The sequence below is a fragment of the Jaculus jaculus genome, chromosome 5, assembly GCF_020740685.1.
Source record: "Jaculus jaculus isolate mJacJac1 chromosome 5, mJacJac1.mat.Y.cur, whole genome shotgun sequence".
Taxonomy (NCBI): Eukaryota; Metazoa; Chordata; class Mammalia; order Rodentia; family Dipodidae; genus Jaculus; species Jaculus jaculus.
The window spans coordinates 128,172,987-128,294,882 of NC_059106.1; the positions used below are offsets into that span (position 1 = coordinate 128,172,987).

The 121,896-nt window shown below is 39.4% G+C and overlaps 1 protein-coding gene across 4 annotated transcripts; it reads right to left on the minus strand.

Moving 5' to 3' along the window:
• Positions 1-33,231: 33,231 nt before the first annotated feature.
• Positions 33,232-113,086, minus strand: Opa1 (OPA1 mitochondrial dynamin like GTPase). Of its 4 annotated transcripts, XM_004654249.2 has the most exons (31): positions 112,882-113,086; positions 106,393-106,711; positions 105,690-105,786; positions 104,581-104,688; positions 104,043-104,096; positions 103,085-103,152; positions 95,540-95,650; positions 90,735-90,788; positions 88,023-88,127; positions 86,012-86,098; positions 85,186-85,299; positions 82,077-82,157; positions 81,885-81,959; positions 80,761-80,832; positions 80,572-80,671; positions 80,120-80,250; positions 76,787-76,859; positions 76,609-76,681; positions 75,339-75,454; positions 74,460-74,524; positions 73,689-73,765; positions 70,601-70,766; positions 68,290-68,442; positions 65,718-65,826; positions 65,326-65,405; positions 62,103-62,243; positions 59,214-59,330; positions 58,079-58,172; positions 56,961-57,071; positions 36,697-36,778; positions 33,232-33,632 (listed from the first exon to the last, which is right to left on the minus strand). In XM_004654249.2, exons 1-30 carry the CDS (start codon positions 112,911-112,913, stop codon positions 36,714-36,716), a joined length of 3,048 nt encoding a protein of 1,015 aa, XP_004654306.1. In that variant the 5' UTR covers positions 112,914-113,086; the 3' UTR covers positions 33,232-33,632; positions 36,697-36,713. The 4 variants fall into 4 exon arrangements, with proteins under 4 accessions (XP_004654306.1, XP_004654307.1, XP_004654309.1 ...); XM_004654250.2 differs by lacking the exon at positions 104,043-104,096 and having other exon boundaries at positions 112,882-113,085; XM_004654252.2 differs by lacking the exon at positions 95,540-95,650 and having other exon boundaries at positions 112,882-113,085.
• Positions 113,087-121,896: the final 8,810 nt, after the last annotated feature.

The window sequence follows — 121,896 nt, forward strand, 5'->3', positions numbered from 1 at the left end:
GCAAATAAATAAGTAAATTAATTAATTAAAGAGTTTTAAAATCTGGGCTGGAGAGATGGCTTAGCGGTTAAGCGCGTGCCTGTGAAGCCTAAGGACCCCGGTTTGAGGCTCGGTTCCCCAGGTCCCACGTTAGCCAGATGCACAAGGGGGCGCACGCATCTGGAGTTCATTTGCAGAGGCTGGAAGCCCTGGCGCGCCCATTCTCTCTCTCTCCCTCTATCTGTCTTTCTCTCTGTGTCTGTCGCTCTCAAATAAAATAAATAAATAAATAAATAAAAAAGAGTTTTTAAATCTGAAGCTGATGTCAAGCAAGCCTTAATCCCAGTTAGTGAAGTCACAATTCAGGTAAGTAGGAGGAGGGTAAGGGAATTCTCTGGAGCAGATAAAGAGTCCCCTCTCATCTCTTCTCTTCCCTCTCCTCCCTGTTCCCAAAGCCACCTCTGGCTTTCTGTCTTCACTCCTTGCCCCCCTCGCATGTGAATCACGACCTGGGGATCTTTCCAGCCCCACTGCTTCTGCAGTGTCTTTTGGTCCCCACCCGTCTGGCAGTAACCTTGTCTCTATTTTTCCTGCATTGTACTATAGTATCTTTCCCCAACCATGCTTATGCACTGACCTGTTCCCTGAAGTGAGGAGTGGTGTCTGAGATGGGCCTGGAACCTCCAGGACCTGAGCCTACCATCTGGTAAAGTCTCCAGCAGGTCTGTGGGAAGAGGATGGGAGGCTGTTGCTAGGCAGGCTAACCCTGGATAGCTGCCACCCTACACCCACGAGGACAGTGGCCGACATCTGGAAGGCTCCTCTACCTACTACTTTGTCAGCAGCCTGTATTAACCCACCTGGATCTCATTTGGTCTCAGTTGTTTGTGTTGGGGAGGGAACTTGGAATATGAGCAGCAGATACTGAAATCACATTTGATTAGGGGTGTCTCTTTACCTCTTTGATACTATTTCCTTTATCTGTAAAGTAGACTTAATGGAAATACCCACTTTGCCTTCTTCCCTAAGTGATTGTGAAGTCATATATATATGGCTATGGTCTTCTTGGGACTAGATTAGGGGGTTGAGCTCTGTGGGGAAGGAGGAGCCTTCTCAAAGGGTACAGAGGAGGTTTGAATGTTAAATGGCAGGTTTTGCTGCAATAGAGATAAAGCAGGCACAATTGGCATGGACATGGAACTCAGACCATATTGTAGCAGACACCATGTAAATTAGTGGAACACTTGGCATTTTGAGCAAAGAAGTGAGATGCTAAGGGCTCTGCTTGAGTGGCATATTGTGGCAGGATGCACTGAAAAAGGGTGACCTAGAGACAGGCCGGAGAAGGATGTAAAATGTCTACACAAAGTAGAAACCAGAGGCTGGAGTTCAACCTAGGGCCCACTGTGCAGCCTGGGCCTCTGGCAAGATAGGCCCTGAGGGTGAAGTTTAGGAACTACTGCTCCTATCTCATTCTTATCCCAGGAAGTTTGGAGCTCTGAGATCTGATGGCTCTGCCTTGGCTCCTCTCAGCTACTACAGATCTAGTAAGAACCATAGGCTACCTAGCTTCTAATACTACATGTCAATGGCAGGCTTCATGACCTAATCTGCAGATTGTCTGTACTATGTTTGACCATGTCAACATGACACATATCTCTCATTTGTTTCCATGTCACCCTACAGAAATCTTGTGAGTATTGGGTTACAATTACACTTGTGGGAGGGAGGAACAAAGCCCAATAACTATCCCAAATACATGTGATTACAACTGCATTCTGTCCACTCCTCACCCATCCAGCCCCACTGCAATTTGAATATTTGTTGAAGGCATACATCCTCCATGGCCTCATCTGAAAAGTAGAAACAATATGGATCTGTCAGTCTTGGCACGTTTGGGAAGTCAAAGGATATTAAGACTCTCTTCTAGAATTCCAAAATACCAGGCTACAGGCATGCTCACAGACATCATTTTGAAGAAGCTTGGGCTTTCCACCTCAGCCCACTGCACATGGAGGCTTATTTGTGACCCAGATCTGCCACTAGAAACAGTACCGAAGCCATCTGTCACCAGGCAAATGGGTAAAGCTTCCACCAGAAGCTAACAAGCTTCTTTTATGGTGAATACATCTGATACCTGTTTACCATGGCCCCCACCTGGCCTGTCACACCTCTGTTTCAACTTCTCCCTTGTCTCCAGAGGACTCGGAGGATGAGACAGTAGTGGGGCCATTGCCTTGCCATGATACTAGAGTTTCAGCTGCCGAAGCCACACAGAGCATGCCTTGTTCTGTCATAAAGGTTCCAGTCCCAGTTTCGTTACAGGGTTTTGGAGAGCTCAGCAGGGCCTTTGTGGCCAAAGAAACATCCCAGACAATAGGGCTACCATCCTCCAAAGTGCTTGCTCTACCCAGGAGAGAGAATGACTCACAGGTACCTCAGGTGCCCTGCCTGGTGGATGTGGAAAGTTCTGTGAGGGCCCAGGAGAAAGGGAAGCTCCAGCTTCAGTTGTGCCACTGTTCTTAGGTCCAAATCATGACTGAAAGTTAGACTGTTTCAGCCCTTGCCAGGTGGGGTCAAACTAGCTGCACTCATTTGGGAACAAGATGGGAGAATAGACCCTGCTGGATTGCTCCAATCAGAAGGTGGTATTTTCTACTTGATGCAATGATGAATCATATCATCCATAATTGCTGACTTTTCTGATCAAATAGAATTTAGCACAGGGAGGTGCCAATGGATGTGAGGTGAAATTTTACTAAGCATCTTGTGTGCCTTTGAAACCAGCACCACACAAATAACATCAAATTCCGTCAACTCAAAATGTAAGTTGGCTTCCTCCTTTGTCCACAGCTGTGACAGCCTTTGTGTGCCTGTCTGGAAAATCATTTCTCTAGATAACCCTGTTCAAGCCAGATGCTTGCATAGTACTCTTTGTTCAAGCACTCTCTTTTCCAATGCAAAGTTTTCAAACAAGTTTGCATGGTGACATCCTGGAGCATTCAATCATGGAATCATGTTCTCACAGCACCATTCCAATTGTCTTAGTGTAAAGTGAAGATTTCTCCTTACTTGTCCTAATCTTTTTGGCAACTAGAGTTGCTTTTTTCAAACACATCTTGTTTGCCCCTGCTCACAACTTTCATAAGGTTCAAACTCCTTTCCTTGCCAAACTGTATATTTTCTACATCTTTCTGCCCTATTTCCTGCTATCTCTTATTGTAAATCTGGGTAAAGGCAGTTAAAAGTAGCCATGGTCATAGCCTGAATAGTATATTGTTTTGCGATTTCCTCTTCATCAAACATCTTAGTTCATTACTTTTGAAATCAGCCTCTTTAAAGTTTTTAGAGCTTGAGAAAAACACAGCCAGATGTTTGCCAGAATACAACATGAATAACTTCTGGCCCAGTTTCCAATAGATTCTTTATTCTCCTATGAAACCTTATGAATATAGAATTTTTTTTGTTATTTTTTTCAAGTAGGGTCTTGCTGTAGCCCAGGCTGACCTGGAATTCACTATGTACTCTCAGGGTGGCCTTGAACTCACAAGGATCCTCCTACCTCTGCTTCCTGAGTGCTGGGATTAAAGGTGTGTACCACCACACCCAGGTATGAATATAGTTTTTATTGTTTGCTTTATGATTAGCATTCCAATCTTCTAAATCCCACCAGAAAGACCCATTAAGCTCTAGTTACAGCATTCTAAGACTTCTGTAGCTCCACACTCTTCAACAAGACTCCTAAAAATCTTCAGACACTCTAAGAACCACATGGTCAGGCTTCTCACAATAATAACCCCATTCCTGGTACCAATTTTATTGACTATAGGCCTCCAGCCCATGAAATTGTTCCACCTACATTTAGGATTGGTTGTCACTTAGTTAAGCATCTCAGAATGCTCTTACTAACACACTCAAAAGTGTATCTCTTAGGTGATTAGAAATCCAGTCATGCTGACAATGAAGATTAAGCCTCACACTATGGTCTACTTTATTAATTTCATTTTAGGCTGTTTAATTTTTGAATCTAACAAATGTTTGCCAAACTCAAGGTTGAAAACTTTTTTTCCTGCTTCATATCTATAGGTTTTGACATTTAAAATGATAATTTATGTACAGTAGTTCTCTTCATCACCCCAGTACCACAGGACCTCCAGGGGATGTCTGAAACCATAGATCATATGGAATCTTATATGATACTTTCTTGTCTTAAACACATATACCCGTGATAAAGTTTACTTTGTAAATTAGGTACAGTAGAGATTATTAATAATAATAATATAGAATAGTATACTGTACTAAAATTTTTGTAACTTTGGTTCCTCTGTTTCCCAAAATATTATATTGTATTGTACTCACCCTTCAGTTGGTGATGATGTAAGATGAAATAATGACTACAGATGAACTAGAATAAAATGGATGATGGACTCATTACATCGTACTGTTTGGCTACTTTGTTAAGGCTATTTAAAAAACAGGTGCTATGATGAGAATTGATCTGACTGCTCTTATAGCTATTGACTAACAAGGTTGTGAATACAGTTTTGATTCTCTGAACAAAGAAATGACTCACTACACTGGCAAGATGAAACAGTCTGGCTTATGATTTCATCATACTAATAATGACATAACCTAAAACTTGAATCTTGTTTATTTCTCAAAATTTCCACTTAACATTTCAGACCATATTTCACTATAGTCTGCAGTGAAACTTCAGAAAGTAGAACTATGGATTAGGTGACCTTAGTGTATATATTGCCATGGTAATTCAACTTTTGCATGCACATGTGCAATTGTTTTTAACATCTTTGGTAAAATAAACTATCCACTAAACTCTCTGTACTTTTGTAAAAATCAAGTGTCCATATATTTATGGTTCTATTTATGAGCTCTCCATGCTGTCTAATTGATCTTTCTGCTTGTCTTCATGCCAAATCATCCTTTCCTGATTATGCTTGATTTATAATAACTTATGATGTGAGGAAGTATTGATCTTGCTCTTTTCTGGAAAAGTTATTTGACATTCTAATCCTTATGTATTGCCTATGCATTGTGGCATTGGTTTGGCATAGTGATGAAACTGATATCTTAATGACACACCCCTACCACAAATCTAAGATTTAGTCATAATATATCATCTTTTAGATGAAGAAAACAAGATTTGTGTGGTTTATAATGTCTCATTAATGACAATAAAAACATGAACCAACATGAGTTGTAAGTTTTGCTACCTACCACCATATCATTGCTCTCAAAAGAGCTAGCTGGGTCATATAAGATATTCCTACCTGGGACTTCCCACTGGAGTGAAGCCATCATTTAATGTTTGTTGCACTGCAAAATAGGCTTTGAGATGGGTGTGTGGGTGCACACCTTTAATCCCAGCACTCGGGAGGCAGAGGTAGGAGGATTGCTGTGAGTTTGAGGCCACCCTGGGACTACATAGTGAATTCCAGGTCAGCATGTACTAGAGTGAGACTCTGCCTCAAAAAACAAACCAAAAAAAGAAAAAGAAAAAAAGAAAGAAAAATAAATGTTAACAGTCTTAACCAATCAACCCTGCAAGGTATACAACTGGCCAGCCACACAAGCTGTTCCAACTAGTGCAATAGTGGCATGTCTGTTATAGGGATAACCAATTGCTCTCTGTTAGAGTTGGCTATTTTATGGGAAAGAATTCATGCCTGATATGAAAAACCTAATCAAAAGTCCATGACTGGAAAGATCATAAGACCTGGGGATGGGGGTGGGGGGCTGGGACTACAAAGTGAGACCCTACCTTGAAAAAAAATAGCCTTTGAAAATTGTATTCTTCAACTGCTTTTCTGTGACACATTTCTTCAATGGATACATCCATCCATATATATAGAACTTACCTTTCTAAGTTACACTAGCTACAATCACAATAGAACTGATTCATTTGATTTGTTTACTAATGCTCAAATAGTTATCTCTTCAGGAGGAACTTCACTCTTGTTTTAAAATAATTAATTGTGGGCTGGAGAGATGGCTTAGTGGTTAAGTGCTTGCCTGTGAAGCCTAAGGACCCTGGTTCGAGGCTTGGTTCCATAGGTCCCACGTTAGCCAGATGCACAAGGAGGCACACACGTCTGGAGTTCGTTTGCAGAGGCTGGAAGCCCTGGCGCGCCCATTCTCTCTCTCCCTCTATCTGTCTTTCTCTCTGTGTCTGTCGCTCTCAAATAAATAAATAAATAAAAATTAAGAAAAAATAATTAATTGCTTCCCAGTGACTAAAATTAAGTTGATTGATTGAGTCGTTTAGAGTAGAAAGAGACTGTAGAGATCACCAAACAATAGAACCAATTTTCAATTCTCATTTCAGGTATGAAACTGAAGTGCATCTAATGTAAAGAATTTATACTCCTGTGTCTATTTGGAATTCTGGTCTTGATTTTGTTTGGTTTTGAGCTTTCTAGGACTTTTTGTTTTGTTTTGTTTTTATTACACTCCCTGAATAATGTATTTTCTGACTGGCATTTATGTTCTCCCCTCTAGAATCCCAGCCTTTCCTTGTCTCTCTCTCTGGCCCACCCTGAAACACAAACTCTCTGTAGCTCAGGCTAAACTGGAACACACTTTGTAGTCCCCGGCTGGCCTTGAAGTCACAGAAATCCTCCTACCTCTGCATCCTGAGTGCTGGGATTAAAGGTGTGTACCACCAAGACTGGCTTTTCTTATCTTTTCACCACACTCCAGTCAATTAATATCTGTGTTAGCAGGGACCATCTGTTCTCTGGGTTTCACTTTCTCCCAATTCCTCTGACAGAGATACACTTTCTTTTCTCTAACTTTCTATTTCCCCCTGAAATATGTCCACTGTCTTCACTTGAGGCTGATCTCAAATGTCACTTCTTTCATGAAGCCTTCTCTGATTACTGAGCTGCTTGGGTAGGTTTTGTACTCACTACACTGAGTTTTCACCATCCCAGGACTGGCATGAGCAACACCAAATGGAATTAACATCAGATTAACATCTATATAAGGGAAATTCAAGTAATTTGATAACATTAAAACAGATATATTAGGGCTGGAGGAATTTCTTAGTGGTTATGGCACTTGCCTGCAAGACCTAAATTCAATTCCCTAGGACCCACATAGGCCAGATGCACAAGGTGATGCATGCATCTGGAGTTCATTTGTACTGGCTGGAGGCCCTGGCATGCTCATTATCTCTCTCTCTCTCTCAAAAAATAAATAAATATTAAAAATAACAACAAAAACCCTAGATACATTAAGTAAAAGCTAAAAATAAAATACAAAGAGGTGAAAATAAGAGCCAGGAAGGAAAAATCAAAGTCTCTGTGGGACTTCAAACAGCATGAGGTATATGTGAATGGGGTATATGTTGAAGAAACAATGGCGAACTTTGAAAAAAATAATTATATAGTCCCATACCTAAGCATATCAACAAACCTTCAAGCTCAAGAAACATGAAGAAAAGTACAAGGTGTATCTTAATCAAATTGCTTAAAACCAGTTATGGTTTACATGCCGAAGGTTTGTGAGTGTGAAGCTTGGTCGCCAGTGTGGTAATGAATGTTAGTAGATATTTCAGAGATGGTAGAACCTTTAAGAGATAATCAGATCTTAGGAGTTACAGCCTTATAAGGAATTTCACAGCCCTCATAGGACCAAGTTAATTCCTCAAGGGCAGGGCTTTATGAAAGAGTGAGCTTGACCTCTCCCCGCTCTCTTGCATCCATACTTGCACACATTCCCCTGCTATGTGCAGCCACTGACCTCTCTGCTTCTTGCCATGTTTTGATGGCTGCACAAAGGACCTCACTAGATTTTATTTTGACTCTTCAGCCACATCTGTAAGCTAAATTAATCTCATGCCTAAAGTAGCCAGCATCAGTTATTGTGATACACTAACACAAAAGAAGCAAAGGGCTCAGTGACAAAAAATGACATGTATTAAAGCAGCTGAGAAAAAAGTTACAGCTAGTGCAAAGGGACAAAAATGTAGAATTACAGCAGACTTCACACCAAACACAATGCAAGCAGAAAGACAGTGGAGCAACAGGTTTTAAGTTCTGAAATGTAAAACCAATCTAGAATCCTGTGCTTTTGAGAAAGTATAATTTAAAAATAAAAGTGAGGGCTGGAGAGATGGCTTAGTGGTAAAGGCATTTGCCTGCAAAGCCAAAGGATTCCCATTTGATTCTCCAGGACCCATGTAAGCTAGATGCACAAGGGGGCACACCACATCTGGAGTTTGTTTGCAGTGGCTGGAGGCCCTGGCACATTCATTGTCATTCTCTCTGCATCTTTCTGTCTGAAATAAATGAATGAATAAAATATATTTAAAAAATACAATATATTGTATATATGTAAGTACAATGATTGAGATGGGGAGGTAATATGATGGAGAATGGAATTTCAAAGGGGAAAGTGTGTGTGTGGGGGAGGGAGGGTATTACCATAGGATATTTTTTTATAATCATGGAAAATGTTAATAAAAATTAAATAAAAAAATAAAAAATACAATAAAAATAAAAGTGAAACACAGATTTCTTCAGGCATACAAAGGCTAAGACAGCTAAGCATCAGGACACTTTCATTGAAAAAAGCATTAAGGGAGCCAGGTATGGTGGCACACACTTTTAATCCCAGCACTCTGGAGGTAGAGGTAGGGGGATTGCTGTGAGTTCCAAGCCACCCTGATACTACATATTGAGTTCCAGGTTAGCCTGTGCTTGAGTAAGATCCTGCCTTGAAAAACCAAAAGGTTTGAGGGGAGTCAGTCCAGTGGATGGGATGGAGCGATATTAATGTAATCTGGATCCACAGAAATAAATGGGGAGTAGAGGAATGGTAACTGATGAGTATTACTTAGATCATCTTAAAAAATTATTTACCAGGATGCAGAGATAGCTTAGTAATTAAGGTACTTGCCTGAAAAGCCAAAGGACCCAAGTTTAATTCCTCAGGACCCATGTAAGCCAGATGTGTCTGGAGTTCATTTGCAGTGGATGGAGGCCCTGGTTCATCCATCCTCTCTTATCTCTCTCTGCTTCTCTCTCAAAAAAAATTTTTTTTTTAAATTATTATCAAGATAATTGCTTATACTATGATAGCCCACCCCATGACTATTTTTATATTCATTGCACCTCTGTCTACATGATGAAAATCTAGACACAAAATGCCTTATTTCTGTATAGGCTGAAAGCTTGTTTTCTATACCTACACACTCAGAGCCCAATCTATGAATGCCAGTTAGCTCCAATATTAGCACTACCTGCCTAGGCACATAATAATAGCTTGTCCATGTAAAACAAAATTAATAATGTATTATGGAAATCATAGCATCTACAGAAATATTTTTTTTTGCTTGTGTAGGTGTGTGGTGTTTGGTGTGTGTGTGTGTGTGCGCATGTGGGTACAGTGATCGAAGTGGGGTATCTTCCTAGGTCCTCATGCTGTGCAGCCAACAGTTTACTGACTTAGCCATCTCTCTGGCCCTAAAAGTAAGATTTAGGACAATAGCAAAACGGATGAGAGAGAAGAAATAGAAACATGTTGCTATGGGGTTCCTCCTTCCTTTCCTGCTCCCTCCTTCTCTCTCTTTCTTTCCTTCTTTCCCTTTCTTCCTTTCCCCCTTCCTTCCTTCCTTCCTTTCTTTCTTTCTTTCTTTCTTTCCTTCCTTCCTTTCAGACTTGGGCTCAGGCTGATCTCAACCTCACATGCCAGTGAGTCCTTCAACAGCTCTAGGAATGACGGCGAGCACACTGGCCACAGACAGGAGAGGAACCTGCGCTGGCTGCATCAGCACTGTCTTCACTACCACATTTGGGCTGAAGCTTTGCGCTTTCTCACCTGGACCCTGGCTATGGGTTCACAGATGACTTCCCCTGCCCTGTTCCTACTCTACCATTTACCTTTTCATCTCCAAATCCTTTCTTGCCCCCATCCCATGGCAAAAATAAGGTTAAAGGAAGTGCAGTGTTTTGTGGAGCCGTTTCAGGTTCACACATTTCCTACATATCCCATGTCTCCACAGTGTACAGTCTTCTTGTCAACATCCTCCACCAGAGTGGTGCATCAATATAGCTGACAAAGCTACATTGGTACAGCACTGGCACGCAATGACCATAGTTAATATTCGGGTTTGCCCTTGAAATTATGCATTTAGTAAGTTTAGATGCTTCACTGCTCTCAAAACTCTCTATGCACTGTCTGTTCATCCCTCTTTCCTAACCCCTGGCAACCTGTGGTGCTTTGAATCAGACGTTCCCTACTCCTAACTCATGTTTTCTGAATTCTTGGTTCCAAGCTGATGAATAAAACTTCTGCCAATATCCGTGTAGAGATTTTTGTGTAAACATAACTTTTCAACTCATTCAGGAATGCAACAAGGATGGTTGGATCATATGCTACTTGTGTGTTGAGTTTTATCAGTATTAAATATGCTGTGAATGATCAGCATGTAGACTTGGAGGTCCCCTTGCCCTACGTTCTAGCTGGCACTTGGCACCACCAGTGTTCGGGATTTGGACCAATGAGATTGGTGTGGAGCTGGAGCTCACTGTTGTTTCTAACTTGTAAATCCCTCGTGGTAGATGATGTTATACGTTAATATACTGTTTGACTCCTCTGCTGAGGTGTTCCCTGGCCTCTGAAGGCCCTCAGCTGCACACCCTGAAGACCTCTGGTGACTGGGTCTGAGTTGTTGTTTTGCACTGTGGTTTGGGAGGAAGTGAAGCAAAGGCCCCAGGACAAAGGAATTTACAAAATTCCCCAAACTGAAAGGCAGTTCCGCATCTGCACCCCTCAGCCCTGCAGCTGGAGATGAGTCGGGCCCACTGCCCTGGTTAGTGGAGTCGCTGGGCATCCTGACAGCTGTGGACTAGCACCAAGGCATGTGTTCAGGGGAGAGGTGGCACTTGCTGGAACCCACACTCTGGATGTGATGGCACGAAATCTGACCTCTGATTGCAGAGAATGGATGGATTTCTCTAGAACCTCGGCATCTTCAAGCTGCTCCTGGACACACCAGTCCTGGAAGCACAGTTCAAATGCATCAGGAGCTCCTCAACAGTATGCTGGAGACGGGGCTCAGAGCATGGGGTGGGTGGCTGAGGGGTGAGGTGAGTTCTGCAGCAGCCTGGGTGTTGTGGAGTTCGAGGAGGTGTGAGGGAACAAGCAGAGGGAATGCAAGATTCTGCTGGACTCAAACAATTGTGCTGTTGCTCTGTGTGTGTCATTGGTAGGGAGTGATGTCCTTTCATATAAGTCATACAATTATTTGTTTCTTTACTTACTGTGGTGGGATGGAACTGTGGCTTCATGCATATATGCCTGGGCTCTACCAGTGAGTTACATTCCTGGCCACAAAGACCTTTAAAAGCCTTTTAGCACTGAGTGTCGTGATGAGGGAGTCTGGCCTCAGACACTCTGCATAGACTCCAACGACCACTTTTCCCTTGGCGGCCTGTGTTCTGCACGGTGAATGCAGAAGTGGAACCCCAGCTGTGTATGCTGTTGTCCGCTCCACTCCTCCCACCAACCGTAGAATAGGTTGTTGTCTGAAAGAGTGGGGGATCCGCAACAGCGTTCAGCAGGATTTTCACAGGCCTCCTCCAATTCTGCTAGAGACACTTTAAGACAGACTCAAGATTGGAGCAAATCAGGTTCCCTTCTGTGCTGGGGAGATCTCATGTTTTCCAGAACTACAGGGGAGTGTGGAGGGAGAAGGCAGGCAGGGCATGGTGGGCAATTACCTCTCAACATGGCCCCTGAGGCTGTGTGTTGCCATGGGCTCACAGACATAATCCTCCAGAGTCAGGCCCACCCGCCCCTCCTATACCTGCGAGAAGGAGCCATGTTCTGTCCTTTCGCAGAGTCCCAGAGCTCAGAAGGGACTTGCTCCCATTAGCGACAGAACAGAACTCATCTCTGCCTTGCTAGGTCCCCATTGGTATTAGCTTCCTGAGCTTATAACAGGCACAACTCTATGTCAGAGCTTTGGACCATGGTTTCTCTTAGGGAAGATAAAGCCAGGGCAGAAGTATGAGTAGGCCTAGGGCTTGCTGGGAACGCTCAGGTCCTGAACTCCGTAGCAGGGTGTGGAAGTTTCTGCAGATCTGTCAAGCTGTGTTGATGGTTATGTGTACATTACACTTGAATAAGAAGATCTCAAAAATGAAGCAGAGACAGGAGAGAAGTGTGTGGCCTAGCCAGTGCTCAGCAGCATTTCAAACACCCCCAGCTGTAACCATGGCAGGGGACAAGGCTTGAGGGCCAGCCACTGGCGCGTATTGGCAGAGCAAACACATGGGCCTCCCAGCACACCGTCCCCTCTATGTACACAGGGGGTCAGGCCATGCTCCGCTGAGCCACACTTCATGGGAACAAAGGCGACAATGGCACCATCTCGTCGTTGTGAATAGTATGGCTGCACTCAAGTCTTTGGTCCAATATTTGCGGAGCCAAGGAAGCCACGTCTACTTTGAAATATTGACTTAGATTCATCACTCACCAGAGAAACCCAAGGGCCCAGGCCTGCCTTCTCATCCATCATGGCCCTTGGGAACGTCAGTCCCCAGCATGTGGCTTCATAGTGGTTGTTGCTGTGTCTTCAGGCATGGGCTCTGGCAGTCGGGCTGTGCGTAGTCAGAGACTTCCAGGCTGCCGTGGAAAGCCAGCTGAGGGCCTGGGTGATACAACCTGTAAGCTTTCGGGAGATGGCAGTTGAGGAAAATGAAGCGCAAAGTCCAAATTCTTGAAATTCCTGGAAAATGACTATCGAAACTTTGCTTCATGACTCACAAGGAAAGCATTCGTTTTATTCATAAATGCAGGGCACGTTAGGCTCCAGCTGCGGGGTTTTACCTCTTCCAGTCTTTTCTGAGTAAGACGCTTTACCACGGACAAGAGACTGCTTCCCATAAACTCTGTTGTCAGGGGAAGTGGCTGCTCCCCTTTGTGAGTTCCAGGGTCCTGGCAGCGGCCATGACCTGTGACCTTCCTCTCACTGGGCCCTGGCTGTCAGCTGGAGAAAGCAAGGGGCCATCCTGCATCAGCTGGACAAATGAGGGCCTGGACACACTGCCCTGAGGATCTGCTTTTGGTGAGGGGCTGTGACCCCTCACCGCAGGTGCCCAGTCAGGTGGCAAGTTGCTGCGCCATGCCTGCTCTGAGGATGTTTCTTTTTGCCCCTCCTTTTATCAGCAGAGCTCTGAGGAGAGTCCCTTGCCTTGCCCCCCCCCCTGCCTCCAGGGCCCACACATTCAATAAGGCCTCCATAACCATTAATTTAGCCAATTTCCTGGGCCCCACCATCCCTGGGGACCCCACTTTGGTGGGCAGCAGCGGAACAAGACTCCCTGCTGTTTCCCTTCCCTTTTAATTACGCGGGAACAAGCTTCCTTGGGCTGACTTTGGGAGGCAGGCCCCAGGCCAGCCTGGCTGCCCTCCTGGAAACAATGCGCGCATGTTCCGGAGAATTCCCTCCTCTCCTAATCCGGGCTGGGAAGAAAAGGGCTTTTCTTCTTCTTGTCAAAGGGGATCTTCGATGCTAAGATACCATTTTGTGTCTCGAGTCATGTCACGGGACTTCTACCTCGGCCTCACTGCCTGCTCTTCAGAAATGAAAGCCTCAGTCGTCGGTTCACCTCAGGACAAGTGGCCCCCACCCTGGCCTCCTCTGAAAATAGAAAGGGGTTAGGGGCCAAGGGAAGCGGGGATAGCGTCCCACTCCTACTGTTCCTTTCTCATCCTGGCAACCTCAGCTTTGGGGACTGTTTGCCCAAAGGATGAGTAGGGAGGGCTGAGCCTCACCTGCTGATCTCAAGGGTCATGAATATTCCCCTAATCCCCCAAGAAGAAGGCCCTTTCATTATAGAAGGAGTTTGTCCTGGAGACTTTGTGTGGTGGCATCCTCCACGCACCCGCCTGGCCGCCTCGGCTCCCAGGTCCAGACTCCTCTGTGTGGCTGGATGGAGAATTGGATCTTTGCCGCTAATCCATGTTCCTACTGGAAGAGGAAATAAAGGGAATCATAAAGAAGTCACAGACACGCAACCTGCCCCTTAAGAAGAGGGCCTTGAGGATAGAACGGACTTACCCATTCAGCCCTGGTAGACGCACCCATTTATGCTTACAGTTTACCTCAGTAACAAAAAGATTTCAGAAACACCCACAAAAAATTCAAATGCAGAATTCGGGGTAAAGCAGCAAAATAAAATAGAGTCCAGGGAAACTTAATACCATAGAAGAGACATATAAATTCAAGGTTCCAAATGAACACTAAGCTGATATTTAAAAATTTTTTTAAAAAATATTTTCTTTTTATTTATTTATCTGAGAGAGGAAACAAGGAAGAGGGAGAGAGAGAGAGAGAGGGAGAGAGAGAGAGAGGGAGGGAGAGAGAGAGAGAGAGGGAGAGAATGGGCCCGTCAAGGAAATAAATTCCAGATGCATGCATCACCTTGTGCATCTGGCTTTTGTGGGTCCTGGGGAATCGAACCAAGGTCCTTTGGCTTTGCAGGCAAGTGCACCAACCACTAAGCCATCTCTCCAGCCCACCAGGCTGAAATTTTTAGTTTCTAATTTCCTAGCAGAGAAAAGGGAGAAGAGTGGTCGGTTGGAGAAGAGCGCTCTGGGGCTGGAGCTTTCCCTAAGCCCAAGGTCTGAGATGCGGCCATCAACAGCGGGCACCCTGATAAAACACCGTTTGTGCTGCACTCACAGCCTCACTGCAATAGCCCAGCACTGTAAACACCAGTTCCTTTGAGTTGTGCTAAAATGGCCTGAAACTGGCTTCTCTGAATACAGTAAAGAAAGATGGAAACCTGTGCAGTAGCCCAAGTTTTCTTCAGAATCCCCACAGACAACCACTGAGCTGGTGCCACCTGGGTCACCGTCTTTGGGGTCAATGTGAACACACTTTGATGGAAGAGTCGGGTTTTGAGCTGGCCGGAAGTTGGGGATGGGAGGAGGTTGAATTAAAACTGAAGGTGCTATGGACAAGCCACAAGGAAACCTAATTCTCAGTTACTGTTTATTTGTCAAAAATTATTTATTTGAGAGAGAGAGAGAGAGGGAGTCCAAGAGAGTGAGTTAGTGAGCCAGATAGAGAAAGAGAGCGAGCAAGAGTAAGTGTGAGTGCGTCAGGGCCTGCTGCCACTGCAAGCGAACTCCAGACACGTGTGCCACTTTGTGCATCTTGTTTTACATGGGTACTGGGGAATTGAACCTAGACTGCCAAGCTTTACAAGGAAGTTTCTTTAACCACTGAGCCATCCATCTCTCTAGCCCCCATTTTTTTTTTTTTTTTTGGTTCTTCAAGGTAATGTCTTGCTGTAGCTCAGCTGACCTGGAATTCTCTATGTAGTCTCAGGGTGGCGTCAAACCCACAGCGATCCACCTACCTCTGCCTCCTAAATGCTGGGATTAAAGGTGTGCACCACCACGCCCAGCTTTTCCAGATTTTTAATTTGTTATAATTATTGTGTTGTTTTACCTATTGACATTTATCATATTAGAAATTCAAACAGAAATTAATCTGAAAAATAATAAAAATTACATATTAACATAAATAACAACTTTTTTAACACTTCATGATACAGACACAGGAATGTCTTTCTATATTCTTTAAGTTTTTATTTATGTATTTGCAAGGAGTGAGAGTATGACTGGGCATGACAGGACTTCAACTTGCTGCAAATGAACTCCAGATGCATGTGCCACTTTGTGCATCTGGCTTTATGTGGGTCCTGGGGAACCAAACCTAGGTTGTTAGGCTTTGCAAATAAGTACATTAACCACTGAGCAATCTCTCTGGCCTATAAATAACAATTTTTTCTTCTGTTTTGTGAAGCAAGGTCTCACTTTAGCCTAGGCTGGCCTCGAACTAATTTTGATCCTTCTACCTCAGCTCTTGAGTTTTAGGATTAAAGGCATGAACACCATGCCTGGTTTTAAAACATTTCTTAAGAAAAACCAAAACCAATGTAGTAGTAAGACTACCACTGTATTTATTTTTAAATATTTATTTGGCAGAGAGAGAAAAAAAAGCTTCTGCATGGACATGTCAGGGCCTCCTGCCACTACAAAAAAAAATCCAGAAGCATGTTCCACTTTGTCTGTCTGGCTTTACGAGGTTACTGGGGAATTGAACCCCCACAGGCATTGCAAGAAAGTGTTTTTAATCCCTGTCCATGTCCCCACTTTGTATTTTCATTTTTGTGACTCCATGATGTTTAGTTTGAAAGAAGACGGTGGCTTCTCTGCTTGTGCCCTCTCTACAATATGTTGATTCCAGGGAGAGCATATGAAGAAAGCCTGGCCTCACAGAGTTATGTAACAAGGCAATTTAGAGAATTCTGTGGCTTTTTCAGATCAGCATGCCTCTTCTATAATGCTGCACCAACATGTGGCAAAGGTGAGTTGCTACAAGGAGTCTGAAACTCCCAACAAACTGCCTGGATGCCACGTCTTTGAATCCCTTGCATCACCTCCCACTTAGCAGAGATCTTTACTCACATCCGATTTGGTATCATGGCCTTAGCCATTTGGGAAGAGGGTCATGCAGATCTTCCCACTGTTGACACATTTCATATTTCAACCATATTAAAACGTCACATTTTCTGGGCATGGTGAAGCATGCCTTTAATCCTAGCACTTGGGAGGCAGAGTTGGCTATGAGTATGAGGCCAACCTGAGATTATACAGTGATTTCCAGGTCAGCCTGGGCGAGAGCAAAACCCTACCTCAAAATAAAAAAAAAAAACACAACAAAACAAACAACAAACCAACAAACAAACAAAAGAACCCATCACATTCATCCCTACCACCAGCCGCATCATGGGAAAAATACTGAAGCTGTCCGGCTCATGGCTGTCCATCAAGTTTTCAGATTTCTCACTTTTGCTTAGATACAGGTTTTGTCATTGGCAACATGTACAAGAGCATTGTTTTCCTTGAACATAGTATGGCATGCTTGCTTCAATTACTTTCTGAGAATCTGTCTGCCTTGTAACAAGCCTGAGGACTCTGTTCTACCTATAGAGAGTTTGATTCTCTATGCTGCATCTGGTAAACAGAGGCCCAGTATTTACTCACCGACTTTTGTTGTTGTTGCCAGTACTGTGTAAGTGGCTGAGACACACTTTGAGGCTAAATGCGTGAATGTGTGGCTGTCTTAGTACACACAAGGCTGTGCTGCCCCAGTGCTTCTGGCTACTATGGGACTGTGTGTGCTGATCCTTGGCTGAGGTTATTCCCTTGAAGTCCCCAGGAACCTGCTTTTCTAACTGAAGGAAAGTGTCCTACACGGACACCGAGTCTCTAAATCAGGGCCAACATACTGAGGTTTTTCTTTTGGTGTTTCAAAGTAGGGTCTCACTCTAGCCCAGGCTGATCTGGAATTCACTCTGTAATCTGAGGGTGGTCTCGAACTCATGGTGATCCTCCTCCCTCCTGAGTGTTGGCATTAAAGGCATAAGCCATCATGCCCAGCTCATATTGAGATTTTTGACTGTTTCATTTGCTATTTCTATCTCACTATAATGTAAATTATATTAATAAATCATCATATGCTGGTTAAATTCATGGAAAGTTGGATTCTGGGAAGTGTTGGAGCCCCTGATCTCAGAACCCCAAAGAGATTTAAACCATTTGTCCTCTAGACCTTGTCCTGGGGCAAAAGTATTCATTTGTCTCTGTGAGAAGGAAAAAGAGAATGACAATATATAATGAGTTTTGGTTGTCTTGGTATACTTTCTCTCTTGTCTAAGATCAATAAAGTTTTGTAAGAATATAATACTCATTTTTGTGAGCATAAAAAAACAAGCAAGAAAGCTAGAATTTTTATCAGTTAGCAACATGTGAACAGGTCATTTAATTTGTTACATGTCATGAATGACATTCAGATTCAACTTAAATAAGTTAATGTCAGTCCAGTCAGTTGATCTGCTCATGATAACAATTATGAAAGCCAGCTTTAAAATGTTTAAGATAGCTATGTTTCTAGTAATTTGACATTAAAGCTACATTGGGCCTTAATGTTAAGTTAAAGCTAAGTTGGGCTTTAATGATAAGTTACTTGAAACAGGTTTCTATGTTTTTAATTTTAAAACATAAGATACTTGTTCATGCTTGAGGCAGATGGTTGATAGATATTTTTAAAATGCAAATAGTATAAGTGATTTCTGTGCTTCTAGACAATAGAGTTATAAATGAAAGGTAGAAATGGACTTAAGAGAAATGAAAGGTAGAAATGAACTTAAGGCTCGCTGTCTAATAACAAAAGCCATTGTTATGTTATTTGTTCCATACTCAACTTCACTTGGGACATCACGTCCCTTCCCTACCCCTCTCTAGGCACAGAGCCACAGGTTACATAGATTCCTAGGAGTCAGTTGCCTTTAATGTCAAGCAGCTATCTTTTGAGATTCCACTGGGAACCCTTCTACACAAGATGGGGCATCACCCTGATTTTCCTTACTCCAGACAAGAAAATCTAGGTAGACATAGGACAGAACTAGGCTAAAAAAGAACACTTGGCATTACTTGTAGTAATCTGGACCACTGCTGACCAGGTTAACAGATACACATAGGCAAAGGCCCTCGCAGGAGGGGCAAAGTTCCTGTCCTTCGTCTACTGGCTCGAGGTAATCTTAATTCCCTTCACTGACCAGGTTTTATGGGAACTCAAGCCTTTCAACAAGGACACATCAGAGATGGCAGGGATATGAGAGGAGAAAAGTGGAAAACAAGGAAGCACACTGTAAGATCCCACTCATGGTGACCCCAAACCCAGAAAGACCTTTTAAGGCTCTGTTTCCTGTCCATAGGAACAGGCCCAGAGCCCAGAGGCCAGATATCCTCTCGTACACAAGCTGGGGTCCTGATAGACATGTCTGGCCAGGGTAGGTCAGGCTCTCTCATCCTACAGATGGGGCAATTTCCTCGAAGGTTCCACATGAAAACCCTTCACCTGTCTGCTCTAAAGCATTGGGAAGAATTGGATCCTCAGAGCTCTTGAAAGAAAAAGGCTAATTTTCTATTGCAATGAAGCATGGCCCAATTATCCCTTGGGGAGCAGAGAGAAATGGCTCTCAACCATAATGCCATTCTGTAGCTAGATGCCTTTTGTAAACAGGTGGGGGTTGGGGGTAGACTGATGCACCCTAGCTACAGCTTTTCTTCTTTTTAGAAGAATACTCTGATTGCCTGTTCAGGCTCATTTATAGGAGACTCTAGGAGTAATCCTCCCATGATGCTTGGCCAAAAGGAAATCAAAAGCCAGCCACACCTGTGTTATTAGAACTTCAATGATTCCAGAGATTGTAGAGTTAAAATGTCACAGGTCCAGAGCCAAAATTATTTCAGGCAATCTTAACCTTTTTTTTTTTTAAATTATTTATTTATTTATTTGAGAGCGACAGACACAGAGAGAAAGACAGATAGAGGGAGAGAGAGAGAATGGGCGCGCCAGGGCTTCCAGCCTCTGCAAACAAACTCCAGACGCGTGCGCCCCCTTGTGCATCTGGCTAACGTGGGACCTGGGGAACCGAGCCTCAAACCGGGGTCCTTAGGCTTCACAGGCAAGCGCTTAACCGCTAAGCCATCTCTCCAGCCCCAATCTTAACCTTTTAAAAGACTAGTCAACCTATTATTATTATTTTTTTTCTGTTACTTAACATCTCTGTGATAATCTGAGAGACTCCAATGTTCTCAGTTCTAGCTCTTCTAGGTATATTTCTTTTTAAGTTCTCTTTTACATGAGTCCCTATTTACACCCTTTGAGGTAGTCACTCTTTTGTATGCCAGGGACCACCCTTACTAACAGTTTTTTTGCTTTCATGAGTATGAGTAGGGACACTCTCTGAGGAAGCCAGTTCCATACTTAACTCTTCCACTGCCTGCCCCCCAATTCAATACATCCAACACCAAATGGTTTAAATTCTTCCCGAGTGTCATACTGATTGTGACCTCCCATAACCATTTTGATTCTCACATGCATAAGCCCTGGTTTACTTAATTCACCCAGCTTCTCCTGCCCAGCATGCTATGCAGCTATCCTCCTGTGTCTTCTGATATGAGTACTTCCCTGACACGGGAAAGTCTCCTGACCCCAGGATGCCCAAACCCAGAACAAAGCAGTGAGAAATACAATCATGTTACCATATAGCCCCAGCAGGCCTTCTCTATCCCCTTCCCTATGAAGCTACCTGTTTTTTTTAAATTTTATGTTTCATTTATTTATTAGAGATAGATAGAAGGAGGAAGGGAGGGAGAGAGAAAGAGAGAATATGTGCATCAGGGCCTTTGCTCACTGCAAAGGAACTCCAGATGCACATGCCACTGTGTGCATCTGGCTTATGTGGGACCTGGAGAATTGAACCTGGGTCCTTAGGCTTTGTAAGAAAGCTCCTTCAGGGCTAAACCATCTCTCCAGCCCCCACCCCCACTTTTAATGTAAATAAAAAAGCTACAAATGCTAGATTTCAAGTGAGCTGTCCCCTCCTCCTCTCTTGTGCAGTAATCAAGCAAGTCCTCATGCCAAGAGGCGGCAATGCTCCCAGGCCTGCCCCAGTCTTGTCCCACGCAAAGTCCCTACCTCACTAAGCAATTTTGTCCTCCTCCCAGTGAAAACTTAAAATTTGCTCCTCCCCTCATTTTCACTTTGGATCCTGTCATTTTCTCTTAGTGCTGAATAAAAACCTTGGGCCCAAGAAACAGTCTGTCACCAGTTCCCTGTCTCAAAACCAGCACCTGACAAATGCATACCCATCTTTGTCGTAGTCTGACATGAACAAAATGCTGTAGCCTCAGGATCCTGGGCCAGGCAAGCAGGGAGCTTGAGTGCACTGCCAGCCCCTTCTACAGGCTCTGTGGTGGCACCTGCATGGATCCACAGTCAGGCATTTATAGGGGTGACAGGGTCCCCAAGTGGCTATCTTTCTCTTGGCTAAACATGAGAATTGTCCGTGGGCCTGTAGAGGAAAATTGAGGTCATTACCCTTACTACAGGTCAGATACATCAGAAGACGCTGGCTGTGTGTCTCAGAGCTCCTTCCCTCCTCCCAGCTGGTCTGAAACGGAAGGTGGAAGGTTTCCTTCAGAAGGCCCTACTCCCTTCTGCTCCACAGGGTTGAGGCAGCAGGGTTGTAGGGGGACTCAGACAATAGGGCTCCCTTTTGAGCTTATACCCAAGTCCCAGGCCACCAGCCAGCCCACTGCACCCACTTTTATCACTATGAGCCTCAGGCTCTGTTCTTCTGATTCCTATGCTCACGTATGCAGCTTTTCCCTCTTTTTCATCCTCTCACCCTCCCACTCTTTCCTTCACTCTTTTCCACTTTTCTCCCTGGCCAATAGCCTGTGTGCCAGCAGCTGCCTGCCATAGTGCCTTTAACCAGCATGGTGCCCACAGCTGCAAGCAGACCTTCTACACCTGTGGGCTCCCTCCCCCTTCTTAAGCTATGCACCGCTGCTCGACTCAGAACCGAATAATACGTTACTGTAGATTTTAACCCACACTGGCCTCAGAGCCTCCATCTCTAAGTCAAACAACTGATACATAAATGGTTCCCTGACTGGGAATTAAACCCCAGCCAAGGTGGTGAGAGCACTAAATCCTAACCACTTGACCACCAGGAGGGGAGTCCATCTACTCTGTTTCACAGGATCCTCCCTAGAGAATTAAGACTTCTAGGAAGGGGCTGGAGGGATGGCTTAGCGGTTAAGGCATTTGTCTGCAAAGCCAAAGGACCCAGGTTTGATTTCCCAGTACCCACGTTAGGCAGATGCACAAGGGGGCACACACGTTTGGAGTTCATTTGCAGTGGCTGGAGGCCCTGGTGTGCCCATTCTCTCTCTCTCTCTCACTTTTTCTCTGTCAAATAAATAAAAATTATACACACACACACACACTTCTGGGAAGACTGCCCTTTTCCAGAAATCCTGACCCCAGACACCTGATGTCAGGACCAGCCACCCATCCAGGGGTCTCAAATAACAAATCCGACGTGAGGTGAGCCTTCAGGTGGAATTCTCAATCCCTCTTGCCTCCTTGGGCAAAAGTGATGTTTCCCTTCCTTCCTTTAAGCACCCCTTCTCTTAAAGCTCTCCCTCTTCAAGTTCTTAGCTATAATAAGTCTTCCTGAACCATTTTCTCTGGTCTATGAATTTCACTCATCCGTTTTGTAAGGTAAGAATCTGGGGAGTCCCCCCAAATTCTCCTATCATATCAGTGTGTTGGTGTATCATACTGGTGCTTTGGCAAGGAACCTCAATTCCTGTCTCAGCAGAGGCCTTGTTTCAAATACCCAGCCAGAGACAACCTGGGCTAGTTAACTGACCTACTGGAAAAATGGTCATACTGCCTACCTTGAGAACCTGTAAGAATGACGAGTTATGTGTAGAGTGCCTGGACTACAGCAGGTACTTAATAACTAACTTCCCTACAGAGCAGCTTAATAAATAAAACTACTTCTCAAAACATCACCAGAAGTCATGTTATTTGCAGAAGGCCTCAAGAGTATTGGGGACAAAAATCCACCAAGGCCAGAGGTGGACAGCAAACCTCAGATGGTGACTTGAGTTGCCAGCATGTCGTAGATCTTGCTTTTTGACTCACATGTATTGAGAACTCAAAAATTAGCTATGGACATTTAAAAAGAGGAAGATTTCATATGAACTGTGAAATGTCCTGGTACCTAATTTCTTTCACTAACAACCTGGCTGTAGAGATCCTGACCTGTGGCTCTACGTCTGATTCTTCACAAGCAAAACCAAACTTTCTTGGAATCAGGTGCCAGCTACTAGCCCTAACACTTCTACAGCAAGCTGCATCTTTTCTCTGGGGCTTTTCTCTCATTTTGCAAAATGAGAGCTATTGCTGCTCCAAAGCTGTAGTTTTGTTTTTCACAAAGTTACCATGAACTCCTCAACCTGCAAGAAAATGATTTGACACAAAGGATTCAAAAATGTCCCCCCCTCTCCCCCTACAAGCCTGCAAACAAATGGTACAGGAATGAGGTCAGAAAGGAATCCGTACCCCGCCTACCAGGCTGCTGAATTCATTTACCTACCTCAGAGTGCATTCAGAGCAAGGGGTGGGACAGGGAACAAGAGACGCTTGGGGCCAAGTGGAGTTTGGGGGTCGGGCGCTACATTACAAGATTTGACAGGCCTTTGCCAGTCTTCAGGCTTTGTGTCTCCCATATAATAGAGAAACAAACTGAGCAGCCAAGATCTGTGCTTACACCCTTGGACAGAGCATACTCTTTGCAAATGCTAATAGTATTGTAGCATCCTGTCACCCAGTAACACAAAAAAAGGATGTTGATTTTCACATGAACCAGAACAGGCTCATTGTACACAAGTTTGTGACCAACTTGTATCATCTGCACATCAAAAGCCCAGCCAATCACAGACTACGCAGCTGGGGAACAGTACCAAAGAAGGCGCCCATCAGGCCCCAATGCCTCACTCCACGTGAATAAGGTTATCTTGGTTCAGCTATGACCATAGTAATTAGTATAATGAGCAACAATGTAAATGTGTCAGATATTTGGAAGGAGGAACCTGAGAAATGGGAGTGGCTTTGTGTCTGTGCCTGGAGACCCTGGAAAGAAGAGGCTACAAATAGCAGGATGTTCCACTAAGCATTTATATTAGTGTGTTCGGAAAGGACACATGCCTCAGAATTTTGGCAGGAAACTAGCTATTCCGTATTATTAGCTTTTGGGAAGTAGACAAAGCAAGAGAATTAAAGGATGTATATGAGATTTCTGGAAATAAATTTGTTGAAAAGGCTTCTGCTAATACATTTCTTCTCAAAAGTGTTAGATTTCTAAGAAATGGAAAGACAGCCAAGAGGAGTAATTTGGGTAAACTTTATCTGGCACCTCAAAAAAGAAAATCAGTTTTAAAAACTGGATTGTGTTGATGCAAAACACAAAGTTCTCACCTCAAAGTGATTAGACATCATTTTTATTCTGATAAATTTTATTCTAGAGCCAAATATGAGTGGGCCATGGCCCCAAATCATAGGTTCAGGTTGGATCTCAACACGTTAATAATTTCATGTAGGTTTTATTGTTCAGAACAAGAGTCACAAACCAGGGCTCTTTTCAAAGGCACCAATGGAGACATCAGGTAGGTGGGTAGCAGCAAAGGGGATGATTCTCTGCCTATAGGCTTTAGATATGATGACATTCTTAGGCTTTGGATCGGTGGAAGCTTCTGGTCTGTTAGCACATTTTCAAGAGGTTTCACCTGATCACCTGATGGTCACATGGATGTTAGGTCAAACTGACAGGTGGACAATACATGGCTATTGAGAGGCTAAAAGCAGGCCAAGGTAACTTGGCTCTGGTCCTGCAACATTCCATGTCTCTGATCACAGGAGCTCCATCAGTCCACGCAGCCCACTTCACAGGAGGATCTGCACCAGTGAGATGGCAGAGCTCCCACAGTGAGGAGAAATTGCAAAGAGCTCGTTCTTACTCCCAATGCCCATGGAAAGCCTGGGGCTGACAAGAAATTGGAAGCTGTGTCTTACGCTTGTACCTTTCAGGTGCGCTGTGCGCTTCAGCGTGCTTCTGCTATCGCACATGTGCTTGCTTTCCGCCGAGGATTTCTGTGACAGAGGCTGTTCCTTGTCAGACTTGTTTTCACTCTGATTTTGCTACTCTAGAATAACCTTGTGTCATTTTTAACTGTTCTGAGCTTACATTATTTCTTTACCTATAAGAGGGAAATAAGATTACCTGTGATAGAAGATGCACATTGCTTTCTTTGTTTGGAATTCAAGTCCCCTCCCCCCAAAACAAGAAATATCAGAGACTGGAGAGATGGCTCAAGTAGTTACAGGCACTTGCTTGTAAAGCCAACTGGCCCAGGTTCGATTTCCCAGCCATCCAAGTAAAGCTGGATGGACATTCATTTGCAGAAGCAAGAGACCCTACCATGCACATGTGTACAAATAAACAAAATTAAAAAAAAAACACAGAAAACCACTTTTTCATGGGCTTGATATTTTAGCAAGACAGGAAGCTGGCCACTAAAGACTGCAGAGGACTTTCTAGTTGGATCTCAAGCAGATATCCTACCCTTTGGGATAGACATTCAGTAAGGATGGACGTCTGTCTGCGTCCCTTCCCTCAATACCTACTCATTACTGTTTTCATAGCACTTTGGAAGCATGTTCAGTATCACTGGGTGTATGCTGTGAGGCGTTGACAAGGTTATTTCAGGAGATAGATGATTGATAGAAGAGAGAAATCATGTATTTCACATGCAAGGGATTGGCTGTGATCCACCTGGAGCATTATAGTCAATATGGACACCATGGTGGTTTGATTCACGTGTCTCCCATAAACTTAGGTGTTCTGAGTGCTAGGTTTCCAGCTGATGGAGATTTGGGAGTTAATGTCTCCTGGAGGCAGTGTATTGTTGGGGACAGGCTAATGGGTGTTACAGCCAGTTTCCCCATGCTAGTTTTTGGCACATTCTCCTGTTCCTGTTGTCTACCTGATGTTGGCCAGGGAATGATGACCACCCTCTGCTCATGCTGTCATTATCCCCTGCCATCGTGGAGCTTCCTCGCAAGTCTATAAGCCAAAATAAACCCTCCCCCCCCCCCCCCAAAGATGTTCTTGTTTGGGTGATTTCTGCCAGCAATATGAACCTGACTGCAACAGACATGGTTGACATGAATTCAAATACATTCCTTTTTTATTTTTTTTGTTTTTCAAGGTAGGGTCTTGCTCTAGCCCAGGCTGACCTGGAATTCACTATGTAGTCTCAGAGTGGCCTTGAACTCACAGTGATCCTCCTAAGTGCTGGGATTAAAGGCGAGTGCCCCCATGCCCGGCTTCAAATACATTCTTTTTTAAAAAAATTTTTGTCCATTATTTATTTATTTATTTATTTATTTATTTGAGATTGACAGACAGAGAGAAGAAGACAGATAGAGGGAGGGAGAGAGCGAGAATGGGCGCGCCAGGGCTTCCAGCCTCTGCAAACGAACTCCAGACATGTGCGCCCCTTGTGCATCCAGCTAACGTGGGACCTGGGGATCCGAGCCTCGAACCGGGGCCCTTAGGCTTCACAGGCAAGCGCTTAACCGCTAAGCCATCTCTCCAGCCCTCAAATACATTCTTTAAAAAATCATTTATATTCACAAGGAGAGAGGGGGATGATATGAATGAATTATGGGTGTGTCAGGGCCATCTGTCACTGCAAACAGACTCCAGACACATGCACCACATTATATATCTGGCTTTACCTGGGTACTGGGCCGTCAGACTATGCATGCAACCATCTTTAATCACTGAGCCATCTCTCCAGGCCTCAACACATGGCTGAAGGAGAATAAGCATTGTCCTTGCTAGGAATATGGGACCACATGTGTGGAGGCGGAGAGACAGCTGGGGTGCAGAGAACTGGCAGAGTGCTTGCTTAGCATTAGTGAGGCTCTGGGCTTGACATTCAACACCAGAGAAGGTAGGAAGGAAGGAGGGAAGGAAGGGAGGGATAAAGGAAAAGACGACACTGACTAGTACAGCAGACAAATGTGAAACAAAGAAACTCGCAAGGTCTGAGTTCTCGTCAGAAACAAAAGCATTACACTGGTCTGGAAGGAAAACTTATCTGGAAAAATATGATCTAGTTTTCTTATATTAATGAACTTAGGTGGTATCAGACTAGTGTTTTGACTTTTGCAAAAGATATTGTAACTTGGTTCAGTCATGCAGCTAAGTAAGTAGGCCAAGTAGGTTTGCTTCCTGATGATTTGGCCTAACTAAACTTGAGCAAAGCGAGATGAAGATAACCTGCTCCTTACACATTCTTTTATGAAATAACCAAGCATCTGGTAAATGCCATAGTGGATAAAACTCTCATTTCCAGGTGCTCTGCCATTTAGTACCTGTAAGAAATAAGCATCAGGGGCTGGAGAGATGGCTTAGTGGTTAAGGCACTTGCCTGCAAAGCCTAAGGACCCAGGTTAGATTCCCCAGTACCCACGTTAGCCAGATGCACAAGCTCATGCGTCTGGAGTTTGTTTGCAGTGGCAAGATGTCCCAGCACACCCATTCTGTCTGTCTTTTTCTAATAAATAAATTTTTTTTTAAAAAAGAAAGAAATAAGCATCAGAATGGATCTTCTTCCATAAAGGTTAGGAGTGTAATGTGGATTCTAACCTACAGCCAGAAAACCTGTCTTGAGCTGTGGGAGGCTGTGGCCAGCATCACTGTGGGATGATTGGGTTTCCAGCAATGCCTCTAGCCTTTCAAGTTTGCAACTTCTCAAATACTTGGCTAGGGACCAGTTTACAACTCAACAAATATTAATCATAAGAACACTCCAGCAACAATGATTCTCTATCATAAAGAACTCTGATTTAGAGATTATGTAAAGGAAGGGTGGAGGAGGGTTAATCAAAATCTAAGAGAGTATATGAATAAGCCATATGGTAACCTACTTTTTTGGACAATGGTGCACCCAAAAGCCATAAATTATTACTAGAACATTTTCAGTGCCAGGGATGGGATACCTTCTAGTGAGTTGTTGGCCAAGGAGGTCCCTGATGCCCCCAAAACATTATAAGCCATTGCCAAGGTTCTTGGTTTCTCACCACAAATAGATGGTAAGACTCTATTGCTGAAGACTCCACATGTTTTGGGCTGCAAGGTCACTGAGAAACCAAGCTGGAACTGAGCTGAACACCTTCTCCCTGTAGACTAGATATAAAACTGGAAAAAGCTATGCTGCATGCAGCTCTATAGGACAGAAGTCATCAGTGAAGATAAAGAACAGTGGACACTGCAAGCCTAAAGTTTGATCAGCCAGGCCAAATGAGCCAACAGGTGCAGCAGTGGCATGTCTGTTACAGGGGAACCAACCGCTCTCTAAATGAACTGGCAGCATGCTCCATGGGAGGGAACACATGCCTGATATCAAAAACCTATGAGGGGGAAATTCATGAGCCCTAGGGGTGTAACGCCTGCTGGTATCTGGCTAAATACATATATTAAACTCACCAAACTGCCTGGTAAGCATTTCTCTTACTGCTTATACCCACATATTAATGCTACTCTCACTTTTGTTTAGAAAAGCTTCTCTTTTCAGATGGCACTGACCTATGGGATAACTCAAAAGGTAGCATAGTTCTGAGGAGAGAGAAAGGGGAGTGCTCAGAACTGATCAAACTTTATCACACCTTCCAAGGCTCAGGGTCCATTGCAGAAGAGGTGGCAGGAAAAATATAAGAGCCAAAGGAAGGGTAGGACTCCTTATGACGTGCTCCTCCAGACACAAAAAGGCCTGGATATCCATGACCTTGCAATGCCTGACACTACCTAAACAGGACCTTCAAATACTTGGCTAGGGACCAGTTTACAACTCAACAAATATTAATCATAAAAACACTCCAGCAACAATGATTCTCTATCATAAAGAACTCTGATTTAGAGATTACATAAACAGAAGGAAGAAAAGATCATGACATAGAGACTGAGAGGGGGAGGAGATAGGATGGGAGAGTAGAGCTGCGAAGGGGAAGTGAGATGAGGGAGGGAATTATCATGGTTTATTGTCTATAATTATGGAAATTGTCAATAAAAGTTAAAAAGAACTCTGATTTAAGCACATAAAAAAATGTAAAAACTAGTACTCCATTATCTAATCAATGATTTAACCCCAAATGAACCTCGAAATCTCTTGAAGGGGGATCATGCACAGATCCTCAATTTTTTCTTTTCCCAGGGTCTCATGGAGCTTAGGATGGACTTGAATTAATCGTTCTCCTGTGTCCACCTTCTGAGTGCTGAGATTATAGGCATGTGCCACCACATCCAGTCACACTCAACTTTGAATACAGTAACTGCCATTTTAGGATAGACTTAAGTGGATGACTAGGACACAGGGTTTTCTTACTTGGTCTTATAAACTGTCTTCAGGTTAATGATCACCTAAATTGAACAGTCTTCCTTGTTAACCCCTAATGACTTTTGTAGCTGTTTTAGTCCCTGAGTTCTCTGTATCTGTCCACTTATTCTAATTTTGTGTAGGACATATGATCATCTTAGTTACCACAAATTGGGTGATTATTTTAAAATGTTTAGTGGCCAGGGGCTGGTGGTGTATACCTTTAATCTCAGTACTTGGGAGGCACTGAGCTTGAAGCCAGCCTGGGACTACAAAGTGCATTCCAGGTCAGCCTGGGCTAGAGAGAGACCCTACCTCAAACTGACCCCCCACCCCGCAAAAAAAGGTAAAATGTTTAGTGATATAACTATTATCTACATGCACATAACTGTATTAACTCTTCAACTAAATATGTTAAAACACATTATCTACTAAGTTTTCAGTAAGTAGATTCTTTTTTTTAAAAAAAAAATTATTTGAGAGACAGAATGCGAGAATGGGTGCACCAGGGCCTCCAGCCATTGCAAACTTCAGATACATGTGCCACCTTGTTCATCTGGCTTACGTGTGTCCTGAGGAATCGAACCTGGGTCCTTTGGCTTTGCAGGCAAGCACCTTAACCACTAAGCTGTTTCTCCAGCCCAGATTCTTCAGTTTTTTGATAAAATATTTTGAACCTGAATTAAAGGATGAAAATTTGAATTAACATAACTTTCTAGAGTACTGTGCAGTACTTATTGCAGCAATCACAGTTTTGGAGCTTCTCCTAGTCTTGGCTTCAGTCAAGTGTGCCTTGACACTGTACTTTCCACATCTAACCAATTACTTGGTCAGTGTCACTTGCGAGCAAAGTTCTGGCAGCCACAGAGAAATGCACACTGGAATTTTTAACTGGATGGTCGACAGTGAAGGCCATGGCAGTGAATTTTAAAAACTTTTCATATATTTCACCAAAGAAAATAACAGAATGTTTTGACAAGTGTCAAGATAGAAACAAAAGCATTTTGTGGATTCCAATGGGGAAATGCAAAGTATGAGAAGAGCCACACTCAAGTTTGATAGAGCATGAATTTAGCTGTATTTTGAGGTCAATTCATGATCCCAGGAACACAGGCTTCTTTATCTCCCTCATCAAAACAAGGAACATATAAAAGATCCTCTCTCCAATAACAGAATTATAATGGCATTTAAATATCTTTTAATTACTCATTTACACAAATGACTTTAGATCAAGCACAGGCCAAATGTAAGTTGTAGCAACATTTACATTTAGTGTAAGGTTTTAAAAATAATACAAAGTTCATTCACAGTACACAAGTGAAAACAAAGTAAGTTTAAAATATTTAAACATCACAAAGCCATGATCATGTAGAAGGTAAGCATATTTCCACACTGCTAAAGTATATGAAAGTATAACATATACCAGCTTAGAGAACTAACATAAAAGCCATCATCATGATTTTACTGACTGGAAAGAAAAAAATACCATGTTTCTTTTCTCAGATAAATACATCGAAAATAAATAAATACAAAATGATTTCTACTAAAGAAATTTGTCCTTTAAACCTACATTTTCAATTTTTTATTTTATTCTTTTCAGATAGTGTGTCACTATGTAGCCCAAGCTGGCCTCGAATTCATAGTCCTCCTGCCTTCGCCTCTCCAGGACTGGAATTACAATCACTGCCACCAGTATCTTACACGTGACATTCCTAAACCGTTAGGTTAGGGGCACCACACTCTGCAGTGTTCACTATTCTTTGCATTTGGTCACTAAATAATTTGTGGGAAGGATTACATTAGAATAATGGTTGGGGGATGGAGAGATGGCTTAGTGGTTTAAGCACTTGCCTGTGAAGCCTAAGGACCCTGGTTTGAGGCTTGACTCCCCAGGACCCATGTTAGCCCGATGCACAAGGGGGCGCACACGTCTGGAGTTCGTTTGCAGTGGCTGGAGGCCCTGGTGCACCCATTCTCTCTTCCTCTATCTGTCTCTTTCTCTGTCTGTTGCTCTCAAATAAATAAACAAAAAAAAAAAAAATCATGGTTGGAAATGGTGCTACAACAAAGAGAAAGGAACCAGAGGACCGGAAAGGCTGTTAGCTATTTGGATGGAAAGCAGCACACGCTTCACACCACTTGCCCCTCTGTGGTGTGTTTTGTGCACACACTGACCTTTATAGCTAATATCCTGACCAGTTAATTTTGTGTATTATCATTTAAAATTATTCAGTTCTTCAGAGCTTCATTTGCTCCATTCTTTGAAAATTCTGGCATGAAAATAAACAGTTCTTTGTCCAGTGAGACTTTCATTTCTGCATAGTAAATCTCTGAGATTTTTTAAATTATTATTATTATTTTGAGGTAGGGTCTCACTGATTCATTATATAATCTCAGGGTGGCTTTGAGCTCACAGAAATTCTCCTACCTTTGCCTCCTGAGTGCTGGAATTAAAGGTGTGTGCCACTCTGCTTAGTTGAGATTATTTTTAAATTTGAATCTTTCCTAGTTTTTGAACTATAGACACCAACACACAGGGTTTACTGTTGAGACTGAATTTATTTTTTTCTTTCTATGACATCTGAATTTAATAAATACCTAGCTTTCAAGGGAAGGGAGAGAAAAAAACATGCTTAGTATGAGAGCAGCTAAAAAAAGAAAACAAAAAAACCACCCCTAGGGATCGAAATGATGGGGCTTTAGAAATACATGTTACCACTTAGTTCAGGGAGGCTGACGTGCTGTCCACTGTGCCAAGGCAATCACATACTTTGATACCTACAGTACTGATCTCCTCCCGAAAGTAAGGGTTCTCCTCTGCCTTAAAAAAATCACACAAAGGGGCGTGATAAAATTACTATCCCAACACCAGCCATGGCTGAGGGCACGAGTTGTCAATCAATGTACAGCTCACACAAACCAGTGTGGTTCTATTTCCCTTTTTTCTTTAGAAATAGATAGATGTATATTTGTAATGAATGTTTCTCTACTGTAAAAAAGAAAAAAGTTCATGGGGGCTATAGGGCTGCATCAGTGAGGAGCTTATATACTGCCAGCCTGGGTAGTGGAATTCAACCACTGAGGCCACATCCTAACCTTTGTGGGCAAAACAGAACTCTATGGTGTCTTTTTCACCACTGTCCCTAGACCCAAGAGACTCAACGGCCCTCACATACTTGTTTACCAGATACCAATGTACACTGCCTACTAGCTGCTGAGCCCTCACCTACTTTTCTGATTCTCCTGCTCTGCCTTGTCAGCAATCTCCTACTGGCATGTACCACCACAACTGGAGGAACTTACTTTTCTTATGAGACAGTTTAAATTAAATATTACTGAATTCCCAGTTTCTGAAATGTTTTGTGACATTCTCTAACCTAATATAGAGTCAGATTTTGAGGGATCACAATAAATAGGGTATTAGCATTCAAAAAAGAAAAAAAGAAATAACACCAAACCAACCCAAAACCTAAAACTGGAGCAGTGGTGGACAGGGAACTGGTACCAAAAACAAGAAACAAGAAAACCACCATAAAATTAAGTGGAAAACATGAACTCACACAGTGGACATTTTTACTAGCACAATAAAGCCTTAATAAAACAAGTGGGAAAGACACGTTATATAAAAAACTGCATATCTGTTTGCTTTAAAAGCCTTTAAGTAATAAAACAACTTTATGCAAAATACATATTGTGAAGGTATTATAACTAAACTACAACTAATTAAACTGTTAATTTTCTTTCAATTTTCAGTCAAGTGGGGATGGCCAACATCAATGCAATTGTTGGAGTAGTTTCTATTTGAAGTGGTATGTGGCTGTGGTGTAGTTCTGTGGTAGAGCGCTGCCTCCCATGTTTGAGGCCATGGCTTTCAACCCAGCAAACCCCTTCATCCCAAATAGACACTGTACGAAGACAGTGTTTTCCTGATGTCTGGTTCAAGAGGGCTGGCAGTGTTCTAAATGAAATTAGGCAACTGTTTACGCTCAATCTTCTCCATCCTGTACACGATTCAGTGACTCTGACAATTACCCTACTGCTATCAGAAAGTCTAACTTAAAGCACACACTATTCAAAAGAGAACCCTTTCAAATGGATAGAGTGTCAAACAGCAACTGAAGGGAAGCCGCTTCGGATGCAAGGAAAGAAGGGCCGAAGCTTCTTCGGTGAGTGCACACTGAGCTGGCAGGGCCCAGTTAACTGGCCTGTAGGGCTCTACAGCTAACCCGTTTTCTTTCACAGGGATACAAACTGACAGCACACTTACGTGGTTCCTGGGTGTAGAACACTGCAGTACAGATGCTTACTTACATCGGGTGCCATCAGTCTATACACAACTGATACCTTAAACAAAATCAGCATGTTTTATTCCAAATCAACAAGCAATATGTTTCTGGAAAAGAAACTGATAGAACATCCATGATGAGTTTCATTAGTGCCACCACAAACAAGACAACGACACAGCAAGTTTCTTCTAGAACTAAACCTAACGCAATGCCAATTATGTTTTACCAATATGGCAGTTGAGTTGGATGAGAGAATGTTAATGCTATTTTCAGTGTTCCTCCAGTCACAAGGCAGCTGAGGGTTGTAGCGCCTGTAACACACATCAATTCTCTTTACCCTATCACTTTATTTTGCATTTACAAAGGTAGAACAGAAGAAAAAGAGGCAGGACAAAAAGACTCCAAAGTTTTCTTTCTTCCGATGTATGCAGAGGCGATTATTTTATGATCAGGATTCTGTAAAAATGAATTAATTTGATAAACTCAGATGTGTCAAGAAATGCAAAATTTCTAAACAAATTATTATATCATGATCATGCTATAAAATTAAACCTTAACTATATTTAAATCATTTAGAATATCACCTACCATAAAATATTAGCATCATCTTTTTAAAAATTTTTTTTTTTGTTCATTATTTATTTATTTATTTGAGAGTGACAGACACAGGGAGAAAGATAGATAGAAGGAGAGAGAATGGGCACGCCAGGGCTTCCAGCCTCTGCAAACGAACTCCAGACGCGTGCGCCCCCTTGTGCATCTGGCTAACGTGGGACCTGGGGAACCGAGCCTCGAACTGGGATCCTTAGCCTTCACAGGCAAGCGCTTAACCACTAAGCCATCTCTCCAGCCCCTATTAGCATCATCTTATCAGACATAATATATGAATACAAGTATCAGAATTTGATTCTCCGGGTGTGTGTGGGTGGTCAGGTGTGAAAGCAGGCACATACATGCCATGGTGTGCATGGGGGCTAGACAGCAACTTCAGGGAGTCAGTTCTTGAGGCAGGGGTTCTCTCTCTGAGTCTCGCTGTCGTTCTTTTCTGCCCTCTCTGTGAGCTTCTGGGATAGCTCCTGTCTCCACTTCCCATCATGCTGTCAGTGTGCGGGGATTACAGAAGCCCACAAGCCCACTGCAGCTTCTGGGTTTTTATGTGGGGTTTGGTGATCAGACTCTGGTCCTCAGGCTTGAGCAGAAAGTGCTTTATCCTGGAGCCAATCCCCAGCCTTGAATTCACTTTTTTTTTTTTTTTGTGAGGTAGGGTCTTGCTCTAGTCCAGGCTGACCTGGAATTCACTCTGTAGTCTCAGGGTGGCCTTGAACTCATGGCGATCCTCCTACCTCTGCTGGGATTAAGGGTGTGCACCACTATGCCCAGCTTAGAATTCATTCTTTATAGAAAGAGCTTACATTAATTTTTTGGTAGAGAAGACTCCGTATATGGCTGTGTTAGGTGTAAACTACATCAGCAAATATTAGCACTGTAATTACAAGAAACTATCTTGAAGAGAAGAGGAACGCCACATGCTAAAATCACAGCTGAGAAGCTATTGCTTCAGATGGCTGGTAATAAGACGTCAGACTCAAGCAAGGCCCTCATCTGCCAGATTTACTCCACCTGTCCAATTCAGACACTTAGCAAGAGTCCACAAAGACATAGGGTGGGGCAGGGACTCCACAGGCATTCCTCAAGAAAAACTGGGATGTTTTCCCTATGGCCAGGGCCTTTTTGCACGCAAACATCACTACAGCCAGTGGGACCTGCTCTTGGGATTGACACTAGCAGAAAAAAGGAGTGTCCAGGCAGTAATGGCCACTACAAATCTTGTAATGAGTAGCTACACTGGAGGCATAACACTATTATATAAGTTAAGATATTGACTGGTTTGGATTTCCTCATTTAATTACCCCCACTAACACAGCTTATATTTTTAACAGCATTCATGAATTTTTTTTTTCCTCCAAAGGCCTATAAACAAAAACGTTGCTGGGCATGGTGGCGTACCTTTAATCACAGCACTTGGGAGGTGGAGGTAGGAGGATTGCTGAGAGCTTGAGGCCATCCTGGGACTACATAGTAAATTCCAGGTCAGCATGGGCTAGAGCAAGACCCTACCTCAAAAGTAAAAAAAAAAAAAAAAAAGTCATGTGCACCCAGGGCTAAAGAGAAGATCTGAATCAAGAGGGTAATAAAAATGTTTAACTCTGGTAGCAACTATTAAAGTTCCACTAGGATGATACTGGAATGCTTCATGGTACTAAAATAAATTTTTATACACTGAAGATGTAGAAACTATATTGATATTTATAAAAACATCATCAATTTTGGCTTGAGTTGAAGATAACTGCATTTAAAAGGTAATTACATTTTTTGTACAGTTTTAAGTATCTGTGTTTCAAAGAAACAAATAAAACAGCTTTCTTCTAGGGTTTTCTAACTTCTTTTCCCCCAATCACTTGCCGGTGGAATGCTAGTAATAATGTACAATCTGGGCCCTGCCATTGTGGCCAGCTTGCTTTCTCAAGCAAACTTCCGCTGTGATGGAGAAGTGTATGGTATTTGGCATTAAGGACCTTTACTAAAGTGAACTAAGTGCGGCCAGGGAGGGAACCTTCACATTTCTAGCACTTCCAGTTCAAAAAGTTCTTCCAGTGAGAAAATATTTAAATAAATGATAATGTCTTAAACATATCACTTATTATCTAAACTTCCTCAATAAAAGTGGATGACTAGGGCTGTAATTAAGTGATTAAGGTGCTTGCTTGCAAAGCCTGATGGCCTGGGTTAGATTCTCAAATAGACACGTAAAGCCAGATGTACAAAGTGGCCCATATATTTGGAGTTCATCTGCAGGAGGAAGAGGCCATAGTGTGCTCATTCTCTCTCTCCCCTTGCAAATGAATGTTTGCATAAATAAATAAATAACGTGACTCACTATAGTAATTCTTCAGTAATAATAACTGGCTATATACTAAGGGAAATCCTTAAAAATATATTTTATTAGCAACACATATACAATGCTAGGCTAAAGGATAAGACAGGTCCACATATTTACAGTTACAAAATCTAAAGCCATACAAGGGATTTTAAATGGGCCAAATGCTGCTGTAAATGTTTCTAAATAAGAGCAGAATGAGGACAATTAAACTGTGTAGTGCAGCCAAGTAAGGACTGCTCACTGACTGAACATGAGGGATAAATCATGGCACTTCAGGTCACTTGCGCTTTTCAGTGAAGAAAAGGAGTAACCTGAATGTCATAAATTATTATGTAAGTATCTCAGGTCTTTATTCATCTTGGCTTTGTCCAAAATGAGCTCCCAAGAACATTTTCAGTTTAGGTGGAAGTCATCAAGGTATTCAGAAGTTCATTATCCATTTGAAGCTGGTTTCAATGGATCATGTCACTGAAACTATTAATACTACAAGAAAGCAAGCTGGACAACTTTTTAAAACTATTAAGAACAGTTTAACAGATAAACCTCACACTCAGTACCAGTGAAGTATGGTTTACTTACTTTTTACTCACTGCAATTTACTTCTCCTGATGAAGAGCTTCAATGAAAGCATCAAGTTTTTCTTGAATTTCTCTAACTTTCTCTATGGAGATAAAAGAGTAAATAAAAATAAATTTATGTTTCAAAAGCATTACAAATCAATGGTGATAATTACTTACTAAACAGCCTGGAAAATTTCTGTATTTGATTAGGAAGAAAATTATTCTCACCACATTGTAACCTGAGATCCAACTATGTATACATGGGCCAACATGGTGGCATGGGGCTACTTTTTGGAAGAGGAAGATGTCCCTCTGGACAGCTGTTAAGAAATGAACCCCCACATGGAAAACTACATGTACAGACACATGGATAACTATGAACAGAATTATTCTGGTCTATTTTCTGAAGCACTGCCAAGAAAATAAGGAAACTATTTTTAGGCATGACAAGAGTAGCCAGGCATGGTGGCACATGACTGTAATTCTAGAACTTGGAAGACTGAGGCAAGATGACTATAAGTTCAAGGCTAGCCTGGACTACGTTGTAAACCCCCATCTCAAAAAATAAAAAGGTGGGTATTTACTTCGCCTTGGTCTGGGAAAGGACCTTGAAGCATACAGTCATGGGAGAAGGTGTAGAGCAAAGATCCACCAATATAGCCACAGTGCAGGTATGCTTCCACCCACATTTCAAAATGAGAATATTAAATGGAGAGAAGTATTTGCAATAAATAGGGAAGGTAATAATACTTTTAAAAACCACATAAAAATGCCTTCCCAGGCATGAATGTGGGGGGCATTAGAAATATTAGAGCCACTGAAGGTAGATTTATATTACTTGATTTTTACTTTAAAAATATATTTATTTATTTGCAATCAGAGAGAGAAAGGGGAGGGAGGGAGGGAAGGAAGGAGGGAAGGGGAAAGGGAGGAAAAGGGAAGAAGGAAAGGGAGAAAGAATGGGCATGTCAGGACCTCTAGCTATTGCATGTGCCATTTTGTGCATCTGGCTTTATATGGCTTCTGGGAATCAAACTCTGGGTTGTTAGGTTTCATAGGCAAGCGCCTTATGTGCTCAGCCATCTCCCAAGCCCCATTTTTACTTTTTCATTTTATTACCTTCCAAATAAAAGCTCTTGTTTCTCTTTGTAAGATGTACATTTCTTTCACATATGTAAACAATTCACAGTCCATATTAATCTTGTATTAAAAGTGGAAAAGTCAAAATCTATCCATTGCTGTTGACTTAATCATGTACCTCATACTTTAAAATGTAGGGTACACTAAGCATAATAGATACTTTTGCCTCTCTTTCCCCCTTGTTAACACAATTTAACATGTTAGGGGGAATTACTAATTGTCATGAGCTCAGTAGTTCAAAGCTGACAGTCTAAAAGCAAATTTGACATTCTACTGTCTACCCATAAGGGGATCATCTAAGATGCCTCCAAAGTTCAACATTATGTCTTTTAAAATTAAAAGTAAATATTGTGCATCTGACATGAGTATGTGTGTAAGGGTGTGCATGTGGAGGTCAGGGTTGTTGCCTGTATCCACCTTCTTTAAGCGGCCTCTTGCTATTGTACACAAGTCTGGCCCACAAGTAGCTTTTGGTGGGTGCTGGGGAATTGAACTCAGAGCCAGGAGGCCTTGCAAGCAAGCTCCTTTAATCACTGAGTTACCTCTCTAGCTCCTGCTTTAAAAAGCAAGCATCCATGATGAGTACCCAATAAAAGGAAGACCTGTCCTTTTATTATTCTGGTTTTTTTTTTTTTTTTGGTGTTCTCTTTATTTATTTACTTTTTATTAAGTAGGACCTTCGTATGGATCCTTTTATTATTCTTTAAATTTTTTGTTCATTTTTATTTATTTACTTGAGAGTGAGAGAGAGAGAGAGGCAGAGAGAGAGAGAGGGAGGGAGGGAAGGAGAGGGAGGGAGAAAATGGGTGTGCCAGGGCCTCCAGCCACTGCAAATGAACTCCAGATGCGTGCGTCCCCTTGTGCATCTGGCTAACATGGGTCCTGGGGAATCAACCTTTGAATGCGGGTCCTTAGGCTTCACAGGCAAGTGCTTAACCGCTAAGCCATCTCTCCAGCCCCCTTTTATTATTCTTATTAGCACTGTAAGAATTCAACAAAGTCTGCTTTGGTTACATGGCAAAGAACATGATATTTTCATAGTCTTTTTTTTTCTGGTAATTTAGCACTTTTAATTCTAATTTTTGGTATTAGATTAAGTTTGATAATAAAAATATGAGGGGAATAAAGCCCTATTTTTTGATCAAACTTTTATTGAGAAAACATAATCATTATCACAAGAGTAGTATTACCTCTTTCTATAGAAATGAAACTAGAGAAGATAATTCCAACCCTTATCTTAGAGGATTGACTTACTTTTCTGGAAGGCTGCCTTCCATTTCTTTTTAGTTTTAAAAATATTTTATTTATATTTATTTTTTTATGGTAGGGGGAGAATATGGGCATTCCAGGGCTTCTAGCCACTGCAAACAAACTCCTGATGCATGTTCCTCCATGTGCATCTGGCGTATGTGAGTACTGGGGAATCAAAACTGGGTCCTTAGTCTTCAAAGGGAAGTGCCTTAACTGCTAAGCTATCTCCCCAGCTCTGCCTTTCATTTCATTTCATTTCTTTTCTTTTTTTTTTTTTTAAGTTTTTGGAGGTAGGATCTCACTGTAGCTCAGGCTGGCCTGGAATTCTGGAATTCACTATGTAGTCCAGGGTGGCCTCAAACTCACAGCGATCCTCCTTCCTTTGCTTCCCAAGTGCAGGGAATAAAGGCATGCACCACCATGCCGGCTTTCATTTCTTAAATAATAGTGAAACTATATATTTCCTTTTCCAAATGAGGCCATAATCTTAGTTTTTAAAAAAGATTTTATTTTTATTTATGATGAGACAGAGAGAGAGCGAGTGAGAATGGGCACACCAGGGCCTCTAGCCAGTGCAAAGGAACTCCACACACATGCGCCACCATGTGCATCTGGCTTATGTGGGACTTGGAAGACAAACCTGGGTCCTTTGGCTTTGCAGACCAGGTGCCTTAATTGCTAAGCTATCTCTCCAGTTCAATCTTAGTTTTAAAACAACTCCATCCATAAGTAAAGTCCATCAGCTAAAGAATCCTTTACAACGGAGAGGGTAGGACAGTGTTTGATTTCTAGGTTGTTCAGCTGCATTCTGGGTACGGGTAGTATCTTAAAGAGAGGGTAGGAGAGTGTTTTCTGTGTTGTTTAGCAGCACTGTGGACATGGGGTCTTTAAAGCACATCACACGGAGACCTTGGAGGTGCTGATAGCCTCAGCAACTCCTCAATCACTTCTCCGAGAAATGTTTCTATTTTGGAAAGCTATACCACATGAAGAGTAAAAAAGAAATCCAATTTTATTTGAGCAATGATTTGAATGCAATTACACAGCTGCAGGACCAGCTATCTGACCTTTTCCCTGTTAATGACCTCCTCCTCTTCAGTGGGACAGACTATCTGAAGGTGTTGGGACAGTAGTGTCATTCACAAGAGACTAGCCAAAGCAAGAGCTATTTGTATTAAAACATACCAACAGCCACTCTGAGAAGGTGTATAAATAAGGTAAAGTCTTCTGTAATATCAAATAAAAATCACATCCTTCTAAAATTAAGAGTTAAACAGTATTTATTTGCTAAATGAACACATAAGAGTTATTTAATATGAAAATCAAAGAACAAAAACGTAAACTGCCTCTAAGGAGCTATGCTTTTATTTAAAAAAAAATTAGAATATCAGGATATAAGCCAGGTGTGGTGGCACACACCTTTAATCCCAGCACCCAGGAGGCAGAAGTAGGAGGATCCCACCACCCCGAGGCTACATAGTGAATTCCAGGAGCTAGAGTTAGATCCTACCTTGAAAATAAAAAAATAAAGAAAGAAAATCAGGATGTTTCTACCACTTTGCTTGAGAGCCCCAGAATGACACAAAGAGCACTTTAGTAAGTTACTAGGAAGTCATGGGGTGGGTGGGGTGAGAAGAGAAAGAAAGGAAGTAAATGACACAAGAAGAAAGAATAGTTGTCAAGATGCAGCCTTTTAAAATAAAAAAAATTTTTTTCAAGTCCTGTCTTCAGCCTTCTTTCACCTATAAAAACACTGGATGGAGTAAAATAGCACCCAGACCATGCCCTGTTCCTTAGAAGCCTCCCTTGCTCACTCTCATCAGTCTGTGGGATGTCTGCTACTTTTGGAATGATTTCAGATGTGACAATGCCTTCTGATTCACTCAGCTACCAAAGACGAGGACATAGTCACCTAAGTGCTAGCCCCATCTACAGTCCTTGGGCTCAGAAACACACTAGATCTGCAGCCATATTCGGAGGCTATATAACAAAGAAAATGCTATTCTTTCAAACCTATTCATTTATTACTCTTTTTTTGTATTAATCTTATATAAAATAACATATATTCTGGTAAAAATCAAGACTATGAGCACAGATCAGCCTAATTACAAAGCAAACTCTATTTTCTATCACGCATTTGAATTAAATATTTATAATGAGAATTCATGAAATTTGTGGCATACACGATAAACTAAATTTACTTAGGAAGAGCTTAACTACTTCTGTTACACAATTCTATATGAGGGAATACGGAGTCTACTTCCCATTTATCCAATGTTTACTTAAAAGATGAGCTATTTCAAACATCAATTCATTGTGCTCTTTGATTGAGTCATGAATATTCCCATAATCCCAACTCATAAAGCACCAGTCTCAGTGAATGAAGTTCCCTCACTTTTTTCTTCCTTTCAGATGACTTGGTACCCATTCACATTTTGGGTTTCTTTATCTCCACATGAAATAATACTGCTACTCTCATTTTCTTTTTCAGTCTTCTGATACTTGCTCTAAAAGCCTCAAATACAGACTAATCTGTAATTAGGTTTTGAATACACTGTGAATGCCAAAAGGCCAAACCTGGGAGAAGGTTCACTTCTGCGGTTAATAACAGTTTAGAACAGGAACAAAGAACCACACACAAAACACTACCACATGCACTGAAATCACCCTTTATTAACTTCTGATGTTTTTGAAGAAATAGGCTGAAAATTTACTAGAGTGGCTCACTTTAAGCAAACCATTGATACATGCAGAGATCCAAAGCATCTCAGCCACCATCTCAGAACATGCTGCATAAGCACTTTTTGCCAGCCTTTAAGACATGCTGTCGGTAAGATTCTGCTGTACAAAGCTGTTCTCCATGGTGTTGAACATTAAAAGAACCCTCTTATTATGCAGTGCAGGCTGCTTCTGGAAAGGTCTGCTTTTATTGGACAATTATACTATGTAAGTGCCCTTCAGAAACCTATACTAAAGATATCTAAGATATGAAGAGATAAGGAATTTGAAAAAGGGGAAATGATATTAAATGATCAAAGTTAAAATAGATGTCCACGAGTATTTATTGTCAACGATCTGACCTAACCAAGCCTTAATTCAGGGACTAAAGATAACATTTAGCAATGTGCTATTTTATGACCATAAATGATACTGTTTGTGAGAACTGTTCAACTTAAGTTTGCTAAATACAGAGCTCCTCAAGAGTAACTTTGAATAAGCTAAGCTTGTTAAGACTTAAAAAAGGGGGGGGTGCAGGCTGGAGAGATGGCTCAGTAGCTAAAGGTGCTTGCTTGCAAAGCCTGATGGTTGGGTTTGATTCCCCAGTATCCACATAAAGCCAGATACACACAGTGGCACATGCATCTGGAGTTCATTTGCAGGGGCAGGAGGCCTTGGCGTACCAACTCGCTCTCTCTGTCTTCTTTTTTGTCTCTCTCAAATGAATAAAAATATTAAAAATAAGAACAAACTCCTTTAAGACAAGACAAGCATCCCTATAAGGACTAATATCACCAACACCTATTCAAATAATTTCTATGTACCTTGAAGTCTGTAAGATTTCAGCATGGGTTAACATGGAATGGCCCAAAATTCAGAATATTACTTGTTAGCCACTGAAACTTTCTTAATTGAATAGTAACACTAATTTTAGGTCAGCCAATTATTAATGATTATGGATCAGACTTATTTAACAAAAAAAGTGCAGTAATCACTCCAGATGCATGTCAATCCCCATAGGTGAAAAACCTGACTAAATAACCACATATTTGGGCTTCATCATTTCAATTTTCCTAGGCCTGCCTATGTTATCAGGCTAAACTGAAGTGTTAACAAAATGAAGAGCCACAGGACTGTTGATGCACATGGTCCTTTGATTTATTTTGTCATCTAACTTGTCCATGATGAGGATCAATGAGCCATTCCTCAGGCGTGAGGACAGATGTACTTAAGCTTCTCCTAAGCAGCCACCACATGTGGTGGTTTGGTGGCTTCACGATCATGGAGCACCACGCTACATCCAGCAAGACGCAAGCCCTTTCTGGAGGATATTCTGGGGTTTACAAGACCTATTCCAAGTTTCACTGTATCTTTTTTTTTTTTTTTTTTGGTTTTTCGAGGTAGGGTCTCACTCTGGTCCAGGCTGACTTGGAATTAACTCTGTCATCTCAGGGTGGCCTTGAACTCATGGCAATCCTCCTACCTCTGCCTCCCAAGTGCTGGGATTAAAGGCATGTGCCACCACACCCAGCTCACTGTATCTCTTTTGTCCAGATTTTCTCTTTTCTTCCATTGAATGTCTTCACTTAACCAAGGTATCTGGTGACAGAGCTGAAGGTAACAATATTTGTCACCTTTAACCTGGGAATAATTTTAGCATGGGAGAATATATTTTTATTTATGCTCCCTCCCTCCCTCCCTCCCTTTCTTCCTTCTTTTTCTGTCCTTTCCCTCCCTCCCCTTCATTTTTTCCTCCTTTTCTCTCTCTCCTTTCCTTCCTTCCTTTTCTGTCAGACAAGGCCATGTTATGTAGTCCAGGCTGGCTTGGAACACAATGCACTCCTCCTGCCTCAGCTTCCCAAGTGCTGGGATTACAAACTGGCATTCCCATGCCTTGTAATTATGCCTAATTCTTAAAAAAAAAAATTTTAAAACTCCCACCATTTAAAGTATATGTAACATTTATTTTGAGGAAGGAAGTTACAAATAATAAACTTTTATGGGATTCATGACCATCTTCTTTTAGGAAAAGCTAAATAGAATCTATCATAAGATTACAACTGTGTACTGTGACTCATTTTATATCCAACATATAATTGCTCCAAATTATATCAGCTCATATGATAAGTTTCAAGTTCCCTGATACACTAGCTCATTAATAATATGTTGCTTTATGCCCCCACTCTTGCCACAGCTAAAATATACTTTGTCAACATAAATATGTATCTTTAGTCTCGATGGGAAAACCTAAATATAACAGCTTAGAAAAATATTGGTGTTGGTTATTGAAATGACTAATAAGGTCAGTCAAATATTTTGTTCTAAACAATTAAATATGCTTTTATGCTTTTCATTTCTATTTTCCTCCTATTCTTAAAAGTACATTTTACTCTGAATTGTGTTAGAAGGAAAGTTGAAGCATTTTAAGAAAAGAGAAGCCACCCAGGCAGCCCTAAAGAGATAGATAGGCCATCATTTATCACCTGCAAAGACAGATTTATAAGGAGAGGGCCCCTTCTGTTCCTTTAAGACTGCAAAACAGATGGGAAGTGAATGGACAGCCAATGGGACAAGAAAACACATGGGAGGTGCTGCTGTATGTATGTTCCCAGCATCAGAAAAGAGGTCAAGATTGTAACTGCATGACTGGGTCCTGGCAAGGCTCTTTCTTCAAGCTGGTACAAAGACAAATGCTGTTTCTCACCCTGCTGCCAAACTGATTTTATATATATATGTAGCTTTGTTTAAGACCTTCAGTACTGAGGCTTGAAAAGAGAGACGTAACAGATGAATGAATTGTGAGAATAAGTTTTAAAAGTTGGCCCATTACAAGTAAAAGAAAATACAATCAGTGAATGTGATTCTGATTTATGAATATGAATATGATTTATTACAGGTTTCAGTCGAATTATTAATTCAGATAAAATGCAAAAATCAAATACAAGTTCAATCTTGTGAAGAGGATGCTACATGTGACAATGTGCCCTCAATGCATCACAGGAGGTCAGGTGCTTGTGCTCCCCAAGGCTGATTTGATAGTTCCACTAGTTCTACCAAGAAGTATCATTACTGATACAAGTCCAGTTTCCCTCATCAGAATGAATAGGGGCAGAAATAGTATGTATTCTGCTTTTTCTGGATTTCTAAAAATACTCTTTACTAGTTAAACATCTCTAATTTGAAATCTAAAATCCAAAATGCTTCCAAATCAGAACTGTCATATTAGCATTCAAAAAATTTGGATTTTTGAAGCACTATTTTTTTTTTAATTAAAAAATGCCTAACCTCTCTTGGTTTATTCAGTAAGTCAGAATAAGGGTCAGAAAAACTAAAGTAATTTCAGAATTGATCTTGCATATTTATTCAATTAGGTATCACCTTTACACTTGAAATTCATTTTCTCTGTAGAAAAAAATCATAAATTAAAATAGGAGTGAGAAGATGTAAATTTATAAACCCAAGTTATCTTTTCTGATAAAAGAACCCTAGGCACAACTTGAGGGGTAAATTAGGTTCCTGATGCTTGGTTTCACTCAAAGAGTAGGCTCTACAACTAACAATTACTACTACTCATAAAAAAGCCACACTATAGGCACTGGCTTTTCTATGGTCACAACTCACTAATACAAACCCAAAGATTAAAAATGAACAGAATCCCAAAACAGTTCTACAATGATATCATCTTTAACATACAGTTAGCCCCAGTTCTGCCATAAATAATAATGTAACTGGCTAACTCATCAACTTCAATTAGCACCAACTTCTAAGTATGAACAATGGTAATGTCTCCTCATGGGCCTCAGAGGACTAGAAAACACATGCAAGTTTTGTACGCTGTGAAGTACTACACAAATGTGAAGAGCAGATGTGAGTTTCAAGTAGGACAGGGAACCCAAAATAACATGTGATACACGGACATTAGACTATTTCTACTCCTGAATGTTTCTCTTGATTGCCAGTAACCTCAGAGAAAAACATTTCAGTAGAGGTGAGAATAAAAGATTTCAAAGTTAGGGGCTAGAGAGATAGCTTAGCGGTTAAGGCACTTGCCTGCAAAGCCAAAGGACCCAGGTTCAATTCCCCAGGACCCATGTAAGCCAGATGCACAAGGGGGCACAAGCATCTGGGGTTCATTTGCAGTGGCTGGAGGCCTTGGCATGCCCATTTTCTCTCTCTCTCAAATAAATAAGCTTAAATAAAATATTTTTTTTAAAAAAAGATTTCAAAGTTAGGATGCAAACAGACTCTTGAGAAGTAGGGCAGCTGGCAAACACTCAGAGTTTTTTTTTTTTTAATTAATTTATTTATTTTTATTTGAGAGCGACAGACACAGAGAGAAAGACAGGTAGAGGGAGAGAGGGAGAATGGGCGCGCCAGGGCTTCCAGCCTCTGCAAACGAACTCCAGATGCGTGCGCCCCCTTGTGCATCTGGCTAACGTGGGACCTGGGGAACCAAACCTCGAACCAGGGTTCTTAGGCTTCACAGGCAAGTGCTTAACCGCTAAGCCATCTCTCCAGCCCAACACTCAGAGTTTTCTGGAGTAGAAGGAAGTCAAGACCAAGAAGTGGTGGTCATATGGAAAAGGTTGATCCATTTGTTGTTTTAAGATGAACATGATTAGAGCCTCTTTGGAGGGAAAGGAGAGAGCTAATGAAGACACAAGACACACAGAGAGGCCAAGATCTGGAATGCTGGTGAATTCACTTTTAAAGAAAGTGACTTTTCAGTAAATGATATACTACAACATGGCCCCTGGAGTACCTGTATTTTATCAAGTAAATAACTGTTCCAGAGGACTTACTTCTATTAAGGTTGCTTGCTTCTCTGAATGAAAAATTTCAAACTAAGTTCATATAAAGAAAAGGAAGTGCAATTGAGGACACCCTCACAGATGAGAAATGAGAAATGAGTGCTTGAACAATGAACTGAAGGTATGGGAATAAAAAAGGAAGCTGACTTGAGAGTGCCCTGTGATAACTGTTCTGGAAATATGGCCCAAGGGTCACACTCATAATTTTGTTAAATTACAATGAGAAGTTGACCCCTGGTTGGTGACATATTTTTTTATGATGTATGTAAAAGTTTTTTAAAATAGTTTTTAAAAAATTTATTTGTTAGAGAGACAGTGACAACAAAAGTGAGAATGAGCACGCCAGGACTTCTAGCCACTGCAAATGAACTCCAGATGCATGTGTCCTCTTGTGTATCTGGCTAATGTGGGTCCTGGGGACTTGAACCTGGGTCCTTTGGCTTTTCAGGCAAGCGCCTTATCCACTAAGCCATCCCTCCAGCCCTGTACAAGTTTTTTTGGATGATCATTTTGTACATGGGAGAGAACAAGCAGGAGATCTAGTTAAGATGGGCCACACAAGCTTGAAAACTTCACTAGTTCAAGTAATACTTCAATGTATTCCCAGGAGACAGGCTCAAAACAGGAACAGGAAATGAGACACTACATGTGAATTCCAAGAGCAGAAGCTGATACCATGACCACAGTCACCACGTGGTCCTGTGCAATCAAGAGGTTAAGAAAATACCCTTGACTTTTAAAACGAAGCATGTCATATATTAGCTTCATCATTCCCATGAGTATGGTAATGAAGATTATGTAATTTCTGAGGAAATTTTATATTGTGCCCACTGGGAGGGAAAGGTTAAAAACGTATAACCGTAAAAAATTAAATTCCTTTGTCAGCTCCCGTCTCTAGCTACCTCTAAGAAGTGCACTTCAGATATCCTCAGCCTGTGTGTGTGTCAACCAACAAGCCTTCACGCTTGTCCTTGTTTGCACAGTTGCCCATGCCTGACTTGGTTTATGATTTGTATCCTGGTGCACAGACCAGTGGATTGTTTTTTGGTCAGATTTAGGTTTCTATTTGGGGATACTAGTTTTTACATCTAAAAAAAAATATATATGTGTGTGTGTGTGTGTGTGTGTGTATGTATGTATGTTCAGAACATATACAAACACCTACCAAAACAAAATTTAATCCCAACTTTAAGTATGTGATTTCATTTTAACATCTCTCACTGAGGAAATTGGTAAGTATTATTAAAAGTGGAAAACCAGTCTAATTTCCAGTTTTAAACTGGCCTTTTGAAAACCTAAAACTATTTCCACAATAGCACACAAATAAACCTTAAAATGATAAGTTACAAAGCCAATCTATAGATTACCAAGGGGAACCTTCTTGTTATTATTTTGCCTTTAGTAATGTAAAACCAGAGTTTGAAGCCCAAAAGGTATACTTGCTAAGAAAGACTTGAGTACCAGTAGCCTACAGAATATTATAGAGAAGTAAGTATCCTTTTAATCTTATACCAATTTATCAATATCTCTAAAGTGTGACTTTAAAAAAAACAGATCTAGGTCATGAAAAATGTGCTTTCATTCTAAAAGTCACATTTTGACTTTTGGATTTTCTCATCAGTAACTGGAAGATCACACTGCTGAGACCTCGTCCCAGGGAATTCTGTGTGGCAATAACTACTCTAGCACAGAGGGCGCTCCCCAATGAGCACTCGTTCTTTGTTAACTCCGTCCTTCCTTCTAGAGCTATGGCACAAAGCACAGCCTTTGTGGCTGTGGGATTCAAGGTAAATGTCCTTCTCTCCTGTCTTCCTTAATGCTTTATCAATGTCACCTCACTGTGAGGAACACTTCCAAGGAAAACACAATCACTTCTATTCTGAAAAGATATATTAACAAGTTCAAGTACTGTGAATAGGAAATAAAAATATTTATTCTTTTGTAAAGGGAGCATAATGCTTCCTTTTTAGCATACACATATCTAGTAATAGCTATTACAGAAAAACCTGAATGTCAAAAAAATGTATTCCAGTTGGACGTGGTGGCGCACGCCTTTAATCCCAGCACTTGGGTGGCATAGGTAGGAGGATTGCTGTGAGTTCGAGGCCACCCTGAGACTACATAGTGAGTTCCAGGTCAGCCTGGACTAGAGTGAGACTCTACCTTGAAAAAAAAAAAAAACAAAAACAAACAAAAAAGTATTCTAATAAGCTTAAAAATTCCTAATAAAAAGTTTCTTTTTGGTGTGTATGTGTGAACTGGATGGACTGATAATCATGAAGTCCCTGTGATTTTGGTACAGTTGAGGCCAGATTGCAAGAGATCAGCAAGAGAGTGGAGGGAACAGGACAGCAAACAAAAGCTACCCCATAGGAGATGAAAGGGCAAGCAGGGAGCAGGAGAAAGCTTTCTTAGATGAAAGTGCCTCCAATCTTCCCTCTGAAATCCAAAGAAGGGCTAGAGAAAGTCAGTATTAAAAAAATCATGATCACACATGGCTTTAGTCCCAGCACTCAGGAATCAGGTAGGAGAATCACCATGAGTTCAAGGCCACCATGAGACTACACAGTGAATTCCAGGTCAGCTCTGAGCTAGAGTAAGACCCTACCTTGAAAAAAAATTATCATTATTAAGCATTCACTAAGCATGTATAAAAATACACTGCACAAACAGTGGTAAATTTATAAATCAATCAAATCATTTGAATCCATGTTAACAAACACAGAATAATTTTCTTTCAATGGTTATTTGGTAGACTTATAGTTACACTGTAGAAAGCAGTTTTCTTCCTGCTTAATTACACAACCCTGGCAGTATCTGAGTGAGGTTTTTTTTTTTTTTAATTTTTTTTATTTATTTGGGAGTGACAACGAAAGAAGCAGAGAGAGTGAGGGGGGAAGGGGGAGGGGGAGGGAGGGAGGGAGGGAGGATGCACCAGGGTCTCCAGCCACTGCAAACGAACTCTAAGACGCATGCAGACCCTTGTATATCCAGCTAACGTGGGTCCTGGGAAATCGAGCCTCGAACTGGGGTCCTTAGGCTTCACAGGCAAGTGCTTAACCACTAAGCCATCTCTTTAGCCCCTGAGAAGGTTTTTAATCACACAGTGAAGGCAAGCAAATAGGTAGAAGGAAAAATATTGGTTTAGTCATGTGATACATAAGAGAAAAAGAGAGAAAGGGAGAGAGATGAGCTAGGAGAGATGAAAGAGTAGTGAGGCCAAAAAAACAAGGTAACTATTGTTATATATGAGGCTAGAGGGGCCATGGTCCTGACTCTTCATGCTTTCTTTCTGTTCTACTCCGAGAGTGGGTGTTACCTCTCCTTTGATCTTATCTTTTCTCTTCTCTTCTCTTCTTTTTAATGTGTACACCAGGCTGGCTTCAAACTCCTGATCCTCTGGTCTCTGCCTCTTCAGCAATTTTTTATGTGTGCTACCACAACCAGCTTTTTTTCCCCTTAAGAAAAGAGTCTCCTCTGTTCCTAGGTCTCTTGAACCCTACAACTCAATGCCATCTTCTTTAAATCCCTTTAAAATTAATTTCTTTGGTTAGGTTAGAGAAACAAAATGAACACAGTTTATGAAGAGTTCATATAGCTTAACAACTCTTTGATAATCACTTTATCACACACTACAAAAATGATACTAGCAATTTTATCTTCAATTAATGAGATTACAAATTGTGAACAGGAATAAATCTTGAGTGTTCAGAGGCAGGTGGGTAAGTGATGGTGGGAGATGGGAAGAATCATTTAACTTTTCCTTCATGGAGTTCTAAATTCTGAGTACAATAATCTTTGTGAGATGATTTTTAAGGCCACACCTCTTCAGACTACTACCATTACTAATGACTCATATCCAGCAGGAATGGGATAAGCTTAGAAATGTAAAATAATCAAGAGAAATTATAGTCCAGGGTAACCTGACATTTTTCCTTTCTAAACACATGAAGATATAGTTATTCTGGGCAACTATGACTCTATTTAGCTATGTTTTACCTGCTTCTTTATTCAAGTCTTCAGATGCACTAGGAAGTTCTCAGAACTGTGCTGTAGAGTACAGTGGTATCAGTGGAAGGGTCTGCTTAGACTGAAGCCACTTTGGTTCATTTTAGCTCTTAGCTTTGAACACGGCATCTTACATCACTCTGCAGCTGATGCCTTTTTTGGTCACAATTTCAAAATTAATGCATCTGTTTTCTGCCATTAGGTAGTATTATCTATGAAGAGCAAGGCTTTTACTGAAAACGTGTCTTTTGTTGCTGAGTAGCAACTTCCATCAGCAGCCTATGCATCTAAGCTTTAGTCATGACTGAATCTCTAGGACACAGAGGCTGAATCCATGCTCCTCTCTAATTATGAAGAAAATGGGTAAGTATGGCGGATCAGAGGAGATCAGGAACGTGAAGAAACACAAAGAGGAGCCCGATAGCATTGTCCACTCTCAAGAGAAACAAACTTAAGTTTCCAGTAACAATGCTTGCTGTCTGGGAGATGCTCAGGCATTACACAATAAAGAGCAGTCAACAGAGGCAAGAGGCCGAGCACGCTGCCGCCGCCTCCTCTCTCTAATCCCTCCGAGCTCTGCTAAAAAGGCCAGCTGTTGCCATCTCGCTCACAAATTAATTGGGGGTGGGGGAAAGTTGAGGATATTGCAAAATTCTAAATTACCTGCCTGTTCAGTTATACGGCCTTTAACACTAAGGATATCAAACTACACCATTACAATAAGCTTATACCATGGTAACCACATTAAGGAGTTTATTACTGCTTACATATTTGATTGGTAAATATGAAGGAATGCTTAGAAAGTTGCTAGAAAACATTCTGATAGTCTCAATCTTGCTCAATAAGAACCTAAACTCATAATAGTAGTCAGTTAAAGGTCAGTTGAAGATTTTGTCTCTCACAGGTAGGCATTAGGATTCAACTTTATGACCAGACTTTAGGACTCAGGTAGGAATACAACTTCACTAAAAAACTAAATTTTAGGACTGGGAATGTGGCTCAGTTGGTAGAATGCTTGTGTAGCACGCACAAAGCCTTGGGTTTGAGCACTGAATAAACTGGGTGTGGTGGGATGTGCCTGTAATCTCAACATTGGGAGATGGAGGCAGGAGGATCAGAAGTTCACGGTATTCTTGGCTACAGAGTGAATTGGAAAGTTCCTTTAACCAGATGTTCTTTCAAGGTTTTCATGCAGTATGCAAGCTGAGCTTCCCAAACTCTGAGTGTTGTGAGCACACCAGATAGTCCTGAAGATGATGGTCTCAATCACCAACATGTGCCGTCTCACCAACACGCTACTGTGGACATTTCCTAGTGTAACTATATGTTCCAGAGGCCTGGGTCTTCTTCCCCAGTTAGCTTGGCACAGTGACTAAAAGACTTGGGATTAAAGCTGGGCTTTACCACATACTACCTGGGTGTTTTCCGAGCCCCATCTCTTCATCTGCAAAATGAGAAAAATAACTGTATCTATTTCATAAGGCTATGGAAGACACTCAAATAAATTTTTTTTTCAAGGTAGGGCCTCACTCTAGCTCAGGCTGACCTGGAATTCACTATCTAGCCTCAGGGTGGCTTTGAACTCCTGGTGATCCTCCTACCTCTGCCTCCCAAGTGCTGGGATTAAAGGTGTGCGCCACCACGCCCGGCACAAATAAGAATTTATTCAAAGCATTTTTTTCTGGCTCTTGACAAGTATTCAAATATTAACTCACATTCATAAACAATTTTAATTTTCAACAAACAAATGGAATTTATTGTAACAATATGAAGGCAAAGAATCCTTTCTTGTCTTAGAAAAAGCCATTCAAATGACTGCTAATGCCTGTTAAACACCTGGTTAGCAGTGAGGCTGCATATACAGGGAAGGAAGAATGTAACTTGGGCTTTAGTGAGTAAGAGTTCAAAGAATTTCATCATCTGATGAAACAATGTCCAGATACTCAGTTTCCAAGGTGGGAAAACAAAGAACAGACAAAACAAAAACCCATGAAATGTTAGCAGTCTTGTTTTATAAGATGACAGTCATAAAATCAAACATAATGTAAGGAATGTTTGTCACTCCAAAAAAGTCACTGATCTGTATTAATCCATAGGCTGGGCACATTATGAAAAAATTACATTGGGCATCCAAACAGATGTTTTCACAGGTGATACTGTGTTTAGCTACTGTAAAATCTTTGAAGCTACTCTTACTACAAAATCCTAACATTCCCCTGAAGTTCTCCATGGGCCTATCTACAAACTGGAGGTTCTAGGTGAGTACAGATTCTGTAGACAAGGACTCATGGTAGAAGGATGATACACATCTCATTCATCTGTCCCAAGGTGCTCAGTCTTTTGACATCTTCAGAGATCACATCTGCACGTTTCATGTTCTCTATTTTCACATGAACTTGGTTCATTATTAGCTATAAGTACATAAACCTTCTTTTTCCTTTTCTTCTGAAAAAGCCTCAGACTTATAGAAAAGCTATGATATTAGTTCAAGGAACATATTTTTCCAAAGCATTTACTGATAGCAGGCTCCATCATAGTCAAATATTCTACTGTTAACTGCAAACAGATACATATCCCAATTTAAAAAAAAATGTATTTTATTTATTTATTTGAGAGAGAAAGAGGGAGGGAGGGAGAGAGGTAGAGAGAGAGAATGGGCACACTAGGGCCTCCAGCCATAGCAAATGAACTCCAGATGCATGTGCCTCCTTGTTCATCTGGTTTACGTGGGTACTGGGGAATCAAACCGGGGTTCTTTGGCTTTGCAGGCAAACATCTTAACTGCTATGCCATCTTCTCCAGCCCACATATGCCAATAGTAATCAAAGCTAAGAACTAGCTTGTATGCCTGCCAAAGATTACTCAGATCACTGCTCTGATTCCCCCGGTGACATCCTCTAGACAAACAACAGAACCAGAGGCTGCAGGTGGCTCTGTGTCTCAGAGTCTTTCAAGGCCACATTGGGCTACAGGCTGGTTATGCTGCAGATGCTGTTCTCATTGGTTTGGTCTGGTGCCGTGACAACTGAAGTTATACTCCTGTAGCAGGAATGTCCCAGAACTGACCCCAGGTTCTTATCAATGAGTTTTGCAAAGGTAACACTTGGTTTGAATTATCACTAACAGCATCACCTAGACTACATGACTAAAGTGGTGACTGCCCAGGCTTCTCTACTATAAGGTTACCTTTTGCTCTTTTAGTTAGTAGGCATTTTGTGTGAAGATATTCTGCATGGTTAGATAAGCATTGTATTCCTCATCACTGATTTTATTCATATTTATATAATGACCAATTCGTGGATTCTTATTTCACTCAATAAGTTGAGATTTGTTACTGTCATTATTATGATGTGTCAAGTGTCCCAGGTTTGGCCAGAGCCTTAAGAGGCCTATTAACATGCCAGATGATTTTTACCATTCATTCTTCAAACACTTCTTTACTTTTCATCACCCAGAGGTGCTCCAGGCTCATTCCTGTTCCAGTTATGGAGTCCACTGTGTCTTCCAAGAGTCCTGGCTTCTTGAGTTACTCCTCTTTCAGTGAGTCTCCTGAGACATGAAGTGGTCTTTTTCACATTGCTTCACATTCCCTAGCCTTAGTTTCATGGCTCTCACTTTGACAGTATGTATATCTTCTCTAGAGTGTGAGAGCAATGTATTACTTCCTGTGTACTCACTTTAATGCCCAACTATTTAGCGAAATGTCCACATGTAATGAATGATCACGAGGGGAAAAATGTCTATCAAAATTTTAATATCTTTACACAACACTACTATTTTGAAATTCTAGTTAAATTTCTGGTTGCCTCATTGGAAACATTTTTTGCCTTTATCTGATGGTGACTGGTACACTTTGGAAGCTGACTGGCTGCAAGCCCCCATGACCACATTCCCAAGCATTAGACCGAAGGAAAAAGTCCTTTCAAGACCTTTCTGTAGGACCAAGTCATGGCCGATCTCCGTTAGTGTGACTGATGAGTCTGAGTCACTGGAACCTTTGCTTCTAAGAATATTACCTGGTACATTAAAACCACAACTGTATTTGCATGAAAGTCACAAGTTATTTCAAGAGAGGCATATAACTACTTTGTTAGGAAAACCACCACAGGACTGGCTTTCAAAAGTGCACATGTTTGAATTAGTAATATACTTTCTTTAAATAACCATTTTGGAAGTGTAGAGTTAACAGGATTATACAGGCTCTATTAGAGGACTGCAAAAACGTGTTTTTCTAGCCACTTAAAAATGTTCTGAAGGATAAAAAGAATTGTATACATTGTGACAATGGCTATAACAATGCTAATGAAGCATGAAATTATGGACCAGGGATTTCCAAATGCTTGTCAAATAGACTTCCCAAAAATCAACATGATGACACTGGTTTCACAAGTAAGGAAGCTACAGCCTCAAGGACTCCCTAAGTACACACTGCCGGCAAAAGGCAGCACAGGGCTGTCAGCAAATTCCACTATACTGCCAGAGCTGAGCGGAAAAGCTAAAGTTACGCTGAGACAGATTCAAAGAGAATGCAGACAGCATGACAAGGGAAAGCAACCACACTCCTTTTGACAATCAGGAGACAAAGTAGGGTGAGAGGACGTGGATGGCAAGAGGGGAAACACTGCTTGGCACAGGTATAAAAACAGAACATTCTACTAGAAACTCAGCTTAGAAACTTCAAATTTGAGACACTTCGTTATACTCATCTTTTGTTTTCTCTTACCAGTCAGAAAACGCAAATACAAGTACAGTGAAAGGAAACAGTTGAATAAAGGGCAGGAAAGAAACTTGTACAGGTAGGGCAGACAACAGCACTACTTGCTTCACTGACTTCCTCGGGTTCTCAAGGATCTAAGCCAACCTTAGCATACAGTCCAGTCTAAAAGCTAGGAACCTATGAGCCTTCAAGACCCAAATATCATGCCAAAAAAAAGCAACACAGTGACTGGGAGTGACAAGCAAGGCTGTGGGTGGAGAAAGAACAGGAAAGCCAGTGAGTAGTCTGCCATAGGTACTAAAGACTGACCAAAGCTCACAGGATGTTGGCAGCCTGGACCTGTAATCTGGATCTGTGTAGGGTGTTGGAATATAAGCAGGATACAGACGGTGTTTATACAGAACAGAAGCCTGGCCTGGTTGCAGGTGGAGAGGAAGGGAGGGGGCAGAAGAATGAGATTGGTCGATGGCTGACACACAGGTCAGAGTGTGAGCTCGGTGACAATGTCTCCAAGAGGAGAGCAGCCTACAACAGGAGGTCAGAGGTGGCAAGGTGAAGAGAGAACAAGCACAGGGTGAGGCACTGGACGGGGTGGGGGTGGGGGTGCTGGTGGCTGGTGAGATTCCGAGTCCAACTTGGGACCTGGGAAGATGGATCAGTGGATGAACCATTTGCTGCACAAGCATGAGGACCAAAGCTTGGACTGCGAGACTCCACGTAAATGCCGGATGGGCACAGTGGCCTGCCTGCCATCCTGGCATTAGGAAGTGAGACAGGGGATCCCTATTGCAAGTGGGCAGTTAGACTAGCCAAATCAGTGAGCCAAGTTCAGGTGAGAGAACTTGCCTCAGGAAATAAACGGAAGAGTGACAGAGAAGAACATCTCTGCATCCACATGCATATACCTGCACAAACATGCATCCACACCCCCACACATGTGCACATGCCAAAATAAAAACAAGAGTCCAAGCCGGGTGAAATAACATTTTTTTTTTGCAATAAAGGGGACAGTAATGTGGCTACATAGTAAGAAGAGTGACAGAATAAATGTGTCAGGGATGCCAGAAGCCAGGTTTTGACAGTGTCAGAAAAAGGGGAAACTTGGGACATTTAATTATGTCAAACCAGAAGAGTCAGGAACAGTTTATGGTTTTCAATATATGCACATATTAGGAACATGTACTTGCGTGTGTGCATCCACACAGAAACGCACAAACCCACCTAACCCTTCCCACTGAGAAGGCCTAGGAACTGTGGTATTTCACTAACAATGAGCTGATATAGTTCTCAGACCTTGATTTTCAAATTTCATTCCTTAAAGAAAAGGAAGCTGGTTACAGAATAAGCCTGGAGCATTTTGTTGTATGGAGAGAGAATACTGGGGCAATGAAGGAAAGATGACTGAAGCCTAAAAACTAAATCCAGTACCATATTAGATGTTAAAATGATTTTAGTAGTTGCTAGAAGAAAAATCCTTATTCCTAGAAATACAAAGTAAGGTATTTGGAAGTCATGGGACTTTAGGGCACCATTATAGCCTAACATTTCAGAAAAAAAAGTTCTTTGTAGACAACTGTTACGTTTTCTTCACATAGAACAGACAATGGGACTGGGAGGGGAACAGGCCGAGTTACTTACTGAGGTCTTCGGCCAGCTGAACTCGCTTGCCGGTGAGCAGTTTGATCTTCTTCTCACCATCTTCAGCAAAATCTTCCAATACCTCTTTAACATTTTTCTCTAAACGCCTAACTGTTCAAAGTAAATACAAAGTTTGAAAAGCACTATTTTTTATGAATTCATAGAAAATGATAAAATTAATATATATGGAGAATAAGTTATTTTTACCATCATGTTAGTTCTATGCTTCAAATCCTATTTCTACATTCCTGAGAGAATTTCTCTCTAGAACTTGCAGCATGAGTCTTATGCATAGTCTCAGAGTGACACTTCTTCAGCCATAGTACTGTGATGGAAGTATAGATTTTCCTAAAGACTAATGCTTAGAAGCCATCACTTTTAAAATTTTTGTGAAATGAAAGTGGGACGTATGGTTTCCTTCCTTCCCTCCCTCTTTCCCTCCCTCCCTTCCTCTTTCCTCCCTTCCTCCCTCCCTTCTTTTCTTTCTTTCTTTTCTTTCTTTCTTTCTTTCTTTCTTTCTTTCTTTCTTTCTTTCTTTCTTTCTTTCTTTCTCTCTCTCTCTCTCTCTCTCCCTCCCCCCCCCCTCTCTCTCTCTCTTTCTTTCTTTCTCTCTTTCTTTCTAAAATTTAAGCCAGGAGTGATGGCGCACACCTTTAATCCCAGCACTTGGGAGGCAGGGGTAGGGGGATTGCCAGGAGTTTGAGTCCACCCTGAGAATACAGAGTGAATTCCAGGTCAGCCTGGGCTAGAGTGAGACCCTATCTCAAAAAACCAAAAAAAACCCACACCACAAAACAAACAAACAAACAAAAAAATTTAAAGGCAAATACTTCACAGTTTCTCTACTAAGCCTATTTTAAAGTATACTGACATCCTCTAATCAAATGTCAAAATCAGAGGCTGGAGAGATGGCTTAACGGTTAAGGCACTTGCCTGCAAAGCCAAAGGATCCAGGTTTGATTCCCCAGGATCCACATAAGCTAGGCGCACAAAGGAGCACATGTGTCTGGAATTCATCTGCAGTAGCTGAAGGCCCTGATGTGCCCATTTTCTCTCTCTCTCAAATAAATAAATTTAAATAAATGTTTTTAAAAAGTGAAAATCAGAATGTGGCTTACCTTCAGTGTTTGTAAGCTGCTGCCTGAGAGTGTTGGCAGTGATAGCCAGCATGCGCTGTATTCGCCAAAACAAGACCACATCATTGCATTCCAGCTGTTCCAAGATTACCAGATGAGAATTTACAAATGAAAACAATGATCAAACACAGATAACTTATTTCTTAAGCATTAATAAAAATACTGAGGTTTACCCAATGCATATGTTCCTACTATGTAAGCTATAGGATCCTTTCTGCACATCTTCATGATTGCATGATTTGGGGGTCCATCTATCCCACACCTACATAGCCTGGTATAATTCCAATGGCAAAGCAAAGGAACTTGGAAGTTAGGGAATTTAATTATGTCAAATACAGTATATATTTTGTATTTGGGTTTTGTTAACAACCCTGTTTATCTTAATATGCCCTTCAGTTGATCTGTTTTCTTAAATGTACATTTAAGCTATTTTTAGAACTGAGCTGTAGATGAAAGAAACACTTTGCTACAATTAAAGTTATATAAGAAATGGATACTTTCACCTAGGCACATTTAAATAAAAATTTCTTTTAAGTTTCTGAAAAAATTAAAAAAATAGAAAAGCATTTGGAGGTTTCAATTTCATAACAATAATTAACAAACATTTTCAAAGAATAATTAAAGGCATTTTTGCTTACAAAAAAAAGTGCTCCAAGTGTGTCAGTTTGCTGCCACCTAGGGGCTCCTTTGTCAAGTATGACAAATTATGTCCATTGTAAGAACTTTTAAGTTTCAAGAATCATTTCTTTAAAGTGAGATTTTCATGTTATGAAGAATTGATATATGAAAAATGCATAACAAAAGCTGTTCTGTTATGCTATATATACTAACACACCTTCCCTGTGTATATAAAAACATAAAAATGTTTATAGTTAGTTCCAAATCTGGGAAATCCTACGACTACTTCTTTTTATATGATTTGTCAAATTCATATACACTGATGATAACATACATGGAAAATGCAGTTACTTCTAAGGTGATAAGTATCTCTGCAATGATAAGAGGTTGTTTTTCTTACATTACATATACTTTTCCCTCAGGTGATCTAAGGGCTTAAAATTAACACTACTTTTAAACATCTTTAAAAATATGTCCATTTTGTTTTATGAAACCTTACCTCAGAATCTACAAAATGCCTTTGGTAGTAATAAAAACCTCTTCGACAAAGGTTACAATGGTTTAGAGCTGTTTTTAAGAAATGTCTTCTATAAACTTGATGCCAAGTGTCTTTAATCTAAAATGTTAAATGAAAACAAAAACCAACGCGTCATTGTATACTCTTCACATCGACAATAGATGTCCCCATGGACTTATGCGTTCTGAATGCTTGGTCCCCAGCTGCTGATAACTGGGAGGGGGGGTAGAGCCTTGCTGGTGGGGGCACGTTGTTGGGGTTGGGCTTAGGGGTATAGCCAGTTCCTCTTTGTGAAGAGTCTGGCTCACTCTCCTGTGGCTGTTTTCCACCTGCTATGGCAGAGATATGTCTAGCCTCTGCTCATGCCAGGCTTTCCCTGCCAACATGAAGCTTCCCCTCAAGATTGTGAGCCAAAATTAAAAATGTTCTTCCCATCAGCTGCTTTTGATTGGGTACTTTGTCCTGGCAATGAAAAGTAGTTAACTACAACAAAATTTACTTAAAAAAAAGTTAATTAAAGACAGCAGCAATGTTCTTATTCTACAACCTTTTAATCTACTTAAAATCTTTTTCAAGACTATGTAAACTTAGACGTTTATATACTTCAAAATCTGCACTTATTTTGCATTTCTGTATGTATGAGGTGTGAGTGCATTTGTGCATGGGTGTGAGTGCAGGTGCACGTGGAGGTCAGAAATAAATCCTTTCCTCCCATAAGATGCTTCTGGCTGGGTGTTTGTTCCTGCAATGAGAGGCCGACTACAACACTGGTAATATAATAAAATAAGAGTTCACATCTCCTGACATACATATTCTTGTCATAGTCCTAGAGTGCTTTTCCTAGTTAGCTTCATAAATGCAATTTCATCTAAAAAATGATATTGTCCACAGAAAGTAACCAAGATGTACATTCAATCCCTATCTAGCTTAAAAGAGAACTACATAATGGCTTGCCTTCCACTATACACAGAAAATCCTTCTAGTGCATGGGCCTAAGTATTGTAACATGTAAAAGTCTCAAACTGCATTCAGGTGAGTATCTCCTAACCAAAATGCATGGGATCAAAATGCTTTGCATTTAGTTTATTTATTTATTTATTTTTTTGTTTTTCGAGGTAGGGTCTCACTCTGGTCCAGGCTGACCTGGAATTAACTCTGTAGTCTCAGGGTGGCCTCGAACTCATGGCGATCCTCCTACCTCTGCCTCCCAAGTGCTGGGATTAAAGGCGTGCGCCACCGCGCCCGGCTTGCATTTAGAATATCTGGTCAGATGGGTATTTTTAAAATATTTACTTGTATATAAGACGACATCTTGGGAATGGGAAATACAACTGACTTACATTTTATATACCTTACATAAACCACCTGAAGGAAATTTTATACAATATTTTTAATGTGCCTGCATGTTTTACTGCAACCAGTCACAGGTCAGGTGAAAAATTTTCCTCCTGTGACAAGTTGTAGGAAATTTCCTGATTTTAGAGTACTGTAGTTTTCACATTTCAATTTAGGGATGTTTAACTTGTATAACATTTTGTTAATGAGAGCTAGGACTCATGTGGACAAATTAAATCTATGTCCAGCAAGAAGTCATGTTCAATTTATGAACAATGTGAAGCTTAAACACTTTGACTCTTACGCTTTTTAAAAAACTGGTTTGGACTCAGGTGGACTGTATAATTAGTATACTCATTTCTTATGTATAGAAACAAGGCTGCTCAGAAACTTATCTGATTATTTTCGCCACTAGATTTTTCTAATTGGGTATCACCTAAACTAACATTAAAATAAGCTTCTGAAGTTCTACATACTCTACTTTCTAAGGAGCAGAAATCACAGGTCTACAAAGTGTTTTTGAAAATCTGCTACAAAAAAGTAACAATGAAGGCAATGATGAAGGTGAGTGAGGATGTGGCCAGAAGGGTAGGTTATCTTTATTCTCAGATTTGTCCGGAATGAGCAAAATGAAATAGAACCCACAGTTATTATCTAATTCAATAAAATTCCAAAATCCACTTTTCTTCTAAATCTATCTGTATCTGAGTTACATTTAACTATAAAATATGCAAGTATCTATGCATATAACTAAGCCACATTTAAACCACAATTCTGCTTTGCAATCTGTAACTGTGTGACATGGAGCAGAGAGAGGTGTGGGTTTCATCCCTTTTGCAAGAACTGCTGAAATGGAGCTGGGGAGATGGCTCAGTGGGAAAAGTGTGTGCTGTGTGAGCTAAGAACCCGAGTTCAGATCTCCAGCACCCACAGCAAAGCTGGTAGTGGTGGCATGTGCCTGAGGTGGAGAAAGGAGGGTCTGTAGGGCTTACTGGCTAGCTAGTCTAGCTGAGTGGTAAGCTCTAATTTCAGGGAGAGACCCTGTCTCAAAAAAAAAAAGTGAAAAGACACCCATTGTTGAATTTGGCCTCCACATACATGTGCACCCAGGTGGCGTTTGTACACATGTGTGCCCCCCCCACAAACACACATGCACAACATACACACCTGAAAAAAACCTTCTGAATTAGTCTAAATAAATTCAGTTTTCTACATATTAATTGTTCTATTTACAAAAAAAAATTAAAAGCAACACTGAGAATAAAGGTTCTATCCTTCATACAACTAAAATGACTAAGTTTTTACTTAGGAAATGTGTACATGATTAAGGTAACACTATGCACTTATCCAAGCAAAGCATCAGATTCGTAATGTACTGCAGAAAGTACTGATTCGAGAAGCAGAGACAAGGTCCTAGCCTCTCAACTTAAAATATAACTCATGAACATCAACTCTTGATCCTCTTCCCTCTACCTCGCAGGTGGTCACCAAGCCCCACTGTCTTACAACTTGCTTTCTTTTTATGACATTTCTTACCAAGCTTGGGTCTACTTCGACTCCTCGAGATTCCAGGTTCTTCCGGACTGTTGTAATCTCATCACTTGCAAGATAAGCAGGATGCTCCTCGTTACACTTCAGCATCTTCTCCAGTTCATTCTTGGTCTCATTGTGAACACACTTGGACAAGTTCAAATGAGACTGTTAGACAGTTCAAAACCTGGCACTTGTGAAAGTGGAGCCTCAATATGAATAAATCCCTCCCTATTACAGAATACATGGAAGCTTACTCATGATAAGAAATAGTATCCCGCTTGCTAATATAGGAAAGTGGTCTATGAATGCAGGGCAACTGGCCTTATGAAGGGGAAAAATCCCAGGAATTAGCTCTATTATCTTTTACTTGTGCTACAATGATTTATTGTTGAAGTTATAGCACCAAGAACCTGATGATGTGTTTTTCCCCGTGACTTTGCTGTATAATTTGGGTCCAGAAAAAAAATACGTACATGAGAATATAGGGGGAAAGTCAATGTTCTATAAATGCCTAAAAAGACTTGAACCTGGTGATGTTTCTCTTTTTAATCAATTAAATATAAAACGCATAGTTTGATTTTTTTCAGACTATTCTTCCAAAGTGCTCACCACTCAAGCTCACTTTCAGCCTTCTCTCTGTATCTCCTCAGTCAAGGAAGAAAAAAATACGTACACTAATTATAAGTTTGAAAATAAGACTCTTACACTGTGTCAAATCAAATTATTTTGTCACTTTTCAATCCTCCACTCAAAAGTAGATGATAAAGAGACTACCTTCACATTCAACTAATAACTCCAGCAAGTTACTACAACAGAATCTTGTCCAAGCTGTATCACAGCAATGGAATCTGTAATTTAGCAAGAATATTTACATGCCACTGATTAGCTTATGAATGAAACTACAAATTAGTGCTTTGAAAATCAGGACACTTTAGGAGACATTTCATTTAGGGAAATTCCACTGTATGTTTACACATGTCTACTTTACCCAGTCTGTGTTAGGAAGAAAACCTCTGATAAGTGGTATTGCTCTAACTGCCCTGGCCAGTGATTTTACATTTACTTTCCCACCATGACCAATCTACACCGCCTTCCCCTTGTACCCTGTTCCCTTCTATCCATCTGTTTTGGGTGGGCTTTCCTGGAAATATAAGAAAAACACAAACGTATAATATAATTTTCAAAATATGGGTTTCTTGTCTTTATCACAGGAAAAGCTGGTTTCTTTTCCTGCTAAAAATCTTCACACAAAAGACAGAAGGAACTGTTACACAGTTATTTAAACTCGCAGTTCAAGACCTAGGAATATTCTCAACTTCCTCTAGATCTGTATCTCACTTTAACCTCCAGATATGAGGTTCCAACTGAGAGGGGTAGGGACAGAAAGATTACAGAAGAGCTTGACTCAGTGAATATGTGATGAGGCAATCTTTTGAAGAAAAAAACAAAACAGATATAGAAGGTTCTGTTGACCCTCTCCCCATACCCAAACTGTAGCCTCTGCAGTGAGCCTGTATGTTGCCCTGAAACCATGGAAGGAAAAAGCTCTTCTCTGAAAGGCTTCCTGAGTCCTATTGCAGGGCCCCTAGTCCTTTGCATCAATCTTAAATGAATCTGCTGCTTTTCTAAGTGGACCTTTATGCATTTAATTTCCAGAGGACAAACAACTTACAAGTAGGAACAGAATAATTCTGAGTATCTTTGGCAAGCTCTGACATTGGGATGATTCTGGAGGTTTCAGGCTCAATTTCACTTAACTACAAAATCCAGTTACCATGTTTGTTTGTTTGTTTTTCTCGAGTTTTTCTGCCTTACACCAGTTATTTCTAATCAATGGCTCTTTCTGTCTGAAAGTCAGAAATCTGTGACAGAAGACCCTAGAAGTTCTTCTTGACAGACTGCCTTCTCTCAGCCCACCTATATGGCAGAGATAACTCATGATGAGCCCTCAGCACATATGTGATCTAAGTGTTAACTTACGAACCAATAATTTAGAGAGCTTATGAAATAAGGAATTAGACAAAAATAGGGTGCTAGTTATGTAACTTAAATAACAATTAAAATGAAAACAAAAACAAAGAAACAAGGCTATGTTCTTTGGTACTTCATACTCTTTTTATCCCCTGCAAATTTCCCACATTTCAGTGTCTTCTTGCTACCTCAGCAGATCCAAAGGAAAGAGTAGCAGGTGAACTGAACGGCACCTCTCTTATTAGTTACTTCACTCATTTATATACTTAAGAGTCTGCATATTTTTAGGAACTTTCATTTAAGAAATTAATATAAGAATTAGATGTGTAAGACTAAATGCTAAACAGAAAAAGAATTTATAAGAGTACAAAAGGGGTAGATGTGGAAATAGGGCTTCAATTTTGTATATTTTCCTGTAATTTACCAATTCTTGTTTTTTTGAGGCACCATCTCATTCTAGTTCAGGCTGGCCTTGAACTCACAGCGATTCTCCTACTTTAGCCTCCCAAGTGCTGAGATTATAGGTGTGAGCTGCCATGCCTGGCTTTAGTGATTATTCTTTTGGCTGGTGCATGATGGTGTATGTGCCCATGTAGTGCCCCTTGTGCTGGCCTGCAGGGACTGTGTTGGGTGTCCTGCTCCACTGTTCTTACTCAAGGTGAGGTCTCTTACTGATCCCAGAGCTTGCTGGGCTTTTGCAAGTTCTGCCAATTCTCAGGTCTGTTTCCTTATGGAACTGGGATTATAGACATGCCTATCCTTGCCAAAGTGTTTTTGTGAGTCATGGAGCTCGAACTTGAATTTTCCTTCAGGTCTCCTCACACCCTCATGCTTGCCCTAAAAAAGTGCTCTTAACTGCTGAGCCATCTCTCCAGCCCTGGTTTCAGTTTTTACAATTGTTTATAATTAGTTCTACCATTTTGTCTTCTGAAGTGCTCATTCAATGATTACTGAAGGAATGAATTCTTTTAAACTTCCTATCTGACTTTTTATATATTTATTTTGCAAACATATTAACAAAAATCACAAAAGGTAACAGTTATATTTTAATTTTAATGAACAGAATAAAGGCAGATGTGGTAATCATATCTGTAATGCCAGCATGTGGGAGGTGAAGCCAGGACAACTGCTGAGTTTGAGGCCAGCCTCATCTATAGAGCAAGATCTCAAAAAACCAAAACCAAACAAAGTAAAATAAAACCAAGGCAAAAAAAACCATGAGCAAAATATCCTAAGATGAGAAATTTGTTTTTACCTGTTCTTGAGTCCGATTCTTCCAGTACAACCACCTCTTTTTCCAGTCTGGACCTATCATGTTTTCAATAGCATTTTCAGCTAGAAAAGTTAAAAACAAACAAACAAAAAAATCCATTTTCAGAACTTTATCACTACCACAATGTAAAATGGTCTTACTTAAGTGCTATACCAATATGAAATCAGTTGAAATAAAGAAAAATTATGAGTGACATGGCCTGTGTAAGAGCTAAGCATCATGTATCCAGGTGAGTTAATCTTTTTAACATCTATAAATCAAATTCTATGAGTAAACATTCAACTATACACTTTTATAAAGGCTTCCTAAAGCTGACGGTGGCACCTGCACTGAACATGCTCAGAATTCAAGAGCTCGTGGTCAATTCTACTCACTATCCTTGAGCCGGGCCTGCAGAGCCTCTTCCATGAAGTAAATTGCTGCATCCCACTGCTGTTTATCAGATATGGACCGGTCTTCCAAAGCATTGTGCTGAATAACCCTCTGCAACGATTAAGAAAGCAAAAGCTAATTTAATTTAGAGTGCCTCATCAGTAATTCCAAACTGGCAGTACAGTGAATATCAAAAATAATAGATTCACTTAAACAGCACAGAAAGTATATGCTCCTCCCCAAAATGAAGGAGCTCCTTTAATCTGCCTTCTTATTTATTAGCTTTCTACCTGAAAAGCAATGTAGAGAGTCTCATCTGGATCAAATTAAGTGAGCTACATGAGGGGTTGGGTTAACAGCAGGAATTCTATACATTATTATACGAACTGCAATATCTAGAACCTAATACTGAAGAGTTAGGTCATCTTCCCTCTCTTTTTTACTGCAATGAACTACACAGTAGCATTGTCTAAGACAGAAGAAATTATCAATTATATCTCACTGCTAATAGCAGTAAAAGTACTAACAGAGCAAATGCTCAAAAAATTGAACCAATCATAAATATTAGCTATTATTTTTACCATTGAAAACTGGCCTCCAAATTTTATAACTTTTCAGTGAATGAATAACATTGGTATTCTTTTTAGGAATCAATCTTTAAGGAATTAAACAATAACATGGTTTTCAAATATGACAAATATTTCTTCAAGATATATTATAAAGAGCTCACAGTGAGATGTGTATATGCAAATGCATGTACTCATATGCACATATGTGCCCGTGTGTGTGAAGGCCAAATGACAAACTCAGGTGCTGTTCCTTAGGAACAATGCTCACCTTTTCTAGGACAGAGTCTCTCACTAGCCTGGATCTCATCAAGTAGGCTAGATTGGCTGACCACAGAGCACCAGGGATGACCCTGTATGTCTCCCCAGCACCGGCATGACAAGCACACATAACCACCACCCTCCTTTGTTTAATGTGCATGCTTGGGATAAAATTCAGGTCTTCACGCTTGCAAGGCAAGCATGGTACTGAATATCTTTTCAGCCCTCAATTTGTAGAGACCCATGAAAGTCTATTTACTGCAAAATTTGATGTTTTTCTGATGACAGTCAAAAATGAGATAGGCCAACGATGATTTTAGAAGAGTCAGAGAAATGTTAAAGTTCAGATTATAAATCACAAATCTATTATTTTGTTATTTAAAACTGAGTGACTTAACATTATATAAAAATTCTGATAGACCATTTATAAAGCCTTATGAAAAATGATGGTAAAATACAGTTCTAATTTTTTATTCTTTTATTCCCACACACACACAAGTCATTTTATAACATAAGAAATATATACATAGATTGTTATTACTAAAAAACCAAAATAAGAAAAATAGACATGTCCTGTGGTCCATCACACACCATTGACCCACTCCAGGAACAAAGTTTTGAGAAACCTCCATACTTATTTCTGTAATGGCTATACTAGTTTGCACTCCCACCATCAGTGAAAGTAAGGGTTCCTATCTTCCTACATTTTTGACAGGATTTGTTTTTTTGATGACAATCTTCTAGCTTAGGTGAGATGGGATCTCAAAGTAGTTTTAATTTATATTTCTCTGACGGCTGGGATACTGAGCACTTTTAAAATACTTACTGGCCATTCACATTTCTTCTTTTGTGAATTATTTACTTTGTTACTCTATTTGGTGACTGGCAGATTTTGGGGGGGGGTGTTTAATTTTTTCAGTCTTTATAAATTTTGGATATTAGCCCATCTTAAGTATAGCTGGTAAAGATTTTCTCCCATTCTGTAAGCTGTTACTTTTTCTGAAGGTTTCTTTTGCTGTGTAAAAACTTTTAAGTTTTATACAGTTCCATTTGTTAATTCTTAGAGCTATTTCCAGTGCTATTAGAATCCTGTTCAAAAAGTTCTTGCCCATGCTTATATCTTGATGTCTCCATCAACAGATGAATGGATAATAAAAATGTGGTAGACATGCATGAGGGTAAAGCAGCAAAACAAAATTATGAAATACGCAGAATAATGGATGGATCTGGAAAAAATTATATAGTGAGGTGAACCAAACTCAGAAAGGCCAAAGCCACATGTTCTCTTTCATACGCAGATTCTAGCTTGTAACCTTTACACTTATGAATATAAAAGGGGGAGGGCAAACATAAGTAAAACCTAAAAAGCTAGACTGGTGGTCAAGAGTAGATATTAAGAAAAGACAAAGCCAGGCGTGGTGGTGCATGCCTTTAATCCCAGCACTCGGGAGGCAGAGGTAGGAGGATTGCCATGAGTTCAAGGCCACCCTGAGATGACAGAGTTAATTCCAGGTCAGCCTGGACCAGGGTGAGACCCTACCTCGAAAAAAAAAAAAAAAAAAAAAAAAAAAAAAAAAAAAAAAAAGAAAAGACAAGAAAGGGCAAAAGTACACATGACATATAAACATAAAATGGGGGTCGGAGATAAGGGGAGAACAAGATGGGGAAAAATGAGAACCAAATAAACAAAAAGCATCTGAAACATCATGATAGTAATGTTAATACCCTCCTTAAGCAAGTGACATACCAAGCTATCTTCTGCAAAGTCATTCCATTTGTGGCGCTTAATGCTCTCTTCCTTAACGGCCTCTTTGAGTTTATCAAATATGTCATCGTGTTCCTTTCCTTTGGGTTCTGTCATGAAGCGGGAAAATTCTTCTTGCAGGGTCTCCCAAGCAACCTAGAATTAAAAGAAAAAAAGCTGTAGTTATACTGCATACTTGTATTGAACATACAATATAAAAATTATACATGAATTCAAGCCAAACAGATGTGATAGATCATCTTATCAGAAAATACACATGAAAGTATGTTAATACAAAGGCAGCAATATAAGCTAGTGTTCTTGAGGTCTCATGTACTTTGCTAGACAAGCAGAGTGTTTTAAAATTGAAACACCTGCCTGTGAATAGCTTGGAAACAATATACTGATATTCTTAAGGCACCACCTGCTGGGCTGAACAGGGTTGCCTCCTTCAGATGACGTCTACATTCCAGGTCTTACTTATTTCAACCTGTAAGGCAACTTAACTGAACTATTTCCTTAAGGTTTCTTGGTCATTGAGTCAATCACCTTTATGTTTTTGCCTTTAAGCAAACAACATGCATTAAAACCTTCAGACACTGCTGAGTGTTATTTAGCTTTAAGATACTTTAATCATCTGAATTGTGACAGAAAGAGTGTAGGGTCATAAGTAATTAAGAACTAAGTCTATATATGATTAAGTAGGCTTTTAAAATGTTGGATTTTATAGCCACCTCTCTCTTTTTTTAACATAAAGAAACAACAACATAGATAGATGATTGTCCAAAAAAATTAAGTGATTGGTGAGGTGGAGCATGTGTTTTTATTTATTTATTTATTTTGACACAATCTCACTATGTTGCCAAGGCTGGCCTGGAACATGAGGTAATCCTCCTGCGACAGCCTCCCGTGTGCTAGGATTCCAGGCATGTGCCACCATGGCTAACATGGGGTGCGTATTAAACTACAGCTTTTCTACCCTTCCCACTCAGGCCCACATACTCCCCATCACACCTAAAGCCCAGGGCAGAAAGTCAAAAGACAAAGAACCATAGTATTTTTGTAATTGTTTTTACTGCTTGAACCTTTGGCTATGAACACATCCCATCAAGAGTCACACAAAACACACAGTTTGGGCCAGAAGTGAGGCCAGCCAGTGAAAAGTGTCAGAGAACCCTCTCCAATTATTTTCGTGGTTAATGGGTTGAGGAATGACTAGGGCTTAGCAATATGCCACATCATCAGAGGCTGCTAGCATCATTAGAAATAAAGATGGCAAAGACAGAGAGCAGTGGTGGAGAAGCCAGCATCGGAGTAGGACAGGAAGGGGAGGGTCAACCTCAGTCATGACAAAATGACACTTGGTCACCCAAGGTTGGTATGAAAAACAAAATTAGATATAGAATGGACTACAATTTTGTAAGCAACCTTACAGAGTCCACAAAATGCTGATTCTTAGCTACCCTAATAGACAGGACATACCAACTTGGTAATGATTATAAAAATAGTGCTGTACTTCCTGAGTAGTTACTAAAGCCAGGTGTTATCTAAGAATTTTATATATATAGACAAATTTCATCTTTTATCACAAGCCTGGGAGATAAGCAACATTATCATCCTTAGTTTTCAAATGAAGAAGCAGGTAAGTTACCAACTTGATCAGTGATCACAGTTTTAAGTGGTAGAATCAAGATACCTGGGTAGCAGAAATAAAGTCTTTAAGGTGTGAGTGTATGTATGTGTGTGTGTGTGTGCATATATACATGTGTGTGTGTGTGTGCATATATACATATGTGTGTGTGTGTATATATATATATATATATATATATATATATATATATATATATATGGAGAGAGAGAGAGAGAGAGAGAGAGAGAGAGAGAGAGAGAGAGAGAGAAATTCCTAGTCTAATTTGACAGGATTCTAACTCAGAAAATTCTTATGTAAATATAACTGAGTCTTATGAAAAATTAAAAAAGGAAATATTTGATTCATTAAATACCTTACAGAATTTCTACCCACAGAAATTCAAAATATTTCCCAATGAAGCAAATTTTTCTGGGGCAACTAAATGTTATCTTTGAAAGAAGAACTAATAACTTCCAGGCCAACACCATGTCAACTAGTCAATGTGTACAGTAGTAGTAACTGACAGCAATATTGAGGTTAATTCCCATCGAGACATGGAACAAAGCATACACGAGGTGTAATGGCCACAAAGATAGCGGCTGGGATGAAATACAACCCAACTGTCACATCTCCTATTCCTTTCAGATAGCGCTTCTTACCCATTTTACTAAATTATATCCTAACCTCTACTGCTTTGTTAGGAAGCTGCTTGTCAGTCCACTGTTTAAGCTTGATATCCACAGTAGTATTAAAAGTTCCTGAATTCATGGTTTGTGCAGCTGGAAGATAGATGTTTTCAATCACATGAGTTGACACTCTTTCCCACAAAGATTGTTGAAGGATTTCCTCCCTGTAATTGAAAAAGAAAAGTTTCAAGAATAACATAATAATATAATATTACAACTTTAAAAACAGCAGAAATATCACTAACTACAGTAATGAAGTAAACATATATAGTTTTTTCTTTTTCTTTTTTTTTTTGTTTTTCGAGGTAGGGTCTCACTCTGGTCCAGACTGACCTGGAATTAACTCTGTAGTCTCAGGGTGGCCTTGAACTCATGGCGATCCTCCTACCTCTGCCTCCCGAGTGCTGGGATTAAAGGCGTGCGCCACCACGCCTGGCTTAGTTTAAATTCTGAAGTGTATGTATTTGTGGATCACAGTGATGGACAGCAAATATATGTCATCTACCAGTGGTAACCACTCGATCTGCTGCAAATCTGTCTCCTCAAATTTGAGAGGATTCAACTAACTTTTTCATTTTACTTTTATTATATTAACTAAATCCAAAGATGAATACTTGCCACCAAAAATTACATGCATGCTTCAGTAGCATTTTTAAATGAAAGGTGAACTACTTTGAAGCCAGTCAGCTATTATGCTAGAAAAGATGGTCACATTGATAATATGCCAGTATCTCATTTAGTGCCCATAGCTGAATCGTGTATGTGGCTTGACAATATGCACTGAGCACATTTATCACTACAGCGTTACATGTCAAATCTAATCTCTCACAATATTACTTAAAATATGACTAAATACAGTGGAATGGCTACAAATAATTACACTGTCTTATTGGGACATAAAGTGCTTCTTCCAGATCCAAATACAGTCAAAGTGATCAATTTAAACATTTCACCAATCTAGGGATATGTGCCTTAAACTGTTACAATAAAGCATTAGGCAGCAAAAAAGTACCAATAAAAATTCCCAAGGCAATTAAAATACTTTTTGGTGTAATGTAGTTATTTCCATTGTGGCATGAGTAGTTAGGGTCAGGACTAGCTCTTCTTTTGTTTAAAATCTTTTTTTTTAAAATTAATTAATTAATTTATTTGAGAGCAACAGACACAGAGAGAAAGACAGGTAGAGGAAGAGAGAGAGAATGGGCGCACCAGGGCTTCCAGCCTCTGCAAACGAACTCCAGACGCGTGCGCCCCCTTGTGCATCTGGCTAACGTGGGACCTGGGGAACCAAGCCTTCAACCGGGGTCCTTAGGCTTCACAGGCAAGCGCTTAACGGCTAAGCCATCTCTCCAGCCCTAGCTCTTCTTTTGTATTAAGCCCTAGGGCTTAGAATAAAAATCATGGATTGAAAGATGATAGAGAAGTATCTGACTAGGAAGTTTGCAGACATAATTCTCCAGTAGCCAGATTTTCTTGTTCTCAGCCTTTTCTTTTCAATGGGCAACACTGTGGAGCTGGATTCCTGTCCCTTCATAACATCATTAATTAGGTCTGCTTTTTAGGCTTCTTACTTCACTGTAGGTATACCATAACATGAGTTCAGGAATGTTAGGCTTGAATAAAACCAACCTTTCTAACTTTTCATTTGTCAAGATCTTAATTAGCTCTGTTCTTATCACAAACAGAATTTTTTTTTGTGGGTGGGTGGGGGGTGGTGGTGCTGGGCATTGAACCCAGGACCTTGGCTTGCTAAGCACATGCTCTATCATTAATTTGCATCCCAAGTTCACTAATCATGGTTTTCTAAATCACTTTTTATGTGCATTACCCTCATATAACCTAGTAAGGCAAGTAGTCAATTCACAGTACGTATGTATACATGTATATGTGTGTGTGTATGTGTGTGTGTGTATATATATGTACACTTATATACACATCTATGCATCTCTTGCAATTTCAAAAGCTGACTTAAACAAGGTTTCTGAATGGGCTTAATATACAAGTGAGAACCGTAAAGTCAGGTCATAAACATTTCATTATTGTTTTCACTGTCATACTTCTCTACTTTGAGTTAAGGTCACACTATATAGCATAAGCCTACTTGGAACTTGTGATCTTTCTGCTTCTGACTCCTGAGTACTGATCTTCGAGGTAGGTACCACCATCCCTTATGCAGCTTATTTGTTTAAAATCTCCCATGCAATAAATTTGAGAATACCCAGGTCAACATAAAACATAAATTGGGGCTGGAACGATGGTTTAGCAGTTAAGACACTTGCTGGCAAAGCCAAAAGGACCCAGGCTCAACTCCTTAGTACCCACGTAAAGCTGGATGCATAAGATGGTGCATGCATCTGGTGTTCATTTGTAGTGGCTAGGGCCTTAGTATATCCATTCTCTCTCTTAAATAAATAAGTAAAATAAAATAAAAAGAAGTTTTCTAAAGGATACATTTACTTTCTATTTAAACAAAACCTCTGCTAGGAGTTAATTAAAAATATTTACTTGGAGCTGGGCGTGGTGATGCACGCCTTTAATCCCAGCACTCGGGAGGCAGAGGTAGGAAGATCACCATGAGTTCAAGGACACCTTGAGACTCCATAGTGAATTCCAGGTCAGCCTGAGCTAGAGTGAGACCCTACCTCGAAAAACCAAAGGAAAAAAAAAATTTTTGTACACAATGTGGGATTATCAACTACTTTTACTCTGAAAAAATAATTTGAAAATATATACCATTTTTCTATAAGTCAATTTTCATTATGATTTTATTCTCTATGATAACCAGGTCTGATAATTTGCTATTTATGTAAAGTATCATTTTATAAAATTTATGCTGATATGATTTTATACAAGTCATGATTATGTACTGATTAAATAAAAGATAAGGAAAGGTAAAGGTGAAGCCAGATCAAAGCTCTCTGATCAAATGAATGAATGAATGAATAACTCCTAAGTAAGCTACTGTGCAGAAATCAATTGGCTAGACTACACCTGCCTTTATTTTGAAGGATGAACCAAGACACAACAAATCACTGCTTCCTTGTAAGCCATAGTGTACCATGTTGAGAAAAGGGGCTAATACTCACCAATGTTTTGGTGTAACCTGGCTTAGACTGATAACTTCGTCGAGGATCTCATTTTTAGCTTTTTCAAAAAGTTCATTCTAGGTAACACAGATACAAGTTAATATTTTCCTAAGAAAGTAAATTTGCCCTATTTTGATTTTCAGAGGTAACCTAAAGGAGGGCCCAGATAGGCTTGTTCCCTGAGTTTAGGTCTGAAAATACAGGACTAGCAGCAATGATCTTCTAGTCTCAATCTTAGGAATGCCATTACCTAGACAAGGACAAAGACATCAAGGCAGATGTCCACTTATCAATTATGGATGTAGTTTTCATGTAAGGTTTGTCCATATAAAGTTTCCACATAAGACATGTTAAAGTACCAACACATATCAATTTAGTGAAGCAGTAAGCTAATGCTGCATTTTACAACTAATAATATTTTAAAGTCAAATGCAAACAATTTTTAGTTCTCAGTAAATTAGGATAAATTATCACCAATGTAAATACTGAAAAGGTAAAAAGTCAATGTAGAATTTAAATACATGTAGACTATACACCATAAGCTAATTTCGTAAGACCATTAAAGAATATCTTTACTCAGAAAACATTTAAATATCTTATGTTTGCTAATTATTTTAACAATTTAATATAGAAGAAATAGCTACTCCTACGTAGTTATGATCAAAACTATAGAAACTTAGCTTACTAGATTTCTCCCATCAGTACCAATTTTGTTAGAATACAGCTCATGAAGATATATACAAAATATGTGAGGCACTGAGATATTATTACCCGGTCAAGTTCTCGCAGGCGAGGGTAGTTATTCTTCCATTCAGTTTCAAGGTTAAAACGCGTTGCTGAGGAAGAAGAAAGATGGTCAAGTTTGCAGATTCCTTCCTTCAAGGTGTAGTGTTCAAGGCCATTCTGAACATCTTCTGGATTAGCTGGACTTCCAAGAGTGTATCTATGTTATTCCTTAGAATTCCAGTATCCTAACAGCTGTCTAACTCTTCTCCTTGATTCTGGCTTCTCCATCTTCATTTCACAAGGACACAACTGCAGTAGTTTAGGTCAGCTGCTAAGGAAGTAGACTCTGGGGTCATACCACTGATATTCATATCTAACTGCTATGTGACCCTGGTTGGGTAGGTTACTCTGCACCACCAATTTCCCTTCTATAAACTGGAAACAAAAATATTATTCACACAAGGATGCTGAGATACTAAATGAATAAACAAGCAAGACTTCCAAATTCTAAGAGGGAAGGAGAGCGTGCTCTTACTGGATGGTTACACAGCAAAGGCAGCGGCAGAGATGTAGGATTCAGGGAGCAGTCTAGCGCAGCAGAAGCGCAGAGTGCTCTGCATCCAGCATTCCCTCAGCTCCTCCTAGAAAGGGGGCCCCGTTCTCTGTAATTGTATAACCTGCCTCTCAAGCACTACTGCAAACTGGCTACTTTGATTTAACTCTGCAACGCTGCTTCTGAAAGGGAAAATACTGTTTTTGTATAATGGGAGGTTGTAAACAACCTTTTCCATTTTCCCCTTACTGTGTAATAATAAGTCAGCAGTGGGTAACTAAGGCAGGAAAAAATATCTAATGAATGCTAAAGGTCATCAACTACCAAAATGCCTAAATTTGTTGCATTATTATTTTAATAAGCTGAATTACCTTTGAAACTATCAGCCTGTTGTTCAACTGACTCTCGAACCATTTTCCAAAAGCAGTCTGATACAGCAAGGCTTAAATTTCTTGTAGTCACCTGGTGTGCCTTTAGCATACTTGTCCTATAAAAAACAAGATCTAAAATATATTAAAATGGCAAAAGAGGGTTGGAAAGATGGCTCAGTGGTTAAAGTGCTTGCCTGCAAATCCTAACAACCTGGGTTCGATTACTCAGTACCCACATAAAGGCAGATACACAAAGTGGCACATGCATCTGGAATTCATTTGCAGCTGCTAGAGGTCCTAGTGTGCCCATTTTCTCTCTCTCTCTCTGCTTGCAAATAAGTACATAAAAATAGTTTTAAAAAATTGCAAAAGATTAGTTCACTCTAATGTGAAAAGCCAGCCGTGTCCAGTAACACTGTGAGGAAGAAAATGGTCTGCACTGAAGCTGCCCAATAATGTAACTCCTCCCCTGAGTTTCATTTTCTGGTATGCTAAGTAGTTTGAACATTAATAATCACATACGACTGGTGAGTACCATAATGGGCAACATCTACATGCTTGTCATTTCCTTCCCAATGGATGGAAAGTCTCCAGCTATGTTTGCAAGAACTACCTGTACTTACATACTAATCTGGAGGCCAATAGTTTTTATTTCTAGAAGTTCTACATATAAAGTTCAAGTGAAATTCAGCTGTCCTTTCAGTTCTTGCTTTCTGCTTTGTGGTTCTGCATCTTATTTTTTTGTTTTCTATAAATTTATTTATTTGCAAGCAGAGAGAGATAGAAGAGAGAGAATGGGCACACCAGGGCCTCCAGCCACTGCAAACAAACTCCAGATGCATGTGCCCCTTGTACTTCTGGCTTACGTGGGTCCTGGGAAATTGAATCCGGGTCCTTTGGTTTCACAGACTAATGCCTTAACCACTAGCCATCTCTTCAGCCCCACATCTTATTTTTTGTCAATATTCCTTTGCTGCCTCCCAAGCCAACGTTGTCTAAAACTGTAAGAGAAATGTTATATTAAAAAAAGATGTTAACTTTTAAAAAGCAGTTTCTATTGTCTTTCAGCATCCACATTCCCAGGGACAGTTGGTCATGCCTACTATGCCATGTGATAGCCCCCAATGTCCAAGAATAGCTTAAGCAGCCTTCATTATGTATAGGCCACTATGTGGAAAAACAGTTAATATTAAGGTAGGAACTATGAAGCATGAACATCAGAGCTATACTCCTGCTACAAAATATGTAAGTATTTTAACAAGACACATACTTTAGGAGTCTTGAATTCTGAAAAAATTCTTCTTCATATTCTTTTATAGCTTCAATGCTTTCAGAGCTGTTTCCTAGGGAAAAACAGTGACCAAATTTTCACCAAGAAAATGAATCTTTATTATAATTTGAAGATAATAGAAACTAAAAATAAATCACAGTAACCCATCTTTCCGTACCTTTTCCTGTTACAACAGCAAAATAGCCAAGAGCTTTCATCGGGAAAAGCTTTCCTTCAATTATCTGCTGAATCTATTTAAATGAGAACAAGAAATGTGAAATGTAGACTTACACAATTTAGATTTTTTAAAATTGATTTATTTGTTTCGGGGGGAGGGAGGCAGATAGAGAGAGAATGGAAATGCCAGTGCCTCTAGCCCTTGCAAATAAACTCGAGATGCATGTGGTTTACAGGAGTACTGGAGAATTGAACCCGGGTCCTTAGGCTTCACAGACAAGCACCTTAACTGCTAAGCCATCTCTCCAGTCCCAGACTTATATAATTTTAAAAAGCATATTATACAATTTGGAAAACAAAGTAATTTTAAGTGCTTTACATACATATGATTATTAAAATATATAAATATGTATTAATGCATTTAAGTGTATTTCAGTTACTTGAAAGAAAATATTTGACTACTGAAATGTTTTAAGATCTATATACCAAAATTAAAATCATGTGCATTACAAGTTAGGCCTTGATTTGCCTTCCTGCAATGCTACTTACTAGCTATACTGATTTAAGTAAAGAAGTTAATTTTTTTAAAAAGTTTGTTGAGATCTTAAAATATGAGATATCTTTTAAAAGGTATTTGGGGGCTGGAGAGATGGCTTAGCAGTTAAGCGCTTGCCTGTAAAGCCTAAGGACCCCAGTTCAAGGCTCGGTTCCCCAGGTCCCACGTTAGCCAGATGCACAAGGGGGTGCATGCGTCTGGAGTTCGTTTGCAGAGGCTGGAAGCCCTGGCGTGCCCATTCTCTCTCTCTCCCTCTATCTGTCTTTCTCTCTGTGTCTGTCACTCTCAAATAAATAAATAAAAAATTAAAAAAATTTAAAAAAAATTAAAAAAAAAGTATTTGGACCCATTAGTTCAACTCTTTTAAGAACAAAAATCCTGTCCTGCAGATAATCAAAACTACACTCTGTACAGAAAATGCATATTTGCATAGATCTAGTACACATAGTCTAAGAATTTCTTTTCATTTCATTTTATTTATTTATTTATTTGAGAGAGTGAGAGAGGGAGAGACAGAGAGAGAATGGATGCTCCAGGGAAATGAACTCGAGACGCATGTGCCAACTTGTACATCTGGTTTACATGAGTCCTGAGAAGCAAACCTATGTCCTTCAGCTTTGCAGGCAGGTATCTTAACTACTAAGCCATCTCCCCATACCTCAGTCTAAGATTTTCTACGCCTGGTTCATTCAGTTTAATACGAGGCAGGAATACCTCCTGCAAGAAAAGTTACAACTGAGGTTAATGCTTAATCTTGGACAGATAAAGGAGTGAAATAAGCTTCAGGTGGATTTCAATTGAAGTTCAAAGTGTCCATCTACAGAAGTAAGAAATGAAAGGAATGGAGAGAAATGCAGGTCGCAGAAATTTCTTTCTAGTTCTCTTCTCCCCCTTTTCACATCAGTACCTATACTGCCAGAGCAGGCCTTATTCTTAGAAAAAGTCAAAGAGGAAGACAGGGAGGTGGTGAAGAAAAGAGTTAACATAGCAGGCCTGAGGCTCTCCTACAAAAGGCCTGCTTACCTTTGCTTGGCATCTGGAAACTTCATGGCAAATAATCCCCTACACACACAAAAAAAACTTTAACTAGACGATGGTGGCTCAATGGGCAAGTAATGTGGTCTGTGCTGACAGATACCTTCCTTCTGGAAATCTGGGATTTTGATATATGAGGGAGCCTACCTGACCAACTTCTGATTAAAACCTTAGTGGGAGCCTTTAATGAGCAACTTGGAGCAATGAAGTGTGCCCTCTGTGACTTTACTGGGAGAAGACCCCCAGTAACCTAAGCTGGCTGCCTCCTAACTTCATCCCAGACACCTCTGCTTTGCGCTTTTGTTTTGCAACATTTGAATCCTGATTGTGAGTCTGACTAGTTGCAAGTCCTGTGAATCATTGAGCCTCAGGCTGGTGTGTTGGGGAAACTGCTGACAAAGGTACAAGCCCACTAAGTCCACGTTGGGAAAGGAAGACAAAGATGCAGCAGCAGTGGGGATGGCTTTTTGAAGTTGTTGTTTTACAGGGGATGAAAGAACAGTATCAATTTATTATTATTATTCATATGACAGTCATAATTTCGTATGAATGTATCTATTCGAACCACTTTGTGTTACTTACTTAGCTCATGAATTCATCACAGCCTATGACAGTGTATCATTGATACTGTTACCACCAGACATGGAAGCCTTAAGTACTGAAAAGCTGAATACTTTACCCAACATCATGCTGCTAACAAATGGGAGTACTAAGATTTGAAACTAAAAAAACCTGATTACAGACTCCATTCTTCTCATCACTCCTTTGTACTTGACAGTTAAGTAGACATCATGACTTTTGTCAGAGATGCACCCAAATAAGTCTTCCATGCAAGGTGACCTTGAAATAAAACTCTCTTTGTTAAAGGAGGAGGAAAAAGGAAAGCTGTTATAGATGACAGGATAACAACTCCAAAAATTATTTTTCTTTTTCTCTCTCTCTCTTTTTTTCAAGGTAGGGTTTCACTCTGGTCCAGGCTGACCTGAAATTCACTATGCAGTCTCAGGGTGGCCTCAAACTCGTGGCGGTCCTCCTACCTCTGCCTCCCAAGTGCTGGGATTAAAAGGCCCAAAAATAATTTTTCTAACAGACACTGTATACATGTACAAAGTTTCAGAAATAAAACGATTTTAGATTTAATATAATCAAATAGACTAATGCGTTGCTGACTGGCTTCAGGAAGTAACTAGGTCTGCCCAAGAACATGGAGTCAGTTGATGGAGCATGAAGAAGAATGCTGGGGTCTGACCATACCCAATTCAATGCTTTTCCTACTATAAGCATCTCCAATATGGTTGTGATGAAGTAGGCAACGAAATGTTTATCTGAAGCAAAAAAACCCGGCATATACAGGGTCCAAAATGAATGTATACAGTCAGCAATTTATAGTTATCAAGTCAGGAAGGCAGAGGGAGAAAGAGAGAGAGACAGGGCAGAAAGGAGGGATGGAGGGGAGAGAGACGAGAGAAAGGAGGAGGGAAAGAGAGGGTACAAACAGAGTTAATGATTATGTTAGCATATATAATTATCTAAAAGCAATATTAATGACTTAAGTATTTTGGGAATAAATAAACAGTAATATATCCTAGAATAATGTTTAACTTAGTACAACCTTCTAAAAACTTTCACTACATATGTCAGAAGATTTCTTTCATTCTTTTTCTTTCCTCTTTAAATAATCCTTACCATAGGTGGAACTTATACAAAAATAAAAAGTTCTTAGAATTAAAACCTTGTCCTTACCCTGCTTGGACTGGCTACATTTTTCTCTGCCAGGTCTACTTTGGTCAAAACAAAGATGGTCCTTCTTCCATGAGGGTCCATTTGACTAACCAAGTCGGTAACAATACTGCGCTCAGCATCCACAGACCCATCTGAAAAAGAGTTGAAAACAATGCTGTAATAACTACAAAGTAAACTGTAAAGACTTATCACAAGCTGTATATGCAATGAAGTTGACATTAGAGCACAAAATACTTCCTTAGTAATTTACCTTATGCAAAGAATTGTAGACAATATAAATTTCAATGACACCAAAAGTGAAAATTATCAAAGGAACCCCAAAATGCCATTCTACTGACTAATAACAAGAGAGAAGGTAAAAACACCCTTCTCTTACATAGTTACATGACATGCACTAGAGTAAAGGGCTTGAGGAAGTACAGTCGTCACCACATTCTTCCGCTGGGATTTACCTTGAATACATAGGATGATGGCATTGGGGTTCTGCATGTAAGCTTTGCTGATACTGAATATGGTTTCCTTTGTGTCTGGAGCCATGCCTGACGTCACAGTCTTGAAGAGAAAGGTTTGCAATGTCATTAGAAATGTCTTTCAGGGTAGGAATGAAATCATGTAGCTGTTCTGTGTTTGTGTATACATACATTAATCACGCCTGGTAAGTCCACAAGCACCATCCTCTGCAGCCCAGGGCCTTTGACATTTAAGGATATAGTCTATTTAGAAAGACAAAAATACATCCAATTTGACAGGTGAATTTGCTAATAGTTTTGGTGATACATACTCTGGAAATTTTAGTTTCTTCATTCAGACATGCCATTTGGGGGGAAAAAGTGATTTTTCACTTGATTCCAAAATAACTATTCTGGCAAACTACTTTTAGGATTATAAGTTATTTAGAATATTAAAAAAGACAAGCAAAAAAAATCTAGGAGCTGAGGAAATGAATCAATCAGTAAAGTGCCTGCCACAACAGCATGAGGACCTTAGCTCCGATCCCCACATAAATTCTGGGCATGGTGATCTGCACCTGTAATCCCAGCCCTGCAGAGATGGAGACAGGAGGATGCCTGGGACTTACTGGCTAGATAGTCTAACCAAACTTGTGACCTCCAAGATTAGGGAGAGACCTGTCTCAAAAAAGTAAGATAGAGCTTGGTGTGGTGGTGCATGCCTTTAATCCCAGCAGTCGGGAGGCAGAGATAGGAGGATCACCGAGAGTTTGAGGCTACCCTGAGACTCCATAGTGAATTCCAGGTCAGCCTGAACTACAAGACCCTACCTTGAAAAACAAAACAAAAACACAAAATAAAAAAATAAGATGAAGGGCTGGAGAGATGGCTTAGCTGTTAAGTGCTTGCCTGTGAAGCCTAAGGACCCCGGTTCGAGGCTCAATTCCCCAGGACCTACGTTAGCCAGATGCACGAGGGGCGCACGCATCTGGAGCTCATTTGCAGTGGCTGGGGGCCCTGCCGCGCCCATTCTCTCCCTCTGTATCTGCCTTTCTTTCTGTGTCTGTCACTCTCAAATAAATAAACAACAACAAAAAAAAAGATGAAGTGCAACTGAGGAATTTCTGTCTTCTACACACTGCACAAGTGCTCACACATATACAAACATGCATGCATATCACACACACACACCGACAACACATCTATGCATCCTGGAAGAGCGATAATCTAAACATGAGCATCAGTACCATAATTCATTTCAAAGCATAAAGACTACATTTCCCTAAAACACTGTTGAAATGAATTGCGACCCTTACCTCAGGGCTAACAGTACAACCTTCTTTCACATTTTTCCTCATTCTGAGCTCAATTTCATGTCTTAATGCTGCAAGCTATTAGTAGAAAAGAACAAAAATCTTAGGGAAATATTAGTTCACAAACATTCCATTTAATTGTCTTACAAGAGGTTATAAAGTTATAAATATGAACCTGAGATGAATTCTACTCACATCTTCCTCTTTGGTAAGATCAAACTCCCGAGAACTATCTTTGAACAAGGCCACATGGTGTGGACCTTCACTCAGAGTCACCTAAAATTAAAAGAAAACTGAGATCTAACAACACATTGGCAATGAATATGAATTCCCATAGTATTTACATGCTACAGACAGGGCCAATATACTACAAGAATCTGGGTCACTTCAGGGTACGTATAGGAAGGTTGCCTGGAGCTGACAGTTCTGTACTGTTCATGTGCACATCACCCCCAAAGTCTGTGATTTCTAAACAGACAAGGGGTATATTATGTCTTTTATGACCTAAAATGCTGCTGCCCTTACATTCCCCAATGTCATGTAGAGTATCAAGTCACCACTCTAAAACTTGAAAAACTGAAACACAATCTAGCAATTAACTTACAAGATGAATTCAGGTAAAGGACAAATCATCCAATCACCATCTACCAATACACGAGCTCTATGTGCAGATGATTACATACAAAATTGACTGTCTATGCTCTGGGAGAAATACATGATATAAATGAACAATGTGGCAAAATCCAGAGTGTCACAGCAGAGATTTGAGCGACACATTTTACCAGTCAATAGTTTTGCAAGAACTCCTGAACTTCATATTCCTTAAGATTTAAATTATAAATTTTCAAGTTTCCATAATTATGTTTCTTTACTTTAAAAATATAAATCCTTTGCCAGGTGTGGTGGTGCACACCATTAATCCCAGCACTCGGGAGGCAGAGGTAGGAGAATCGTCATGAGTTTGAGTCTGAGGCCCTTCAGAGACTGCATAATGAATTCCAGGTCATCCTGGGCTAGTGAGATCCTACTTCGAAAAACTAAATAAATACATATATATACATATATATATATGCTTCCACCGGAATTAGCAAAGTAACCCACATAAAAACACAAAAATCAGTTCCTGCAAGCAATAATGGCAGCTTGGGTTAGAGTCTAGGATCCCAGGATCCCAAAGGACATAGGAAGGATCTTCCTGCAGCTATTTTCACCAGAACACTGGCTAATTAGTAGACTAAAACAGAGACTCAAGAGACAAACTTAATATCTATAGTTATTTATTGGTCCAAATACACAAACAATTGAATTCAAGGTTATCAGGTACCAAGATCTCAGAGAAAAATGAACTCTAGAAATGAACCTTGAAAAACTAAACCCTGCATCCTGCACACGATGTCCCTTCCAGGGCTTGTGCATATTAAGGACTCAAGCAGATAACAGCTGCTAAGAGGCTGAAATTCTAGGTCAAGATTTTGCCAATTTTACTGTTCTGAGGAGAGGAAAACAAGGTGTTCAAGATTAAAGGACTCCCTCTACATTACAGAAGACTATGAGAGCTCAAAGAGGTAGCCTTGTCTGTTTCTAGGAAACCTGCCCACATCCTCTGTGCGTGCAGAACAAAGACAACTCTTTCCTGAAGTGTCCTCTACAAGGAAGGTGACAATAATGATACAAAAGGTAGGTTTCCAGTTTTTCTGACATTGACTGCAGAGTATATGTTCCCTTTGGAATTTTCCTTCATTGGTAAAATCGATACATGAAGTTAGGCATATTCTGAGCAATGAAGAGGGAACGAGGACCACATAACACAATCTAATTCACAGCCGGACCCATGAAGCTCACTAAACTGCCCAGTGTTCCTTGTTACGGTTACATGGAATTCCCTTCTTGAAGACTTTCTCATCAGTCTCACTGCCTCACTCTACCACTATTCTGGCCATACTTCCTGGTGATCTCCACTTTCCAATTCCTTAATTACTTTATATATATTCTGAATGTGAAAGAAACACAATAAAAAACCAACAAGAAATCACTTCAAATTTATGTTTCCAGAGTTAATGGGGACTTAGCCTGGCTCCCCAGTCTTCACATTTCTGGACTTTACAAGTTCACTTCACTACACTCCAGAGCCACCACACTGTCTTAGGAAAGACTTTCCTCAATCCCTTGTTCCTTCTCCTTATTCAGTGTCTGATAAGATGGCTGCTTCTAGTACAGAAAGCAGAAGCAAACAACTTCCACATCTCCATCCACTTGCCTCCACCTGCAAACTGACTACTGCTCTGCAGTCTTGTTTTCATCTCCCAGCAGGGCTCAGGGCTCACTTAGCTCACTCCTACTTCCCAGCATGGCTCCATGTCTCCTCTCATCACACCAGGCGACGATTATATGTCCTCCCATCACACCAGGTGACTATCCCCTCAACCCACTTTAGCTCACTCCTACTTCTCAGCATGGCTCCATGTCTCTTCCCATCACACCAGGTGACCATCCCCTCTAAACTCACTTTAGCTCACTCCTACTTCCCAGCATGGCTCCATGTCTCCCTCTATCACACCAGGTGACCATCCCCTCTATATCCACTTTAGCTCACTCCTACTTTCCAGCATGGCTCCATGTTTCCACCCATCATACCAGGTGACCATCCCCTCAGTACCCACTTTAGCTCACTCCTACTTCCAAGCATGGTTCCATGTCTCCTCACACTGGCTGACTTTCACATGTTAGCTATTTGCTCCCTTTTCCAGTACCTCTGACAGTGGCAAGGATGCAATCCCCACTTGTGATGTGTCTCTTCTTACTCTACTCTTTCCTTTGGAGCCTTGACCCAGTAAGGTCATGGTTTGTAATACAATCCTGAGATATTTCATCTTGACTCTGAAACCTGGGTAGAGCAAGATCCTACCTTGAAAAACAAAAATCACAATGGCACTCAGTGTACTAATATCTTTAAAATCATCTCTTGACTCAGCATATTTCAATTGCTATTGCCCTGTTTCTCTGATCTCTTTCATATCCATAGTTCATGGGTTCCATTTCTATCATTCTCATTTTCGTCCTCAGTCTCTCTGTGTGCCTTACACAGAATCAAACCCACTGGGTTGTAATATCCTCTCCCACCACTCTACTCTAAGTCACTCTTAGATCCTGACACAGGCCTCCTGGCTGTGCTGTGTACTGATTTCTACACTGACAGTGGTTCATGTGCTACAAAGGAACCTCTTCTTTCACTACAGTCTTTATGTCAACACAATGGACAGACCTCACTGAAAAGGCACTTTACTCAGATGGCCTAATTTCCTACCTTTACTGGAGAACGTGTCATCATCTCTCCAGATCCTCGTGGGAATATTCGTGCTTGGGCAATCATTTCCAACACACTTGTTTTTCCAGCACTCTGATCTCCAACTACAACAACCTTACAGCAAACAAATGATATTTACTTTTATTTTTATGATACCAAATTAAATGAAAGTGAATTTGAAATAATACTATGCATTCTTTAGTCTTCATATATAGCTATAATTAAAGGCACAATTTCTGAAAACAAATCTATGCAAAAGTGATGATTAGTACACAGAGGTATACTGAAAATATGCATAGTAAAATATCAATTGGAACCATTACTTACAACCAAATTAATTAAAATTAAATTTAAAAATGCTAACAAAAAAGTTACTTCTGGGTTAGGAATGTGGCTCAGTGGTACAATGCTGAGCTAAAATAGTTATTTCTAAAACCAGATCATTAACTTTTCACAAATCTTTTCAATAGCTTCTTTACTTTTCACAAGCACACAATGAGTTCTATTGGGTGAAATTTCATTCATATGTTTACTTTGCTACTCAGTATTTTAATTATAAATATAACATTTAATAATGCCAAACACCTGACTTTTTTTCAAAATACTTACATGTAAATAATACATAAAGTACTTATGTTTACTTATGTGGACCAAAATATAAGTAACCAACCAATACTTAGTGCTCAAGTTATCCCCAGAACACAGGAGTTATGATTATGGAGGTACAGCACTTGCCCAGCATGCACGAGGCCCAAGCCACATGATTTCTGAGAAGCATATTCTCTTGTTAAGAAGCAAGCTTACTGTCTACTGATTTTTCACTTACACGTGGCAAATGATCTTGAGTATTGTAACTGGCATCATAATCGGACAGGACATCAAGAACTTCAGAATACATATCAATCAGAGATTTCTGTAAAATTTTTCAAAATCAATAAAAAATAGTACAAAATATCAAGAAAAATGACTACAGAGAAAGAAGCTAAAAATTCAAATTTACTTTGCTGTTGGCAATAACATAAATACAATTCCATAGAAAAAGAAGTACAAAATAAAATTCCATTTCCTCTTCAGTTTATTTTATTTAAAGATAAACTGATTTAGCAGCCAGGCATGGAGGCACACACCTTTAATCCCAGCACTCAGGAGGCATACGTAGGAGGATCACTATGAGTTTGAGGCCACCTTGAGACTACATAGTGAATTCTCGGTCAGCCTGGACTAGAGTGAGACCCTACCTCGAAAAACAAAACAAAACAAAAGAGATACTGATTAGAAGCTGGGAAGATGGAGCCTTCAACAGGTGAACAAGGGTCCATTGTGTAGGTGTGGCCTAGAGGGTAAGTGTGCTCTGACAACAAACAGCACATGGCACAAGTGTCAGGGAGAGATGTCTGCATGACTTCTCTCTGTACATCATGATGGAGCAGGGCACCCTGCCCTTAACGAGCTTCAAGAAAAATATCTGATGGACAAACACAGAGGCTTGGGAAGTAAAGGTAACAATTAAGCTGATGTTTTCATAAGTATCAGTTTAATGCCAAGTGGAAGTGGGAACATTATGAGAGCTTAAGGTTCCTTTTGTCTCTCAATATGTAGAAATAACTAAATGGCAAGTAATTGCCACTACATCTACCTAAAAATTAACAATAACCCCCCCCAAAAATCATTACCATTGCATTTTATGAGAGAAAATACCATTTTGTAGGTAACTCTCGGCATTTCATACCAGCTGGACATGGCTTTTCCTAACTTCCAAGTGTCATGTGTAAATATTGTTCTCTTTATTGGTTTTGTGTAGTCACAATGTAGAGTCAGTACTACTACTACATACTGGTTAAGCTAGATACACTGCAGTAAGTAATGGGTACTCATTCTGAGTCTGCCTGACAATAGGATGCATGCTAATATATACAACTTGTGCTGGTGAGTGGGGGATAGTATGACTTAAATTATCGACACAAATAATTGTCACCCCATTGATGAAAACAATATTAAAATATGCTTTTAGGCCGGGCATGGTGGCACACGCCTTTAATCCCAGAATTTGGGAGGCAGAGGCAGGAGGATTGTTATGTGTTCGAGGCCACCCTGAGATTACCTAGTGAATTCCAGGTCAGCCTGAGACTACAGCAACACCCTACCTTGGAAAAAAAATTTTTTTTTTCTTTTTTCAAAAATTTTTCAATGTGCAAGGAATCTCCCCTGAGAAGACAAATGTTAATTACTTAAAACTTTTATATCATTATATTCTATTTCCAAGGACAGACAGACAGAGAGAGAGAGAGAGAGAAAGAAAGAGGGAGGTAGGGAGGGAGGGAGGACAGAGGAGAGAGAGGCAAAGAGAGAGAAAGGGCATGCTAGGCCTTCTAGCTGCTGTAAACAAACTCTAGATATGTGTTACTTTGTGCATTTGGTTTTATGTGGGTACTGGGGAATCAAATGGCTGGGCCACCTTTCCAGCCCCAAATGTTAATTATCTTAAACTGAAGAATATATCCCAGAAATACAAATGAAGCAATGGTGATATCTTCCCAAATCTTATTAGTGTTCACTAATCCACTGATTATAATTTTATAGATGAAAGAAATTAAACCTAAAGATAAAGTAGGAATTTCATAAAATAAGTTGATTCACAAGAACTTCCTCTTAAAAAATGAAGATTTATGGGCATAACTTAAAATGAATCTTTGGATGCTACAAGTAGTGAGATGTTGACATAAGGCTAGAATATAAATATACTGTATACTTTATGGTTTCTTAAAACTTTTTATTGATGATCACACAATGTTTCCCATGTTCTGAGAATTAACAAAATTAAGATAAACTCAAAATACCTTAAGTTTTCTATGATGGATGCCTTTGTCATCTTTCTGTAATACTAATTTTCTCAGTTCTTTGTTCTCCTTTTCTAAACGTTCCAAGATTCTCTGATACTTTAACTACAGCAGAATAGAACACAAAACTACGTAAGAGAAAGGCAGGTTAACAAGTAATTAAGTCTAATTAAAATCTCCCCAAATTATAAAGTTGTACCACTCAACTACTTATGAAATAAACTATGGTTACCTTTTGCAAAGTGAAACTCATAATTTTCTGTCATACCTTAGATTTTAACCTTCTGAGAACAAAGTAAGTAATAAGAGGTCATGCCTCCCCCCAAAAAAGAAGTCATGGTCCCATCCTCAGAGAATGCCCAACTTAGGTCAAATTAAAGTACATAAATTATATAGTATGAGAAAGTAGAACTAGATAGATTGCATGGAAAACAGATTGTATATGGCACTTATATTCAGCAATATCAAATTAAAATTTTTGCTATTTAAAACAGTCACTGGTTACACTAACTACTGACCACTTAAGATATGGCTGATTCTAATCAATACATGTTATAAATAAAAAATGATTTATTGATATATAGTACATGAATTATATGTTGAAAGGATACTAATTTGGGATATATTGGGTCAAATAAAATATATTATAAAATAAATTGCAACCGTTTCTTTTTTAATGTGTCAATTAAAATTTTCACCTATGGCCTGCATATTTCTTTCTACTCAGTGTCAATGACATAAATATAGATAAGTCCATAGCTTATTCTATTATCCATTCTCCACAGTACAGCAATGCTCAGTGGATAATGACTACAAATGCAGAAGTCACAAGTGGACCTCCACTGGCTCATTTCCCTATAAATATGGCAACTATTGGGTGTATATGGGGAGGTCTGCATTTTCTCTGTGGTACAGTGCCAACTGTGTAACCACCCTGCAAGGGAGTGCTGCCAGGTTGTCCTAAAGCTCTAGAACAAATAATTCTCAAATTATTCTCAATCACAATTACCCTGAGGGCTTTGAAAGTAAAGATTCTATCTGGGTGTAATAGTGTGCATGTCTACAACCCCAGCATTCAGGAGGCTGAGGCAGGATGATTTTGAGCTCTAGATCAGCTCCACAGTGAAACCTTATTTCAAAAATCAAAACCATACAAACAATAAAACAAAATAATCCTCCCCTTAAAGTCTGCTGGGTTCCATTGCTAGGGGGTTTGGTATGGCGCCAAGAATCTCCTTTTCTAACAAGCTCCCAGAGAATACTGATGTCATAGCTCCAGATCATGTTTAAAGACAAATGATTGTTTATTTGTTTTTCTTGGGGGGGGCGGGCTGTCGGGGAGCAATGGGCTAGACAGCAACTGGATTACTGCCCATGTTGAGACCAGTGATTCTTTATTTTTTAAATTAGTATACAAAAAAGTATCATTATGACATATTCAAATAAAATTTATTTTAGTCGACTCACTTCTTCGCCAAATCCCTGCTCCCTTTTTATTCCCCCCTCTCCTTTCTGTGTCCTTTGCCCTCCCCTCCCTCCTTCTCCACATCACCATTTAATCTCTCTTGAGGCCAATGATTCCTAACTTATGGCAGAGTAGCCTTAAGAAAGACTTGGGGCTACTCAAAGCACGAATGAGTCTAGTGTATGGATAGATGTGAGAATCAATGAAGGAAGTCTGTGGTTGCAAGTATACTACTTGTTTAGCTCCAGTCACATTGTCCTTGCTTTAAGTTTTTTCTCTAATAAGAGCGAGCCAAATAATGTCTTTTAACTGTTAAAAATAACTTTTAATTGTTATACATCATTGTTATTTATATAGAATCACTGTTGAGGGAGCAATAGAGCAGTTTCACACTAGAACATTAGCTATTGATTACATTGTACAGAATAGATTCTTTTTAAAAATACTTTATTTATTTATTGAGAGGAGAAGAGAGGGGCATATAGAGAAAATGGGCATGCCCAGTCCTCCAGCCACTGCAACTGAACTCCAGACCTAGTGCACTGGCTTTATATAGGATCTGTGGAATTAAACCTGGGTTCTTTGGCTTTGCAGGCAAGTGCCTTCACCACTAAGCCATCTCTCCAGCCCCAGAAGAGATTCTTAAAATACCCATTTTTTTTTTTTTAAATCATCAACTTACAGTAGCAGAAGAGAAGAAATTATGGTATCAGGAAATACCTTTAGGAAAATCCTTTATGATTGGTTTGAGGTTTCAGAGAAGCAAATGAAAATGGTTTCAGAGGGCTCATCAGAACTATGTGTGACTCAGCTCAAATTTCTTTACCTGATATACCAATTAAGGGAATTGGCCTACCAGAGTAAAAATAAACATTAAGTTATACAAGGACAAACCGCTATCACCTTTTAAAATAATAGTTTGTCTTTAAAATTAGAAGGACAAGATTCACTCAAAGTAGGTTTCTGCACCTAAATGAGCTAACTCAGTGTTACCTAGTTCCTTCTTTACTCATTTCCTACCTTTTATAACTATTGGCAATAAGGGTCTATCACTAACCATTCAAAATTTGCTTTGTTGAAGAACTAAGTTTCCATATTGGTATAATTACATTAGATTATCAGAAAAAGTTTCTGGGGCTAGGGATGGAGCTCAATGGCAAAGTGCTTGTTAGCACTTTCAATGATGGGGGTTCAATCTCTAGCACCTCAGCAAGAGAACATACTAGGGTTCTTACTTGTTAGATTACCTGAGTATGCAGAAGTTCTTCTTGAAGTTGGTCAATTTTTTCTTTGTCTGATACCTAAATATACAAAATAAACTAATTTTAGTTGAATAGAATTAGGTTTATATAGAATGTACAGTAAGTTAATATTTTAGAGAAGTATTAACAGTAAAAACTACTGGATTTATACCCTTTTGATCAAAGCAAATTTTAAATCAAGTGATTTATGCATTCACCCATAAATTAAAAAGAGTTAATTAAAGTCATTTGTTATTAAATAAAAACACCTTAAGGAGTCCCTTTGTCATTACCATTCTGGTTGCCTGTCATAAAAGACTTATTAAAAAAAAAAAATAAGAGGGCTGAAGCGATGCCTTAGCAGTTAAGGCACTTGCCTGTGAAGCCTAAGAATGGATGTTTCAATCTCCAGGTCCCATGTAGCCAGGCACACAGTGATGCAAGCACATAGTCACACATGTGCACAAGGGGGATCAGACATCTGGAGTTTGTACACAGCAGCTGAAAGACCCTAGTGTGACTATTCTTTCTTTCCCCTTCTTTCTCTCTCTCAAAAACATAATAAACAAAATTATAAACCATCTACTCTCTGGCTTTAAAAAAGAGAGAGAGGACCATGTGGTTACTATCTTTGTAAGAGGGCACTCTGTTAAAGCACAGGGGCTGAGACATTTGAAGCAATGAGGCACTGAGCCACCTCCAGAAATCTATTTTGGGAAATCAGACACCTGCTACTGTGTATAGCTACTGGACACACTATCCTTTTAGGATAAAATCTCTATGCCTGCACTTTAGGTAGGAAGTGCAGAGTAAGTGCAAAGGACAACCTGCATCTTCAGTGTTAAGTGAAGCCAAATGCTTGCCTTTAAATTCAACTCCAATACAAGATCAGCTAACTTATAATACATAAATATATCTACTGAAATGAAACCACTTAAGCAACTGAAATTGGCATAAAATAAAAAGATAAAATTCACACATATTGTGTAAACTACTTCAAACTGGTATTAACATTGCTAAGGTAAACATTCTAAAAAGCTAAGAATCTTACTGTATAACATGTTTTACAGTAGTCACAATACAATTCTAAGCCCAAAACACAATGAATGGTTGTAACAAAAATGTCATTTATGAAAAATCTACTTCACTTGTGTACTGACGTTTGACAAGACAGTTCTATCCTAAGACCTCAGAAATAATTATCTGAATTCAAAAAGTCAAAAATTCCATGTATGAATTTATTTCACAAAAGAAAAACTAAGTGAAAATCATATTCTTTTACATTGATATCTTTATATTTTTCAAGTCATGGCAATAATAGACCTTAAAACTTTTAAAATAATTTCTGTATTGAGTTAGACAATACTAAATCTTGTCCATGCTATGAAAGTTTACTTTGTGATTTTAATTACTATTTCCAAATATTTCTTCAAATTTTCCCATTTTTATCTAAATAGATGTTTACTAGAAATGACAGGTAGATTTTTTTACCTCCCTTAAAAGTCTATACTTAAAAAGTTCTCAATACTAGTTGATAATGAGAAAAAAGCATAATACAACAATATAATACAAGCTTTGGTTTTTTTCTCTACTCCTATATAACAAGCAGAGACTTGCTGATATAATTTTTTTTTCAACTTGACTATGGATATTTGTATAGCTTGGACAAGAATCATTAAGTCTTTTAACTGTGAGAGCCAGGAAAGTTGAGGAGACCACAACTCAGAGAATAAAATCTGAAAGGCCAATTAAAAAATAAATCACTGCATATTATGACTACATGGCATGCTTTCATTCTGGAAGAATATGATTATAAAAATTCATTATGCAGATTAAATTCCCAATTCATTTAAATAGGTACTTTGATTTACTTTATTTCATTAGATAGTCAACCAACTGCAACTAATTAGCATAAAATATGTAAGTGGCATTAGTTTCAACTGCTTTAGTTTTAAATGAGATTTTAGTGATTTCATGCAGTATGTTGTCCTAAGTTGTTATAAAAATTCCAGTGTTATTTAAAATCTGGGGTGACAATAAAACAACTAATACAATTAAATTAAAAAGTTAAAGTGTTTATTATGAGCCAAAGGCAGTAAAAAGTCAACTTAGCTAGTAGCTGGTAAAATTTAAAGTAACATAATTTAAAATAATATAAGGTATTAGAATATTACAAATATAATCTTTATTTCAAAGATTGTTTAGTTACCACAAGTACCAATATTTTAACAAACTCAAATTTCATTAGCTGTTCTAGAAAACTTGTGAGAGTAAATCATAGTTTACAGGCATACTTCCTATTTGCTTAGTTAAATGGACTATCATATTATCAAAACTAACATTTTATGAAAAGACAGGTGCTGGTGGAGTTAAAAATTATCTCTAATTTAGTCTTAGGACATAAGATCAAAATTTTAGGTCTATAAAATAAGATTAAAGAAATTTTACATGTTTTCTTAAGATACTAGTGTGAGCTATTTTCCAATTTTATTTTTAGCTACCAAGTTGGGTATATTTTCTTTTGATGGCTTTACTGGTCAAATTCAGTTGCTTACAGCAAGAAGCGCAAATTGTACTGTTTAATATACATAGATTTCACTATGAAGGTAATTCACAAAAGTGAAGTCAAAGGTCTTGAAACCAGAGCTTTCCTACAATTTCAGGGCTGTGAAACTGATGGGGGAACAAAATGGAATCTTCTGCAGAAACAAGCTAACACTGAAAGAGAAATTTTTTTATCTGGTCCTCACAGAACCATGTATTATTTTGAGTGTCTTTCTCATAAGCCATCATGGCCATTCTGAAATATATCTCTAAGAGAGCTCTAATATACACACTCAAAGGAAGTAAAGCTTTCAGCATATATATACACATGCATAGGAAGTCAAATTTTGTATTTATGCATGTACCTTCACAGCATGCATATTTCTAGGAAGTAAAACTATCAATGGCAATTTTAATCTGTCTCTGCTTGAGCTCTTTTGCTCATAAAACACAGGCATCATTTTTGAACTATTTCTAATGGGGACTTTGTTGTATGTTTAAGAAGGCAGGGGAGGAATAATCTAATACAACAAAAAGTACCTGTGGTTTGTTTTGAGTTTTAAGTAGGCCTCAAATGCCAGAATGATAAAAATCTCATGAATAAGGATTTTAATCCTGTCAGACAAGAACTGAAAAATGATCTGTGCACTGCTGGGAAGGAGGAGACACAGTAAGGAATAGGTCTTTTGGGACACTGAGAATGGTTTCATTAAAGAATAGCATAAATTATTTTTAAAGTTCCACTTAGTTTTCCACAAGGTAACTACAAAGAAGGCAGGAGCAAGCCCTATGTGGTACTCCACATAGATGGGGTGAAGGCCTGCCATTCTCTAATTTACAAATGGCAAAAAGAGGGACAGAAGAGTTAAGTGAACAACTCAGTAAAAAGGAATAAGACGCCAGGCGTGGTGGTACACACCTTTCATCCCAGCACTAGGGAGGCAGAGGTAGGAGGATAGCTGTGAGTTCAAGGCCACCATGGACTACAAAGTGAATTCAAGGTCAGCCTGGGTTAGAGTGAGACCCTACCTCAAAACACCAAAAAAAAAAATAAATAAATAAATAAATAAATAAAATAAAATAAATATAAAACAAAACAAAAATAAAAAGGAATAAGAACAGTATCTCCAAGCCTGAGAAAGAGCAGTAAAGCAAATCTACCAGTAGTTGGTAATATAAAAAATGAATCACATGATTGTTAGTATCTCCTCTGTTGTGATTCAAAAGCATGTCAGTCATCATGAATCATATCTTTAAAATGGCATACAGGTGGGATTCAATTTTATTATAAAAAATCCTAAGTAGCACTCTATTCACATCCCAAACACAAAAGCTCTTTCCCTTTCCTCTGTAACAGAGTCAAGGAATGGATGGCTCAGTGTAGGTATCCAATTTCTTAGACTAATTAAGGATATACTCATGGTAGAGAACAGAGAATGTTTAAAATAAATCTTTTCTCAGTTTGCGTTGTCTACTCTAATCACACACATAGAAGAAACCCATTTTTTTTGACCAATATTATTCATCAAAAACTGAACCAAACCACTTGTTTCCACAGCCATGGAATTGAGAAAAACCAGGAAGTGACAATGAAGACAAAGATGGATTATGGAGAACACTGTGCAGCATTAGCCACCACCAAGTATGTTAGCCAGCAGAATCATGGCACTAAAACCTGTTCCCACAATACTGATTTAGAGAGCAAAGCCTACAAGAGGTTAACTATATGACTCCCTCTTTTTCCCCTGAATAAAGCTTATATGTAACTTACAACTTTTCTGAGCTAACAGAGGTGAGACAATTAGCTTAGTTTAAGACTTAAGTATAACAGTGTAATTATTAAGCTTGCTTCACTTTTATCTATAAGTTTGTTTGGAATATAAACCAGGGATCTATACTGTAGGATTCTGACCTGTCACAACATATATTTAAAAAAATTTTACAAACGTATTTTTAAAGATCCTCTTGACAATAAAAGCAATTCATAATTTAATTTTAAACACAAGCTATGGACGTACATAGACAATCTGATCTTTAGTACCTAAATTCCTTTCCTATATGTGAGCTTCTACTTTGGGTTCTGTGTGCACCACCCATTTCAGAGGGCTTGATTTATTCCAGGGGGTATGATATAATTTTTCTTCTATTTACTTTGCTAACAATAATCTCTCATAATTGGAGCATGTGAATGGATTAAGGAGACATGATCTTGGCAGAAATGGTTGATTAGTGTAACATATCCGTAGCCCCCTTAAACCATCCATCACCTTGCGCTTCTGTTGGGCATAGCTTGTGCTATACTGGCCAGCAGCTCTGCGTGCTTCCTCTTCATGTTCTTGAATTTGCTGTTGTAAGAGAACGAGCTCGCCAAGCAGACCCTGCCATGAATTTACAATGAGGAGAAGAGGAAAATTGGGGAGGAGAACAATGTTAAACCAAAGGGAACAACAGAGGAACAGATGTAAGACAAGGGGGAATGGATAGCTTAAAACAAAAATGGAAACTCATGCATCTATAGAGCCTTCACATAGCTGGGCTCTGTACTGCATTCCTATTTTCCTCTCAGTTAACAAGGGCCAGCTATCTCAGGAAAATAAAACAGCATAGTTTAAAAAGTGAAAAGTAACGTGCAATAACAGCTGCTAAGCAAAAGGAACCAGATAAATAATACCAACCACAGTAAAACCCAGACCAACTGAGATGCTCAAAGAAGACAGCACTGGAGGCCAATGGACTGCTTGGGGAAAGCCTGATTTCTTACTTGCCAGTATGTATATGCCAATGCACGCCAATGCACTAATGTATGTTGCTGACTTGAAATATGCAGTTTTAACAGTGTTGATCTTACAGGTCTAAATATTATAACACTCAACCATTACCTCATAAAGGATTGATTGGAAGACAACAGCTTATTATCTATGAAACCATTATTCCTAAGTATTTTTCCTTGAAATAATTTCTTCAACTGCAAATTTCTCCCAAAACTCTAGCACCAAGTTAACCAAGGCTTTACATCAACTCAATCCTCTATGTACACAACTTGTTATATTAAAATTTAGGTCTCTTTTTATGCATAAGAGATGTTTTAGGTTCCATTTTGATTTTCTGAGGCATGAAATAATAAATTAGACTGAATTTTCACTTTTTATGAGCTGTTTTAATATTAAATTGAAATAGCTTCTAAAAACAACTGAATACACATTAATTATTAAGAAAACATAAACTAAAAAATAGAGATAATAGTTGTTCTGAAAATTTAAAAATAAAGCAAAAATAGTTTAGATCTCTATACCTTTACTATTTCTAAAACTAATTCTACTTAATCATAAAATATTAAACTGGTACAATTTTACTACAATGTATTCACATGTTGCAAAGTACTAAATGAAATGTCCCTTTCTGAGGTGTTTTCAATTGCTGGCCTATGGCATAGTTAGCCTTGAAAAATGTGAAGACAAGGACAACTAAGAATGACAATGATACAAAATGAGTGTCACTGGGAAGTCTTGCAAGCAAGCACTCCAACGATTGTCAAAATTCACTTGTAAAAGAACAGTGTGTAGGAAGAACAGGGTTGAGGGGGGCCTACTTTTACCAAGACATAACAATGAAGCAGGAAAGCTAGTACTTAGAGGAACCACCTACAGTATGGGCGAGCTTCTGTTTTTTAAAGAGACTGCAAAAAAAAAAAAGTCTCTTAAATAAAAATGTTAGTCAGCATTACATTCACTAGTTAATTTATAGGCTCACTAGAAAATTCTAAATTTACCTTGTAGAACCAAAGGCTTGTGTAAACATAAAAAAATAAATATAGACAGGTTCAAATTATAATAAAACACCCTTAATTATAAAAAGATTAATATAATCTTGAGGATTTTGCTATACTAGGTTATGATTTTTAATAACTAGGCAATGAACAATATGATTGATTTATATAGGATGAATGAAATATAACAAATGAAATTTCAAAATTTGTTTCCAGATTTGATAGTATAAAATACACTAACAAAATCTTGATGTTCTCTTTAATGACATATCTTTTGAATAAATCAGTTTTATGGTCAGTGCCAAATTATTCAAAGATGGTGAGGACAACTATTTTTATAGTTCTGTATTTTTTCTCACTTTTATATTGTTGCTTTACATTAAACAGAACAAAAGTAATCTGACATTTTTATCCATTTGCTCATTCCTCTTGGCCATCACTTCTAGTCTTGCAGGTACTTAGTTACTCAAACAATTGCCTTTCACCAAGGCTTCCTGTGAACTTCACAGTACTATACCTACTACACTGACATACCATTAGTTGCTCTAATTTATAAAATGCCACAGAAGTTTCACTAGTAGCTTTAAATACCTTCCCTAAATCATTGCTTGTATCTACATATACTGTACAGTAAATGCTCTAATATCTATTAGGTCATAAGAAAGCACCCTCTTTCTAGTGACATCTCACTTTCCTTCCAAGTCTGTTACTGAAGCACTGTTATGTGAAGGTAGGTGAAATTAACTGTTACCTCCTAAAAAAAGTAGGAACAAAACAAAAATTAGACACAGACAATTCTATTTACACTATGCTGTATATTTTAAGATTATCTTTCCCCAGTTTTTAAAACATTAAATTTTACCCTAAGTACCACATAATGAGCTATATAGATTCCAATTCAAAAGCATGTATACAGGAAGAGAATAAAATCCAAATATATACAAAATACATCTTTCCCAAGCTTGAACTTTTTTCTCTCAAGAAACAGTGCATGAGTACATGAAAAATATAAAGCTACTCATGCACTGTTTCTTGAGAGAAAAAAGTAACTATTATAAAGGACAGTAACTATTATAAATGATAATAATTACTAAAATTAAAGATGATATATTTGGGGCTGGAGAGAGAGCATAGAGGTTAAAGTGCTTGCCTGTAAAACCCAAGGACCCAGTTTTGATTCCCCAGTACCCAAGTAAGCCAGATACACTAGGTGATGCAAGCATCTAGAATTTGTTTGCAGTGGCTGGAGGCCCTGGCACACCCATTTTCTCCCTCAAAAAAAAAATATAGATATATATATATATATATATATACATATATTTAAGAGATGATATATTTGAGGGGCAGAATACTGAGGGTGAAACAGTCTAAGTGGGGTTATGAGAGGGGATGGGAGAAGAGTTAATTAACATTTAAGTCTTCTCAGTTGTTAGCAAATATGAAGGAACATGAAATACAGCCCTCTTGTTAGCTGTTAGCAAATATGAAGGAAGGCAACAGGTTATTACAAACAAAAAGATTTTTGGTCATACCCTTATCACCATTATTTTAGTTCACATTAGTCACTGTTCAACTGAGTTAAACTAATCCACTAAGTTTGCCAGGAGTTTAAAACTGTCTGAGGTGTTATGATAGAGAGTTAAGAGACAGAAATGGTCCACTTAACAGTTTAGAGTTCAAAGCAAAGTAAATAGTGTTTCAAAGAGCAAATGTTCTAAGTGTTAAGAAGGCAAGTGTTCCAAAGCAAGCAGAGTGGTATCAACAGAGCTAACATGGTTGTGACAAACTACATGAAGGGGACAGCTGGGCTATGTTTTCAGGGTGAGTAGAAATTACACAGACAGAAGGAAAAGAAAGAGGTGTATTTTAGCTGGGAGAACTTTATCAACCAAAAACCCATGTTGGTATTATCATTTAATAACTAAATTTAAACTACTACTACTACTATTTGAATGCCTCTCTAGGATTTATAAATGTGCCTGTTACCTTTAAAATGGTCATTAGCTGTGAGAAGCTGATGAACAAACAGAAACATGATAGGGCAAGAGCACAAATAAGAGAATGTCTCATTTAGTACATCAGTTCTCACCAGAATACTCATCTTACAAATCTAAGAGAGCAGACCAAGTGGTCTTTTCACTAAATATACACTGTAGCTGATAAGCAAAAGTCTGCTAATTTAAAGTCCCTTTATTCACTAAAATATGTTCACTACTCCAATTCCCAATTAATATTCAGGAAATTTTAAGTTCTCTAGGTCAAAGAAGTACTATTCAACTAATAACCAGGGCTATTTCTAGTATTTTCCTCCAGTAGACACAAATTTTTAAAATTTCTGATTAACAAAAACACTTAGCAAAAAGCAGTATTACTGTATATCAATCATACCTCAAGAAATGGTCTAAGGTTAAAAAAGTGAATTTTCAATGTTTTATTAATTGAACATATATGTCAGAACTTTTTTCTTTTGCTAAATATTTTATTTAATCATTTCCAAGCACAGATACACAAAGAGAGAGAAAAGGCATGCCAGAGCCTCTGGTCACTGGAAACAAAGTTCACATGCATGCGCCACCTTATGTATCTGGCTTATTTGGGTACTGGGGAATCAAACCTAGGTCCTTAGGCTTCATAGGCAAGTGTCTAAACCACTAAGCCATCTCTCCTACCCGCCCCATATCAGAACTTTTGATGGTATAGCATGAATAACTAGTGTCCACAAACAGAATGGATATTAATCAAGATGAAAGGAACTTGATTACTTAACCTGCACAACATAATGTAGAAAGACATCTTTCATGACTTTCTTTTTACTCCCTAACATACTTAAAAAATTTATTTATTTGGCGTGGGGAAGGGGGCAGATAGAGAGAATGGGCATACCAGGGCCTCTAACCACTGTAAACGAACCCCAGATGCATGTGCCACCTTATGCATCTGGCTTATATGGGCACTTGGGAATTGAATCTAGGTCCCTAGACTTTGCAGGCAAGTGTCTTAACCACTAAGCCATCTCTCCAGCTCCTTCTGTGACTTTTACAACACTGTAAAAATTTACCTACAAGTCTAGTGGGCTCAGGCTAAGAACCACAGGGAACCTCATGCTGTACATTCTGACTCAGGTCAAGCTATTCTACAAGACATTTATATTCCCCTCAACTCCTGTCACTCTCACTTCAGGTGATTTTGAATGGTCCTAACTGTTCCTCTATTTACCAAGACTTTTCCAGATGTGTTTTCCTTTAAAAAAAAAAAAAAAAACAAAAAGGACATAGCCTGGGCTGTAGGGATGGCTTAGCAGTTAAGGCATTTGCCTGCAAGGCCAAAGGACCCAGGTTTGATTCCCCAGGACCCACATTAGCCAGGTGCACAAGGGGCCACATGCATCTGAAGTTCATTTGCAGTGGCTGGAGGCCCTGGTGTGCCAGTTCTCTCGCTTTCTCTCTCCCTCATTCTCTTTCAAATAAATAAATAAAATAGTTTTTTTTAAAAAAGGACATATCTTTATTTCATTTCTAGTTATAGAAATGTTTTTGCCATGTGTGGCAGTGCATATCTTTAATCCCAACACCAGGGAGGCAAAGGTAGGAGGATCGCTGTGTGTTTAAAGCCAGCCTGGGACTACAGAGTGAGTTCCAGGACAGTGAGAGCCTACTTTGGACCAAAGAGAGAGAGAATGAGAGAGAGATAGAAAGGGAAACATTTTCTAATTATTACCACTTTAAAAACTAGGTTTGTATTAAATTGCATGTTTCTAGTAGAAGTCTAGCCAGGAGACCCAAACCACAAACCTGCCCACCATTAACCTTCAGCATGACGGTTTCAAACCCTCAATGCAATTGAAGACCTCAGCCCAAACCAATTTAATGCATAATAAGCTAAACTCTGGACGCCATCCCATCTTTGATGCATCCAGATCTTCAAACTTTGTGTGTAGGTGTGATTTCAATGAGGCTACTGCTATGCTAAGGGCTCGCCTTGCATGTTTACATTCAGTCCTTCCTTTGCTGAGAAGGGTCTTAAAATCAGGTCAGCTTATGCATCCTATCCATGCAGCATGTTAGTCTCAAGAATCACAGACAACAGACAAACCCTAGAAACACATACTGTGTATCAGTGGAATTAAAAAATATTAGTAGGGGGCAAAGACACTTTTTTGAAACATCAATTTTTTATGTTAACATTTACCATACTTTGATTTAACATACAGTAAGTGCAGCATAATTGCAGCTTGAAATTTAGTATTTACAAGATTTCATTGGAAAAAATGTGAGTTTTTAATGGGCAAAGTAATAACAATAAATTAGAAAAAGTTTAAAGGAAATAGTTTTTACAAGGGCTATTTTACAGTCAAACAAGCAAAGGAGTAAATTATAAAATAAAGCAACATATTTATTTTCATGTTTAATGCAACAAATCAAATCCATAAAGAAACATTCTTGTTTATCTATACTACAGACTTCAGTTAATTGTTTACCATCATGGCAGCATTTTCCAGGAATTGAGTCAAGCCCTGAAATAAGTTTCACATTCACCAGAGCAATCCTGAGTGACACGTGAGAGAAAGTAGACCTATGCACCTGTAAATGACCCAGGCAAATAGTGGCCTGTCACAAGAGCCACACTACTACACCTGTGACAGTGGCTCCTTGTCAGGAAGGTCAGTTTACCTCTGCCTACCGAGTTACTTACCTCTGGGCCAACATCATGCATGGCTCAAAACATGCTGCACACACTAGGCCAATTTCTAATTCTACCCCCAGAGCATAAAAAGCTTAGGAGTGTTTCTTAGTCAAAATAATGTAAATTCAAAGAATATTAAAAAGAGGCCAAGTTAAACAGCAAATAAGCTTTAAACCTAACACTCAGAAAGCATGAGGTAGGAAACTGCTTTGAGTTCGAGGCCAGCCTGAAAATATATAGTGAATTCCAAGTCAGCCTGGACTAGACTGAGACCCTACCTTGAAAAAAAAAAAACAAAAAAGCAAATAAACATTTTCAAATATGTTTTATCCAATAGATGAAAGGTAAAAGAAAAAGATCTTGGAAATATAATTAAAATTTGCAATATAATATAAAAGGATCAAAGACATGGAAATACACACGCAGAAATTATTTCTTCTTCCTGTTCCTCAAAACAATATAAAATTGTTTTCTGTATTTTAAAGCTCAGTATAACTATATACTTCATTTAAAAATATTCATAGAACATTTCTTCATAAATATACCTAGATATTTTTCAAAAATTTTTATGTAATTTATCAGTTCCAAAAGAATGAAATGTAATAACTAAGAAGATACCAGATAGACATATGATTACAAGTTCAGAATAATGTAGTTATTCTAGCTCAGCATTTCTGTAATTTTCATATGCTATTCTCCTTCAACTTTAATGTGGATTTGTTCACATAGCTGGTGCGTCAACAGACATGTCTCTTAATGCCCCCATTCATAACTGTATACTCACAATACAAAAAAAAAAAGTGATTTACTCCCTAATAACTCACTTCTTCCTCATTTGTTTCTAAATGAAAGTAAGTCTCCAGAAGATGTTTCATGAAAAAGTGGGCTACGTTGATAAATTTTGCACGTCCTATACAGTCTGAGTCCTCTCAGGGCTGTCTAAGACCCATGCACACATGCTGGTCTGAGAAGTACCGAGAAAGACTGGTTGAATTGTCTACATTGGCTTTTCCCACACATGTTTAGAACAAAACCATTTTTGAGCACCAACACTTGAATGACTATTTCAAAAAACATATTTGAAGGAAACAAGCTTCTTTGATTGTATTCCTAAAACTGCTGAATTATTCAACATATTAAGTAATCATGTATTACTATATTATATACTACATATTCATATTATTTATATCTGAAAGATACAGGCTTCTCTAATTATCTTTCCAGAACATTCTGCACTAAGCAAGAACATATTTTTTATATCTTCTACTAATATTTCGACATTTCCAAATCTTTCAAAAAGGTAAAAACTTTTAAAATTCTTTCAACATTACTTAGAGAAGAATTCCACCTCTACTATAATTACCTTTCTGTAATGCTTGTCATTTTCAGATCCACGATCTGTTGCTCTAAATGCTGTTTCTCCAGGTGAACCTTAAAGATAAATATACAATGCTTTGAATTGTTCAGTGACATCAATAGCCTAAGGTAAATGCCAAACCACATCTACTCAATTAAAAAGTGTGTGTGGCAGGGGACTGAGGACAGAGTGCAGTGCAGTGCAGTGCTTGCATAGTAAGCATTGGACCCCCACCATGGCAAAATGAAAAAACAAAGCCAGAGAAAAGGCCATAGGTATGCCTATAGTCTCAGCACTGAGCACTCAGGAGGCTGAGGCAGAGGAATTGGAGAAATGAAAGTTCTGGCCAGTCTGAGCTAAATAGTGAGAACCTATCTTAAAATAAAATAAATTTAGAGCACCCAGAGTCAAAGCATCAATCATATTTATTTTTATTTGAAGCACATTTTTGGCAACCAATGTTGAAAATCTAAAAGAACATAGTATATGTTTAACCTGTTTATACCTATATAAAACGGTAACTGCAATAAAAATAAGACAATTTTGATAAGGACTTTTAAAATGGGCTACTCAAAAGATTAACCAAATTCTACTGCCATCAGACCACATATATAACATAGAAGCATATTTAAAATGTCCACTATGACAGGGCAGATGAGACAAACTAAACTTACTTTTCATTTCAATTATCAAAAATAAATTGGTATTTTTCAAGAAATATTTGGTTAAGCAAATTTTCTTTTATATCTTTCAATCTTACATATTTAAAATTTTACTTTTATCACCAAAGCAATTCTTTTATTATTTCCATGGAATGGATAATCAGTTTGCCTAACACAGTTCTGGGGCTTTAAAATTCAGCATAAGCAGGATTATAAATTTGGTCTACAATTTTATTTGCAACTAGTTTATTAGAAGCATTTAAAAGGCAGGTTAAGGTCAGCAAAAATGTCTAGTTACACACCTAACAAGAGAAGTAGGTCAGAAGCGTCTATGACTTCACTAACCAATTTGTGACCTGTGAAAAATCAGCAAAAAGGAAAATAAAAATGTAAAATTTAATAAGAACGAGCAAACAAAGATGTCTGAGATCTCAGACTTATTTCACAATAGGGCAATAATTGGTCAAATATGCCAGAATTAACCTTACAAATTGTACTCATTATGGTCCATTAAATTAAATTTGGTTTGGCAGCCATCATATTGGTTCTAACAAATTATGAAAAGCAAATACATAGGTAGTCTCATCTACTTGTCAAGAGCAAGTTATATTTCCCCTAACTGACTGTCAAGCATAAATTTGTAATAAATCTTCACTTTACTGGGCTAAGAATTAAAAGCACCATGCAACAAAAACTTTTTTTGTCCTTGGTTAAACATTTTTTTTTTAGAAAATTTGCATTCAATATTTTCATTTCAAAGATGGGAACACACAAACACATATCTGTTTTTCCTCTGCGGTTTTTAAGTCTATAAATTGGATCAAACAGGTTCTTCCTTACCTGTGGTAAAAAAGTCCTTTAACAAGCTGAGGCTTTCAACAATCTTGTCCATATCGGGTGCAAACTTTGCAAGGTCTTCTGAACTTGGAAGGGCTTTTCTAATTTTCTCTAGAGAAGACCAAAACACACAAGTAGTTTTTAACGGTCTCAAAATAGGAATATGTGTCAAATATTAATCTTGGGGGCATAAAAGCATTCTTAAACTTCTAGCAAATTCTACAATGTGCCTATTACTGTCAACCATTCATAGACAAGAAACTGGGGCACACAGTGAGGAAGCCAGGACTCAAGACCATGCAGTCCAGTATCAGAATTCAGACTTAGCCAACACAGGGATACTGGCAAATATACCAAGTTGAACAATTTTCCTCCTAAATGTTAGAAAAACCATTTGAGCATGGTGCTTTTCCTAAAAGTATCTTTGTCTTATGTTTAGCAAGTACTATGAAAAAATGCTTGTGGGAATTAATTCTATCCATATACATCTAAGACAAGAAATTATGCAATGTCTTTAAAAGGCGACTGAAGAAAATTAAGATTATTTTAAAGCTCATCAAAAGTTACTGCAATGAGGTAGTAAAGTACATTCTTTACTTACCTACTTATTAAAATGAGGCACAGTATGAGGGAGAAGTCAGTGGGGATATTAACATACTTTTAAGGAACTTGGCTACAAAAGCAGAAGAAGCCATACTATCCAATCAAAGCAGCCAGTGTAGGTGACCATGGCACATATAATGCTAAAAATGGTGTTTAGGAAAAATGCCAGCTGCAAGGAAATGCTGAGAAAATGTGCTAGGTAGAAAAAGAAAGATACCAAGATGCATATCCTCATGACTGCAACTTTTAAAAAGGAAAGTAAAGTAACAGCCACACACAACTAGCACACAAAACTAAAAGGAAACGTTCCATGAGGACTGTGACACCTGTGGTAAAATGCTTGGACTACCAAATACTTCTTCTCATACAAGTTTCTTTTGATACCTTATGACTTTGATCATTAAAATGAATTACATATTAGAGTCAACCACTAAGAAACTACCTCAACACAACCATTTCTGGTTCTAACAAATAACTGAAACAAGAATTTTAATGTTGGTAATACAAACCAAAATCGATATATTCATCAATTTCCCATACAATGTCAGGCACAATCCATTTATAGTCACTAAGGTCTGGTATCATATCTTTCCACTCATCAAAAGTCTAAAAGATAAGAAAGTATGCCATAATCAGATATTTTGAACACCAAATAGAAATGAGAAGAGAAAATGTGTTAATTTATGAAGAACTATGTATTATACACAAAACTTAAAAAAAATAAATTCCTAAATTATCAGATAAGTATAAATAAGATGTAAGTACTCTTCTACCACATATAGAAAATATAAACATTCAAAACCTACTCTGATTTCAAGCAGGCTTCATGTTACTATTAAACTACTTGATGAAGCAGAAGGAAGATATGGAGAGGCACCTTGCTCTGATCCTAGCGCTGTCAAGAAGCAGCCCTGTGAACATAACAGATAGCTTTCCCTTTTGCATTACTAAATGGCAAAGCTCAAAAGGCAAACCTCAGTGCTCTCGCTCCCACATGGAAGCTCCTTCCTCTGATGCATCTCTACCTCCTAAAATTATAGTTTACACTTAATCACCACCACAAAAGCAAACTTAGTACACAGTAAACTCAATAAATGCCTAACAGCCAATTGCATTTTACTAAAGAAAAATATTTCTTTTCTTTCTATTTATGCTATAACAATTCAAAATAATTTGGAATAATTAGAAAACTAGTAAGAAAGTTAAACTCACCTTTTTGGCTGTATAGCCACCCCCGACAGCAGATCCCAGAATGAGATACCGAAGTTTTAAGAGCCTTGCAGCTAACCTTGCAGGCCAAAAATTCCTGTGAGGTTGGTAGCCATATTTAACTGGAGAAAGTTTCAATTTACGTAAAGGAAGGTTAGTGAGAGAAGAAAACTGTTGAAACGATGTCCTTAAGTGGGGCCTTTGCAGCTTTAAAGTAGGGTGACGAGAATGATAACCATTTCGTGAGGCCAGATGCAGTTTTTGGAGTGGTAAGTTTCCTTTTATTCCAGAGCTGTGTTTCACCAAGGATTGGCAGACCTCACTGAAAGTAAACAAGGATGGGAGAAAGATCACAAATGGTAACAATGCCAAGGAAATGGCATCAAAGAGAAATATTGTCAAGGGAATACACACACACACACACACACACACACACACACACACACGCACACACAATCCACCATAACCAATACACAACAGTTTACATTTGCCATGTGTCATCTCATCCCATCCTGCTGGTGAGCCTATCAAGAAAGTCTGAAGACAAACTCAATCTGTCTGAATTGACACTGACCCCAGGAATAAAGGTGAAATTCAAATCCAGTGGCACTCCAGACTCTGTATTACACATGGGCTATGATAGTTGCTCAAGCAATTAAAACCCAAAAAGGGAAAAAGTCACATGCATCTTGGCAACTTTCTTATTTTACCAACTGCTACTCACTGTAAGTAAAAACTTAAAACAAAAATGCATGCAAATTTTTGCTTTTAAGCACAAAAAAATCCTAGCTGATGAGAACATTATTCTCCAGGTGTCTCAATCCTACACAGTCCAGAGGTGAAAATTACAGAAACTAATGCATCCCACCTCATAAACCTGGATCATCATCAGAAAAACAGAAGCAGCACAACAACTCTAAAGAAAGAGAACTGAAATAAAAACATTAATTATCTGAGTTCTACCCTCTCCTTTCTGCTGTGCACAGATGGATGCTAACTAGAATCATACATGTCTCATCTATTCAACACAGTTAATTCTGTGGCTGGCTCAAATGGAAGTAGTTTTAAACATTAATCCATTTAATGCTAGAAAAATCCAATATGATTGTTATCTGACCATACAAATTTATTTTTATGTTTCTTTAAAACTATGTCTTGGGCTGGAGAGATGGCTTAGTGGTTAAGGTGCTTGCTTTTGAAGCCTAACGACCCAGGATCGATGTCCCAGTACCCACTTAAGCCAGAGGCAGAAGGTGGTGCATGTGTCTGGAGTTTGTTTGCAGTGGCTAGAGGCCTTGGTGCACCCTTTCTCTCTGTCTTTCTTAAAAATAATAAAAAGTTTGTCTTGCCTAAGGTAACTGGTAAATAGTGGAAGAGAGGTTGAAACTAGATTAAGCCTGACAGTACAGCCTGAATCCTTACACTAGAATTAGTGCTGGCCAAGAGCATGGGAAGACAATAGGTACATAAACAATACAGCCCCAAGTCTTTACACAAGGAACAGTGTGGGCCCAAGTGAGGGAAATAGTAGGTGCATAACCAGGTATGAACAACATAGTAACTTCAAGGAACAGCTGAGGCAGGTGGGTGGCTAGAGCTCAGAAGAAGCTAGTGAGCCTTTGGAAGGAAGGCGATCAATAAAAACTTCCCAGAAAAAGTAAAAGCCAGATATTAAGTGGGATAAGAAATGTTAGACAGGGAGAAGGACACAGAGGTTAAACCTTGAAGGAGAGACAATGAGCCAGCACAAGGTCACAGTGGAGAGATCTGAGAGGTGCTCTAAGGACAAACTGCAGAGCCACTGAATATCAGGCAGAGCTTGAACTTTACTTAGTGGACAACAAGGAGCCACTGAAAGCCCCCGAGTAGGACACAGAAAAAGTCATGTTCGGTAGCAAGTCTGTGTGTCAAATGCATCTCTTCTGCACACCTGAGTACATCAAGTGCGCCTCTTCCCGTTACAGACAACCTCACTTGATAACCCCCCCAGCCCCACCCTTCAGGAATCATAGGTTTCTCTCATGTTAAAGAAGGAGGGGGGACCAGAACAAAAGCAAATTCTAATTTATCTGCCCCAGCTATATATAAACTATATATTAAGAGCCAAACCAATCTTTTCTACCACTTCAGTGACACATCTCTGACTAAGGGCACCGAAGGGGTTCAGTGGGCATTCTCTTCTTTTTTCATGTGAGTGAGACTCTTGTCACCTCATGTTGGAGCTTCCTCTTCTCTTGGCAGTCTGAAGTTTCACCCCAACTCAGTAGCCATGCCTTTGCAGTTTCCTTGTAACTAAGGATCAACTGTTGGAGGTTTTCAAAGCTTAGGCCTAATCTACTTCTCCTTTTGCTCTCACCAGGCTATCTTAGAGAACCCTCCTTTCCTCAGTGAATATTCATGCTTCTCAGATTTCTGTCTAATGCAAACTAAGTTCTGGATGCTTGCATCCCACTGCGATCCACATTAATACAGAATCAAAAAGGTAACTGAAATTCAAGATGTCCAACACCACACTTCCCACCTCAACCCCTCATAAGCAGCTATCGGTTAATCAGCCACAGCCTTGGGGATCGTTTTCCATATCTGCCCATTTCCAAAAGCACTCTTCTGAATGCTGGTCATGCCACTCACCCACGTCAGTATCCTCAATGGCTCTCCCGCATGTAGACTAAGGGCCCAGCTCCTGCTCTCTAAGAGCCTGCAGCCTGGCACCCATCTCTGCCACACTCATCTTTCTTACTTTTCACCTCTGGCATTTCCTCTCCTCTCTGGACCTTCATCATGATGCTGCGTCTCTGCTATGTTCTTAGCTGTCTACACTTTTCCTTCATCGTACTCAAAAATCATATTACACAATAATGCAATGGTGTAAGATCATAATGTAATATTGGTCAGGACCTTCGTATTTTGCTTATTGCATTTCAAGGTCTGCAGTGCCTCACAAATGGTACAAACTTAATGCATAGTTGAATGAACATAGGTTTCTGGGAGAATTCAACTGCATAAGTCAGGTGAGATAAAGCAGGCGAAGGCTAGCACCTAGTAGGGTTTACTGTCACCTCAATACTAATTTGCACTACTAAATTTCACGAACATGGGTAACTGGACAGCCTTTTAACCTTCAAAAAGTTACTTCTACTTTTCAGAAAGGAGCTAATCCAAATATATCTGCATCCATGACATGCTCAGATCATCTGCTCACTTCATAAAATCTCTAACACAAAGGTTGTTTGTTGATATTATCAAGACACCTACAACATAGTTGATCCATCAGCCCTCACATGAAGGGGCAATGTGAACTCGGTACTGACATCAGTCATTAATCGTTCATGTTCATATGTGAGTGGATAACCAGATTCTTGTACCAAGCTATCAAGTCTTGGAACAAGGACCCAGTTAAACAACATTATTATTGGACAAAGCGGATATGTAATCATTACTGGTGTTCACAGGAGTCCTGAAAATACTGCAACCACTAAATAAGAGAATGCTTAAAAATAGTGCTTTAACAGACACAAGAGGACCTGAGTATCCATGACCTCACAGTGCCTGACACTACCTACACAAGACCATCATAATAGGAGAAAAAGATCATGACATCAAATTAAAAGAGACTGATTAAGAGGGGGTGGGGTATGAGGGAGAGTGAAGTTTCAAAGGGGAAAGTGGGGGAAGGGAGGGAATTACCATGGGATATTTACAATTATGGAAATTGTTAATTAAAAAATAAATTAAAAAACAACAAAAAAGAATGTTTAAAAATAGCAGTTAGACACACACATGCATGCATGTGTACACACACATGCACACACACACACACACACACAAATAAATGATTTAATATTTAAAATTTTAAAAAGAAATATGGTTTCTTTGGGTATGGAATTATAATGTATTTTCAATGAAATTACTTCAACAGTAAAGGTTCTACTTAAAACTATTCACTATAAGAAAATATAACCCAATGGTAATGATGGAAAAAAAAAACAAAAAAAAAACTACCAGTCAGAAAAGGTTACAAGGTTTACAGGCTTAAGCATGTCTCCAAGAGTAGAGCGGATACAGAATACACAAAAAATGTAGAAAACAGACTAGAAAAGCTGTGATGCAGATTTCAAAAAGTGGGAAAATGGGGCTGGAGGGATGGGTCAGTGCTTAAGGCACTTGCCTGCAGAACCTAATGACCTAAGTTTAATTCCCCAGTACCCACGTAAAGCAAGATGCCCAAAGTGGAACATGCGTTGGGAATTCATTTGCAGCATTTGGAGGCCCTGGTGCACCCATTCTCTCTCTTTCTGCTTTCAAATAAATAAAATGTTTCTTATAAAGTGGAAAAATGAGGGTCAGGCTGCATCCCATCTGTACACAAAATGATCCATTGTTATTTCAGAAAAGAGTACTGAGCCAGAGGCAGTATTTTTAAGATTATAGAATAATAATATAGGCGAATACAAGTGGTGAATTAGCACACAAGTGCATCCATAAAATTATACATGTGCATATAAGCATATTGGGGTACATATATGTGCATACAAACACTGAGGTACATGCATGCTTTTTAATAGATAAAGGGTGCAGACTGTGTTTTAGAATTCAGGGCCACACAGAATCAATTGTATAGGTCTCATGTTCTCTGAAAAGATGTTCAGAAAGAAAAAGAACAGGATTAATAAAAGGAAGAACATAATGATGTAAGCAAGGAAAATTTCCTAGGATTGAAGAAAATGATCTTTTTAAGGGAAAATCCACTAAAAGCCAAGCCAAATAAGTGATGAAAGAGGAGACCTGTGTCTGGACACCATCATGATCCTAGAAGTTTCTGTGAAGAGCAAAATCATAATTCTTTACACAACGAAAACTAAAAATTAAGCGTGATGCAAAGTAGATCTCCCCAATCAGGTGCTCATGCTCCCCTGCTATCCGTTTCAACCTAAATATAATCCCCTGCTATGTAACTCCTTTTTAATTTATTTTATACACATATTTATTGCACCTGCAAAATGTTAGTCACTGGTCTGTTCATTAGCCTAGGAGAATGTATCTAGTATTTCAAAAATGTTTACATTTCCATCTCAAGAACAGAAATTAATTGTACTCTTTCACGAGTCACACAAAATTATAGTAAAAGTCAAGTTCTAGAGCTTGGGGGTTTCTGACTTTCCACATTCCCATTTCCTCTGGTAGCTAAACTGTGCTATGGATATGAGATATTTTTAAGCCATGACTCTGGAATCCACAACTTCAAAAGCAATTTAATCCAACAGCATATAACTGAATAAACAAACAGTCCCAAATATAAGTCAGTTTATTTGTAAACTGAATTTATAGTTTTTCCTATATCTTAACTGCTCCAAAGGAGTATGCTATTTTCTGCACTCTTTCCTTTTTCCTAAAATAAAGTTAAACATCTCCATATTTGACCATAAAAAGTAGAGACATAAAAGTTGTAAATAATTAACTTCAATCAAAAGGCTGTGGATTTACCCCCAAATTAAAATTCCATTATATTAAAAATAATAATGTATCTCATCCAATTCTGCCTTTGGATTCTAGGTAACTTGATAAAACAAATAAATTCCGTTCCTTATAAATACTATAAGTTATCTACACCATTTAAAAGGTTCTAAATAAAATTCAAGCTCAGTGTATAGGTGCAGAGTTAATTCAAGAGAATTAAAATGTTCCAATATTGCTTGACACACACTGCCTCTTAATAAGCAAATGCCTACAACAATGTGTTAAGCTTGGAGGTTATCAAAGACTGTTAAAACAAATTTTATATACAGCCCAACTTAACATCATTAAGACCATATAGCAACCCACAGAAAAGATTTCTATGACTTTCTACGTATAATTAAACCATGCCAGTGCAACGACAGTATGATTAGAAAGGTGATGCCACGTTTACCACTTTGTATTTAAAAGGAAGTCTTTTTCACTGAACATGGGGGGGGGGGTTAACTGCTACGAAAAGAGCATCTTAAAACACTACCAGCATGTACGTCACTGCTCTGTATCTGACTCCAATCAGAGGCAAACAGGTAGAGGCCTCTCCATCCACAAGGAGTGTCTCACCACCTGCAGGTGCACCTACGGCGTGGAGGTGGTGACAAGACAGCCAGAGCTAAACGAAATGCACAGTGGCACGCAGACAAGGCCAGGCCAGGCCAGGCCAGGAAGAGAGAGAATAACAAGAAAACAGAGATCACAGCAAGATCACAAGGCTGAAAAGGGCAGGGGCAAAAGGACAACAGCGATATGACGGGTCAAGACTCAGAGGCGTCCAGAATCTTCGAGAGGGGCCCGTGAGAAGGCAGCTCAGCAGGTAAGCCTAGTGTTCATGTTACTCCCGCTGCTTAAAAATATCCCGCAATGCTCCAAAAGCCCTCGGCCCGAGGGTCATGTGCACATTCTGGAAGTAGTAATGGGTCAACCCTGCTCTAGAAGGCCCAGTACGAGAAATAACGGGGCCGGGTCGGAGGCTCCACTTACCAGGCCACGGCGGCCCGACGTAGTCGCCACATCCCGCGGGTGGAGAGGTCACACAGGCGCCGAGACGCCACGCGGAAGCCCTCGTGTCGGCCCCAGTCCGACTCTTACTCCAGGACTGACCCAGGGAGAGGCCCTCGGCAACAAGGGCACCGAGCAGCCCTGAGTCCCTCCCAATGGCGCATGGACTTCCGCAAGAGCCCGCCAGGCACCCGTACGCAGTCCGTCACTGAAATCACCACCCCATCCTCCCCGCAGACCCGCAGCACAAACGGGCCGAGGAGGGCTGGCGCATGCGCGCAGAACTCGGGAGGGACTCGTTCTTACGTCCTCTCGATTTCCGGTTTGGAATTCAGAAGACGACCTTCCTACCCACGTTAAAGACTTGGAGCGGTCCCGAGTTGAACCTGGTGGAGGGCATGACATCCAGATTAATGCGTGTTTACCGGTAGCAGACAGTTTAATAAATTTGTTTGAAAGCGCTTTCGTATCCTTGGAACAATCTTGGGAGGCGAGAGGTGAAGCCAGATGCGTTAGAGTATCAGATCAGATCCGAAAGGAACTCAGGACATTTAAGCCGGTTGTAGGTTTAGAATAAGCGCATGTAGTTTATGAAGGCACGTATGATTGTGTTCATTGACCAGCTTTCATTTGCATTTTAATCTCATTATTTTGTTGAGCGGGGCCTTGTCAATATTTGATCAAATATTTTTCAGAGTTATAAGGTCTCAGCCAGATCTTACTAGGAATTTCAATCAGTTGCATAACATTTCATAGTTTTTTAATTTTTTTGTTAATTTTTATTTATTTATTTGAGAGTGACAGAAAGAGTCAGAGAGAGAGAGAGAGAGAGAGAGAGAGAGAGAGAGAGAGAGAGAGAGAGAGAGAGAATGGGTACACCAGGGCCTCCAACCACTGCAAACGAACTCCTGACGCGTGCTTCCCCTTGTGCATCTGGCTAACGTGGGTCCTGGGGAATTGAGCCTCGAACCGGTGTCCTTAGGCTTCACAGGCAAGCGCTTAACCGCTAAACCATCACTCCAGCCCCATTTCATAGTTTTTAAAGAAACTGGGACACATAAAAGGGATGTGGCCTGTGAAATATTATGAAGCCAGTTTGTAGCAATAGCAGGGACTTTAACCAAAGAGTTTTGTGCCCCATCTTCACTTCAAGGGAAAATCATCATCTTCCATTCACATATGCAATAAACTAAACTAAAATAAAATATTTTCCTCTTAATTGATGGAATCAAATGAGGATCAGTAAGCATAAACCAGTTGCTTGATAGTAAACTCTTCAATTGTAGGGCTCTAGTAATTTATTTATTGTGGTGACTGTTTCAATGGCAGTCTCAGGTAGGAACTTGCTATGGTGACCAATACAAACAGCTCTTTCAGTAGGGCTGCACAGAAAAATATGTTTGTTATTGTGACTTCCCAATTATTTTGGGAGGGAAAACAGAGAGGAACCAAATAACAGCCCTTTTCATAAGTGGGTTATCTTTACATTTTATAAAGGCCTTGTTTCACAATTCCACTTCTAGGCTTAGACCTAGAAATGATTTATTTCTTTATGCACTAATGAGGAAGGATCTCTGGTACAGATGGTCCCAATTTGCAATGGCTTGAATATTTTTACATTTTTTTGTGTTTATGTGCATATGTGTGTGCAAAAGTGTTTGTGGGAGGGTACATGTGTGGAGATCAAAAATTGACATCAGGAGTCTTTCCTCGCTCTTTCTACTTTATTTACTAAGGCAGGGCTTGTCAATTCGGCTAGCCAGTTTGCCCTAGGGATCCTCTGTCTTTGCCTCCTGAGTGTGGGAGTATGGGCCATTGGCTGCTACTTCCATCCAGCATTGATATGGATGTTAGGAATTTGAACTGTGATGTTTATGTTTGCCATATTCGCAACCATATTTTAGATTTTTTTTACTTCACAATGGTGCCAAAATATGCATTCAGTAGAAGCCAAGTTCCTGTTATGACCAGTCTGCTTCTACTTTCAGTATAATATTCAATAATTACATGTGTTATTCAACACTTGATATGTATCATATGCTTTTGCCTACTGTAGGCCAATGTTAGTGCTTTGGGGCTGTTTAAGGTAAGATCGAGTAAGCTATGATATTTTGTGGATTAGCTGTATTAAGCATATTTTCACTTGATATTTTCAAATTATGATGCTTTACAAGAAGTAAACCAATTGTAAGTTGGCAAACATCTATCTGTGATATTACATAGAAAAAAACTGACAAACTATTAAGTCAAACTGCCACCACTAGTCCAAACTCAGGCCATAAATTTGTTTTGTTTGGTTACATAGTGTTGGCTTATCCAATACTAAAAAAATAGTATTGGACTTGTTGCTGAGATTAAACAGAAGAAAAAAATTACAATAAAAACTAGTCACTCTTAAAATGATAGGAAACTTGTAAACATTAAGCTACTATTCTTACATACAAAGAGCATTTTGGAACCAGGAGCCACATAGTGATTCTATCCTTCATTGTCAGTGTCTTCTCTCATAAGACTCCTTCCTAAAGTTGAGCATATCATTTGCCATAACTGTGGCTTTATTTTTATTAACAAAACAAAGAAGAAAGGGAACAGCTACCTATGTAAAAGTGACAACAAAATACTTAAAGGGTCAGACATTTCTCAAACACTAAGAAAGAATTTTCCCAGAACATAACTATGCAAATTATGTGATGCTGAAACAGTATAATTTAATATGGCATTACACAACACACATTCCTGTATTACTTATTCATATTACATACCTGACCCATGAAAGTATTTATGTTAATGAAACTTAGTGAAAGGCAAAGTTAAGGAAGGACCTTGTGGGAGGGAGAATTAGTTTTATCTTTATTTGTTAACTTGTATTATTTAATATAATCATAGATGGTAGTATATTTTCTGACTTAGGACTTATGAAATAAATTTACTATTTTAAATTAAATTCTCTAATAACATAAAGTTTTAATTCCCCAAAACATTGACCTTGCCATGCAAAACAACACTGTTGCATTATCCAATGAATAAGGAATCTTCAGAAAAGGAATAAATGACTGCTAATAGAAACTAAATATTTTCATTTGTTTTCATGAAGTTTATATTTAGTTTTATAATCAAAGGGTTTTTAAACTTCTTGGAAGATATCTAAGCTCTGCTTATTCCCTCTTCTTTTGTGATTTACTGGAAAAAGAAGCAGCTAAAGTCATATGTATGTGTACCATCATTATCAAACTCTCCCCATGTCAAAATCATCATCAATAAACAGGTTTGAATCACTTCCATGAATAGTCTGGGGCTGTATCTGTTGCTGAGACAAAATGCCCAACCAGAAACAGCTTAGGGCAGGACAGGGTTTATTTTGGCTTGGCCTATAGTTCCAGAAGATAGAGTCCATTGTGTCATGAAAACATAACAGGAAAAAGGAAACCAGTGTCATATTGTCACATCAATGTGGAGGAGAGAGAGAGAGAGAGAGAGAGAGAGAGAGAGAGAGAGAGAGACGAGAACAGTAAGTGTGGCTGGGCTGGAATGCCTCAAAGCCTGCCCCCCTAGTGACACACTCCCTCTAGCAAACACCACCTCCTACAAGTACCACAACCTTCTTAAACAGTGCCATTACCTGGGGATTAAGTATTCAAATTTATGAGTCTATGGGGGGAAGATTTTACATTCAAACCACCAAAGGGGATATTTAAAAAGAGTAAAACATAGTTCCTTCCAGAAAGTAAGCATGGTGGTCTGGTCAGAGAGCTATACATATGTAAGAAAATAATTAACAATGAGGTTGTGTAGGCTGTGGACCAAGTAAGGTTAGCAGCTTTAGAATAAATACATGGTGCATGAAAGTTGAGGGGATAATAGTGGGAAAGAAAGGCTTAAGCAGAGATGGGGTGGCGAGGTTGAAGGAGAGAAGGTGGTGGTAAAAGGATGAATTGAAACTAAAGATATAAGTCATATGGCAACCTACTATTGATAAGCCAATTAAAAAATAAATTTTCAAAATAATTGTTTGAACAAGGGTTCCTTATGTGGATGGATAAAGCTGTTTTTAGAAGCCATACATTATTAATCATAAATTCCAGTGCCAGGGATGGATACCTCCCAATGAGTTTCTAGTCAGGGAGGTCACAGAGGACCCTAAAACAATATAGCTTATTGCCACTGCTCTTGGTTGCCCACCAAAACTAGATGGTAAGTCCTTATTGTTGAAGTCACCGCACATTCCAGGTGTAGGACATAGAGAAACTAAGCTGGAACTGAATTGAAAGCTTCCTCTTTGCCAATTAGTCTTTAAAAAATTATTTTATTTTAATTTATTTATTTATCTGACAGAGAAAGAGGGAGAGAGAGACGGAATTGGCACAACAGGGCCTCCAGCCAGTGCAAACGAACTCCAGATGTGTGCACCCCCTTGCGCACCTGGCTAACGTGGGACCTGGGGAAATTGAACCTAGGTCCTTTGGCTTTGCAGGCAAATGCCTCTCTCTTTTTTTTTTTAAATACCAGAAAGTGCTGTGCAAGCTACTGGGGAGAAAAGAAAACAGCCCTATCCAAGTATGGACCCTGTGTATTCCACAACTAACTTACCCCTGGTACAGTAGTGGCATGAATGTTATGTGAGTAACTAACTGCTTTATGATTAGATATGAAGCCCACTTCATAGTAAGGATCTCTTGCTTGGTACTGTAAGCCTTTCCAAAAGCCTATGACTAGGGAAATAGATTCTAGTGGAGGGACCTACTACTGTGGCTATGCTAAACAGGTAGCATGTCAAAGCATCTTCTAAATATACGTATTTGTTTGAAGGAAGCCTAGATCAGGGAAGGGTCTTACTACAATGGGCAGAGGTTGGTACAGAGATGCATAGCTGGCAAAATTACCAAGTATGAGTGACTGCTGTGTGCTCAGCCTCAAAGGCATATAGAAACAACCCCTCAGGAAACCTCGTGGAATAGGAGGTTGAAAGAATGTAAGAGCAGGAGGAAGGAAAGGAGGGCTGTAAAATGCTGTCTTCTGGACTTGACAAGGCTGTTACACTCATAAACTCACAGCAGCTGTGGTTTCCTGTATATGACTGAGCCTTCTAGTATTTTATCATTAACGGGGGAAAAACAACTAATACTCCCCAACCTCCCAGAGTAACTAATGGCTACTGGAAAAAGGGTATTAGGTTCCTAAGTGATGTGGCCACTGGTTAATTGCTAATTCCATATCACATAACCTTTCTTCCATTGATCATGATTTAACTCAGTGGATCAAAAGGCGTAAGTTAGGATGGGGATTGATGAGAAAGAAGAGGGTGACAGTGGGAGGGGAGGGGAGTAGGAGAGGATAGTTGGGGGAAAATAAGATCAAAATTCATTTTTTACATGTGTGAAAATGTCAAAATGGGGCTGGAGAAATGGCTTAATGTGCAAAGCCAAAGGACCATGCTTCAATTCCCCAGGACCCACGTAAGCCACTATCACAAGATGGCACATGAATTTGGAGTTTGTTTTCAGCAACTGGAGGCCTTGGTGTGCCCATTTTCTCTCTCTTTCTCTCCATCTATATCTATCTTTATCTGTGTATTTCTCAAATAAATAAATAAAAATAAAATATTTTTAAAAATGCCAACATGAAAAAAAACCCACACAAATTGTCTTAACCAAGACTTCTGGTTAAGATGGCAGTGTAGGTACCATGCCAAAGCACCCTAGGGAGGAAAAAGCCAAAAAAAAAAAACTCAGCAAAATACACACTTTTACTAAAAAGTGAGGCATGTAGGAAATTGAAATGGCAGCAGAGAAGTAGGAGAGATCCATAGCATTCAGAGCCCACACAGGCTGGCAGAAGCAGCTGCAGAAGCAGCTCCAGAAGGTCTGCCAACGGCAGTGGTGGCCACAGTGTGCAGCAAAGCCACCAGGCTTGGCTTGAGCCACAGGAAAAGCCAGGCAAGGGGATTTTCCACTCACACCGGAGCTCTCCGCAAACTCAAGAAACATGAAGGGAGAGTGGCAGTGAGCAATGGAGGGGCAGATCACAAGGTAGAAGAACATGTGGAAGAGCAAGAGAACTAGAGCAGCATCGGCAGTCTCCCCTCCCCCACCACCAGTGCCCAGCTCCAGTGAACAGAGCAGAGGTCCAGGGACCCAGCCATGCCAACTTGAACAGACAGCAGGACCCAAGCAGGAGAGAGGTAACTGGGATTATACCAGTGAAGGGTCTCACCTGGTCACAAGCTGACTTGGAACCCTCAACAGATCAGAAATCTTAACCTTGATGTCAGGATTAAGGGTTTGGGTGAGGCACCACACACCCTAAAACACACATAAAAGGGACAGTTAGAGGATCTGGTTGTCATAATACCTACTCTTGGGTAAATGCTCTGAGCTGCTTTTTCATTGAAAGTGTACATTGTTTAGTTAAATTTTAGAGTCTGCCTGTATTTTGTTCCACTCAGCCAATTTGAATACTCTCATAGCAGGCAAATCCAACACCCAGGGTCACTTTTTTAGATACTGTGACAGTCTTGAGAGCCACACCTAACACCTTAAGCTCCTACACTGAAGTTATATAACATCAGAATGTCCGATACATCCAAGAAACCCACCTTTCTACAAAAGATAGACACTATCTTATGGTGAAAGGTTGGAAAATAGTGTTCCAAGAAAATGGACCTAGAAAACAAGCAGGGGTTGCTATCCTAATATTTGACAAGGTAGAATTCAGTCCAACATTAGTTAATAAACATAAGAAAGGTCATTTTATATTGATTAAAGACACCCTACAACAGGAGGGCATTACAATCCTAAACATATACACACCTAACATGGGGCCCCCCAAATTCATCAAACAAACACTATTAGAACTAAGGTCACAGATAACACCAAACACAGTGGTAGTGGGTGACTTCAACACCCCACTGTCATCAATTGACAGGTCATCCCAGCAAAAAATAAAGAGAGGCATCTGGACTAAATGAAGTCATATAAGGAAAGGACCTAACAGTTATCTACAGGACATTTCACCCAAATGCTGCAGTATATACATTCTTTTCAGCAGCACATGGAACATTCTCTAAAATAGACCGTATATTAGGACACAGAACAAATCTTAACAAATATAGGAAAATTGAAATAATTCCTTGCATTCTATCTGACCACAATGGAATCAAACTACAAATCAATAGTAAGAAAGGTATAGAGCATACACAAAATCATGGAAATTAAACAACACACTACTAAATGATGAATGGGTCAATGAAGAAATCAAGAAGGAAATCAAAAAATTTATAGTGTCAAACGATAATGAGAACACAACATACAAAAATTTCTGGGACACAATGAAGACAGTCCTAATAGGGAAATTTATAGCTTTAAGTGCCTATATTAAGAAATTAGAAAGGTTACAAGTAAACAACCTAATGTTTCACCTTAAAGACTTGGAAAAAGAAGAACAAAGCAAGCCAAAAATCAGTAGACGGGAAGAAATAATAAAGATTAGGGCAGAAATTAATGAAATAGAAACAAACAAGCAAAAGATCCAAAGAATCAATGAAACAAAGAGTTGGTTCTTTGAAAGGATAAGATTGATAAACCCTTAGCAAATCTGACCAAAAGAGAGAAGAGACACAAAGTAATAAAATCAGAGATGAAAAACGTAACATCACAACAGATGCCAGAGAAATTCAAAAAATCATAGGGACGTACTATAAAATCATATACTCTACAAAGTATGAAAATTTGAAAGAAATGGATGATTTCCTTGATCTATATGACCTACCTAAATTAAATCAAGATGAGATTAATCACTTAAATAGACCTATAACAGGCATGGAGATCTGAACAGTTATCAAAAATCTCCCAACTAAAAAAAGCCCAGGCCCAGATGGATTCACTGCTGAATTTTACCAGACCTTCAGGGAAGAACTAACACCATTGCTTCTTAAGCTTTTCCATGAAATAGAAAAAGAAGAAATCCTACCAAATTCTTTCTATGAAGCCAGCATCACCCTTATACCAAAACCAGGCAAAGATAGAACAAAAAAAGAAAACTACAGACCAATCTCCCTCATGAACATAGATGCAAAAATTCTCAACAAAATGTTGGCAAACAGAATACAAGAATATATCAGAAAGAACATTCACACTGACCAAGTAGGCTTTATCCCAGAGATGCAGGGATGGTTCAACATATGCAAATCAATAAATGTAATACATTATATAAGTGGACTGAAGGACAAAAATCATATGATCATTTCATTAGATGCAGAGAAAGCATTTGACAAAACCCAACATCCTTTCATGATAAAACTCCTACAGAGACTGGGAGTAGAAAGAACATATCTCAATACAATAAAAGCTATTTATGACAAGCCTACAGCCAACATATTACTAAATGGGGAAAAACTGGAAGCTTTTCCACTAAAATCAGGAACAAGACAAGGGTGTCCACTGTCCCCACTTTTATTTAATATAGTTTTGGAAGTCTTAGCCATAGCAATAAGGCAAGAGGCACACATCAAAGGGATACAAATTGGGAAGGAAGAAAGCAAGTTATCATTATTTGCAGATGACATGATTCTATATATAAAGGACCCTAAAGAATCTACCAGCAAACTGTTAGAGCTGATAAACACCTACAGCCATGTAGCAGGATACAAAATAAATACACAGAAATCAGTAGCATTCCTATATGCTAACAACAAACACACAGAGGATAAAATCAGAATCACTCCCATTCACAAATTGCATCAAGGAAAATAAAGTACCTTGGAATAAACCTAACCAAGGAAGTAAAGGATCTCTACAATGAAAACTATAAAACACTCAAGTGAGAAATTGCAGGAAACACTAGGAAATGGGAAAGCATCCCTTGTTCCTGGATATGGAAGAATCAATATTGTGAAAATGACAATCTTACCAAAAGCAATCTATGCTTTTAATGCAATCCCCATCAAAATTCCAAAGGCATTCTTCACGGCAATAGAAAAAAACAATCCAAAAATTCATTTGG

What these genes read in the sequence shown, in the direction of transcription:
- Opa1 (XM_004654249.2), bottom strand. Translation starts at nt 112,913, where the DNA reads ATGTGGCGACTACGTCGGGCCGCCGTGGCCTG. An exon ending in TGACACGTTCTCCAGTAAAG is followed by an intron (nt 82,158 to 85,185) that starts GTAGGAAATTAG and finishes TTTTAATTTTAG; the next exon opens with GTGACTCTGAGTGAAGGTCC. An exon ending in GCAGCTTACAAACACTGAAG is followed by an intron (nt 57,072 to 58,078) that starts GTAAGCCACATT and finishes TACTTTGAACAG; the next exon opens with TTAGGCGTTTAGAGAAAAAT.